A 138,896-nucleotide genomic window follows, 5' to 3' on the forward strand; every position below is an offset into this window, starting at 1 on the left:
ATCTTGAATGTATAATGTATAAACCGTTTATACATTATATCGCTTTTCCCTTAGACCGGAGTAGCTGAAAATAGGATTTTTAATATTTGGGTTATCTTCTGTACAACATAAATAGTCGCATTTCTTAGGATAACGCTTTTCTCAGGTAAATTATATCGTGTAAAAATTTATTTCCTATTTTAGTGTAAAGCACATTACAAATTCTTTAAAAAGTTAGCTATGAATAGTTGAATTCTTTAATATAAATTTAGGTGTTTTGTCTGCTGGAGGAGCACCTTTTTCAGATTGACGATTTTTTTGATCAGACGGATAATCTATTTATTTATATTAAGAAATATCTACGTATTCCATAGAGGTAAATTTTAATTATTTAGGAAGTTCTTGCCCTAGAGACAGTACCTAAAAATTTATAGTCTAACAAATATCACAATATCATTATCATATTATTCACAAGCATAATATGATAACACTGACATGTTACAGCGGCAATTTTGTAGAGCAGACTAAGTGTAGAATTCTACAGGTAAATATTTCTCTCTCTCAAACAACTCCTCTGTAGAGCATCGGAGAACCAGTGAATTAAAGTCGACTCCGCTGGGTCAATAATTGTTGACTCCGTTAAAACTATTTACTTTCTCTGGGAGCAGAATCTCTTCCCAGAGCATAGCAACCACAACAAACATTTATTTTAAAATATGGATAAAACTTTTATGATAAGAAATTATAATTCTTAATTCTAATGGCAAGATCACAGATAATCCCTGAAAAGTATAACTAAGTAGTTAGCAAGATCTTGGAGTCCAGACGGGCATAGTTCTTGTTTGAATTAATGATTAAGGGGGGGGTTTTTAATGCAACCATCTCGTAATCAATGTATAAATGGCACTTAGAATTCGAATTTCGATCTGAAATTTTGCATGAGTAATCCTTGGTAGGTATATTTTCCCTAAATCGAAAAAAAAGTTGGAAAAGTAACGGCTGGCAGCTCGCGGCTCAGCCGTTTAGCCGTTTTTTGCCTATTTTCAGGGCAAATTCATCATTAATTACGTAGAAATCAACTTTTAAAAACATATTTTTGGTTTAATTCATGTTAAATGATAACAATAACCATTTTTTAAAATTTCTAGTACTTAGTACTTGGGAGCCGCCAAGAGTATGAAGAGTAGATAGGGCATGTGAGATGTCTAGGGGTAGGTTTTTATGGTTGCTGAGCTCAAAAATGCTACCAAAAATAGTGGCGGCCCATCCATATGGCAGCTGGGTAACAGCTACAGCTCAGCTGGGAGCGGCCAAGAGTAGAATCAGTAGATAGGGCTTGTGACGAGTCTAGGGGTAGGTTTTTATGGGTGCTGAGCTCAATTCTACTACAAAAAATAGAAGTAGCCTATCAATATGGCAGCTGGGTAACGGCCGCAGCTCAGCTGGGAGTGGCCAATAGTAGAATGAGTAGGTTTAGCTTGTGACATGTCTAGGGGTAGGTTTTTAGGGGTGCTGAGCTCAAAAATACTACCAAAAATAGTGGCCGCCCATCCATATGGCAGCTGGGTAACGGCCGCAGCTCACCTTTAAGCGGCCAAGAGTAGAATGAGGAGATAGGGCTTGTGACGTGTCTAGGGGTAGGTTTTTATGGGTGCTGAGCTCAATACTACTACCAAAAATAGAAGCAGCCCATCCATATGGCAGCTGGGTAACGGCCGCAGCTCACCTTAGAGTGGCCAAGAGTATGAAGAGTAGATAGGGCTTGTGACATGTTTAGGGGTAGGCTTGCGACATGTCTATTGCCTAGGGGTAGGTTTTTATGGGTGCTGAGCTCAAAAATGCTACCAAAATTAGTGGTGGCCCATCCATATGGCAGCTGGGTAACGGCCGCAGCTCACCTAAGAGCGGCCAGGAGTATGAAGAGTAGATAGGGCTTGTGACATGTTTAGGGGTAGGTTTTTATGGTTGCTGAGCTCAAAAATGCTACCAAAAATAGTGGCAGCCCATCCCTATTGCAGCTGGGTAACAGCTGCAGCTCAGCTGGGAGCGGCCAAGAGTAGAATCAGTAGATAGGGCTTGTGCCGTGTCTATGGGTAGGTTTTTATGTGTGCTGAGCTCAATACTACTAAAAAAATTAGTGGCAGCCCATCCATATGGCAGCTGGGTAACGGCTGCAGCTCAGCTGAGAGCGGCCAAGAGTAGAATGAGTAGATAGGGCTTGTGACGTGTCTAGGGGTAGGTTTTTAGGGGTGCTGAGCTCAAAAATACTACCAAAAGTAGGGGCGGCCCATCCCTATGGCAGCTGGGTAACAGCTGCAGCTCAGCTGGGAGCGGCCAAGAGTAGAATCAGTAGATAGGGCTTGTGCCGTGTCTAGGGGTAGGTTTTTATGTTTGCTGAGCTTAATACTACTACAAAAATAGTGGCGACCAATCCATATGGCAGCTGGGTAACGGCTGCAGCTCAGCTGAGAGCGGCCAAGAGTAGAATGAGTAGATAGGGCTTGTTATAGGTTTTTAGGGGTGCTGAGCTCAAAAATACTACCAAAAATAGGGGCGGCCCATCCCTATGGCAGCTGGGTAACAGCTGCAGCTCAGCTGGGATCGGCCAAGATTAGAATCAGTAGATAGGGCTTGTGCCGTGTCTAGGGGTAGGTTTTTAGGGGTGCTGAGCTCAAAAATACTAACAAAAATAGGGGCGGCCCATCCACATGGCATCTGGGTAACAGCTACAGCTCAGCTAGACACGTCACAAGCCCTATGTACTCATTATACTCTTGGCCGCTCCCAGCTGAGATGCAGCTGTTACCCAGCTGCCATATGGATAGGCCACCACTATTTTTGGTAGTATTTTTGAGCTCAGCACCCATTAAAACCTAACCCTAGACACCTCACAAGCCCTATGTACTCGTTCTACCCTTGGCCGCTCCCAGCTGAGCTGTAGCTGTTACCCAGCTGCCATGTGGATTGGTCGCCACTATTTTTGGTAGCAGTTTTGAGCTCAGCAAGCATAAAAACCTACCCCTAAACATGTCACAAGCCCTATCTACTCATTCTACTCTTGGCCACTCTAAGGTGAGCTGCGGCCGTTACCCAGCTGCCATATGGATGGGCGGCCACTATTTATGGTAGTATTTTTGAGCTCAGCACCCATTAAAACCTAACCCTAGACACCTCACAAGCCCCATGTACTCATTCTACTCTTGGCCGCTCCCAGCTGAGCTGTAGCTGTTACCCAGCTGCCATGTGGATTGGTTGCCACTATTTTTGGTAGCAGTTTTGAGCTCAGCAACCATAAAAACCTACCCCTAAACATGTCACAAGCCCTATCTACTCTGCCATATGGATGAGCTGCCACTAATTTTTTGTAGTATTATTGAGCTCAGCACCCATAAAAACCTACCCCAAGACACGTCACAAGCCCCATCTACTTATACTACTCTTGGCCGCTACCAGCTGAGCTGCAGCTGTTACCCAGCTGCCATATGGATGGGCTGCCACTATTTTTGGTAGCATTTTTGAGCTCAGCAACCATAAAAACTTACCCCTAGACATGTCACATGCCCTATCTACTCATCATACTCTTGGCGGCTCCCTGCCGTTTTCAGCCGGTTCTAGCCGTTTAGCAGCTGGCACTAGAAATTTTAAAAATGGTTATTGCTATCATTTAGCATGAATTAAACCAAAAATATGTTTTTAAAAGTTGATTCCTATGTAATTAATGATGAATTTGCCCTGAAAATAGGCAAAAAACGGCTAAACGGCTGAGCCGCCAGCTGCCAGCCGTTACTTTTCCAACTTTTTGTTCGATTTAGGGAAAATAGACCTACCAAGGATTACTCATGCAAAATTTCAGATCAAAATTCGAATTCTAAGTGCCATTTATACATTGATTACGAGATGGTTGCATTAAAAACCCCCCCCCCTTGTATTTAAAGAATTAAGTGTTCAGAAGTATTATTTTCATAGACCAATGTATAAAACTAAAAATCGTATAACGATCGACTCAGTCCTTTACTAGATTATAGCGGAAAGTATACAGACACAGAATATTGCATAATTACCACTAGGGTCAATATACTCGAAACTAACTTTCCATAGGGGATTAGGAAACCCCTAGGAGATTAAAAAAGCTCTATACTTCTGTTTCAAATATGAAGAGAAAATAAAGAATACATTTAATTTATAAGATGTTTAAAAATAGTTGTCTCCTGAGAGCAGAATACATTTGTTGGATAAATAGAATAATATAACGTAGAGATTGTTGACAAAATATGATAACAAAAATCTACAGCAATTAACATCCAATTATTTCATTAATAATATTTTGTATTTTTTTTTACACAACTTAGGATTTTTATGTTTCAATTGTAGTTTAATCTCTTTCACCTTCAAAAATTTTCTCTTTAGCTTGGCATTATTTGGGTAAAATGCTTCTAGTTTTCACTTATAAGATTTTTCCGTCGTGTCGGTGCTCTAAATATTATTATTAGGTATATTCTTATTTAAATCTACAACATTTACTAAAAAAGGAATCACTGGCGATTATTGATCAAAATTGAACCAAACTTAATAAAAACCATTGGATTTTGATATTCATATTATTTGAGAGAAAACATGGTGACAAATTGAGGTAATTATATATCTAAACTTTATAGAACAAGTCCTTAAAAGTATTTACTCTGAAAAAAGAACAATAGTTTATTGAGATATCACAGTATTATAAAATAATAAATTAGAATATAATACAAGAGAAGGTAACAGTAGCGGACATGCATCACAATTTGGTCTTCATCATTTTAAAGATTTTGCATTGCCTAAAAATAATAAGATCATTAATAGATAAGGTGGGAATTTCAGACCTTAAATGTTAAAATTCCATTTGAGACAAAAACGCATAAAATTTAATTTATTTGAAATTAGTAAAAAAAAAAATCAATACAAATAGTCTGTGGGAAATACTAATACCTTCTTTAAATTCAAATTTTTTTTTATAGCTACACCGCGGAGTAGTTTAACAAAAGGGGATTATGCAACAATAGAAAAGTATTGTTAGGCGCCTTCTAGCAGTCATGTCAAACATTTATTAGGTGAAAAGGCTAGGTTTTTTTGTTAAATATAGATAAACGACCAATAAAATTACACTCCACTACAGTTTTCAAAGGTTTTTTTTGACTAAATAGTATCAAATGTTTTGTTGTGTTCAAGTTGCATTAAAAAGTATTATTATTTGTACTATACCTATCAGAAACTAAATATATTTAATTTAAAACGCTTGATATCACTTGCTCAGTCCACTTAATTTACCACTAACCTTGAATATGGTAGAACCCAGGGAGTCCTGTGAGTAAGCCCAAGAAACTCGGATGTCCATTACGTTATCCTCGCCTTCCTCGACCTCAATAAAGGGGCTTTAAATAAATTCCTACGTTGAGTAACTTTTATAAAGATTTGAATCCCGGCCCACGCAGCGTCCTACCTAATGACTTTTAAGATTGTTTCTACTGCTGCAGTCATTGACGTTAAACTAATATTTAAAGAATTTAAAAGGGGGATAATCAAAAGAGGCGCAATTTATTTATAACGAAGACTTCCAGAAAGATGATGCAATCAAAGGTTTTGTTAACGTAAAAAGTAGATATGTGAGTGCTTATAGACCTACTAAAATGTCTGGGATCATGTTGTTATCCATCATCTTCCTATGTATTTATTGGTAATTACCTGTAAAATAACAGTTTGAATAGTAATCTCATTGTCACCAGTTTTCTGTACAGTATAATCAGTATTTTCAAGCACAGGTTTCACAGCTTCAATAATCCTCAAGACAAGATAAAAAATATTTTTGTGAATGTAAAAATGAGATGTTGTTTGCACCAGATAAAACGCAAAAACTGACACAGCTGTGCTTTATTGTCATTATATTAGGTAATCCTTATAGTATAGATCTGTATGTGTGTGTGCGCCTGTCTGTACCAAAGGATATCCTAACCGCTGGACCGATATGGTTCTCCTTTACAACGTAGCTTCTCATATGTCCTGGAAATGTTTTTTTTTAACTATTTGGGGAAAGGTACCACCACCTTTCTAAAAGAAATCGCCCAGAGAAAAGAAACACCAAAAAATATTCTTAATTTCCGCTAGAGGACTTTACTGGCATACAAAAAATTCTAAAATGCCGCTAATAAATGCCTTTATGGGCGTAACCGCTAGTGAAAATAAAATTAAAGAGTGTGTACCTTTCTATTATAAATTGTAGAGATAGTCTTGACTGTACAGAAACAGTGCTAGTAAATCGTACAGTATGCAAACCCAGGTTATATTCAGTGTTTACAGCCTAAATAAATTTTTATTTATATCGAAACGTGGCAAAGTTTTGATCACATAAACAATGAGATTTTTTTCATCGGTAAAGCATGGATTGCATTGACAGAAGAATTAAAATGTCAAAAGCTACCATCATTGTAATTGTATTATTTACTCAGTAAGTAAAGTTTGGTGTTTATTGAAAATTATACAAAAAAACTACCTCTGGATCTAATATTGTGAGGGAGCCATCAGTTTTCATTACTAGAACACCATGCAGTAATCTTGTACGCCTACAAACAGTATTAATATGAGTGAGTATATCCTATGCACTTTTGTAAGTTATTGAGTTTGCGTCAAGTAAGAGCCAGAAAACCGCTATGCCATAGGTCAATAATATTCAGGTCAGTTAAGTTGTACTTTCCGAAAGATTTGACCCTCCTAATAGAAATCGCCCCTTGAATTTTATTTAAAGTGCTGCTATAGCCATCTTTTAGCGTATCCAATATTCTGATATAAAGTAACAGCATATACTTGCAGATCTAATCTTATAGGTCCAGAAAATGTTTATTATTCTCCCGAGACCCCTTCCCCCTGACCTTCCATTAATTGTCCATTTAAAACTCTAGGGGCGTAGCCTCTTATGTTATATATGTGTTTAAACTTTGAACCCAAAATTTAATTTTGTAAGGCATTGTCATTCAACATTTTATTAAACTTTTCAAACAAAAAAGTCAAATTCTCTAAGAAAAATAATAGAACTCAAACTCTCTTTCATATTAGATAATTAAATACAGCTCGGAGATTTTGATAAATTATATTTCATATCTTGCTGATTCAGAAAATTAATATCAAAACTTCAAGATAAAACTTTCAAAGTCAATGATGATAGTTGAGTTAGGTTATAACAATGAGCTTTGTTCATAAATATGTAGGTTTTCTAAATTTATACAGGGTGATTCAGAATAAACTGAGATTTCCGATTTTCTGACACAACCAGAAGGAATTCAGAAAAAAAATTATACATCCTTGTTCAGTGTAAAAAAATACATAAAACTTAGAAACGGTCTTTTTCAATATCTCTGAAAATAACGGCGCATTTTAGAGCATAAATATTTCAAAAGGTGTGTATGAGGCTTTTTTCTGGTAGAATTTTTTGCTTTAAGGTTGGTTTTTAAAAATTTATTTTCTTGAAAACAACATCTTAACGGCAAATGAAATATTCTACCAATTTCACAAAAAAAAATTATTTAAAATTAATTCACTGAAAACAAATATTCAATTCTTCTTTTTGTGTACTTAATAGACATAACCTTTAAAATTGCTCATGTTCTCTAATCCCCACTCATCAATTTATAATATTATCCTTTAATCTGATTGACAAATTAAGATATAAGCTCATAATTTATCTATAATTTGTAATTAAATGTTTTTTAAAAAAAATTCTAACTTCAATAACTTTTTTGTCTTAGATTTTTTTGTCAAATAAAAAGGTTTTTTTTCTTTGTACTATAATCTACATTATTATAAAATATTCTTATACTGGAAATGCATCACAATCAAGAAATGTGAAAAAATGACAAATTGCATTTTTTAAGAATACTTATGTGGGAAGCCTTTAAAACTCATTAAGGTACTTTTCTTAGACCTTTTTCTAAATTAATATTGAAATTTTTAGATTTTTTAAAACTCATTAAGTTACTTTTCTTAGACCTTTTTCTAAATTAATATTGAAATTTTTAGATTTTTCTATACAAAATAAAAGAGTTATCTTAACTTTTCTTGCACAACATTTTTCACATAAAGCATTTTTTGTAACTATGTACCTATCATAGAGGCCGCATTTTTAGAGATAATAAAAAACACCTTTTACAAATTTGATGTACTTTTTTTTTAAAGAGAACAAAGACATATTATCATTTTTTCTGTATTCCTTCTAGTTGAGTCAGAAAAACGGAAAACGCAGTTTTTTCTTAATCACCGTGTATATACAAGCAGCTGCGCCCCTAGCATAAATATTTAGAGCATGTATTCGAAAAGTCGGTGAGAGGGCAAAAGCATTACCCTAAACAAATACAAGTCTTATATATAAAATGAATTTAGAATACAACCATCCCGGGAACTAAGTGAAGCTTGCATAAAAAGAAAACTCAATAATTTCAGTGTTTAGCAAGAACTTGACGGACAAATAAAAACCTTACTACTTCATGAAAATTTGCTTTAATTAACTACGCATTAAGCTTTTATAAGAGGGGAAATCTGACTTGCTAAAAACATTGAACAAAAATTTGGGAAACTATTGAATTACGAGATTCATGCAAATATTTTCTCTATCCCCAAATTGTTCCTAATATCCAGAGGCTGCTATTCAGCCAATTAATTCCATTTGAAATTGCCGAAAATTAAATATTTTGTTGAAGTAAAACTTGTTTTTTGGTGTAACTGAAAGGGAAGTGGGTAAAAAGGGGGAGAAAAAAGGGATGGGGGTTAAGGAGAAATTTTCACTTAGAATTGTTTGTCAGAATCACATTCCCTTTTTCCTGCTAATATCTATCTCTGTATATTCGAAAGTTAATTAACGGATGATTCATAAGATATGCATTAATTATGAATAAATAAGTATATTATAATTAACTAATAGCTTACTTGTTATCTGGTGGTTGTTTACTGTAAACTTGAGCTTCTTGTTTCAATACTGGCACTGGCAAAAAATATTGTAATAACGAAGATATTTAAACCAAAATTAAAACTTAAATTAGAAAACAAAAGAATGTTTACAGTAAATTTCACTTATCATCTATTAAACTATTATTATGAAAAGCATAAAAACTAATATTCTGACGTAAGTAGTCAGTAGATAAGGAAAGAGGTCCAAGGACGTCAAAGGGGTAGGGGGGAGGGATAATTACCCCCCCCCCCCCCCCAATGAATTTGGTGTAACTGAAAATACTAAGAAGTTTGAATTTTTACCCCCCCCCCACCAAAATTAAAAAGCTTGAATGTCCTTGCCTATATAATAAAAAGATTACTCCCCCCCCCTCCAAATGAAAAAGCTTGAACGCCCTTAAAGCGGACACCTAACTATATATTAAGAAATAGGTTTAAAAATAAAATTCAGAAGTACTATACCTGCAACTTTTGCTGGAATAGAAGGTTTAATAGGTATGACAGCAGTTTCACCGTTGGCAGGCATGTAACACTCCAATCCATGCTCCTCCTACAAATTAAAGAATTTTATAAGATTAAAATTGTCTTAAATTCATATTATATTATATTATACTAGCGGCAACGCCCCTAGAGGCCTCTAGGGGCACTTGAGGAGAGAGTCTAATTTAAAAATTAAATTTCTTTTTTTAGATTTTAAAAGAAAAAGTATAAAAAAAATTTTGGGAGGGCGAAATTTTTTTTTTCGGGGGGGGGGGGGGGGTGCCCCCCCCTTCTCATTTTTAATTTTAGTTAAAAAAATTTAAAATTTTTTATTTTTGGGGGGGGTATTTTTATTTTTGGGGGGGTTGGGGATGTCCCACCCCCCAAGAAAATAGTTATAAACCTTCCCAAGACATATGAGAAGCTACCCTGTAAAGGAAAACCCGATCGGTTCAGCGGTTAGCGAGATCCTTCGCTACAAACAAACAGACACACAGACAAACAAACAGACAGACAGACAGACATCGTTCTACTTTGTATTATAGACTAGCGGCTTCGCCCCTAGCCTCTAGGGACTTTGCCCCAAGAGATGATAAAAAAAAAAGTTAAGGTGAAATTCGTAAAAAAAAAGGACCAAGGAAATCTTCTACAAAAAATGGGGGGGTGTTTTTTTATAGTTTTTGGGGGGGTTGGGGGTGTCCCACCCCCCAGGAAAATAACTTAAAACCATCACAGGACCAGTAGGTATAATCCCTGAAAAGTAGAGCCCAATCGGTTCAGCGGTTACTGAGATCTTAAGCTTCAGACGGACAGACAGACGGACAGACAGACATCGTTCTACTTTGTATTATAGATTACTGATACATAAGAAAGTTTAATTTTTGCATGTTGGTTAAGAATTTAATAACAGTATGCTATCATTCAGCCGGACAAAGTAAGTTATTGAGAAGTTGCGTCTGCAGGATAAACTTTTCAATAAATCTGCGAACTCTATTAAATATTGCAGGGGAGTAAATCCTATTTCTAAATGGTCAGAAAAAGACAAACTAAGTCACTTATAAACAATTATAATGATATTTACTAACAGAAATGAAGATATTCATTTAAAAAAGGAAAAGGTAGGAATATCATTTTGTAAGCGTTCTTTCTCATTTATTTTCATTATTGGGATCAAGTCAGAAAAATAGATTTTATAAGAATCTGACTAGGGTTCTTAATATTCAACATATGGAGCAACATTTTACGCAGGTATTCTCTAGTCACGCTATTCCTGTGCCTTATTGCACCTAATGTTTCTTCTAATTTTCCATAGGCCTTATGACACTGTTTAAAATATTGTGGAAGCTTGCAGGAAAACGTTTAGTTGCCTATTTAAAAAAAGACCTTTCTTCATATTCTAAACTTCTTATCCCCTTGATGTGACCATAAAATGTGGCTTGAGATACGCGGAAGTATTTATCTTACTTTAATCTTTGTCTTGAGGAATTTCATTTTCTCTGCCTCACCATGCACCAACATAACACTGCGTGGCTCACACCAGGTTATCAACTGCATTATTCCTTAATAATTTATTTACATGTTTATATCAAATATTTTTCTTACATTCATTATTAACAAGGTTGGTTACATCCAGTAATAGTAAAACATTTTAGTGAAATGTGCCATAAAGGGAAAAGTCGGTTGCGGGTAAAATCAGTAAAGGTTGTGTGTTTTAAGTTAAAAACAGTAGTAGAACGATGAAAATTTATGTTAACTTTTTGAAAAAATTTGTTGTCTATAGTTCTTTTCAATAAGAAATACACATATTTAGTGAATATTATCATTCTACTACTATTTTTAAGCCTTAAAACACACTTTTACGGATTTTACCCGCAACCTACTTTTCCCTTTTTCATTATTATTATTCTTCACAACAAAAAATGAATATTAAAGAAAAATTAACCAATAATACTCCAATAGCACTAATATTGTATACATCTTTCAGGTGTTTTACCTCAAAGTCCACACTTGAACACAGTAACCTCATCTTCCCCCGTTAAAATTTGAAATAAATTTAATTTTTCATTGGATAATAAATTAAAGTTGGTTAGGTTATATTTGATACAGGGAGCCCCGCAGAATCAGTGAGTGAGGTAAGTAGTTAATTATAGAGATGCTGCGCATATATAAACTAAGACTTACATACTGACAAACATACGTCCTACCAAGGCTAAGCTTTATGGATTACATTTTGCGTGGTAAAAAAACATTGTAGTTGCTATTTTATGATTTTAATAGCGCAAACATTAATAAAAGAGTTTTAAGAAGATAAAATGCCCAATTAAGAAAATAAATATATATACTAATCTTTTCTAATCTTAATAGAAAATACGAACACAAAACAGGACAACTATGCCCGAACGTCGCGAGGCATAACAATAATAGTTATTTCTCGCATCGTATTATAAACGGCTTTCCGTGGATATAGAATGTACAATTATAAGATTAAAACTAGTTTTTTTATCCCCGAGATGCCGAAGGTATTAACATTTAAATCTGAAGGCAAGAATAAAAGACATTTACAAGTGCTAATAGAGTTCTTTCATAAAAATGTATGCGAGAAGGGACAACATTCTTAAAGTACCTTTGAGTAGAAGCGAACACAAACCCCAGTTGTAGAGTTATAGTTTTTAATTAAAGCGATGATAAAAAATATATTTCTTTTTCCTATTACTATCAGTTTCCTTACATTCATTCATTGAGTCGCATAATAAATAATGATTATAGATCATGAAAAAATAAAGTTATAGATAAAAGAAGAAATGTCTTGTCTGATATTTTCCAGAAGAGAACAAAGAACACATACTATATCATATGTTCATAGGTTCGAAAGCCGTTCATTCCTAAATCTGCTCGACTGCGGATTGCTGCGAACGATGAAATTTTTTAATGGAGTGAGGTAAAGCTTCATTATGTTATCGCGTACTGTCATGCAAATTACTGAAAAGGATGAAAACATCCATGAAAACGATGATTGGCAAATCAGACAGACAAAAGAACCTATTGCCTGTATATAGCGGACTAATATCAAGAAAACATAATACTGTTTCGAAATCTAAACAAAAATCTTATTCAAATCATTAAACTTTTTTTTTGGTGGAAGTGAAAACTATATGTTATTTTGTAAACAAAACATGAAAATAACAGTATGACTACAAAATATAAATATTGTTGTCTATAGAGTTACTGTGCTTTCTAAATAGTACCTAACTGTTACAGAAATCATCATAACTAGTTGACAATTCTAACAAAAAGAGCTATCTTTAAATGTAAAAAACGGCTTACTTTTGTAGATACAAAAAATTGGCTATTACAAAATTTACATCGCGGCTGCCAAGTCCTAATCTTTTCGTACAATGAAAGAAAATAAAATTAAGTAATTTTCCTCATTGCGGACTTTTGATCTAGACTTTTTCCTTCATTTATAATGTCATTGTCATTAAATATCCATTTAAATTGTCAAGTGAAAAAAATCTTTTTCAGATGAATCTAATGGGATAAAGATTTCTCATTAATAAGAAAAAATATTCCAAATAAGTGTTTTTGCATTAACCTATTTTTTTAAAAACCAAGTAAATTATATAATTATCATAAAGGGAGGAGTAGGTTGCGCTAAAAATCCGTAAAAGTATGAGTTTTAAGGCTTAAAAATAGTAGTAGAACGGTAATATTTACTAAATATGTGTATTTCTTATTGAAAAGAACTATGGAAATTTTTTTTTTTAAGTTAACTTAATTTTTTATCGTTCTACTACTGTTTTTAACTCACAACCTTTACGGATTTTTAGCGCAACCTACTCCTCCCTTTATTGGGTCCAAATTAGATCAAGCAATAGAAATGAATAATAATTATAATTATGGCTAAGTTTTAATATGAAGAAAAAAATATAAAAATCTAATATAACTAAAACACCGTAATGACACAAAAAAAAATATTTTTTTAAACTTGGTCTGCTTCATTAATTACATAAACTTATAAAAAGAAAATATTATGTTGACAATATAGTTGTATTCAAATACAGTGTGTTTTTTTATGAGAACTTTTTTGAAAGCAATTTTACCCCACTTATAGTTATCAGAATTTAATGATTAATGGCTTATTTTCTTTGTTTTTTCTAACCATTTATAGAACATCAAAAAAATATTTCAGTTTTTATTAAAAAAATGCAGAAAAATCGAAATTTCAAAACCTAGGTGTCAACATCTAAAAATGGTTTTAGCGCATTTTTCTCATGCTCGAATCTTCTACCCTTTGCAAGAATGGCTGCAAAACGCTTCAAAATTAATATAAAGAGTTATAAATTGATACAAATACTTTTGGGGACTTGTACTAGAACATATCAAATTTTGAAGGCCATATCTCAACCAAGGAGGGAGTACTGGCCTCCCAAAGTCGACTACTGAAAATCCATTTTTTTCTTGCAAAGGGTAGAAGATTTGAGCTTAAGAAAAATGCGCTAAAACCATTTTTAGATGTTGACACCCAAGTTTTGAATTTTTTATTTTACTGTACTTTTTTAAATAAAAACTGAAACATTTTTTTGATGTTCCATAAATGGTTATAAGAAACGAAGAAAATAAGCCATTAATCATTAAATTCTGATAACTATAAGTGGGGTAAAATTACTTTCAAAAAAGTTCTCATAAAAAAAACACACTATATAAACTTGGAAATGTAATCTGATAATAAATAAAGAGTAAATATCCGTAGCACAGAAGCACGACTGGATCACTATGTATACAGAGAGATAAATTATAATTATATTTTAAAAGTTTAAGTATGGTAATTCCATCTTTCTGAAAAAAGGACACTAATTCAATGATAAAAACACTAGGTAATCTTTCTAAAAATTACAAATAATCAAAAATTATCTAAGTTTTGAAACCCTATTTCAATAACTACTGAACAGATTGAGTTCTTTTTATGGAAGGTCGCGGGATGGTTTTAGGCTATTTTTTGCAACATTCTTACTACACCTTTGAATACAAGGCCCATAGATGCTAGAGGCAAAATCGCAAGTATATTACAGAGGTATAGTGTTATTTTATAAAAAAAATTCTCGTAGTTCCGTACTTGAAAGATTTAAGTTTTCTCACTATGCATGATTATGAATGAAAATCTCATAATAGCATATTTGGGTAAATTATGCGTGTAAACAATATCACGAAATCATAAAAAAATAACATCACACCCAATGCATTATAATGTATTGATGTATCTAACTAGAACTAATAGGAAGAATCCCAAGAGAGAATATTGTGGAGGAACAATAATTTAGAGATACCCTTCGTAAGTCTTGTGGTTTCTTAAGAACAGTGTCACACCATTTTCACTTAAATTACACAAGATCGCAAGTTGTTATAACCACCAAAATCAGAAAAGCAAATAATTAGTTTTGTAACAAGATATTATTTTTAAAAATATTAATATAATGATAATCTAATCAAATCTACATCAAATTTTGAGGCTACTTGGCTATTGTTACAATGCTGCTGCTACTCTAATTTCGATTTTGTTCATTTGCTATTCGGAGTTTGGTATGATAATCTTAAATTGATTTTTGGGATTTATGATTTTATAATTTCTATAAAACTTGCTTTTAATGCGGAAGTGATAACCAACCCTGAAGAATTACCATATTCTATTCATGGCCGCCACCTAAACTCAATTTTCAAACTTTGCATTCATTCTTCTGAGAAAATAATAACTTTATCATAAGAAGTTTTATAATTAATTTTCTCTCAATAAGTGACTTTTTTAAAAGCAAAGCTTTTCTACATTTCGAAACAGTCCGATAAACGTACATTACGTTCAGCTATAATCACCTATTTCGGCGGATTACAATCGACCTAGAGACATAAATTTTGCATGATGATTTCTGTAACAATAAAGCTCAATTTAAAATGTGTCAACTAGAAAGTTGGAAAATCCTGTATAAACATGTTTTTATACCTAGCTGTTTTGATACAAACTCTATAAATATATCCCATCTTATCATCTTGATTTTTGATATGGTGATTCCTAAGATAATTAGACACTGTGTCGTACAGAAATTTCTCCATTATCAAGTATTAAATATGTATGTATGTGTTTGAAAGCAATCTGTTTTCAAGCAATCTATTGAAGATTTACATTGATCATTTGTTTGGACTTCTTAATTATATTCTGTTTCATCTAGTGCTGACTCTATATAACATTCGTTTGAACGGCTGTTTATTCACTTCTCTTTTTAGGATGATATCATTCTTGTTTTAGATGAATATTAGTATTTACCATTTCCTTACCTTAATATATATATAATATCAATGTTTTGGTACATTCATATTATCTCAAACTAAAAGTAAACTTTAAAACTGCAAATTGATTTCATTTAGGTTACATAATAACATGTTTATTAGTTATTGATTATATACAATTAAGGTTGGGCCGGATACTTATTTGGCCGGATATCCGGCCGGATAACCAGATATTAAAGAGGAAAAAATTTTCTTTATAAAATTCGCGGCTGTTTATCTACAGACTGCCGGCTGCGGCAGCTGCCAAGTACAGCTGTTGCCGCCAAAAATTATGTTTTGAGATTTAAGATCTCATATAATTAAACATTTTCTGAAAAAATTGTTCTTCCGGCTTCAAAAATAAGAAAATTACAGCCATTTAAAATTTAAAAAGTAGGGATTTTTTGTTGTATAATATAAAAGATTTTTCTGCCGGATATCCGGCCGGATAATAAAATGACCGGATATTCGGCCCAACCCTAATGTACAGCAATTAAAACAATGAATATCAGTATAATAGTAAATAACTTTTTTAATTATTATAAATAGTTATTTATATGTTTAAGCATTAGAAACAACTTATATTTATTATTACTATTTTTCTCCAATACGAACATAACTAAGAAATAACATGAGTGATTTTTAATTAGGGTGGCTTCATAAATAATAAAAAAGTACCTTTGGCGTCAGCATGGGCAGAAAAGGACATGTACTGCACAGACATCTTTACTTCGGTTATTACGCCTTTCTCAAATTCAAGTCTCTTCGTGTTGTTAAGAATCTTGTGACCTAAAATTAGTTTTTCTTCATTTTTAAGGATAAGGTTACAGTTGAGCCTGTCTGATATTAAGAGACAACAATATGATATGACATAATTGTTGCTTTCATTTGGTATGAGACTGATAGAAAACACCCAAGGCGCAGCTAAAAATTACTCAAGACAAATATTTTTTAATTTATACCCGAAAAAGAATTAAGTTAAGTTCCCAAATCCAAAAACAAAATTTACCAATGTTATTTATTATTAATTTACCTACTGTACCAGCCACACAGTAACCAGGCATAATTATCATATTCTTTTCATCGGTACACCACTTCTTAAAAATCTGCAAACTCAATCCTTGAAAAATAAACATTTTCTATAGGTATACTTAAAGTTTCATATTAACCAATACTTTAATGAATGTTACGATAAAAATTAAGACAATTTGAGTCCTAGTCTCTAACAAACCCAAATCCAATAAAATGCATAGCATGTGATTGTGAAATTAGTGAAGACTGCATAGTCATACCGGCATGGGTGATGAATCGTAGGATGAAATAAAATGTTTACCTGCATGGAGCATACCGGGAGTTGCAAATACAACCATTGGCCCAGGATTATCTATATAACTTCTGTCAAAGGATTTGATGTGTCGGAAATCAAACATATTTCTGTCAACAAAGGTTTTTCTAATCTTCTCATTTGTCCACGAGATAAACATTTTGTAGTAATGATTTGCCTGGAAATTAAATCGTTATCAAAATTTTAATAATTATCTTATACAAAAATTTTGCATTTTTATAATATCTCAGCAACTACTGATCTGGTTGTTGCTGTATAGGGAAGCTTTCTTTTTGTCCTATTCTTATATAGGGATAAATGGGGTTTAATATCTCAATTTGATCAAATGCAATATATAGATTATCTTATACTTCATAAGTACAGGAAAGTCGTCAAAGGTCATTAAAAATATTCAACCTCTTATTTCGATTTTTCATATAGAGTTTAAATATGGATGAATTTTATAAAGTGTTATATTCATTTTTTACGACGTACTATACCTATACCTATTGCTTTAGTTTTGGAAACTCGCAGAGGAAAACTGGAAAAAGAAATAAATCTCACCTTTTCAGTCATACCAGCAGAGAAATATATTGGACATCGTAAATTCATTCTCTCCCAGTAAGTTTCTAAATTGTATACGTAAAAATGTACAGTATTAAATAAAAGACTATGATCTTTAAATAAGAACAACCATGCTGCTCATTAATGACCCATAATAACAAGCTATGAATAAAAAGAAATTGTAATATACAATACAGTAATAAAACAGAAAATGTTATGTTATGAGAGGAGTGAAGACTAGATTCTTGAATGCGTAGACATCATTTTAAGCAGTCTTAAGTGAATTTTGGCAGTTATAACTGAGAACCTTGAAGTATCTTTGAGTATATCTGCTAAAATGTAATTACCAAGTAAAATGCAAAGTTCTTGAGCTCTTCCCAAAGCAAACACGGGAATCAAAACTTTTCCACCCTTAAAATATTAAACAATTTTAGAAAGTAATAGTTATTTCTCGTATCGTATTATAAACGGCTTTCCGCGGATATAGAATGTACACTTATAAAATTAAAACTAGTTTTTTCAGCCCCGAGGTGCCGAAGGCACCGGCTGAAAAAAACTAGTTTTAATCTTATGATTGTACATTTTTATATTCGTAGAAAACTGGATAAATACGATGCTAGACATAGTTTTTTCGTATTGATGAGAACCGGTTCCTGTCCACCGGATTCGAATGAATACGAGAAATATCTTTTATCGTTTTTCTTGGAACTTAATGAATAAGTCACATACATCTAAATAATGGAGAGAGAGGTTTTAATGGTTTATTTGATAGGTTTTAAGTTAATAACAGTTTAATATTAAACTCTTAAGTACACACTTAAAAATTATCAATAAACAATACTTAAATCATATTTTACCTTTTCTATACAATCATGAACTTTTTTGAGAAAATCTCTCTCTCTGCACCTCTTACTGTCTCTAACGGTGGTTGCATATGTTGACTCTTTATAATGAAAGTTAAAACTAGCTTTTAGCTGAATGGTAGCAAAAAAAATGTTATTTTGATTTGCCTTCAATTTGCATAATTTTTCAGCACGTTGGAACCTTTTTCCAACCAAGTCAAAGAGAGGGGTAGGTGTCTGATAAAATCCGTAAAGGTTATGTGTTATAAGTAAAAAAAGTAGTAGAACGATAAAAATTTATGTTAACTTTTTTTTTGTCTATAGTTCTTTTCAATAAGAAATACACATATTTAGTGAATATTTTCGTTCTACTACTATTTTTAAGCCTTAAAGCACACACCTTTACGGATTCTACCAGAAACCTACCCCTCTCTTTAATGTCCCCTTCTTTTATTAATATGTTTATATTTCAGAAAGTCTATAGTCAATCTACTATATCCGAAGATACAAAAAATGCAAATGATGCTTTTATGACCAATGTAAAAAATAGCAGAATACCAAACTACCTGAATACCGTTAAAAATTGTTATCAATATTTTCCACGAGTTTTCCACAATAAACAAAATGTCATTTTTTCAAGGAAAAAAAAAATAAAATTAAACAGGATAAGAAGTTGTATCTTAAGGTAATGCATTTTTTTATATTCTCCCTTTCTTTTAATTCCCTTTATTTTATAAAAATGTCCCATTCTGCAATTTCTTCCCTTCATCCATTTTACTTTTTTGATTTCCTATTCTTTAATTCGCTATTTGCAATTTTCATCATCTGTTCCTTTTTCCCTTTCAAATTATCTTCATGTAACATTTAAAACATTTAACTGATAAGAAACTGATATTTCAAAATTCTAAATACCTGTTATGAGAACATCAGGACGACATTTATCAATCCACGCAGCTCCCAAATGTCTGTCTGGTGTCATGTTGTAATCTCCTGTGTATACAATACTTTGGTTTCCAACCCTTAACAATATCAAAATAAGCATTATTTCTATAACTTTGTTTAGTTATTCAAATTAAGAAAAAACACATATGTTCTATTATTAAATTTGCCTTCAGTCTGAATGGGTTGTGCAAAACCCGGTTTTAAAAAAAAATATCCCGGGGTCGTGGGTAATAGGTGTTTTACCCGGGTTTTAGGGGTATTTTGGTTTTTTTTTTACTGTAAAAGCTAGAATAATATATGATATTTAATTATCTATAATACAAAGTAGCTTGATGTCTGTCCCTTAAGATCCCAGTAACCACTAAACCAGTTAGATTTTACTCTTCAGGGAATATATATACTGGTCCTGTGGTGGTTTTAAGCTAGACCATAGATTCGAGGGGCGAAGCTGCTAGTATAATATATAATTGACGAGTCTTTCTATAGCTATAGTTTCATAGTATTTTCACAGTAGCTTTTCTCTTATTTCTACCCCAGCGGGGCAATCATTACCCCTTTAACTAACCTAACCTAAAATAACCTATTAATAGCTACTATAAAAATACAAAGAAAACCACCGTGCCATGATACCATTCTTTTAATATTTAGAAACAGGCTGGAACATAATTGAGTAATTCCTTTGTTTAATACATGCAAGGGGTCAATAAAAACATATTTTTTTATATAAATAATGAAAAACAAACTTATTTTTAAAACAAATTTTGCTTAAAAAAACAAAACCCCTCGGTTTTTTAGTTGGGTTAAAGGGCAAAAAACCCGGGTGGGTTTTGGGGTGTTTTTTTTGTCTGCCAACCCTGAGTCTGAGTGCAGCTACAATTTAATTCTTACTTGACTTGAAACATGGCAGCTCCTAGAACATGTCCCGCATAATAGGCTTTAATTTCAAGATCAGCATCAACCTTAAGAAGAAATATTTCATGTATGTACATACATATATCAAGACTGATAACTGTCAGAAGACTTAAATAAACAAGGATGACAACATCCATAAAAGCGAAGCTCTGTAATAGAAGGACAAACGGACATTAAGGCTTGTATAGTGTCTGAAGTGAATAATCAGAATACATATGTATAAGAGTCGAAGCAAAATTTTAAGTATATTTGTTGAAAAACGGCTTGATACAGAATAATGTTTTTGGACATACTTAAATTTTTAGGACTTGATTATAGAGTTGCTTCGCTAATGATATTGTACTTTTTTTTCTCACAGGATTCAGTATACCAAAAATCAGATCAATCGGATAATTACATCACATAAAAATTTGTTGTTAAAAAAGTAAAAAAACCAACATGTTCAAAATGAACGCACGGACATTCTGGTAGTGATTATAGAGTTGCTACGCTTCCTAAATCGTACCTAACTACTACAGGAATCACCATGCAAAGTTTGAAATCGATAGGACAATTCTAACATGCCTAAATTAACGAAAAAGGCTATCCGTTACGGACGGACGGACCGACCCTGGCCTAATTATAGAAAAGCCTCGCTTTTAAAAAGTTAAGTAACAACTATAAGCAACGCACACTTTATCTAAAATAATTTTTCTCTATGCTCAACTCTTGATATCAGTAATATAAAGGTACAAAAATTTCAAAATTAAGTCGTTAAAATGCAGCATTAGTATTATTTTCAAGAAAACTAGAACTACATACATTAGAAAAACACATACACAAAGAATTAGCATAGCAAAGTTTTTATGAGTATTACGTGTTTAATTTATGACGTTTAATAATTTTATATGATATACCTATTTATGTAAATACAATATAAAACTAACATCACTACATTATTGGCACTTATTGTAAATAAAAAAACAGAAATCATAGAAATCTGTGTAGATGTGGTATAATGTGTCCATGAGTCCATTTGTCTCCAGTATCCAACCAAACATTGACCTTTATGTTTTCGGTGTGAATTTTAATTGACTTCCTAGTATAGGTCCCCAGGAGACCTAATATGAAGTTTTAGATCTCAATGATGTGTCCCAGGGTCAAGATGTAAATATATATTACCTGAACAACTTGATGAAGATTAACAGCAATCACTTTCTTCATACAAGTCTTGATCATATCAGAGGTAAAAAAGTTTTGTTCTCCTAAAACATGATTTAAGTAATGTTTGTTAAGATTGTACATAAGTTACCTAACAAAGTAATTATTTTTTGGGTGTGTCAGTAAGGTCAGACTGATATTTAAACATTTTAAGCTTGACATCTCTTTAACCCAAAAGGTTTACTTATAGCTTTAATATAAACACATTGTTACTATATTATTGTCAAATTTTGTAATTCCTTTCTTGATTTCAAATACCCTAAATTTGAACAGGGGGGGGGGGGGGGGGGGAAGTTTTGCCACTTTCGCGTAAACAGTGGCAAAACTGTGGACTAGGTATTGATTTTAGATTATAGGTTATTTAGGATAAAAGTTTACTTTTGGGTATTAGTTCACGTATATTTAATCATTTTTTGAATAGGTCTCCAGGTTCAGGTACTGCAGGCTGGAAGGTCGTTTCTGGACAGGTAAAAAAATTAAAATTTTTTTGTTTGAAGAGTTAGAGAGCAACTTATAAAACAAAATATGCTTCTTTTTGAATGTTATTAACATATCCGCAGAAAAAATTAAATTCGGCCTCCAGGTTCAGGTGCTGCAGGCCTCCAGGTACACTCTGGACAGGTAAAAATTAAAAACATTTATTTGAAGAGTTAGAGAGCAACTTATAAAACAAAATATGCTTCTTTTTGAATGTTATTAACATATCTGCAGAAAAAATTTAATTCGGCCTCCAGGTTCAGGTGCTGCAGGCCTCCAGGTACACTTTGGACAGGTAAAAATTAAAAAAAATTATTTGAAGAGTTAGAGGTACACTTATTAAACCAAATATGCATCTTTTTGAATGTTATTACCATATTAGAAGAAAAAATGACAATCGGCCTCCAGGTTCAGGTGCTGCAGGCCTCCAGGTACACTCTGGACAGGTAAAAATTAAGTTTTCTTATTTGAAGAGTTAGATGTACACTTATAAAACAAAATTTGCATCTTTTTGGATGTTATTACCATATTTGAAGAAAAAATGACAATCGGCCTCCAGGTTCAGGTGCTGCAGGCCTCCAGGTACACTCTGGACAGGTAAAAATTAAAATTTCTTATTTGAAGAGGTAGAAGTACACTTATAAAACAAAATATGCATCTTTTTGGATGTTATTACCATATTTGAAGGTAAATTGACAATCGGCCTCCAGGTTCAGGTGCTGCAGGCCTCCAGGTACATTCTGGACAGGTAAAAATTTAAAAAAAAAATATTTAAAGAGTTAGAGGTAAACTTATTAAACCAAATATGCGTATTTTTGGATGTTATTATCATATTTGAAGGTAAATTGATATTCGGCCTCCAGGTACAGGTGCTGCAGGCCTCCAGATCCATTCTAGACAGGTAAAAATTTAAAAAAATTATTTAAAGGGTTACAGTTACACTTATAAAACCAAATATGCATCTTTTTGGATGTTATTATCATATTTACAGAAAAATTCATATTGGACTCTAGTTTCAAGTGCTGCATGCCTCCAGGTACACTCTGGACAGGTAAAAATTAAAATTTCTTATTTGAAGAGTTAGAGGTACACTTATTAATCCAAATATGCGTGCTTTTGGATGTTATTATCATATTTGAAGATAAATTGACAATCAGCCTCCAGGTTCAGGTACTGGAGGCCTCCAGGTCAACTCTGGACAGGCAGTTAAAATATTTTTTAATACTTTTTGATTTGGACACCTTACCTGGATCCTGTTGACTGCTGGTTGTTGGTAGCCAGTTAAAAAATCCTAAATGGTTATTTTTGAATTTATAGGAATGGTTTCTAAAAAGAAAATGGCTAAATTATAATAATTTAGTATAATATAGCATTTAAGGCTCCAGACAGGCTGTAGGCGGCCTCCATGAGCCTGCTGGACAGGTAAATCAAATGTGTAATCTTTTAAACTTTATATAAAAAATTAGAGCATAAAATTTGCAATGTTATCCTAAATAATATTCACATAACTTTCGTCATTTACTTATTTCCAGTGAACAATAAATTTTACTTCATTTTAAACTCTGAAAAAAAGTACCTGGAGGCCTGCAGCACCTGAACCTGGAGGCCGAATATCAATTTACCTTCAAATATGGTAATAACATCCAAAAAGTTGCATATTTGGTTTAATAAGTGTATCTCTAACTCTTTAAATAAGAAATTTAAATTTTTACCTGTCCAGAGTGTACCTGGAGGCCTGCAACACCTAAACCTGGAGGCCGATTGTCAATTTACCTTCAAATATGGTAATAACATCCAAAAAGATGCATATTTTGTTTTATAAGTGTACCTCTAACTCTTCAAATAAGAAATTTTAATTTCTACCTGTCCAGAGTGTACCTGGAGGCCTGCAGCACCTGAACCTGGAGGCCGATTGTCATTTTTTCTTCAAATATGGTAATAACATCCAAAAAGATGCATATTTGGTTGAATAAGTGTACATCAAACTCTTCAAATAAGAAATTTTAATTTTTACCTGTCCAGAGTGTACCTGGAGGCCTGCAGCACCTGAACCTGGAGGTCGAATTTAATTTTTTCCTCAAATATGGTAATAACATCCAAAAAGATGCATATTTGGTTAAATAAGTGTACCTCTAACTCTTCAAATAAATGTTTTTAATTTTTACCTGTCCAGAGTGGACCTGGAGGCCTGCAGCACCTGAACCTGGAGGCCGAATTAAATTTTTCTGCGGATATGTTAATAACATTCAAAAAGAAGCATATTTTGTTTTATAAGTTGCTCTCTAACTCTTCAAACAAAAATTTTTTAATTTTTTTACCTGTCCAGAAACGACCTTCCAGCCTGCAGCACCTGAACCTAGAGGCCGATTGTCAATTTACCTTCAAATATGGTAATAACATCCAAAAAGATGCATATTTTGTTTTATAAGTGTACCTCTAACTCTTCAAAAAGAAATTTTAATTTCTACCTGTCCAGAGTGTACCTGGAGGCCTGCAGCACCTGAACCTGGAGGCCGATTGTCATTTTTTCTTCAAATATGGTAATAACTTCCAAAAAGATGCATATTTTGTTTTATAAGTGTACATCTAACTCTTCAAATAAGAAATTTTAATATTTACCTGTCCAGAGTGTACCTGGAGGCCTGCAGCACCTGAACCTGGAGGCCGATTTTAAATTTTTCTGCAAATATGATGATAACATCCATAAAGATGCATATTTGGTTAAATAAGTGTACCTCTAACTCTTCAAATAAGAAAACTTAATTTTTACCTGTCCAGAGTGTACCTGGAGGCCTGCAGCACCTGAACCTGGAGGCCGAATTTAATTTTTTCTGCGGATATGTTAATAACATTCAAAAAGAAGCATATTTTGTTTTAAAAGTTGCTCTCTAACTCTTCAAACAAAAAAATTTTAATTTTTTTACCTGTCCAGAAACGACCTTCCAGCCTGCAGCACCTGAACCTGGAGACCTATTCAAAAAATGATTAAATATACGTGAACTAATACCCAAAAGTAAACTTTTATCCTAAATAACCTATAATCTTAAATCAATACCTAGTCCACAGCACACTGTTTACGCGAAAGTGGCAAAACTTCCCCCCCCCCTTATTCTTATTGAAGATAAATTCTTAAATAAACTAAATGTTAGTGTAAGATGCAGCATAACGTTAATTCAGGTGAACAAGTTTATAAAACTTCAAAAGAAAGTTCAATAGAAATTGATAAAATATTTTTTATTAAAATAATAATAAAAGATGTTAACGTCATAATTCTTGGTTGAACTGAACAAGGATGCAAACATTTAACAAATTGGTGAAAATCCAGGAAACTTAAACAGGTCATACTTTAAGGAAGTGATTATGAGTTGCTACGCTTACAAAATTATACCTAATCCTCCTAGAAATTCTACGATTAGAGTTATTAGTTACAGACGTCGGACCCACCTAAATGTAGAAAAGCTTCACTTTTAACAATAAAATTTATGAAGAGCACATTATACCTAATCACTTAAGTGATATTAATTTAGATTTAAAACTATTTAATGCTTCTTATATATAAAATTTATCCCTCATCAAAAAATTGAAGATTATATCTCAAATATAAATAATTTTCGAACATAATTACCTTTTTTGTCAACAGCGACTTTTCTCATATCTTCTAACAGAATGGGTGCTATGGCCTTTGTTGGAACTGTCATATAAATTGGACCATTGTATCCAACCATCTCTATAATTGTTTGTATGTTCAAGGGATTTAATGAAATTTTTAACTATTTTCTTATACAGGAATATCATATAAAAGGGAGGGTTAAACGCACGTAATCAAGGACACTTTCAATAGCCGATTTATGACAACATCTAATTCTCAAACGTCTAAAAACTGTAAATAACTAGAATTGTTTTTATTCTTTACTCTGAAATGTTTTCAAAGTAAAAAATACATTTATATGTAATCTATATTATTTATAGGCATCAATGGTACTTCGTTATAACTATTTCTTTGAAGCTATTTGTAAAGATTTAGATATATATATGATTTTCAAGTATCCTTCAAACACTGGTTTTCTTTTATATCAACGAACCTCTTACTGTTTGTGTATTAATGAAGTTTAATGAAGATTCCCATTAAATATAACAATTAGAACGACAAAAAAATATTTTGATATGTGCAAAAAAGTTGTTAAAAATAAATATCTCTGAGTCAGTGAGTATAGTATAGTACATCAGCTTGGGCACACACCCCAATTTTTTTTTCATTTTACCCCCACCCCCCTTATTTAAAATTTACCCTTACCCTGGGGGTGCCGTAGGCACCCCAAACCATTTAGGAAGGGGTATTTACTAGAGCGGGTTCATAACGGATTAGACAAAGAGGGAATGTTCAACAGATAAAACTAATTTAAATAAAATTTCTGACCGAAGAAGAATTTTTAAAAATTCAGTTTTAGAATAAGACCACTTAAAAATGTATTTCATTAATAAAAAATATGCAAAGACGGCATTCAAGTGCTCTAAACTTATTATCTCAGTGTCTATTAGTGCTAAAGGGCTAAATATTTTTGTGCATTTCCCCAGTTTGATAATGAATATCAGACTATAAGTCAGTAAAAGTCATATTTCGCTTTCTTACCCTTTATTTACCAACCTTTTACCAACGACCAGACATACAATTCTATAGCTATTTCATTGTAAATGAGAGTAAAAAAATTATTGAATCAGAACTATGGCTTCATGGTGCTTCAAGGAAAGGCCTTGGGGAGTAGAATCAGATTTTCTCAGGCTAGGAACGAAATTTTTTTGAAACGGTCAAAAGTTCCTGATTCTACTCTTCAATGCCTTGCCTGGGAGCACCATGAAGCCATAGTTCTAATTCAATAAATTTTTGACACTCATTTGCAAATAGCTATACAATTGAATGTATGGTCGTCAGTGGTTTTAAGACATAAGAAAAATTTGTAATTATCCAGAGGTGTATTTTACTCATAAAAATCATTTGCAGATCCCCGCTTAGGTCTCAGAAAAAAATGTCAAAAATCGACCCACCCTAATATTTACCCCCCCCGAGAGTAATCCCCCCCCCCCCCAAATAAAAAATCTCTTACAAAAAAATTTTTGCGCGCGCATTTTAATACTAAATATTTCATCAAATTTAAATTACCCCCCCCCCCCAAGAATTTTACCCCGGGGGTAAATTTTGTTTCCCCCCCCCCCAAAAAAAAAACAGATTTCAGGGGGGGTAATTACCCCCCAAAACAAATTTTACCTTCGGGGTAAAAGTTTTGGGGGGTTAAAAAAAAATTGGCGGCGCTCTTCGCGCGCCATTTTACCCACCCCAAAAACGAATTACCCCCCCTCTTAAAAAAAAGCTTGGACGCCCCTGGCACATACTTTATATGAGGTAATAGAAACTTAATTCACAGAGTTTGGTTAGGAGTTTTGCCTAAATAGAAACCAAATAATTCATAAACACGTACGTAAAATTAGTTAAAACTTTAGTTATGGCGGGCTAGAAGATGCACTACGTCATAATAAACAAACAGTCATGGGTTAAGAGTTATTGTACCTGTCATATATGGTAGAGCTCCACAATGGTCAAGATGAAAATGTGAGATGATTACACAATCAAGATATTCTGTCAGTGGCTCATCTAATAATAAAATATGGAAATGACATTTATTACTAAAAAAGTGGTACTGGTCTAAAATTAGAAATGTAGTGAAATTAGAAGTGGATAATAAAAATTTGGGAAAGTGTCGAAAATAAGGATGGGGAATTTAAAAAAAAGGGAAAAAATATTTGAAGATCTATAAAAACCAACAATCATTGTAAATAGTAAAGTATTTTGATTCTAAAAATAAACTTTCAGTTAACTTTGTAACAATTTCATTAGGATGAACTTTTCCTTGACTATATCCTATTCTATTGCAAATGTGTAGGAGCTAAACAGAAAATACAAAAATTATATCTAATGATATAAAAAATAACGAGTTCTTTGAAAATATAATTAATTTGGTTGGAAAGTGCTTCCCACATGAAAAAATATCAATTCTCATTAAATCTCTTTACAATAATGTAAACACATTAGCTCTGGGAATTTGATGTACATGAAAAATTAAAAGTTAAAGGTAGAGGTGGAGGGGGAGAGTTCTAACCATCTCCGTCAATTTAAACCTGCGATTTTATTTAGAATTAAGATCGAAACGAAAATGGTGCATTATTTGCAAAGTGTACCACTTTTCTGTACTACCTCTCCGATTTTGTTAATACTCTATATTTTGGTCCGTTGGGTGATTCAAGGATGCTGGATGGCCAAAAAAAATTTACTAAATTTCATGTGAAGTAAATTTTTTTGTGCATTTAACCGTTTTTAAACAAAAAAAAATTCCAATTTTTTTGGGTGTCCAAAAAATAGGAAAATATGGATCTGGTCAGAAAACACTATGGCCAAACATACTTAGACACTTCGTAGAGTAATTTGAAAAAAATAGCTAAGTTGGACCAATTTTTAGCTTTACAGACGCAAAAATCACATTTACAGGGTGTTTCAAAGTGAAATTTGACAACCTTATAGTCCCGGGTCTTCCGAACCGTTATATACCACATTTGCCCACAGATAAAACACAGGGTTTTTTTGGACAAGTACAGGGTGGCCACAAGGTTTTTTAAAAAAATCCGTACATTTTCATAACACAGTGCGTTTGATGGTGCTTTGACTTTTGTGTCAGAACCTAAGTTGGAACATAGTGCATTTCAATACCCTAGGTTAGGTAACTTCATTTCACTTTTCAATAAAATCTAAAATGCAGCCGTTTTTGAGAAAATTAGATTTGAAAGTTTCAAGTTTAATTTTCATCCACTAGGAGTTACCGCATAATCATGACAAGAAAAGCAAAGATTATTTATTTAAAATTTTGAACAAGTTTGCTTTTATAAAGTTCTTCTTAAAACCACTCCTTAAGTGAGTTGATATATGGCCATTTTTATCAGTTGCTTTGCTAAGGTCACGGAAATTCAGCCTTAAATAAATCATTTATAGAGAGGTTTTATGACAGACTTTATAAAAGCAAAGTTGTTCAAAATTTTAAATCAGGAATCTAAAGGGATAATACAATGGCCAAAAAGTTGAGTTACAGTCCCATTGATGATAAACAAAATTATCCCTTCTGTTGATTACAATTAATGGATAAAATGATTGGACACTTAACTAAACCAGGAAAATTTATAAATGTAAGTTCCAAAGTTGTTCAGCCAACGAATAAGAAGGCTTTGGGGACTAGTGCAACAATAAGCCCAATGTCCCCTCCCTCCCAGGGTAATAAGTATTAGGTAGAATATGTAAGGATGAGTTTGTTATCTTTACATAAAAGTTTGTACCGAAGGATCTCACTAACCGCAGAACCAATATGGTTCTCCTTTACAGTTTAGCTAGCTTCCATTAGGTCCTTTGATGGTTTATGGCTATTTAGGGGGAGGGTACCGCCAACCTCTGAAGAGAAATCACTCCTGGAAAATGGCTTCCCCCTCAATTTTCTTGATAAAACTGTTTAAAGTGGGGGAGAATCGAAAACATAGTAAGAAAAAAGTGTTTACTTCAAGAATGACAATATCCTTAAAAGCGAAGCTCAATTAATCCTATTAAATAAAGTAAAAATCTTTTTGTCTGTAGCGAAGGATCTCGCTAACCACTGAACCGATATAGTTCTCTTTTACAGTAAAGCTCTTAATAAGTCCTGAAAAAGTTTTAGGCTATTCTATTCTTATTGCTATTTTCTTAAGTCTGGATATGATTTTATGCTATTTTTCTGCTCTTTTATATCCTTTTAATACATAGTAACTAGATGTTAGGGGCGCAGATGCTAGTAACATAGTATCCAGTAACGTATTTTGCTTTCAATAATGTTTTCATCCTTGTTTTTTTGTAACCCTTTTTTTGGAGAGGGGGTGGGAAGGGATATAATGGAAATCGAATAGATCATTTAAATATGTTAAGGGATAAGGCAATAGACATTAAAATGATAACATCCTTAATAATGATAAACAAAATTACCCCTTCTGTACAAATGATAATGAATTTCTAATAAGTTAGACACTTCTAGTTTGGAACCAATAAAAATTATCAATAGACGGTTCAGTGGTTAGTGAGATCCTTTGGTGCAGACAGACAGAAACACAAGAGACTTTTATATAAGGATGACTCTTATATAACATACTAGCGGCTACGCCCCTAGATGCCTCTAAGGGCACCTAATGTATTTTTTTTTCCATCTGTTTTTACCAATAAAAATTATTTACGGCCGCTAGATGGGGTTAGTTTTATGTTTTTTTTGTTTTCTCTTGGGAGGGTGGTACACTTCTCCAAAATAGCTATAAACCTTCCCAGGACCTATAAGAATAAACAAAACAAAAAACAATCAAACAGACATCATGTTATATTTATATCTGAATAATTCTTTTTTAAAAATATTATGTTTTTTAAGTGAAGGGGGCTAATCCTTTTTTATGAAAATAACAAACGTTCATGCGAATCGGTTAATTGTTCATACAATATTCGCTAATTTGTATATGATGCATTCTTAACAGGGATAAGATAATGGCCGATAAATTGATATCAAAACTACACTTTTTGTTGGACACCCTGTAAAACTAGAGTTTTGGCCAAAATAGCATTATGTGCGCTTTTTACATGAATAAACGATTATTTTGGTGTATAAAATGTATAGGTTGGATGAAAAAATTAATTTTATTATTTTGTGCTTTATAGCAACAAACTGAAATCATTATTATAAAGTGTTGCAAAACTCGTTTGGAATAAAATATACTTGAGCGTTTCCACCATTACCTGGAACAATATAGGAGAAATCTGGAAATTTTCTGTCATCGCTGAATCCCATGTGCATACCACAATCAAGCATTATATTTTTTCCACCTAAATAACAGAGGAGAAAAAGTTTAGCTTTCATGAAAACGAATGATTTTTTAAAATGAAAAAAGATGACTGTCCTTTCGTGTAAAGACATACCAAGGAGACTGGGACATACCTGAAACATCCCAATGCGTGACGGACACACACACACACACACACACACACACATCAAAGGAAATACTTTTTTGGGACTACCGTTTTGGAAGTCCCGAATTTTTAGTTTGAATTAGTGGAAGAAGTGGGAACTACAAAAGAACTTAAAATCTGTTTATCCAGGGATAATGGACTTTTTATTACACTAGTCCCCAAAGTTTTATAATAGTGTTTTCTTAGTCGTTTGCAAATAACAACTTTTGGGACTTTTATTGAAATTTTATTCGTTGGTTCCAAAGGTTTCAACCACTAATTGTAATCTACAGATGGGTTAATTTTGTGTATCATCAATTGTAAAGAAGTAAAAGTGAAGGGTCATATTGGGTAGTGAAGGACTTAAAATTCAGTATATAAAATAAAATAATATTGCCTATTATTGTAGAGTAAAATATTAGATTTTTAACAGTTAACAGTGACATAATTTCAACCAAAATGTTAAAAACTTGAACAAGGATGATAACATGCATAAGTAGCTAAGCTAGAAAATTATGAATAGACATTTGGAAATATCTATAGTGTGTCATAAAAAACCTTCTATAAAATAAATCACAAAACCTATTAAAAATGTATAATGGTCTTTTAAGCATTGAGCTATTAAGAAAAACGTGAAAATCTAGGAATTGATAATAGAAATAGAAGAGTAGAAGAATATTCTGAACCCTTTTTTCGTCAAATCTAAGAGAGAACATTCCTAGCAGACAAAAGTATTGTTTACTTTCGACTCAAGCTGATGTGGATTCTTAAAAAATGATAGACTCGCTATTCGATAGTGAGGCAAAATTATTTTTGTGAAAAATCATCCAAAAGCACATTAAAAATCTACAAAAATTAAACAAAATCATATGTTAATAACCCTCTTAAGATTTTATTTCATTTTTGTAAATTTTTTTATTCGATTTTGGAGGATTTTTCACAAAAATAATTTTGCCTCACCAGCGAGTTGCCAGCCTAACTTTTTTTTAAGAATCCAACTTTGTTTCAAGCTTTCAAATTGTAAACGAAATTTTTGGGCAATTAATTATGATTCCGCAAAGCTTTCTACTAAGAAAATATACTGTTAACAGCTGACTTTTATGTATGTATGAAATGAAAAAAAACATGCCTTCGTAGGAAAATGTGTACATAATTTCAACCAATGAGATCCAATGTAAATTCCGATGCGATTCTCCTATTGGCTCAATCAGACATTCCCTCTCTTTCTTAGTACCTTTATTGAATTGATCTAGCACCCTAATCAATAGCAAGTCTTGGTGAAAATTAGTAGAATGTTGACTTAATTATTCCTTAAAAATTTCAGCCGTTTATCTTGAACAGGAGTCGACATATTTACAAAAACTTGAAAACTAGGAATCGATCTAGCACCCCAACCAAAAATCATATCTTAATAAAACTTTATGGAAATATGTAGAGTGTAAACTTATTCAATCCCTGAAAATTTCACCCTTCAATTCTATCTTAAATAAGGTTCGAAAAAATCATGACAACTTTAAAATATAGGAATCGATCTAGCACCCAAATTAATACACAAATCTTAATGAAACGAAGTGAAAATATGTAGAACGTAAATTTATTCAATCTCTGAAAATTTAAGTCGTCTGTCTTGAAAATGTAAAAATCTAGGAATCGATCTAGCACCCCAATTAACAAACATATGGACAAAACGATGTATATATTAGATGAGCTTATGTTATAAGAATTTTCACTAAAAATTTCAGCTGTATATCTTTCATAGGACCTGATCAATAGCGCTACGGACTGACAAGTGAATTATGGCGTAACTTCGCTGCTAAATATAACATACGCACATATATAGAGCTGATACAGTTTTTTTGTCATAAAAATAAGTTAAGATAAAACATTGCATTGTTGAAAGTTTCCGAGTTTGGTATGAATAGTTAATCTAATTCAAATTTTACAAAGGCGAAGTTTGCTGCTTTCACTAATATAATAATCCATATATAAAGTTTGGAGGAAGACTGTCTGTCATTACCAATGTAATAATTTGGCTCTCCTTTACTGTGAAGCATCGCATGTCCTGAGAAAGTATTTTATTTTCTATTTTTGAGAGAGGAAAATCAAAATAAAATAGGGTATACTATTCCACTTTCAATTAGGATCTAACTAGCCCCTGAACCGAATGAATTTTTACTTAAGGTAAGCTTTAAATGTTGTAAATGACATTGTGCCTGCTAGCTGTCGGGTTCGAGTCTGGTCCATACTGAGTCACACTAGATACGTTAAAAATGGTACCTCCTGTTGCTATGTCTGGCACGTGAGAGTAGAAAAAATACATTGGTCCTTAAACAGGCGCATCCTATCATAATTCACAGGTAGGACTTCCGAACAAAGGCCAGGCAATCAAAGGGTTGGTTGTCCGTTACTTAACCTAACATCCGTGAGCATCCCATAAAAAGCGGATGATAAGCTTTGTATTCTCTAGATGAACACTTTAAATCAAAGGAAAATCTTGCCCTAACTAGGTATATGACTAAAAAAGCTTTGAATAAGTGAGTTTTCACGTCTAAATTATTTCTTAATACAAATATCCCTCTAGGAGAAGGGTGAAGCAGCAGTAAAGTAAAATAAATATAAAGATGTGAAAAAGAATGGTCTGGGCAGTATAGTTTGCAGTGGTCGCCCTGCATATCTTCAAAAGCACACGTGAAGCACTGAATTTCAAATATACCTAGAAATACAAAATGGCACTGCATGTTTAGTTGAGGGAAATTTTTTTTGATAAGAAATGGTCCCGATCAGATGATTCCAAATCGCCTAATTCGGCGAGAAATGTAAAAAAAAAATTTTGACAGCAGCGGAAAACGGCGGTCACTGATAATCTTAAAAGTAATTTTGTCCCTTTAGAAGCTTCAATTCTTATAGTTGGTAAGAAATATAAAAAAAAAATTTTTGCCGGTGGCGGAAAACGACGGTCAACATGACGTTTTTTATTTCAATATATTTTACTGACCCGCCAAAAAAAGATTTTGTTCCAATCAAAAGCACAGGAGGAGCACTAAATTTAAGATATACCTTGATAAACGAGAATTTAAAAAAGTCCCCCCCCCCCCCACAGGGTTTGTTAAGAGGGGAATTTTTGGAAAAAACATTATCTCAAACGAGTCCAAATCGCCTAATTCCGCGAGAAATAAAAAAAATTGGCGGCGGCGAAAAACAGCAGTGATCGGCGCTCACTGATAATTTTAAGTAAATTTGGCCCGAAGTTAGCTCGATTTTGGGAGAGGTAATACAAAACAGAAAACTATAAAATAAGAAAAGAGTTCTAAGAAAAAAGCATTCATTTGAAAATTATATTCTAGCCCATCAGACTGACGTAACCATTCTGTAATTAATAACTAGAAAAAAACACATGGAACCCATTCAGCCCATAGTCCCATAACCCAAAATTTAATTGGGTTCTTAGAATGGTATTAAACAAATATCACAATAAAGTTTTTATCTATGAAATGATATTTTCTGGAGAAAAAAAATTGTTAAGACCAGCCACATCATAACAAATTAAGTTTATTGATACTTGTCTGCAATATTCAAAACTAACACACGAGTTGCGGCATTTGTTGCGCTAGTACCCAGTCAGTCAGAAACGGCTAAATTCTTGTACATTCCCTTTAAGCCAGTACCCAAAGTCTGAGACTCCTAAAAATTGAATATTCGATCCATTGTCCCCTCCTTTACTCCCTGGGTCAAAGGGTATTCGAGTAACCCCTTGTCAAATATGAAAACAAACCCCAATTATGGTATTATTTGTAAGAAACTGCCAGTACTAAGGTCATACCTTTTATGATAAATTAATAAAGGTACTAAGAAAGAGAGGTAATGTCTGATTGAGCCAATAGAAGAATCGCATCGGTACATACATTTAATCTCTTTGGTTGAAATTGTGTAGGTACACATTTTGATACGAACGCATGTTTTTTTTCATTTCATACATAGATAAAAGTCAGCTGTAAACAGTATATTTTCTTAGTAGAAAGCTTTGCGGAATCAGACTTAATTGCTCAAAAATTTCGTCATGAATTAGAAAGCTTCAAACAGAGGTGGATTCTTAAAAAAAGTTAGGCTGGGTACTCGCTGGTAAGGCAAAATTATTTTTGTGAAAAATCCTCCAAAATCGCATAAAAAATTAACATAAACTAAATAAAATCTTAAAAGGGTTATTAACATATAATTTTTGTAGATTTTTAATAGGATTTTGGATGATTTTTCACAAAAATAATTTTGCCTCACTATCGAGTAGCGAGTCTATCAATTTTTAAGAATCCACATAAGCTTGAGTCGAAAGTAAACAATACTTTTGTCTGCTAGAAATGTTCCTTCTTAGATTTGACGAAAAAAGAGTTCAGAATATGCTTCTATTCTTATATTTCTATTGATAAATTACAGACTATTCACAGGAAATAAGACAGGATAATCTAATAAAGATTGCTATATCTAAAAGTTTTGAAGATATTGAGTTAGAACTCTTAAATTGAATTAATTGCCCATTGTCCCCTCCCTTACTCCCTGATTATTAGAGATATGCGCGGTAGACCAATGAGCATCAACTATATTCCTTACTAAGCCCGTCCTTCTGACCTTTATGTTTCGTTTAAAAAGATTTTTTTGTTTGAAAAATAAAAGCGTTCTTCTTTACGATTAAAGATACCTAGCTAAGAGTTTAAAATTTCGTATAAATAATGCTCATGGACAATGAGCATATACTTTTTAAACTAGCTTTATACATGTAGATTGTAGAATGTATAACTAAATATATTTGTTGCAAATTTTGCAACGTGGAATAAACATGAATAGAATGGGAGGCCAGGGCAAGTGAAAGAAAAAAGGAAACGGAAGAGAAAGTTACAGATATGTCATGACACAAACAAAAACACCAATATCAAGCAGTTCCTTTATGACAAACTACAAATCCTATCCCAAACCTTTGCTTAAATTATGTATCATGTCCTTCCCTCCGTAAAGTGTAGACTAAGCTTACCTATAGAAAGTAGTAGGCAAGACCTACCAACATCTTGACCCGCCCCTAAAGGGGTCACTTTTATATCCATTGTTAGATATCTGAAAAAATAATAATATAGTTTTAGACTCGTAGAGTTTTAAGTATTTATTCATAAAAAAATATATTGAAAAAATAACAATATTTTAATAATCTTCATAATGTTTAAGTCTAAATAAGAAAGCATTTCCGTTGTTATTTCCCATAGCCATATATCCACCCCCAGGACTGAAGGCAAGTGGTCCTGTTTTGAAGAGATGTAGACGGTCGGGAAAGTTTTCAAAAACAGTCATGGATGGAAAATGTGCAAGTCTGCAAGAACCGTAATCCACCCGACTATTAAAGGCAAGTATCTCACCAGATGGGTTGAACCTGAAATATTCATAAAATCTTTTTTCTAAAATTATAAAAGCTGAAATGAATTTTATAAAAAGACTATTGCTTCGCCCCTAGGTGAAGCCCCATGAGGTAATGGGAAGTCCTAAATAGAATTAATCCTAAAGCCATAGAGATATTTTCAAAAAAATATTATCTGGCAAAATTAAACCTAGGTTAAAGCTTGAACATGCAAGTTTTAAACTTTTAATAATTCGTAAAAAAAAATCTGGGAGAGAGGTATAATTTGTCCCGCCTTCAATCAAATAGCAATCGGTTCAGTAGTTACCGAGATCATCATCAGACACAGACTCAAAATCTCAAAAGGGAGAGTTTCCAGTAAAGAAACATGTTTTATCCGTCTTTTTAGCAACCATATTTCTGTACACACGCCTGTATTAAAAGCATCAAATATTTCCCTTTCCCAGTTATATTATTGAAATATTAAAAGTAAGAATATATCTAACCTTAATTGGTTTATAGGTGTTGTTAGATTCAGAAAAGTTTTCTCTGGCTTGGGATGGCCATTCTTCAAATCAGATATGTTGTTGATGTTGTAAACATTAACAACGCCCTCGGCACTACCAGTGGCCAAGTAGTTGGAGTTAAGTGCCAAGCTTTTACCAGAAATACAACCTTCATCCGTAAATTTAGACACACATCTTCTTGAGTTCACATCCCAGATATAAACCTCTCCACCAGTTCCGTGTGAATACAACTTTTGGCCTGTAAGACAATAGTTTTATTTTTTCATTAACTTTTCCTTTTTTGTCAATTGTAGAAGGAAGGGGGGGGGGGGTAAAATGTGGTGACTCGTAACTCGACATACCTGCAATTTTATTTAGGACGCTAATCCCTTAGTTTTATAGATAATTGGGTAAAATCTTTTGGGTTGTGTCATTAAATACCCCACGTTTGATATCTTTAAAAAAAACGGCGGCGGACAGCCAATCCAGCAGTTCACCGCCATTTTCCGCCACCAAAAAACAACATTGTCTCAAATGACTCTATGTCTCCTAATTCGGCGAGAAATGCAAAAATGCGGCTGCGGCTGAAAACGGCGGGAGCGGCGGTCAAATCGTCATTTTTTTGTCTTTTTTACTGACACACCATAAAAGATTTGGTTCCAATATCTTTACAAGCAGTGGAGTAGTACTGAATGTAAAATATAACTTGATTTACGAGAATTAAAAAAAATGACTGAGTCTCCCCCCGCAGGGTTGTTTCTTAGGGGAAATTTTTTTGAAAAAAAGTAACATGGTCTCAATTCCAAATTTCCTAATTCGGCGAGAAATGCAAAAATGCGGCGGCGGTTGAAAACGGCGGCGAGCGGCGGTCAAAACGTCATTTTTTGGTTTGATCATTTTACTGACACACCATAAAAGATTTGGTTCAATATCTTTACAAGCCGTGGAGTAGTACTGAATAAAAGATTTAACTCTATTTACGAGAATTTAAAAGCACCCAAAATAAAATTGCTGGTAAGTCGTGTTACGAGTCACCACATTTTACCAACCCTCCCCCTCTAGTAAAAATATGCTATCAAGGGGTGGAGGCTTAAGTTTTGTAGAAAGGTTCAAAATCCTCCCTAGAAAAAGCACATAGCTGACTAAAATTTAAAGAAAGTTGTTTACCTGATTTTGAGAACGCAAGGGCTTCGCATCGATCATTCATTTGAAGGCATCCAATATATTCCTTACTTCTTCCAGTAAACAAATATATCGAACCATTATATCCCTTTAGTGCTATTAACTTTCCATCAGGAGACAGCTCAAATACACCTGAGTGAGTCGCTCCATTCATTCTGTGGCCGCTTAACCAAACTAGAATAAAAAAAAACTATTTGTAAACAAATACAACAAACTATTACTTTGAACTATCATTAACTAACTCAGACAAAAAAGGCTCATTGTACTACATTTTAGCAACTACCATGTCAAACTTCAATGCTGTAACTCTTTCTATTGGTTAACTTGCTTTAGGTATTTATTTACAAAACATAAACGTTCACATCTATTCTAAAGGATGTATGTTGCTGTGCTCAGGGAGTAAGGGAGGGGACAATGGATCGAATATTCAATTTTTAGGAGTCTCAGACTTTGGGGACTGGCTTAAAGGGAACATGCAAGAATTTAGCAGTTTCTAACCAATCTTGGGGACCAATTATGAATGACGTCACGCAAAATCATGCATAATCTCGCGGCAAACTAGCGCGTCAACAAAAAGATAAACAATAACAAGCAGACAGAATATTTTGATTTTGAAAATTATTTTGTAAATTGAATCATTACATTTTTTATATATCTAATTCTTGTTTAATGTTAATTCATTCCGATTAGTGCGTTGTAGAAAGAAATTATATTAAGATTATTAGTTATTATGAGCAAAGCCTTCCTATAATTAGGTCCCGCACATTTGTACGTCCGTAACGGTTAGCTCTTTTCGTTACTTTAGACATGTTAGATGTTTCTTATTGATTTAATGTAAAGGCAAAAGTTTTTTGTCTTTAGCTTAATATTTCTGTAATTAATGATCCGATTAATTTTAAAATTTTAGGGAAAATTCACGAAGTCCTGAGTTGTTCAAGGTTTGTTTATCATTAAAATCTCAAGATGGTGTTATTTTATTTTTCTGTCCTGGATGCTAGGAGCGCAGCTACCAGTTATCCTAAGATATGCAGGGCGACCACTCCGAAACCAAAAAAATATAGTATTTATATAGTATATTTTTTTAATCCATATAGTATATATAGTATATTTTTTAACCTCATATAGTATGATATAGTATCGGACCTAGAATTATTTAGTAATACATAGTATATACAATATATATCATCAATAATAACTCAAAGCATAGCTGTTATCAAAGCAATTTCACATATAAGGGGCTTACTCTGTGATTATTAGGCAAGGTATCAATGTGAGATTATAGGTTATTTAGGATAAAAGTTTACTTTTGGTTAGTATTTCACATATATTTAATCATTTTTTGGATAGGTCTCAGGTTCAGGTGCTGCAGGCTATCTGGAAAGGTAAAAAAATTTAGATTTCTGTTTGAAGAGTTAGTTAAAGATTAACTTATAAAACAAAATATGCATCTTTTTGGATGTTATTAACATAAATGAAGAAAAAATTAAAATAGTCCTCCAAGTTCTAGTCTTGCAGGCCTCCAGGTCCACTCTGGACAGGTTATAGATATTTTTTTATTTGAAGAGTTAGAGGCCAACTAATAAAACAAAATATGCATCTTTTTGAATGCTATTAACATATATGAAGAAAAAATTAAAATCGGCCTCCAAGTTCTGGTCCTGTAGGCCTCCATGTCCACTCTGGACGGGTAAAAAATTAAAATTTCTTCTCTGAAGAATTAGAGGTCAACTTATAAAAAAGAATATACATCTTTTTGGATGTTATTAACATAACTAAAGAAAAAATTAAAATCGACCTCTGGTTCGCTCGAAGTTCTGGTCCTGCAGACTCTGGACAGGTAAAAATAAAACTTCCCTAATTGAACAGTTAATGGTAAATTTATTAAACAAAATGAGCTTATATTTGGATGTTCTTTATATATTTGAAAGAAAAAAATAAAATTGGCCTTCAGGTTTAGGAGCTGCAGGCCTCCAGGTGGACTCTGGACATGAATAAACTAAAAATTTTAAATTTAAGGAGTTAGAGGTTTATTAAACAACATACCTAAGCATTTCTATAGATGCTATTTATATGTTTAAAGAAAAAAATGACAATCGACCTCCAGGTTTGATGCTGCAGGCCTCCAGGTGGACTCTGGACAGGAAAAAATCAAAATTTCTTATTTATGTAGTTAGAGGTTAGTTTATAAAACACAATAAGCATCTTTTTAGATGTTATTTACATATCTGAAGAAAAAATATAAGGGGGGGGGGGGAGTTCTGACAAATTTGCGTAAACCTGGTATTTTGGCTTTATCTTTGGAATGAGAGGATAGGTTATTAAAGATAAAATCATTCTTATATGATGAATTTTGCCAAGTTATAAGATTTTTTGGATAGGCCTCCAGGTTCCGGAGCTCCAGGCCTCCAGGTGGTCTCTGTACAGGTAAACGAAAAAAAATTTTTTTTTAAGAGTTAGAGTGCATGTTTTTTTTCTTCAAATATGTGAATAACATTAAAAAAAAGCCTATTTTGTTTTATAAGTTGACCTCTAACTCTTAAAAAAATTTTTTTTTTCATTTTTACCTGTACAGAGAACACCTGGAGGCCTGGAGCTCCGGATCCTGGAGGCCTATCCAAAAAATCTTAAAACTTGGAAAAATTAATCATATAAGAATGATTTTATCTTTAATAACCTATCCTCTCAATCCAAAGATAAAGCCTATATACCAGGTTTACGCAAATGTGTCAGAACTCCCCCCCTCCCTTGACCTCCAGGCTTCCATGTAGATTGTAGACTCTGTCCAGAGAAAACCTGGAGGCCTGAACTTGAACTCTTCAAATTAAAAATTTGAGTCTTTTACCTGTCCTGAATGAACCTGAACTTGGATCCTGATATGTTAACATTATCCAAATAAATGCATATTATGTTATATAAATAGACCTCTAACTCTTCATATAAGAAATTTGATTGTTTACCTGTTCAGAGTGGACCTAAAGGCCTGCAGGACCTGAACTAGGAGGCCGATTTATATATTTTCTTCAGATATGTTAATAAGATCCAAAATAAAATACATATTCTGTTTTATAAGTTGACCTCTAACTCTTAGAATAAGAAATTGATTTTTTACTTGTCCAGAATGGACCTGGAGGTCTGCACGGCTTGACCCTAAGAGCTAATTTCTAATTTTTTTCAGATATGTTAATAACATCCAAAAAGATGCATATTCTGTTTTATAGGTTGACCTCTAACTCATCAAACAAAAAAATTTGAATTTTTACCAGTCCAGAGTTGACCTGGTGGCCTGCAGGACCAGAACTTTGAGGCCAATTTTAATTTTTTTCTTCAGATATGTTAATAATATCCTGAAAGATGCATATTTTGTTTAATAAGTTGATCTCTAAATTTTACAATTGCTTTACCTGTCCAGAAACCACCTTTTTCCTACCTGAACCTGGAAACTTATCCAAAAAAATATTGAATATAAGTGAACTACTACCCAAAAGTAAATTTTTGTCCCAAATACCCTATAGTCTCACATTAATACCTAGCCTAATAATCACTGAGTAAGCGAAAGTGGTAAAACTTACCCCTCACCCTTAAGTTAACTCTATGAAAAATAACTGATATTTATATCATAATCACAGTATCACAGTATCTTTTGAGCCCCCCGCAGGGGCTAGAAATAAGAGAAAACCTACTGTGAAAATAAGACAAAACGCTCCTTAAGAGGCGTTGTCACAAAAATTGCAATATTAGTTTTTTGTTATATAAATGTAATATTATATAGTATATAAAGTAAATTTTGGTCAAGTAAAGGTTAAAATATATAGTATATATAGTAAATTTTGGTCATATAGTATGATATAGTATCCAAATTCATCCTATATAGTATAAATAGTATATATAGTATGCAGTGGTCGCCCTGGATATGTTACTTAAACCTTAAGATCTTTAAAATTAAGATGTACTTATGTTCTCAACTATTTTATTTATGTAGTATGAAATTTTGACGCAAGGTATCTCATTTTTATTTCGTTAAATGAAATAACTTGAGTTAAAAGTTCTGTAGGAAGGTAATTGTTTTAGTAAGTTTTGTAATATAATTATTTAAAGGCTTTTTCATGTCTAAGCTTTTTAATAAATACAATAAAAAAATTTGGGTAAAAGATGTTGTAAAAGTAAAATGGTATGTTTCCTTAATTTTCCGAAGTTTAAATAATAACAATTATGGAAATAAATTGTAAACAAGGGTTTTGATCTCTAGATTCAAAGGCTTGTCGTAAAGCATCAGTTTAAGGATGGTGCATTTCGAATTAAAAACAATTCTAAAAGTCAAAAATTTCCACTAAAGGTTGCTATATTGCAAATACATGTTTTATCTGGAAATATCTGGATTTTCAACCTTAAAGGGTCACAACTATAAAATTGAATTAACTGCCCATTGTCCCCTCCCTTACTCCCTGTGCTGTGCTACTCATTGACATACAATATAGATCAGAAGCTCTAGTTTTCTAAATTCTCACCTTTCCTAATCTTTCCAGCAATCATATCGTAAATGTAGAAATTTTTTCTTGCCAAAGAACCGGCAATAACCTCTTCACCGTTAGAAGAAAATTTAGCTGTTTCTAAAGGAAAGTCTTCAAAGTGGACAGTCTGAATTTTAGGATTTGTTTTTCCGTCAATCTGCATGATAGTTGTTGTTCCTTGCCATCCAGCAACTAGCCCAACTGTACTGGTGGGATGGAAATCTACATCACTGCGATGAATAAAAGTAAAAATTAAAGTAATTCTAAATTATCTGTTAAATCGTAAAATAAATAAATGATGAATTTATTTATATGCTTTATGTAGAATTATTCTTGAAATTTTTGAGATGATTATTATTTTGTCATGTAATTGTACAGCAAGAGTAAAAAAAAACTGCCCCCCCCCCCCCAAAAAAAAAAAAAAAAAACAATGAGACAGCCAGAAGTAACATTAAAAATATTTTTCAAATAAATACGTACAAGATCTTAGATCCCTCGTTTCTGCTGGTTGAATTCATATCTGAGATCATTTCGTACGCCAAAATCTTGCTTTGCAGCCTAAATTAATTAATAACATTTAATCAAGGCCTTCAATGGGTCGTTTAGTATATTTCAATACGTAAACAATATTATCGTTCTTTTAAACCTTTGATACGGATATGATATATTTAACAACTATATCATCTTTGCATTTAATGAGATAAGGGTTAAGTATAAGATGTTAAATTCTCAAAGCAAGATTTAGTAGGTATCTATTTTAAATATTTATTACCTACGTGGTTTTGGTCAAGTCCAAAACCAATCACTTTTTACCTCTTAAATTTTTGCATCAAATGTAGACCCAGAACTTTTAAGTCCTAATTGTTGGAAAAAGACAAACCTTGAATTGAACGACATTTGTCTGAAAGTTCCAACTAAGGAATAAGTTGTGCAAAGATATTTTTATATTCTATATTGATGTCTAGGTATCACATTATTCTACTTAGGTTAAAACTAATGGCTTGGTTTAAGCTAAAATTAAAACCAAGGTATAGGTAATTAGTAATACCTGGAACTTTTAATTCCTGTATCGAGAAGATCTGTCGTTTCTTGAAAAAATTCATCATCAGAATCTTGTTCCTACAAATATAATGCATATATATTTATAGTATGGGGTGAGGGGAGGGATGGAGGAAGTTTTATTTTAGTAAGTTTTCATATGTTTGTAAAGCGTGACTTACACCCCCTCCCCATCTATGCACCCTTAAAAAAGGTTTTAATCTAAGGGGGGGGGGGGGTTAATGCAACCATCTCGTAATCAGTGAGCAAATGACACTTAGAATTCGAATTTCGATCTGAACTTTTGCATGAGTAATCCTTGGTAGGTCTATTTTCCCTAAATTGAACAAAAAGTTGGAAAAGTAACGGCTAGCGGCTCAGCCGTTCAGCCGTTTTTTGCCTATTTTCAGGGTAAATCCATCATCAATTACGTAGGATTCGACTTTTTAAAACATATTTTTGGTTTAATTCATGTTAAATGATAGCAATAACCAATTTTAAAACTTCTAGTACCAACAGCTACCGTCTAGAACCGTTTGATAGCGTTTTGGAGTAGAAAAGAGTATTATGTTGAGAGAGGTTTCGTGACTAATTTGCAGTATAAATATTAAAAAAAATGGCAAAATAGCTGAGCCGCCAGCCGTTAGCCGTAACTTTTCCAACTTTTTGTTCGATTTAGGGAAAATAGACCTACCAAGGATTACTCATGCAAAATTATAGATGGAAATTCGAATTCTAAGTGACATTTGCTCACTGATTGCGAGATGGTTGCATTAAACCCCCCCTTATTATCAACAAAAAGCCTCAGGGAACATGATATTTTGCTATAGCTGTTTAACATATCTTACTTAAGAGCTACAGAAGGGGTAATTTCGTGTATCATCAATGGGGATGTACAATAATTTATTGGCCATTGTCTTATCATTCCAAATCCCTATCAATTATCACATACTTCAAACTATTAAAGAGTCCTCTATCTAACACACCGCTTTAAATGCTGAAAAAATGTAATACGTAGACATTTATGATTTTCCTGCAGGCCCCCTTTAAAGCAAGGCCTTTTTCTCAAAAAGTCATAAAGACACTGCCATTTTTTATAGAATAGGTAATAACACTTAACATACAAACTTTGTTAGCACACTGTCTACGTGAAAGTTTACAACCCCTACCCCCTCCTCTCAGCTTTAATGATTATAAGAAGTATACCTCTTTTTTGTCTAGACTAGCCCAGGCGGGTTCTCCAACCAGACCTTTAAACTTTCTCTCCACAGCTCTACTATATTTCTCATTTTTAGCTTTCGATTCTTCTACACATATAAATATGATCTTATTTTATTTGAAAATTATTTTAATGTTTGCCTATAAATGATAGGTAATCAAAGTGATCTAAAAATCAACAATTTTCTTTAGAAAAACGATTAAAAACTTTAATAAATGAAACTTATTAAAAACTTAAGCATCATTTCAAGTAATAGAACTATAAACAATAAACATTTATTACTCAAGGCGCCCTTTAATTTGTAACAAATCTATTCTATTACCATGGCATGTCCGTACTGTCTTTCAATAAAGAGTATATTAATCTCTATATAATAATCACTATTTCCATTGCAATGTATATAACCTTGTACTTAAAACATTAATAGCTTGTAATTATTGTGCTACTATTAAATCATATTTTTTATAATTTGGAATTAAGCCAGCAAAATACTATTTATACGTTCCTGTGCGTTCAGCATTTTTCTCCAAATCTTTGACAAGAACTTTTTCATCAGCTTCATCATGCCAAGCAGCTTTACGCTTTCTACTCACACCGACAAGATTATTTCCAAAGATATCTTCTGGAAGCATTATGGGTCCTTTCTCATCATCTGATGAATCATCCGATGAATCACTGTCCCCACTTGCATCCGAATTAGAGCCATCAATCTTATTATTTTCATCGGCTTTATCTGTTTCATTATCTCCAGATTCTGTATTGTGTGTTTTAATTTCAATATCCTCTTCATCTCCGCTTCCTTCTGTTTCTGTTTTAGGTTTTGCAATTTCATGGTCCTTCTCATCTTCGCTTGAATCATCAGATTCACTTCCTTCGCTACTAGAAGTATTATCCTCTCCAGCAGAACCTACACTGCCTGTGGCAAGAATATTTGTGGAAGTATATTCTTCGTCACTGTCTGAATCTTCAGATTCAACTACAGGCTTAGTAGCTGACCCAAACAAAAGGTTAGAAAGGTTTTTCTCATCTTTTATCAGCTTTTCCTTTTTTGTTTCTTTCTTTTTGAAATTGTCATTTCCTCTCTTTTTGTAATCTTTCTTTTCTATATCAGCGCCAAGTGTTTTTGTACTTTTAGCCTTTACTTTAGTAACAACTTGCTGTTCATTATTTTCTGGGTTTGTGTCTATGAAAAAAAGCGGCTGTTCTGACATTTTAGCTTAATCTAACAATCTGAAATTAGAGATTTAAATAATTGCCAGTTACTTAATTTATCAATATTTGTTAATAAAAATGAACGCAAGAATAATAGTGATAGAAATGCAAAAGAATACCCTCATCAAAAGTTTTAAGTAATTACAATTTCATCTAAGAAAAAAATTAATATTTAATGACAGGGGTGTATATTCTGCACAAGATTCATTTTTTCTCCTGATGCAAATTTTTTATTTTTTTCCACTCCTGGTTTTTGTTCAAGGAAGGGGAGAAAATGAAAAAAAAATTCAGAACTCTTTATTCTATTTGTATTATCCCCTCTCCCATACATAATTTTAGTTTTTTTCACCAAGGAGGGGAGAAAAATAGGGAAAAAATGTTTTCATTTCTCTCAATTTTTTCATTTTTTTCCCACCCAACAACATAATTTTTATTTATTTTTCATCCCCCCTTTAGAAGGGTCAATTTTGCAGAATATAATACACCCCTGTTTAATGGTTTTGTTAATTAACAGGTATTCTTAAACATTTAATTCAATTAGATTTAAAAATCTAACAAAAGTGGTAATAATTATAATTCCAACATCTGATTGTGTATTGTAGACAAGAAATTTATACAAATCAATATAATCTAGGCTAATCTTCAAATTTAATTCAAACACCATGTTCCATGATTTACATAAGACAACGATAAAAAATGTGTTTTTTTATACAAATTAAAAGTTTTAACTTTTGTTTAAGGGGACTTATGCACGAATAAGAGCAAGAAACGTTAAAACTAACATTTATATTTATGGTTGGTTTCTTTTTTTTTTGGTCTATAACTAGGTTTCTGTTAAGTATTGGTAAAAACAAATATTTTCCTCTATTTCATGGTGAAAAAATTTATCGAGCATCTAAAAAGCATCAAATGATTAAAAACAAAAACATACCTACCTAAAAAATAGCGATAACAGAAAAAAAGTTGTTAGTAAAAAATAACTAGTTCAGTTAATGTTTCATGACTTTTTTTTATAAAACTTGACAAAGTATACTCAATACTCGTATATAGACAAAAAAGCTTAAATCAATGCTGAAGGAAGAACTTGTTCTCATTCGTGCATAATCCTTTTATCAAATTTAATTCTATTTATTTGCGTTTATCTCTAAATATTTGTATTTGTGTTCGACAAAATTCAAAATATTAGACACAAAAAATTATTCACCATTCGCAAATCTGCATTTTAAAATCATAGAGATTCGTCCGCCTAAGGAAAAGAGGTATCATGTAAAATTCAGGGGTATATATTCTACATGGGATCCCCGGCTCAGGGGGGGGGGGGGGGAAATAAAAAATAAGTGGTTGGAGGGGAAAAAAAATGTAAAATTTAAGAAAACTGAAAACATTTTTTCCATTTCCCCCCTCCTTGGTGAAAAAAAACCTAGAAAAATGTGTGGTAGGAGGGAAAAAATAAATAAAATATAGAGTTCTTTAAATATTTTTCCATTTTCCCCCCTACTAGGTGAGAAAAAACAAGGGGGGGAAAAAAAATAAAAAAATTTGTCGCCGGGGAAAAAAAATAAATCTTGTGCAGAATATACACCCCTGGTAAAATTTTTTTATAATTAAGTATCATGATTAATAAATTTAGATGAGACCAATTTAATACAACATAAATAACAAACACGAACGAAATTGCAATTAGACATCAAATTTTGCAGTCAATACATATCCAGAATATTTAATTTCCATAAGTGGATTTCCAGTATGGCTCTAAATTCAATAATTTCAGCTAGATTAAAACCAGTTTAGTGCCACTGCACAGTATAAAAGAAACATCTAATTAGAAAATTGTTCTAAAAGAGTTTATAACTGTACAAAATAATAATAGATATATCCCTTTTATATTTGCCTCAGGTTTTTCCTAGGGCCAACAAAATAAAAATTCATCCTTTATTTTTTTCATTACCCTGTCTATCCAGACAAATTTAAATGTCTATAATATAATGCGACAAAGGGAAAAGTAGGTTGCGGGTAAATTCCGTAAAAGTGTGTGTTTTAAGGCTTAAAATAGTAGTAGAAAGATAATATTCACTAAATATGATTGTGTATTTATTATCGTGATTGTTTTAAAAAATTGTTAAATTTTTTATCGTTCTACTACTGTTTTTAACTTAAAAACACACAACCTTTACAGATTTTACCCGCAACCTACTTTTCCCATAAATTACGTTTCTAAACGAAAATATTTTGTACCAAATTTGTATTTTTAATTCAAAATTAGTTTTTTTAGTTTTTGGTAGACAAGAACCTGCACAGACATTTGGCGGGAGTGTCGGAATACAGGAAATATAAAAAATGAAAGCTATTCCAAAATAATTTTGATCATTTAACCCCTTGCGCGATTTATTTCTGTAAATAAAGAATCAAAGATGCACAAGAAAATGTTATCTAAAACCAAAATCAAATGTTTTTAATTCACTGGAATATATGATCCTGTTGGTCTAATCAGTTTCCATATCACTTGTATCCACAGCTGTGGCCGTCTTTTTCTTAGTAATTGCTGCCTTACCGCTGGTGCCTCCAGAACTTCGTTTCCTAACACCTCCAGAGCTGTTGCACTTCCCACAATAGAACTCTTCGTCTTCCTACATCAACACATTTAATTCATTAACATTATTAAAATCTAAGCTTTATTGCTATGAGTTTAAGGCCAATCCGTCCGTCTAAAAGGATAGCTCTGATCGTTGATTTATTATACAAGTAAAAACATCATATCAAGTTTCAACCTTGCACGAGGATTCTTGTTATGAGCAATGTTAGACCTATGAAGAGTAGCAACTATCAGAATGTCCTCGGTAAAAGTTATAGGTTTAACATTTCTATTTATACGTCTTAAGTATTAACAATCCCATAGTTCAAGAACATAAAAGTGAGGTAGAACCCTCCAGGTAATGTGTAGTATTTGCCAACATCAAAATATTTTATGTTAATACATGATTTTTAGTATCGCTTAGAACCAGTTTAAATACAGAGGAAAATAATCGGATTCGGGTTCAAACTGGAAAATCTGTTACATTTCCCTGTCACTCAACCAACCATTTAATCTTTTTGCTAATTTAAAAAAAATAAATTGCGTGTAAAAATGCTTTAATAATTGCGTAACTTCTTAGTACCTAATGATCCTTAAAATTAAAAATTCCATAAACAAACAAGCTCTACTGGTCATGTTTTTCAGTAGGAATTTGGCGACACCCTTGTATTACTATTTTATTCTTTTTTCCTCAAACAATAATACAATTGACAACTGTTTCAAAAGGTTTTTATATTTCCTTTTGTGTAGGTATGATGCTATTTCAAACAAAAAACATTAGCAATTAAATGAAATAAGAATAGATTGCATAATGCATTTATATTCTTTTGATAAAATATTTTCAATTACATGAATAAGGAAAGAGTTGCATACTTATATCAGGAAAAAATCTAAACATAAAGCATTTATTGTGTTTATATTTTTTAGGTACCAGGAATTAGGATTAGAATACACAAGTTTTGATAAAAAAAATATTAGTTTAAGACAATACGAAATAGAAATAAGATTATTATAAATTTTCGGTACTAAGAAATAATATTTTATTTTTTTTGCGTGCGGCTCTAGATGGTTGAATATTTATCACTTGCTAAATCATTCCAATTTCTCTACAAAATAAAAAGTTCTTTGAACTTTCACTCCTAACTACACAAACACACAACTTTCTTAATACGAACAAACCAAAGGGAAAAATCACTCTTATCGCGAGTATAAAAACTATAATTTAAAAGCATACATGTGATGTTTAATTTTAAACTTAGCCTAAGTAGAAAAAGTTACGGTCCGATCTTTGAAGAGCCTGAAAGGTTTTAAATTAAAGGGAAAAAAGGATGAGAGTCAATGAGTGGTCCAATCATCTGTACAAGTAACTCTACCAACCAAAATTCCTTTGAGGTCAGTTCTTTAGTATTACAAACATGAAAGAGTTTATGTACTATAGCTATTACAAATAAACAGTATAATCTAGATATATTTTTTTTTCTTATCATATTTTTTTTAAAAAAAAGATATTAGTCTAGCCATCTGTGTAATTGCGGCGAAAATCATTATTTGGTGCTTGCTTACATGTGAAGAACGGAGCACCAAACCCCCCCCCCCCCGCTTAATTTCGAAAAAAATCAAAAATAAGGGGGGGGGGTAGTTTTTAACCCCCCCTTAATTTTAAAGAAAATCAAAATTAAGGGGGGGGAGTTTTTTTTTACCGTCCAAAGCGCCAGCAAATCGGGTGAGGGCAATCAAAGTAAATCCAGTATACCGGGAAAGAAAGGACATGGAAATGGAAGAAAGGAGAGAGGGATAGGAAAAGAGAGAAAGGGGGGGGGGGGTATAAATATTAAGTAACATTAAAATTCAGTTCAGTTTGTCGACGATGTCAATATTACAGTAAGGAAGTGTCGCGCGAAATTTCATAAACTTATTAAAACAGAGAGAGGGGTAGGGAAAGGGAGGGGTAGGGAAAGGGAGGGGTAGGGAAAGAGAGGAAGGGGGGGAAGTATAAATATTTGCTAAGTTTGAAAGTTAGTTTCAGTATGTCTTTGTCATTAACACAGTAAAGAATAACGCGAAAGGGATAGTTTCACGAAGTGCATTTAAAAAAAATAGTGAACTGTAAGTTTTTTCTATTTTAAATAATGTAGTAGTGCATAATATAAAGTTATTGATTAAAATTAAGAGATTTTACCAGAAATTTTCCTTAAAAAATGAGTTTTTCATTTTTATTTTCAACTTCGTTGCGTGTTATATATGGCAAAAACTTTTTTGTCATAAATACAACCTTAGATATTATTTACTAGTTAATAGAACTTAAAACTTTTTATACAACAAAATACACATAACAACAAAGAATGACCAATAAAATATTCAGTATGGTACTTAGAGTAGTGATCTTTTTATATGTCTTAGTAGAATTTATTAGGCATTTGATAGATATGATTGTGATAAAGAATTTTAACATTGACCTGACCAAACTTTTTTTATTTGACAATATCTAAAAGAGTTAGTGATTTGCAACATAAATTACATGAGAATGGTCTTTTTATATATATATATGTTGTATGGTTAGTTGGTATTTCCGCGTGAGATAATGTGTATATTGTAAGTAAACCGGACGGTTTTCTTTATTTTTTTAAAAAGAATCTATATAAAACCTGTCCTATAGTGAACCGGACGTTATTTTTTATGTTTTTTAAGTAACTTGTCCCAAGGGGAACCCCTGTTCAATTTTTTTATAACTCTTGTGAAATATGTGGAAAAAAATGATCTAAAATTGGTGTTTTGGCTATACATATTTGGAAAAAAAATAGACCATTCTCATGTAATTTATGTGGCAACTCTCTTTAACTTTTTTTCGATATTGTCAAATAAAAAAAGTTTGGTCTGGTCAATGTTAAAAATTCTTTAACATATAATCATATCTATCCAATGCCTAATATATTCTACTAAGACATATAAAAGTTCACAACTCTAAGTACCTTAACTCTTTAAATACACTTCATAGAACTATCCCTTTCATAAACTTATTAAAACAGAGAGAGGTGTAGGGAAAGAGAGGGAGGGGGGGCAGTTAGTATAAATATCAGGTGAGATTGAAAATAAAATTCAGTTGGTCGAAGTCACTACTAAAGTCAACAGTAAGAGAGTGTAGCGAGATAATTCATAAACTTATTAAAACAGAGAGAGGGGTAGGGAAAGAGAGGGAGGGGGGTATAAATATTGGGTTAGACTGAAAATTAAATTCAGTTGGTCAAAGTCATTTCTACAGTCAACAGTAAGAGAGTGTAGCGAGATAATTCATAAACTTATTAAACCAGAGAGAGGGGTAGAGAAAGATAGGGAGGGGGGGGGGGGGAGGGAGTATAAATATTAGATCAGATTGAAATTTAGTTTCAGTTGATCGATGTCACTTCAGTTGGCCATTTAAACAAGGAGATATCCTGCCAGCCAACATCATCAAGAAGATTACCAATGCTGAGGACGTCATCATGGTCAACAACTATCCCTTTTTTAAGGGTTAAAAAAAATTCAAATTGAGATTTATTTTTGTTCATAATAAATTTAAAATGTTATAGAAGAGATTCTATATTTTACATGTTGGTCTAAGGAGAAAAGTTTATAAATATACTAGTGGCTTCGCCCCTAGCCTCTAGGGGATTTGCCCAAAGAAATGATCTAAAAAAATATTCTGGTGCTGCAAATTTATGTGAAGTAACTGCCTAAAACCATTTTTTTTTGGGGGGGGAGTTCATTTTATAGGGGCCCACCCCCTAAGAAAATAGCTTAAAACCACCACAGGACCAATAGGTATATACCCTGAAGAGTAGAATCCAATCAATTCAGTGGTTACCGAGATCTTAAGCTTCAGACGGACAGACAGACATCGTTCTACTTTGTATTATAAATGGTTGAATGATGCAATTTTTAAAAGCGAAGCTTTTCTATAATTAGGGTCAGTCTGTCCATCCGCTCGTCACAGTAGCTCTTTTCGTTAACTTAAACAGGTTAGGATTGACCTATTTAATCTATACTTTGCATTATGATTCCTGTAGTAGTTAGGTACAATTTAGAAAGTGTAGCAACTCTATAATCAATACCAGAATGTCCAAACGTTCATTTTAAACATGTTGATTTTTAACTTTTTTGACAACAAATTTTTGTATGTTAAAATTATCCGATTATTCTGATTTTTTTGAATTTCTACCAATGATAACCTTTATCTTTTTAATTTATTACCTACAAAATATAGAAATGTGATTGGTTGTGAGGCACCTTCAAGTTTAGAGATAGGATCGAAATTTTGGCACAAATTTGAATCAAGTGTATGATTAGTTTTATTTTAAATTACGATTAAAAATCCTAAAATAGGGACTCAGGGAGGGCATAGCATAATTTAAATTTAGCAAAATATGGACTATGGGAGGGCAAAGAATAATTTAAATTTAGAAACTCTCGCCATAGGTATTTGTGAGTGCTTTACAATTTTGTTAATACTTTTAATGATACTAGCGTCTACGCCCCTAGACGCCTCTAGGGGTACCTAAGGTGGGAGGGGTAAAAGTCGACCTCATCTCATTTTAAATTTAAGTTTCAAAAAAGTAAAAAAAATATTTTTTGGGGGGGAGAGGGGTTCAAGACACCCTCCCCAAAAATAGTTAAAAACCTTCCCAAGACCTATAAGAAGCTTCACTGTAAAGGAGAACAATATCGGTTCTGCGGTGAGCTAGATCCTTCGGGACAGACAAAAAACGCTTACTACTTTATATAATAGGATTAATAGTCTGCTTAGGTGTTAAACTTCTTTTATTTTATTTGCGTATTTTGGGGCCATCAGCTAGGATAACCTGCATTCATCAAGTAACAAAGCGTACTGTTCTTACATTAATAATTTTAAAATATTTATACTGCTTCTCCCCCCCCCCCCCAGTCTCAGTCCCTCCCTCCCTCTCTCTGTTTTAATAAGTTTATGAATTATCTCGCTACACTCTCTTACTGTTGACTGTAGAAGTGACTTCGACCAACTGAATTTAATTTTCAATCTTACCTGATATTTATACTCCCCCCCCCCTCCCTCTTTCCCTACCCATCTCTCTGTTTTAATAAGTTTATGAAATTTCGCGCGACACTTCCTTACTGTGATTATGACATTGACATACTAAGACTGAAATTCAATCTTCCCTAATATTTATACCCCCCCTCCTTCTCTCTTTTCCTATCCCTCTCTCCATTCTTCCGTCATGTCCTTTCTTTCCAGGTATACTGGATTTACTTTGATTGCCCTCATCCGAATAGCTGGCGCTTTGGACAGTAAAAAAAACTCCCCCCCCCCTTATTTTTGATTTTTTTTCGAAATTAAGCGGGGGGGGGGGGGTTTCGGTGCTCCAGTCTTCACATGTAAGCAATTACCCATTATTTCTTTTAAACAATAAGCAGGGTGTTTTAAGCTGTCACAAATAAGCTTTCAAACAAGTTCTCATAAACACACACAATTTTATTGTAGCCTTTTATTAGCGGTTAATAACAGATTCTACAATTGTACAGATTTGATAAAAAAGGTTACATTGTTTTGTTAATGCATTGCTCAAGATTCTTCAATGCAGAGATAAGGGATAGGAAACCTGGGCATATATTAGTTCCAGGCCTAGTTTCAAAAGGGATATTGCAACTATTACAATTTCCTAATAAAATGACGTCATTGGCGGCCGCTCCAATTTGGCTATAGCTCTAAACCAATAGGGATCAGCTTGTTTTGTATCAACCAATAGGCAATCGGCGACTGCCGATATAAAACAGCGGCATGTGCACACCAAGGAATAAATTTAAACTGTCTGCTTTGAAGAAAAAATAAAAAATGTGTTTAATAGCAATAGAGGGATTAATTTTTTTAAATTGGGTAGCTACGAATTTTCATTTGGTAGGTTATAAATAAAAAGTTGTGTTAGATTTTTAAAATTTTACACAGAATTGATTGAAACACCTCAAAGTACTATACTAAAAACAAAAAGTAGAAAACATTATTCTATTAACATGCAACAAGAATTGATATAGAATGTTACCCAAGTGCTTAATTACTTGTACTAAATTTATTTATTTATTTTGAATTTTATTTTTAAACCAACAATAGCTTTCTGAAAAATTCAAATTACTAGAGTAAAAGATAAAACAATTTTGAGATAAAAAAAACTCATAGCGTGATTTTAACAAAAACCATTATCAATATATTGGTTAATAAAAAGTTTTATTTTTACTTTAGACTAGCTACCTGAATTTTATTCTATACTTTTTCTTCTAAACGCTTATTTAGCTATTTCATTTGAGTTGATAATGAACTACTGCACCATCCCATAACTGGTTTTGTAGGCCTTGGCTTCTAATAGGCCTGAAATAATATTTTCCTACGTTTCCCATCTCTTATTCCTGCTTCAATGTAAGAAGTAACAGATTTATTTTGAACAACCCACCCCCTTTCGGTTGGAAGTTTCAGGTTATTGATATTATCATGAAAATTACTGTGAAATTAAAATGAATACAATTAAACCTAAATCTAACACAATTCTTTTGTTATAAATTTCCTTTTTTTGTGACAAAAAGTATTCTCTCCACCATTACATTTTCAAACAGTTATCAATAGGTAATAATAGTACTTTATATTTTAAATCATAGTTTTAAAATTTTTGACTAGATAAAGTAGGGAATCGTGGGGTTATTCCGGTCAATTTTTTTATTCCACCTAAAAAAAACATACTTCCAAAAAACTTTTTCCAGTTATTTTAATCGCTAATGAATGATATGGCAATGAGGATGATGCCTGTTATGGTCCCATTAAGATCTCTCAACTAGAAGTTGGTAAAAAATCGGTCTAAAGAGTGGCAAGTGGCCTATACCGGAATTACCCCGATGTAAAGAATGTTATTTAAGGACTTCTGTGATTTCCCCCAAACAAGCAAGTGGATCACGTGCAAAGGAAATTAAGAAGCCTAGAGAAGAAAGAATCTATAGTTTTATCTCTATTGTATTATGTAAGTCCTTAGATGGTTTTCAAAGGTTGGAGTAGTACAAACCAAGCCTTCTTTGTATGTATAGTTTTATCATGATTTTAATTATAGGGCCTAACAATGTAATTTGATTAGGTTTCCAAGGTTTTATTTTGTATTTATATCTGATTCTATTTTCAGACCAATTTCACTGTAAAAAATGTATGTACATCTTTTGCTAATCTGTGATGTATTAAAGGTAAATATTTATGTATATTAATAGTATTGACGAGTCAAAGCAACCAAAGATAAAGTGATAAGCTCCTAATACGCTCATAACTACGATTATTCTATTCATAATAAAAGAAAGACACGCTCCTAATGATATAGAAATACGTTTGAAGAATGAAAGTTTCATGGCTTTAGCTTATAATATATTCTCTAGGCCTATGGAGAATGCTGTGCATGCTGAATTCACTGACAAAAGCAAGACCAAACCGAGAAGAATGCCATGGATTACTCAAAGATTAAGCTGCTTGGGATTGGCCCGTGCTTTACCAACTCTTGCACAATGTAAGATTTTACTATTTTATTTCATTATATTTTTCCATTTTTACAATGCCTTTGTTTTATGATAACTAATCTTGTAATAATTGGACACTGTAAAAAATTAATGTCCACAACTTTTAATGTGAATTGGTCTGATAATTTTGTCCTTATAAAGCTTTTAAGAAATTATTAATAGATTTAAACAAAAGTAAAGTAAAAGACAATTAATTCTTTCTTTATTTTTCAGGTTTTTTAAACCGTTCAAAGTATATCCAAAGCTTTATAAAAAGTATTGTACATGAGCTATATGAACAGTCTGAAATTGTGTTAAATTTTTCAGAGTGTAAAGTGACTAAATACGGGTTAGTTTGGCCAAAACCAAAAAATGATTTTTTACAGTGAATTGAATCCTAAAGGTGAGAAATAAAATATTTCCCGTACACCCGATCTCTCGCAAACGTTTAGAACATCGTTAAAAATGGGTTTTAAAAAGTTGGTAGGGATGACCGGAATTGTACCGCCCTAACGGAATAACCCCACGCTACAATAAGACTTAAGTATTTGGAAACTGCTACTTATCATTTTGTATAATGATATGCTTGTAGCAATCCCTCGAAGACAAATTCATCCAAATTTAATCTTTTTTTTATACTAAGCCATTCACTCATCGTTGAAAGACTTTTAGAGGATTGGTAACTATACCTATTCTTTTTTAAAATTGTTAATGAAATTTTCCTTGATTTGTTGAGGCTTAAGCCCAATGCAGAAAAGATGATACCATTGTGAACATTTGTCACACTGCACCCAGTGAACCTACAAAACATAATTGATTATTTTTTTTGTTTTCTGGAAACTGGTAAACCCGAAGTTTTTTCTTTATAAACATGCTACTCAAAACTTCCTTTGCCTGCTCAAGTAAAGGGTCATTAACTACCTAAGTATTTTTCTGGAAAGATGCTTATCATATTGATAAACGTCGTGAGATCGTTATTTATCTTTAAAAGCTTCATCCCTACTATCACACCTGGTTCTTCTCCACATTTCCTTTAATAATTTAAATCTGATTATAATTACAAGTTACCTGTTTCCCAGTTGGACGTTTACAATTCTTGGCAGAACAATCATCCTCTGCATCAGCTCTCAATTCCTAAGAATATTAGTATGTAAAACGTAACGTATGTTCTATAAAACTTAGGATTAGTATAAAATTATGAATGCATAACGTATTAAATTAATGTTTTATAAAGTAAAAAAATATGCTTGGCCTGCTGTTTATTAATAAAATATTTTGCCCCTTTTTATTATTAATTTCAGATACATAGCAACAGTACAATTTGCAAAAACTATCTAGTGTAATAATACTATTTTTGTTTTGTCTTTATGTGTGTGTTTAGGACTTTTTAGAATGAAGTATTGCAGCTTAAAAAAATAGGAAATATAATATTACAACTTCCGTCAGTTTCATAAAAAATTTTCAACAAATAAATATACCTCTTCGTGTCTTCTCTTTTCTTCCTTCTTCTTCTTTTTATGTTTCTTCCTTTCTCTGTCTTCTCTTCCCTCCTCTGTTTCTAGCTTCTCTCTCTTTCTCTGCTTCTCTTGCTTCTTTTCTTCCCTGAAAATTATTTTTAATGTTTTGTGAAATTTGTGCAGAGAGATAACATTGCGATACCATATGTACATTTAACCTCTATGGATCTAGATGTTTAAACATAAAAGTAGTATAGGGTATGTGTGTTTAGTCCTTTTTTCTAAGTGTTTGGACCTAAATAGTCATTGAATAGGAACTTTTGAATAGCCACTAGGGCCAGCTCAAGCTCCACGTTTAAGTACATTATGACTTGACTTGCTGTCTCATGGGAGCTACTCTTTATTACCTCACCCTCACCGAGTAGGTATGGCAGATTTATATTGAAGAGTGTAGCTTTTATAATAAGATTCTTAGTTTAAAGTTAAAGCGTTTATTAGTATACAAAACTTACTATTAAAATTTGAATGTAAAAATGTCGTACCTAGCAGCGATAAGTTCTGCCTCCAGAGAGTCCAGTTCTGGATAGATTTTGTTGCGTCGTTGTGGAGTAGCTTGCAGTACTCTCCACATGTGAGATACTTCATCAAGACTCACCTAAATAATAATTTTATGTACAAAGTAGTACAATGTCTGCCTTCTTGTAAGATCAGTTTAAGCTTAAGATTTCGATTCGCTAAACGCTAGATAGGGAATGTTTCAACTGGTCATACAATGATGTTTTTTTGTCAACTTATAAAAAAGTAAGAGGAGGCCTCTCCTCCTGTCTGTTCTCTAAGACCAACCATTATCTAGCCAATACAATCTTTTTTACAGGGAACGTATAAGCAAAGAATAAACTCCTACACAATATTTTTCTTTTTCATTAAAAAAAATTAAGGAGGTGGGTCAATTTATAATTTCAAATAAGTAAGGATAACAATACAGGGATCTAAAGGGATGAGACAATGGCCGATAAATTGATGTACATCCCCAAAGATGTTAGACAAAATCACCCCTTAATCAGATTAAAATTAGTGATTGAAACGTTTGAACACTCAACTTAATGATCCAACCAATCATTATTCCCTCAAGTCCCAAAAGCTGAAAAGCCAACGAATAAGAAAACGTTATTCTAAAACTTCGAAGACTAAAATAGTCCATTGTCCCCTCTCTATCTGTTACCAATAATAGAAAAGATTAGAACTAGAACGATAAGTTTAGAAAGGTGAAATCATTTAAGTGTCTAACTACAAATATATGTATGAACATTATTTACCTCTAACAGGTCACCTTCAACCAAAAGATCTTCTAGCTTTTGTACCGTGTCTTTAGACAGCTCAACCACTATTTCATTGTCAATATTAGAACTTCTCCTAAGAAATAAAGAATATAAGTGACACCTAATTCAGACAATTACGTGATTGGCACAGTAGTGGCAATATTTCAGCATTAGCAAATCTTTGGTTTGGACCAAAGCCAAGCATAGAATTATGTGAATATGTGTAATGTAGATCAAGATTGGTCTAGAAAATATGAATATTTCACAAAACAAGGATGACAACGTCCATAAGTGAAGCACTGAAACGGTAGGACAAACGGACATTTAACACTTATATAGTGTCAGAACTGAATAATCAGAATATAAATGTATAAGAATCGGAGCAAAATTGTAAGTAAATTTGTTGAAAAACTGCTTGAAACAGGATAATGTTTATGGACATACTTACATTTTTAGAAGTTGATTATAGAGTTGCATTATACATTGCTGTCCCAGGAATCAACATACCAAAAATCAGATCGGATGATTAGATCACAAAAAAAATTATTGTTAAAAAAGTTAGAAAAATAACATGTTTAAAATGTTATAATTATAGAGTTGCTACGCTTTCTAAATCGTACCTAACTACTAAAGGAATCACCATGCAAAGTTTGAAATCGATAGGACAATTCTAACATGCCTAAATTAACGAAAAAAGCTATCTCTCTGTGACGGACGGACGAACCGACCAACCCTAATTATAGAAGAGCTTCGCTTTTAAAAATATACACTAAGTATATATATTTTGGTATTTAAATATTTATACATAAAGTTTTATTTGCGTTTTTCCTTCTTCTCTTTTAAATGTTTAATGAAATATACCATTTTGAATTTTTCGTTTATTTATTAATAACAAAAAACAACAAACCGATGTTTGCCTATCCGTCTGATGATAAGGATGAAACTTTTAATCCCAACTTTTACGAATAAGGGCTACATAAAATACATTCATAACCTTTTAATTTGAAAGTACTAGTAGCGAAGCATTTCATTAGGAACTAGGTACTTTAAAAAGACAACGAACCCGAATACAGTGGTGGTTTGAATCCAGTATGGCTGATATTTTAATAAACCACTTTGTTATAAAGCTACTAGTATTTACCTGGCTGGTAGAGAGGATTCAGACTCAGAATCCGTTGTTGCATCAGCAGAATGTTCATCAGTGCCGCCACCATCTTCCCCATCCTCTTTAGAATGAATCGACAGCTTTTTCAGAGCCTTTGAAATTTCTGGTGTAGCTAATACTGTTCTGGCACGATCCTGCCAAGCCATAGCCCGCTCTGTTAAACACTGCAGGGCTTCTCCTTCTGGTAACCTGACGGTTAACTTCTGGAGACTCACCAATAATGATAATATTGTTTCCAACCTAAAATTTATTTTTGTGAAAAGATAATGATTATAGAGCAATACTCTACGTTTTCTATTAAAACGGTTAGACAGATGTGCCACACAAAGGCAATATAAACAACAAGGCTCATTTTGAATTAATTCTAAAAGGAATTACAAACCAATCAAACAACCTACTTATGACATTTTACCTGAGAAAAGGAAAAGTGATTCTAACAAAGTGAAAATTTTCCCACAATTCCCTTCCCTTTTTACTCTCCCCCACCCCCCCCCCCCCCCCATCTTACCCACTTCCCTCCAGCTACATAAAAAAAAAACAAGTTTTATACCGATTCTACGCCAACAAAATATTAAATTCTCGGCAATTTTAAATGGAATTAATTGGCTGAATGGCAGTCCCTGCAATTTACAAAGATACTTTGTGGTTTAAGTCAAGAACTATAAAAGTGGCAAATTCGTTACAGCAATAAAAAAACATGGAAAAAAATAATTTTTACCTTGGTCTCCTTGATCTCAGGCAATTAGGGCATAAAAATTTTACTTCTCTGAATTTCAAATAACAATTTAAAATTTTAAATTATTTTCTATTGTTACAATGACAAATTTAATAATGTTGAGACAAAATTACTTATACTGATAAAGAAATAATTTAATTTCCTCTGAAAGAAATTAAACTCTCTTCATATTATTAAAAAATCTAATTTTCTTTTAAAATAGAGAGAGAGATCAATTTCGTAATTTAATATTGACAAAAAAAATGATCAGGATATTTTTTATAGAATATTCTGATTTAATGTAATAAAGTTAAGAATTTAGTATTTTTAATTACTAGCTTATTACGTAAATAAATAAAATCTTCTGTTGTAAATAAATAATTTATGCTAAACAGATTTGTTCTCTTTTTCTCATATTTCTCGATATTTATACTACCAAAAAATGTATTAAGGATTTGTTATTAATTTTTGGCATTTCTAAAATTAATATCTAGTAATAATAATATTTAAATTGATACGCTTTCTTTGTGTATAATCAGATATTCCTATTTTTTGTTAGTACTTAATACATCTACTCTACACTCTACATATTCAAGTTAAATTGTTATTTTCCTTAGGCTTGTTGGTCTCGACTTTCCAGAAGGAAGTCTTGGTAAGGGTGTACTTCCTGGTGGATATTTATCCAGGCAGAGCTCACACTCTAACATTATACCTATAATAAATATGATTTTTTTGGTAGTTGTCAATATGGAGCAGTGTTGTGTAATTTAATCGTAATCAGTGAGCAAATGGCACTTAGAATTCGAATTTCCATCTGAAATTTTGCATGAGTAATCCTTGGTAGGTCTATTTTCCCTAAATCGAACAAAAAGTTGGAAAAGTAACGGCTAACGGCTGGCGGCTCAGCCGTTTTGCCATTTTTTGGATATCTATATTGCAAATTAGTCACGAAACCTATCTCCACATAATACTCTTTTCCATCCCAAAACGCTATCAAACGGTTCTAGACGGTAGCTGTTGGTACTAGAAGTTTTAAACATGGTTATTGCTATCATTTAACCTGAATTAAACCAAAACTATGTTTTAAAAGTTGATTCCTACGTAATCGATGATGAATTTACCCTGAAGATAGGCAAAAAAAAGGCTAAACGGCTGAGCCGCCAGCCGTTATTTTTCCAACTTTTTGTTTGATTTAGGGAAAATAGACCTACCAAGGATTACTCATGCAAAAGTTCAGATCGAAATTCGAATTCTAAGTGCCATTTGATTTGCTCACTGATTACGAGATGGTTGAATTACCCCCCCCCCCCCCCCCTATTAAAGCAACAGTCAAAACTAAATCCTTTAAAAATGCAGACGTATTACAATGCACAGTGAAGAAAGGAAACAAAAACCAGGGTGTACAGGTACAGATGTGACTTCCAGAAAGAAAAAAAATGCATAAAATGATAGATAGCTATTAATAATATTCTGTAAATAGGAAATATATCAAAACTTTATACCTAACAGACTTGCTACTTTAGGTTATAGTAAAATAATTAACTTACCTTGCTTGCGATCTCTTGCATTTCTGTTGATGTCACGTAAATCCTTCATGGAGATGAGCTCCGCCTGTTCAGCTTGTTTAAAAGCGTTCACTATTTCCTAAATTTATATGATATAGATACTTCAGTGACCTTTTCCTCGCCGTTATCAAATAATGAGAAAATATATTTCTTACAAAAGGTTATTTAACTGTTAATAGAAAAGAAATAAAAACATTTCGTCTTTATTTGTTTTCTTAAAACTTAGGCCCGTTAAAAATCAGAAAGAATTTTAATTTCAAATTTAAGTTTCCGCATTGATTAAGTCCATGTAATTAATTCCCACCTCCCTTACCCTTCAAATGTGGAACCCCTTGGTGCTAAAGGCAGAGCCACTAGAAAATAAAAAGTAAAAAAATCTTTTTTATTATCAAAATACTTAGAAAATAAGAAGGAAGATTGTATTGTGTAAAAGTTTTTTAACGAGGTCCTGTGAGTTTAAAAATCTATCAAGATGTGGAAACATTAATTAAAGTAAAATCAGTGTAGCTGTAAAGGCGATGGGTAATTATTATAATTATTGTATTTTTAAGATTTGAAGGGCACTTAAAAATTTAGAGTCATCCTAAAAATTTACACATTTATATAGCTTCATTAAAAGAGATATTACGCGGCACAATAAAAATATATATGTATCAAATAATTCGTTATAATAAAAAAAAATTCCGGTAATTATACCTAACCATTTTATAAACAAAATCAAGTGTAAAATGAAACGCTTAGAAAAAATTATATTTAACATTTTTGCTATTTTCGAGGTGTCCTTTATATCTTGATTATTAGATCTTTACAATAATACTCTCCCATCTTCATCATATTATTCTAAATCTAAAAGATTATTAATAAAATGAAAATATTACAAATTGAACCAGTTGGTTAACAAAATAATATTCAAATATTATTAGTAATTTACAAAAAGAAAAAATCCTTACCAACTTTGGGTACCAGTGTAATTTAAAGGCCAATACACCCTTCCTTTCTTATATAATAGGATATGGTTGCTTCTTTTTTTTCAGATTATAATCATTCCAAAATACTTATCTATCAGGTATTTGTAACAGGCAGAATAACAAGTATATCGAAGTATCACAAACTTTTATAATAGAATAGCTGCGCTTTTATAATTTATTAACCTGAGGATCAGACAGTTGAACTGCGGATAATCCAAGAAATATCGGATGCCTGCAACCACACATTCATCAAAATTATTTTTAAATTTTACTTTTCCAAGAATACAAAAATATTTTTACAAGTGATAGAAAAAGCATTTCTTGGTTTTCACATTCTAATTTATTTAGTTAGCTGTAAATTATTTGTATATTTTTTCATAATTGTACCTAAAATGGATTCATGTCTTTTAATCATTTAACTTAAAATATCTATTTCTTACTTAACTTAGTATATTTGATTTAAAACAAATATATTTAAAATAATGAATGTTTGATTTGCCTGTAGTTGCCCTCTTCAGACTTCTTTTTCTTTCTTCTCTCCATACCAATATCATATCTGGGAGAAAGAACTTCTAGAAGGTTGCAGACAGAATTCTTCTTGAGAAAAACTCTAGCAGTACGCTCCCTCCATGCTCGAGCAGCTGCAACCTGCAATCAATTTTAATAAAATTGTGTTGCTCTATTTCGTTACTTTCAAGTAAACAAACAACAGATCTACATCGGTTTAGACAGGTTTTTACCTTTTTTAGAATGGAATATACCACCTTTCCCCTCAACCCACAGAACAATTTACTTTCCATTAATCTCTTCTACATTATTTTTCTACTGGGGAGACTTACTATTCTTTATTATACATTAATAATATGTTAATCAAAAACGAATTTCCGCTCGACTAATTTTGAAATTTTTTTTTTATCTATTTGGAAAAATATCAAATATCAAATTTGGTTTTCATTTTCGTGTCGGGAAACTGGGTTGGTTAGTGAAAAACAATAATATACCCAAATTGTTTACATTTGTCATTAAACAATATACCTATAATATAATAATAGGTTTTACCAGATTTAGAAGATAATAGGGGAAATTTAAATATTTTTTTCTAGTCGAGCTGTGTTAAATTTTGAGAGTTTTTGCCACAACGTCGTTATATCCTTAAATCCCTGGTTTAGCGGGAAAATAATTATTGCCACGTTATATCTTTTTGTTCGTTTGTTTTAAATGTGTATTTGTAAGTAATACGAATACAAAACCACAAGTGAATCGTATATAAAATTTTATACTTCATTCTTAAAGGGAATATCTACTAGACTTTTTTTTGAAAATTGTTCTTAGGATTTTCCATTTACTAAAGCCTAATTTTTATTAGATAAAAAGTATTGCAAAATTAAACCAACTTAACCTTAATCAATATAACATGAAGTAGCATTTAAAAACAACTAAAATAAAATGTAGTTATTACAATGGTAGTTTTGGACATGGATTGTTTTGTTTAAAAGTTATTATTTTACCTGAGTTTCAAGCTGGCTCAAAGGATTTAATCTGATAGGCAGAGGTCTTCCTTTGGCAACCAAAGCTTCCAAAGTATCCAGGTAGGGGTAATTTTCAGGTTTTTGAAGGTTCTCAGCCCTGATAAAATTATAAAATATAATGGAGTTTCTTGAGGATACAGGTAACTACAGAAAATATACAAGACTGAAAAACCAGAATAATTTGGAAAATTCTTGTAATATCCAGGAGGGATAATCCAAAGAGCAACAAACAACAGATTTGGAAATACCATCTTAGATTTTCTAATAAACAAGTTTTATTAGATTCTAATAACAATAACATTCTCTCAGGTTTAATTACATTATTTAAATATTTCAAGAAAAGAGAAAAATAATAAACATTTCATATGAGACATAAAAAAACGTATAAATTTTTATATTAAGTTTAATTATCATAATTAAGTTTAAATAGGATAAAAAAAACCTCTTTAGTAGCGCAACGATTATATAATTTCGTAGCCGAGACCATTATCAAATAATATTACTATAACTTCTTTGTTTGGAACATATATTGTTAAAAAAATTTTTGGTTTTCGTTTCTGTATACAAAGAAAATGTTAGGAACAGAAATACTTTACTGAATTTGGAATACATCATAGTTATTATGGAAATACTTATATATTTTTCTCAATTGTTTATCAAAGATCAGTTGATGAAAGGGGGGGGGGGGGATGTGGTTACTCGTGCCACGACATACCGCTAATTTTATTTTGAGTGCTACTCCCTTAGTTTTAGAGATAATTGGGTAAAATCTTTTGGGCTGGGTTACTAATTACCCCAAGTTTTGGTATCTTTTTTATTGCATTTCTCGCCGAATTAGGCAATTTGAAATCATTTGAGACCATGTTATTTTTTTCAAAAATTTTTCCCCTTATAACCAACCCTGGGGGGACTTTCAAGATGTATCTTAAATTCAGTGCTTCTCTTGTGCTTTGAAAGATATTGAAACAAAATCTTTTGAGGTAGGTCAGTAAAAAATGATTGAATAAAAAATGGCGTCGGTACCACCGCTCCCGCCTTCTACCGCCGTTTTCCGCCGCCGCCGCCAAAAAAAAAAAAATATTGCATTTCTCGCCGAATTAGACAATTTGGAATCATTTGAGACAATGTTATTTTTTTCAAAAAATTTTCCCCTTATAACCAACCCTGGGGGGACTTAGTCATTCTTTTTTAAATTCTCGTTTATCAAGATGTATCTTAAATTCAGTGCTTCTCTTGTGCTTTGAAAGATATTGAAACAAAATCTTTTGAGGTAGGTCAGTTACAAATATTTGAATAAAAAATGGCGGCGGTACCGCCGCTCCCGCCTTCTACCGCCGTTTTCCGTTTTTTTTTTTTTTTTGAAGATACCAAAACTTGGGGTAATTAGTGACCCAGCCCAAAAGATTTTACCCAATTATCTCTAAAACTAAGGGAGTAGCACCCAAAATAAAATTGGCGGTATGTCGTGGCACGAGTCACCACATTCCCCCCCCCCCCCTTTAACATGAAGCTTCATATGAACTAGTAGTCTACTCTACAATTTATTATGCCCGTTTGTTAAGTTCACTTTTAAAGTGTGTTACCTTATTTTATGTTTTATTATTATTTGGCCACAACTTGGTCAAAAATGCTCACAAATCAGACCTTTTTCGACCAAAGATACTCAAATGGTTCCTTTACAAGCCCAATCAATCAGTTTTAAAATATCTTTATATTTCAAGGAAAATTGATGAAAATGCTAAAAACAGCAAATTTGGGTGTTACCTTTTATATGCACAGATTCCATAAAATCAACAGAAAAAATACTTATTTTTACTTTTCTGTCATTTTTAAAGTTTGATTCTGTTAAATTGGCTATTCTTGAAGGGATTTATGCATTGATTATACTGAAACATAATATTGGACAGAAATTGATGTATTTCAAAGAAAGAAATTTTGGAAAATAAGAAATTCGACCTCTATCACTTTAGAGGACAGCTCCCAACCTCCAGTTGACAGGATGTAGTTAAATACTTGTTAGCAATAATAAGGGGGGGGGGAAGTTTTGCCACTTTCACGTAATCCGTGATTATTAGGCTAGGTATTGATGTGAGACTATAGGTTATTTGGGATAAAAGTTTACTTTTGGGTAGTACTTCACGTATATTTAATCATTTTTTGGATAGGTCTCCAGGTTCAGGTGCTGCAGGCTGGAAGGTGGTTTCTGGACAGGTAAAAAAAATTAAAATTTTTGTTTGAAGAGTTAGAGATCAAATTATTAAACAAAATATGCATCTTTATGGATATTATTGAAATATCAGAAGAAAAAATTAAAATTGGCCTCCAGGTTCAAGTGCTGCAGGCCTCCAGGTCCACTCTGGACAGGTAAAAAAACAAGTTTTTTATTTGAAGAGTTAGAGGTCAACTTTAAAACAGAATATGCATATTTTTTTATATTATTGACATATTTGAAGAAAAAATTAAAATCGGCCTCCAGGTTTAGGTGCTGCAGGCCTCCAGGTCCACATTGGACAGGTAAAAAAACAAGTTTTTTTATTTGAAGAGTTAGAGGTCAACTTATTAAACAGAATATGCATATTTTTTGATATTATTGACATATTTGAAGAAAAAAATAAAATCGGCCTCCAGGTTTAGGTGCTGCAGGCCTCCAGGTCCACTCTGGACAGGTAAAAAAACAAGTTTTTTATTTGAAGAGTTAGAGGTCAACTTATAAAACAGAATATGCATCTTTTTTGATATTATTGACATATAAGAAAAAATTAAAATCGGCCTCCAGGTTCAGGTGCTGCAGGCCTCCAGGTCCACTCTGGACAGGTAAAAAATCAAATTTTTTGTTTGAAGAGTTAGAGGTCAACTTATAAAACAGAATATTCATATTTTTTAATATTATGGACATATTTGAAGAAAAAATTAAAATCAGCCTCCAGGTTCAGGTGCTGCAGGCCTCCAGGTCAACTCAGGACGAGTAAAAAAATAAAAAAAATTTTTTGAAGAGTTAGAGGTCAACTTATAAAACAGAATATGCATTTTTTTGTTATTATTGACATATTTGAAGAAAAAATTAAAATTGGCCTCCAGGTTCAGGTGCTGCAGGCCTCCAGGTCAACTCAGGACGAGTAAAAAAATAAAAAAATTTTTTTGAAGAGTTAGAGGTCAACTTATAAAACAGAATATGCATATTTTTTGTATTATTGACATTTTTGAAGAAAAAATTAAAATCAGCCTCCAGGTTCAGGTGCTGCAGGCCTCCAGGTCAACTCAGGACGAGTAAAAAAATAAAAAAAATTTTTTGAAGAGTTAGAGGTCAACTTATAAAACAGAATATGCATTTTTTTGTTATTATTGACATATTTGAAGAAAAAATTAAAATTGGCCTCCAGGTTCACGTGCTGCAGGCCTCCAGGTGCACTCTTGGCAGGTAAAACAATCAAATTTTTTATTGGAAGAGTTAGAGGTCAGTTTTTAAAACAACATTAGCATCTTTTTAGATGTTACATGTATATTTGAAGAAAAAAAATAAAATTGGCGTCCAGGTTCAGGTGCTGCAGGCTTCCGGGTGAACTTTAGAGACTATTTTCAGGTATATTTCCTATTTATTTGATTTTCCTTTACTTTTTTTTTCTATTCTATATTTATTTAAACCTGGTAGTTATCATATTCATTGAAACTTTTTGATGGATCCAAGTGACCGCTGTTGGCCATTGGCCAGGTAAATATCCAGGTAATTTTTGAATTTAGAGGAAAGGTATGTATTAAAAAAATGGTTAAAATAAGATAATATAGTAAAATTATTCATTTAAGGCTACAAAATGTGTGTTCAGACAGGCTCCAGGTCCTTTAATTTCACTATATTATTATATTTTAAGTTTTAAACTTATTCTATTTCGAAATCTTTCTTCTAAATTCCAAAATAACTATTTGAGATATTCACCTGGCCGGCAACAACCAGCGTTCACCAGGAGCCAGGTAAAAGTGTCACTGTCCATATAAAAAAGTAAAAATGTATGATACCTACCTACCATGTTTTAAAACAGGAAAAAAAGCAAAAATACCTGAAAATGAAAGCTTGCAGCACCTAAACTTGAAGGCCGATTTTAATTTTATCTTCAAGTATATTTATTATATCCAAAACAATGCATATTTTGTTTTATAAGTTGACCTGTAACTTTCCAGATAAAAAGACTTAATTTATACCTGTTCAGAGTGGACCTGGAGGCCTGCAGGATCTGAACATGGAGACCAATTTTAATTTTTTCTTCAAATATGTCAATAATATAAAAAAAAGCATATTCTGTTTTATAAGTTGACCTCTAACTCTTCAAATTAATTTTTTTTTATATTTTACCTTTCAAGAGTGGACCTAGAGGCCTACAGCACCTGAACCTTTAGGCCGATTTTAATTTTTTCTTCAAATATGTCAATAACATCAAAAAAGATGCATATTCTGTTTTTTAAGTTGTCCTCTAACTCTTTAAATAAAAAGGGGGGAGGCGGATGTGCCACTTTTTGAAACCAAAACTAAAAGTCAAAGGAACTCAACTAAAAAAAGAGTTACAGGTCTGAGATTTTGCATGGCAGTTGCTTTATAGGGTTACAATATGGAACAGTGAAGAAACGGCGGCGCATCCGCCGAAAACCGCCGAGAAATTGCAAAAAAAATTCGGCGGGAAACGGCGGTTTTCGGCGGTTGCGCCGCCGTTTCTTCACAGTTCCATATTGTACCTCTATAAAGCAACTGCCATGCAAAATCTCAGACCTGTAACTCTCTTTTTTAGTTAAGTTCCTTTGTTGACTTTTAGTTTTGGTTTCAAAAAGTGGCACATCCGCCTCCCCCCTTTTTTATTTTTTACATGTCCAGAGTGGACCTAGAGGTCTGCAGCACCTGAACCTGGAGACCGATTTTAATTTTTTCTTCAAATATGTCAAAAACATCAAAAAAGATGCATATTCTGTTTTGTAAGTTGTCCTCTAACTCTTCAAATAAAAAAATTGATTTTTTACCTGTCCAGAGTGGACCTGGAGGCCTGCAGCACCTGAACCTGGGGGCTGATTTAAATTTTTTCTTCAAAAATGTCAATAATACAAAAAATATGCATATTCTGTTTTATAAGTTGACCTCTAACTCTTTAAATAAAAAAATTTATTTTTTTTACCTGTCCAGAGTGGACCTGGAGGCCAGCAGCACCTGAACCTGGAGGCCGATTTTAATGTTTTCTTCAAATATGTCAAAAACATCAAAAAAGATGCATATTCTGTTTTGTAAGTTGTCCTCTAACTCTTTAAATAAAAAAAATTATTTTTTTACCTGTCCAGAGTGGACCTGGAGGCCTGCAGCACCTGAACCTGGAGGCCGATTTTAATGTTTTCTTCAAATATGTCAATAATATCAAAAAATATGCATATTCTGTTTTATAAGTTGACCTCTAACTCTTCAAATAAAAAACTTGTTTTTTTTACCTGTCCAGAGTGGACCTGGAGGCCTGCAGCACCTGAACCTGAAGGCCGATTTTAATTCTTTCTTCAAATATGTCAATAATATCAAAAAATATGCATATTCTGATTTATAAGTTGACCTCTAACTCTTCAAATAAAAAATTTGATTTTTACCTGTCCAGAGTTGACCTGGAGGCCTGCAGCACCTGAACCTGGAGGACGATTTTAATTTTTTCTTCTTATATGTCAATAATATCCATAAAGATGCATATTTTGTTTAATAATTTGATCTCTAACTCTTCAAACAAAAATTTTAAATTTTTTTTACCTGTCCAGAAACCACCTTCCAGCCTGCAGTACCTGAACCTGGAGACCTATCCAAAAAATGATTAAATATACGTGAAGTACTACCCAAAAGTAAACTTTTATCCCAAATAACCTATAGTCTCACATCAATACCTAGCCTAATAATCACGGATTACGCGAAAGTGGCAAAACTTCCCCCCCCCCCCTTAGCCCAAAAAGTAAAACAAAATTTTTTTTAATATGGTAAAAAAATGATAATCTAAATCTTAATTTTGGGGATGATGATCTTAAAGACGCTCTTGCTGTTGGTGATGATGACCAAGATGGTATCCAAATACATGAGCATTATGACAACTTATATATTAAACTATGGTCCGATTTCTGTATTTGTAGCATTCTCCAATCAAGAGAAATCCTAAAACATACAATCATGGTTTTTAAATTCTCGAATTCATAAGGTAAATATAGTAGTTTTTAAAAGATGGTTATATTTCTTGTTACAACTTTTAATTGGAGGCTGCTACAAATACAAAAAATGGACCATAGTTCAATAGATGAGTTGTCATAATGCTCATGTACTTGGATACGCTCTGGGTCATCATCCCCACCAGTAAGAGCATCCTTCAGATCATCATCCCCAAAATTGAGATTTAGATTATCATTTTTTTACCATATTATTAAAAAACTTTTTGTTTTACTTTTGGGGCTAAGGGGGGGGGGGGGAAGTTCTGACACATTTGCATAAACCTGGTGTATAGGCTTTATCTTTAGACTGAGAGGATAGGTTATTAGGAATAAAATCATTCTTATATGATGAATTTCCCCCCAGATTTAAGATTTTTTGGATAGGCCTCCAGGTTCCGGAGCTCCAGGCCTCCAGGTGGTCTCTGTACAGGTAAAAATGAAAAAAAAAAAAAAATTTTAGAGTTAGATGTCAGCTTATGAGGCAAAATATGTATGTTTTTTCTTCAAATATGTGAATAACAATCAAAAAGAAGCATATTTTGTTTTATAAGTTAACCTCTAACTCTTCAAAAAAAAATCTTATTTTTAATTTTTACCTGTACAGAGACCACCTAGAGGCCTGGAGCTCCGGAACCTGGAGGCCTATCCAAAAAATCTTAAATCTGGGGGAAATTCATCATATAAGAATGATTTTATCCCTAATAACCTATCTTCTCAGTCCAAAGATAAAGCCTATACACCAGGTTTACGCAAATGTGTCAGAACTCCCCCCCCCCCCCTTATTACTGCTAACAAGTATTAAACTATATCCTGTCAACTGGAGGTTGGCAGCTGTCCTCTGAAGTGATAGAGGTTGAATTTCTTTTTTTTAAATTTTTCTTCTTTGAAATACATTAATTTCTACCCGATATTATGTTTCGGTATATTTCAATGCATAAATCCCTTCAAGAATAGCCAATTTAACAGAATCAAACTTTAAAAATGACAGAAGAGTAAAAATAAGTATTTTTTCTGTTGATTTTATGGTATCTGTGCATATAAAAGGTAACACCCAAATTTGCTGTTTTTTAGTATTTTCATAAATTTTTCTTGAATTATAAAGATATCTTAAAACTGATTGATTGGGCTTGTAAAGGAACCATTTGAGTATCTTTGGTCGAAAAAGGTCTGATTTGTGAGCATTTTTGACCAAGTTGTGGCCAAATAATAATAAAACATAAAATAAAGTAACACACTTTATATATAAGCTTCGCTACTTATTGATATTGTCATATTTGTTTTTAATTATCTTAACAATGTTAGAGAGATATCACTTAAAACTTAATATGTTTTTAACAAGGTGAATATATAAAGGCCAATTATTCAGAGGTGATATCTTTTTCTTACGTTTTACAGAATAGAATTTCTCTCTTGATTTAATTACTATTAGTTTGTAAACCGAAGAACCTGTAAAACATAGCTTTTCCTGATAAATGGTACCTTAGAAATATTCCCTACCTAAGTTTAGATAAGTTATCATCATAAGGATTAAATAATCATATTTACCTTGACCACCATTCTTTCACCTTTCTAATGGCATCTTTTAATTTCTCGAGTGAGGGGAGTCCGTTAGAAATATTTTCTCCTTCTCTTACCAATCTTTCCACCTCTTCCAGGCTCCATTTAGGCGTAGCCTAGATAATCAGAAAAATATGAGAATTATGTTTCTCGTATTCATTCGAATCCGGTGGATAGGAACCGGTTCTCATCCATACGAAAAAAACTATGTCTAGCATCGTATTATATCCAGTTTTCTACGAATATGAAATGTACAATCATAAGATTAAAACCAGTTTTTTTTAGTCCGTGCCTTCGACATCTCAGGGTTAAAAAAACTGGTTTTAATCTTATAATTGTACATTCCATATCCGCGGAAAGCTGTTTACAATACTATGCGAGAAATAACTATTCTCGTATTCATTCGAATCCGGTGATTGGAACCGGTTCTCATCCATACGAAAAAACTATGTCTAGCATCATATTATATCCAGCTTTCTACGAATATATAAAAACTGGTTTTAATCTCATAATTGTACATTTTATATCCGCGGAAAGCTGTTTATAATACGATGCGAGAAATAACTATTTAAATATGACAGGGCATTTAGAGTTTAGACATAAGATATAGCATAAGCATGATATCAAAAGATTGTAAGAATGTTTTTTTATTCAAAAGATAGGTAACTGTTCTGGTTATGTACGATCAATTTAAAAAAAAAAATTTTACTTATCTTTTGACCAATTTTTAAAATCTTAAAGTCCTCAAAAACCGAAAAATGAATTGTGTGGTCAAAGAAAATTACTTGGGCAGTGGCACTGACAGGGTTATCAAATCGGGCGGGCGGTTTTGGTCCGTCTTTTATCGGTCGTTTTGGGAAGATTTGGGCACCCCCCGTTTTGGAGGGTGAAAAAGGGGAGGGGGTGAAAAAAGAGGGGGGGGCGGGCCCTTTTTTAAAGTGATGTTAACTATTATATAAATTAGTAAGCTTTTTTTGTATCTAGAGAAGGATTTCGCTAACCGCTAAACCGATATGGTTCCCCTTTCCAGTGTAGCTTTTATAGGTCCTGAGATGGTTTTAGGCTATTTTATTTGTAATAATAAGTCTCGGTATGGTTTTAGGCTATTTTATAACCTTTTTATATGCTTTTTTTAGGGTTTGGGCACCCTTTTGAGCAATTGGGCAGCCCGTTATCGAAAAAAAATGCCCAATATGACAACCCTGGGCAGTGCACTGATAAATAAAATCCCCTCACCCCATCCCCTCTAAAGTTAATTTGGTTTTCATACAAACTGATTAGGGATATTAATGATTGTAGGTAGACGTTTAGTCTTATTATACACACCTGCAGACAACTGGCAGCCCTGGTCTCCCATTGATCCATAGTCATGCGAAGACCTCTGAGTCTCGAGAGTCCAGATTCAACATCAGGTCGGGGCTTCAGGTTACAACCTCGCTGTTCAAGGCCAATCAAGGAGTCGTTGGAAACTTCGCTGGGGTCATCCAAAATTTCTTTTACTTCCTGAAGATATAATTTTCTGGAAATCAAATTTTGTCTAATTTGTTTTCAAGAAACTCACGTACTTACGACGAAAATAAACAAAATTAATGCAACTTATAGGAAATAAGACCGTTTTGCTTTACGTCATTAGAAATAAACATTAAAATTAAAACAAACCTTAACCCATGAAAGTTGGTCTAATCTGGTTCTTAGCATCTCAACTTCTGTAAGATATATATCTAGAGCTTCTCCACGGGCAACCATAGATTCTACAGCTTCCAAAGACACCTGAAAAACATTTCACTTATTTTCCCCCAACGAATATTGATTAAAGTTTTGATAAATATCAATTAAAATTTTTTATGCTGTTATGCGTTCTAAATTTGATAAATAAGGAATTGCGTCTTCTGAACATTCAATCCAATCCAATCTATTTTTAGTAATACTGCAATACAAGTATTGTAAGATATCTTTGTTCAGAAACACAAACAGGTTTGTTATGAAAATCCTATGGACAAGTTTTGATAGTAGCGGAATGTAGTCTTCATATTTTACATGACAGGTTAACTGGCATGTAAAATACTCAACAATATATATAATATACCTACACTTTTTATTTTTTATTTTTAGAAAGTGTTACCTTATCTCTTTCTACAAGTAAGCTTGCATCTTGTTTAAACTTGGTTACTTTATCAAGAAGATCAATGACACCCTGTAAACACAGAAATATGTAAGTAAATTTGTATAAAGAAGATCGAAGAAACAATTTACATTTATGTATTTTTGCTATCAATATGGTAATATATCATATGCTTTTTACAACATTTGCCCAAAAAGGGTGCCCAAAACCACTTTTGGGCGCCAAAAACCCTTTTGGGCATTTTTGGGCGGCCCGTTATCGAAAAAAATGACCAATATGACAACCCTGAGTCCAGGGACCTCACCAAAATACACTTCAACGACTACACATTTAAAGATCCAGCTCTATCCATAAGTAGTAAATAAATATAGTTATGATTTTAAGTAATGATTATAATTTGATCATTTATATACATAAAAGTTACCTTATTACATCACATTTTAAGTACTGAGTGAATTAATCCAATTAATATTTCTTCAGTTACAGAGTTTTAACCCAAAGCATTTAAACATTGAGCTTCGTGATTTATTAAAGCAAAGCAAAGCTCATGTCTTAAAATATCAAATAATTTTTTTTTCGTAGTTGATCTCAGACTTTTGTGGTTATTAAAAGTAAATGCATGACCGAAAAATATACGCGGTCATGACACTGAGTCTTAATACAATTTAAACACTGAACAACTAATACCTGTTGACCGGTGACCTTAGCTGGCAAAGTTTCCAACTGGTTCACAAATAGCTCCAGCTCTTCAACAGTCAACCTGTATTTCGCCTCTGTTCCCAATCGGGTGCGAATCTAAAAGAATAATTATCATCTCCTGTACGAAATGGTTCAATGTCTGTCTGTCTGTCCGTCAATCTAAAGCAAAAACGATTTTGCTCTGAGTTTTCAAAATATTGGGGTATAACTTCCATTTAAGTAGAAAATACATAGATATATGTTAAGGATTCGGTCAATCGTTGAATTTAAAGTATTAAGCCATTAAAAAGATTGCTTTATTTTAGTAAAGTTTCTTTTCAGTTAGATTGTCCTAGTTTGAATTTTATTTAAGATAACTTCACAAAAAAATTGCACGTTTACCTTGCCCTGTGTAGACGACAACTGATGAGCAACCATTTGACATTTCTCTGCTTCCTCTACAACTGTGTGTAGGGCAACCAAAAGTTCACTTGACGGATATTTCTTTTCCAAGGCCTTAAATAACAAGATTAGTTTTCATGAAAACTAGTGCCTTTATGAACTGAAAAAAATTACTGTCCTTTCGTAAAGACATACTAAGGTTAAACATTAAAAATTAGTAGGGTAGTGCGGGATTATTGCGGTAGGGGGGTCCAATTCCGGTCACTCGACCAACTTTTTTAAAACCGTTTTTTAACGATGTTCTAAACGTTTGCGAGAGATCTTCAGAAAAGTAAATTTTTGTCAGATCACTCCTTCTATGATTTTTTTGCCCTCAAAAATTTGCAAAATTTTTTTTTCAAAAAATGTATCAAAAACTGCTGTCAAAACTGGCAGGATTTTTAAAATTAAAAATTTTTGGGGAAAAAATCACTTTTTTCAAGAATTTCCAAGACCTGCGAATCTGAAATTGCCTCTTATTTATGTATAAAGCTTAAAAAAACATAATCATATGATGAAAAGTATGATTTAAAAAAAAAAGTTTGCATGAAAAAAATTATGTTTTTTTGCGATTTGACCGACTTTTTTCAAATGGGAAAAAAGAGGTCAAAAAATCCGATCTGCATGCGACTAGTACCGTTAGAAAGCTAATGACCTCAGCTTTCTACTCATAGTTTAAAATGTTAAAAAAATTATTTTAAGGAGGTGTTCCACCCCCCCCCCCCCCAAAGTCAATTGACCGGAATAACCCCATCGGTGGGGTTATTCCAGTATAGGCCAACCGCCGCCCTTTATACCGATTTTTTACCGACTTCTAGTTGCGAGATCTTAATGGGACCAAGGAAGGCTTCTTCCTTATTGCCATATCGTTCATTTGCACTCAAAAAAAACCTGAAAAAGTTTTTGGGAAGTATGTTTTTTTTAGGTTGAAGCAAAAAATTGACCGGAATAACCCCGCACTACCCTACCATTCTTCTTGTCCTGCTATAGCTAAAAATGGAGATTTTATTGAAAATTCATAAAAAGAATTTAAAAAGTATAATGTCCTACTTTGTCCTGAACATTTTTATCATATTATGGCGAAATAAAGGAGTTAAAGAGGGGCGTCCTTTTTAACGTATGTGTCCCGTCTCAGACGCAAAAGTATGAAGTATATTATTTCAGCAGCTTGTAACCATGCTCTAGAGTTAGACAGACAATCCACAACAACAAAAAAGTACGACACAATAATAATTCAACCAAAATAAGAATAATAAAAGAAACCTGAGCATAGTAATCTTTGAGAAGAGAAAACTCCAGCCTGTCGTCTCTCCTAGCATCCAAGGCATTACGGACCTTAATATTTAATCACTAAAGAGTGAGGGAATGAAAAAAAATTTAAAAATAATAAGTCCAAGACAATGTTATAAGACAAGTGAAATAAAGTTTCTTTTCTTCACATTAATGATGTAATTTCTAATATGTGTAAAAGAAACTTTTTATTTTACCTTTTCCATCCAATCATCATAAGATTCAGCATGAACTTTCAGGCCTTTCAATAATATTGCCAACTCATCCATTGTATATCTAAACAAAATATTTTTAGAATCTAGCGTTGTGAAATATATGATTGAAAATCGATTAAAGACTCAACTAACTTTGGCCTTGTTTAGAAGTCAAAATTTCTTTTGTAGTCAGTTCTCAAATTTATTCCTTGTAAACTATCTTAAAAAACGATAGACAAACAAATTACAATATATCTGTAAAATTATAATATGTAAAAATTAAAGAGAACTGAAAACATTTTTAACATTTTCCTTCCTTCCTTGGTGAAAAAAACTCAAAAAATATGTAAGAAGGGGAAAATGAATAAAATATTGGATTCTTTTAATACTTTTCCACAACCACCCCCCCCCCCCCCTCCCTGTTGGAATAAACTAGGGGGGAAAAATCTTGTTCAGAATATACACCCCTGAAAATATTTTACCTGTATCTTAGTATAAAATTGATGGGTTCAACATCCATACTCTTGAAATGTCTGAGACAAACAATTTCTTGATCATCTCTACCATTCACTATTGTCAGAGCAGACATGAATATCGTTGTCTTACAAAGCGCACACTGCCGTTCATCCTAGAAAATTATTACAATTACTAGCGGCTTCGCCCCTAACCTCTAGGGGCTTTGCCCCAAGAGGTAATTAAAGAAAAAAAAATAATTACCTCTGGAGATGCCCCCACAAATTTTAAATAATTTTAAAAAATTGAGGGGTTTTTTTTTCATTTTTGGGGGGGTTGTGGGTAACCCACCCCCCAAGAAAATAGCCTAAAACCACACAGAGTAAATCCGATCGGTTCAGTGGTTACCGAGATCTTAAGGGACGGACAGACATCATTCTACTTTGTATTATAGATAGATAATATTATAATATTAACTAGTGGCTTCGCCCCTAGCCTCTAGGGGCTTCGCCCCATGAGGTAATGGAAAGTCAACCCTCCAGAATAATTTTATAGTTATATTTTCAAAAAAGTTATTCTGTGCCGAATTACTCTTTGGTAAAGTTAAATCCAGGTTGTGCGCCGTATGCACAAAAATTTCAATTCGTAAAAATTAAACCCAGGTTGTTCACCGTATATCTCGTACGGGGTGAGCATAAGCAAGTACCCTGTATGCGGCGCAGGCTCTGATAGTCCCACTGATTGGACCACATATACACAAAAATTGAAAACTCTCCTCTGTAAATTTTATTTAATACCTATAATTGCAACAACTTTTTAAAGATGTCAATTTTTAAAAGTTACAAAAAGCCCAAAAAAATTTTTTGGTGAAATTTTTTTTTTTTTTTTTTTGGGGGGGGGTCATGGGGCCTTCGCCCCATGGTGCAGTGGGGTTCCCCCAACCCAATAACTGGTTTTTGTTTACAAAAATAAAAAAAAATAAAAAATTTGGAAATAGGGATTTTTTATTTTTAGGGGTTTGGGGTGTCCCACCCTCCTAGAAAATAGCCTAAAACCCCCAGAGGACCAGTAGGTATATTCCCAGAAGAGTAGAGCCCAATTTGTTCAGCAGTTACTGAGATTTTACAAAAAATGTAAAAAAAAATTTTGGGGGGTGGTTTTTTTAGTTTTTGGGGGTGTCCCACCCCCCAGGAAAATAGCTTAAAACCATCACAGGACCAGTAGGTATAATCCCTGAAGAATAGAGCCCAATCGGTTCAGCGGTTACTGAGATCTTAAGCTTCAGACGGACAGACATCAAGCTACTTTGTATTATAGATATAAGGGGGGGGGGGGGGGGGGTTTAATGCAACCATCTTGTAATCAGTGAGCAAATGGCACTTAGAATTCGAATTCGAGCTGAAATTTTGCCTGGGTGATCCTTGGTAGGTCTATTTTCCCTAAATCGAACAAAAAGTTGGAAAAGTAACGGCTGGCGGCTGCAGCTCAGCCGTTTAGCCGTTTTTGGCCTATTTTTAGGGCAAATTCATCATTAATTACGTAGGAATCAACTTTTTAAAACATATTTCTGGTTTAATTCATATTAAATGATAGCAATAACCATTTTTTAAATTTCTAGTACCAGCTGCTAAACGGCTAGAACCGGCTGAAAACGGCTGGGAGCGGCCAAGAGTATGAAGAGTAGATAGGGCTTGTGACATGTCTAGGGGTAGGTTTTTATGGGTGCTGAGCTCAAAAATACTACTAAAAATAGTGACGGCCAATCCATATGGCAGCTGGGTAACAGCTGCAGCTCAGCTGCGAGCGGCCAAGAGTAGAATGAGTAGATAGGGCTTGTGACGTGTCTAGGGGTAGGTTTTTATGGGTGCTGAGCTCAAAAATGGTACCAAAAATAGTGGCGGCCAATACATATGGCAGCTGGGTAACAGCTGCTGCTCAGCTTCGAGCGGTCAAGAGTAGAATGAGTAGATGGGGCTTATGACGTGTCTAGGGGTAGGTTTTTTATGAGTGCTAAGCTCAAAAATGCTACCAAAAATAGTGGTGACCCATCCATATGATAGCAATAACCATTTTTTAAATTTCTAGTACCAGCTGCTAAACGGCTAGAACCGGCTGAAAACGGCTGGGAGCGGCCAAGAGTATAAAGGGTAGATAGGGCTTGTGACATGTCTAGGGGTAGGTTTTTATGGGTGCTGAGCTCAAAAATACTTTTAAAAATAGTGGCGGCCCATCCAAGTGGCAGCTGGGTAACGGCGGCAGCTCAGCTGGGAGAGGCCAAGAGTAGAATGAGTACATAGGGCATGTGACATGTCCAGGATTAGGTTTTTATGGGTGCTGAGCTCAAAAATACTACCAAAAATAGTGATGGCCAATCCATGTGGCAGTTAAGTAATAAATGCTGCTCAGCTGCGAGCGGCCAAGAGTAGAATGAGTAGATAGGGCTTGTGACGTGTCTAGGGGTAGGTTTTTATGGGTGCTGAGCTCAAAAATGGTACCAAAAATAGTGGCGGCCAATACATATGGCAGCTGGGTAACAGCTGCTGCTCAGCTTCGAGCGGTCAAGAGTAGAATGAGTAGATGGGGCTTATGACGTGTCTAGGGGTAGGTTTTTTATGGGTGCTAAGCTCAAAAATGCTACCAAAAATAGTGGTGACCCATCCATATGGCAGCTGGGTAACGGCCGCAGCTCAGCTGTGAGAGGCCAAGAGGAGAATGAGTAGATAGGGCTTATGACGTGTCTAGGGGTAGGTTTTAATGGGTGCTGAGCTCAAAAATGGTACCAAAAATAGTGGCGGCCAGCAGCTCAGATGGGAGCGGCCAAGAGTAAAATGAGTACATATGATAGTGCTTGTGACGTGTCTTGGGGTAAGTTTTTATGGGTACTGAGCTCAAAAATGCTCCCAAAAATAGTGGCGACCCATCCATATGGCAGCTGGCTGCAGCTCAGCTGGGGGAGGCTAAGAGTAGATAGGGCTTGTGGGCTGTAGCTGTTACCCAGCTGCCATATGGATGAGCCGCCACTATTATTGGTAGTATTTTTAAGCTCAGCACTCATAAATACCTACCCCTAGACACGTCACAAGCCCTATGTACTCATTCTACTTTCGGCCGCTCCCAGCTGAGCTGCCGCCGTTACCCAGCTGCCACATGGATGGGTCACCACTATTTTTGGTAGCATTTTAAGCTCAGCACTCATAAAAACCTACCCTAAGACACATCAAAAGCCCTATCTACTCATTCTACTCTTGGCCGCTCCTAGCTGAGCTGTAGCTGTTACTCAGCTGCCATATATGGATTGGTCGCCACTATTTTTAGTAGCATATTTGAGCTCAACACCCATAAAAACCTACCCCGAGACACATCACAAGCTCTATCTACTCATTATACTCTTGGTGGCGCTCAGCTGAGCTGCAGCTGTTACCCAGCTGCAATGTGGATGGGTCGCCACTATTTTTGGTACCATTTTTGAGCTAAGCACCCATGAAAACTTACCCCTAGACACATCACAAGCCTTATATACTCATTCTACTCTTGCCCACTCGCAGCTGAGCTGCAGCTGTTACTCAGCTGCCATATGGATGGGTCGCCACTATTTTTGGTAGCATTTTTGAGCTCAGCACCCATGAAAACCTACCCCTAGACATGTCACATGCCCTATGTACTCTTTCTACTCTTGGCCTCTACCAGCTGAGCTTCGTTCGTTACCCAGCTGCCATATGGATAGGCTGCCACTATTTTTGGTACCATTTTTGAGCTCAGCACCCATAAAAACCTACCTCTGGACACGTCACAAGCCCTATCTAATCATTCTACTCTTAGCTGCTCGCAGCTGAGCAGCAGCTATTACTTAACTGCCATAGGGATTGGCCGAAACTATTTTTAGAAGCATTTTTGAGTTCAGCACCCATAAAAACCTAATCCTGGACACGTCACATGCCTCATGTACTCATTCTACTCTTGGCCTATCTCGTCTGAGCTGCGGCCGTTACCCAGCTGAGCTGCGTCCATTACCCAGCTGCCATGTAGATGGGCCTCCACTATTTTTGTTAGCATTTTTGAGCTCAGCACCTATAAAAACCTACCCCTAGACACGTCACAAGCCCTATCTACTCATTCTACTCTTGGCCGCTCGCAGCTGAGCTGCAGCTGTTACCCAGCTGCCATATGGATTGGCCGTCACTATTTTTAGTAGGATTTTTTGAGCTCAGCACCCATAGAAACCTACCCCTAGACATGTCACAAGCCCTATCTACCCTTTATACTCTTGGCGGCTCCCAGCTGTTTTCAGCCGGTTCTAGCCGTTTAGCAGCTAGTACTATAAATATTAAAAAATGGTTATTGTTATCATTTAACATGAATTAAACCAGAAATATGTTTTAAAAAGTTGATTCCTACGTAATTAATGATGAATTTGCCCTAAAAATAGGCCAAAAACGGCTAAACGGCTGAGCTGCCAGCCGCCAGCCGTTACTTTTCCAACTTTTTGTTCGATTTAGGGAAAATAGACCTATCAAGGATTACTCATGCAAAATTTCAGATCGAAATTCGAATTCTAAGTGCCATTTGCTCACTGATTACGAGATGGTTGCATTAAACCCCCCCCCCCCCCTTTACATGCTTCTGTAATAAAATATGTTGTAAATCTCTATTGTTACAATCCGTTTAATTATTGGACCGAATTCGGATTCCGACAAAAATCCGCCCAAAAATAAAACGGATTAATACGTGGATTTCGGATTCTAGTAATAATCTAAAGGGCCTTTTAAAAATAAATTAAGGGATTAAATTTTATCGGGTACTGGGAAGAATCTAAATCTGCGTTTTTTTCTTCATATTTTCAAAGTAGCTTTTCTCCTATTTCAAGATACATACAGCGGCCATTTTCTAACCCTTACTCAACCTAACCTAAATTTGTTAAAGATTATAAATATTTGGACCAAAAAACTCAAGACGCTTATTTTAGCCTAACAATTAACAATTCGAATCCGCTATTAAAATAACGGATTGCGGATTCTGGATTCAAAAATTGGACGGATTTCGGATTCGGATTGCCAACCCTAATTGTCACAACAATGTGTTAACACACTGACACTTAGGTTACATGTTATCAACATTTAAAAACAGTTTAACTGAATTTACCTCTGGAAGAAGTTCAAAAGCTTCCCTCTCTGCATTTCTAACCCCCCCTTCAACCAGCTCTGCTCTGTGGGCTCTCTCATTCTCTACCATTCGAAGCATGTCCTAAGCACAAATATGAAGTGAGATTTTTTAATTTCTCGTTTAAACACAGAGAATGAATCTCGGAAAAAGAATTTTGTTGGAGTGTATCTGTCTGATTTTAGATCGGCTTAGGTATTATAACAAATCTAAGCAAACTACAAAATTTACCTTATAGCATACAGCAGCCACCTGCAGAGTCAAAGTTTCTGGTCGTGTTGCCATCTTGCACACTAACTCATCATGGCAAAACACACAGAACCTGACAAAAATCATTTGATCACAGTTCTCTCTTTTTGTATAGAATTCAATGAAGCATCTGACCCTTTTTAAATTGAATACCGCTCTAACAAAAGCTAACTATTTTTATCCAAAAATAAACAAACCTAATTTTTTTTATCCAAAAAAGAATAAAAATATGAGAAATCTTACCACTTAATTTTCTATTTTGATGTATTTTAAGACAATAACTTCAATAACTTCAATGGATTTCAATTGGTGTCTGTATGACAAAAAGGAAAAAGAAAAATAATAAAAGAAAAAATTCAAATTCAACATGATTTTAAAAAATACACCCCTGTTTTAAAAAAAATCCATGATTTAGGTTTAGGTCCTATAGACTTTAATTACCTTCTCATAAGGCTGTAATGCTCGACACATTTTCTTCCAATCTCCAACCAATCAGGCGTAGCATAGTTGACAGCCTCTGCCATGTTGTAACCATGGTTGAACCCAGCATGATAGGAGCGGGGAAATGTAATAATAAATTCTCCAGCATGCTGATCCATTCTATACAAACATTTCAAATATAAAACAAGGAAGGTGATGTAAAAATCCTATAAAGTGAAGGTTGGGGTATGGTCGGACCTCCACGTGGTCCAAGCCGGGAACATCCATCCGGATGGCTAATCGACCAGGAGGCCAGAGGAGACAAAACTGTAATGTACAGGGCAACCTGGAACCTGCAGCCGTCTTTTTTTGGCAACGGAGGGGGAGATCAGTAGCCGAGTTCTCTCTCTCCTTAAAAACATGTAGGCCAGACACTGTTAGTGCAAATGCACGAGCAGTAGGCAGTGTACTATCGGTACAGAACGCCCTAGAAGAAGGTATACCTATCAACTCTAAATTGTTACATTAATAAAGTTAACATTTGTTTCAAGATCAAAATGTGACCAAAATACCTTTAATACACATTTGATTTAATAAAAATATTAAGTTTATATATTTGCGCCAGTTGAAAATATATAACATTGTTTACTACATACATATATTTTATTTCTTGTTATTAATAATGTATTCTAACATACAGTAAAAACCATTTTGTGTTAATAATGATTTTATAATAAAAGAAAGTGGGAGGTAAGGAGATTTTTCTCATGTGAGATTACTTTCCCTATCTATGTTTATTGTTTAAAGAAATCAGACTTAAAAAATTTGAAAAGAATAATACCTGTATACGGGAACTCCATGAGCAGTCAAAACATTCGGATTCATTGTAGTTACAATATGGTGCAACAGGTCCGGTTGATACTCAAATAATTCACTGAAAAAAATATAAGTTAATTATGTACAATAGAAAATCTTATTACACGTCTAATTTTATCAGTTTACTTGTCATTAGTCACTTAACTTGGAAAATTATAAAACATTATGTAATACAAACGAGCTTGTGTAAATTCTGAAGTCTTGATACAGTGAAAACTATGTACCGTACCTTGCACTTTTTCTCATAATTTCCTCAGCTTTCTCTGCATATTTAGATGGAATTCCATACCAAGTCTTTGGTTCGCCCCAGTGTAAATAGTTAATACTCGAAGTCCAGTGATCCTTAATTAAGAGCATTTAAAAATAAAATATTTACATGAAATCACGCACTACACGGGCACAATGAAGGTTACTGGGAAGGCCAACTTTCACAACGTCTACCCGGCCCTTCTAATGCCTAAGAAGCTTCTATTTTGACTCATGGTTATTTTACAAAAAAAAAGTTAGGATTATAGATAAATTATGTGTATTTACCTCAACATGCCAGCAGAAGGTTGAGAAGCACATGCCAACATACAACCATGGTACTTTCATACCTACAAATAAATACATCTTAGATAATAGGGGAGTGTGGTGATAATACGTATGCATGCAAAGAGAGAAGTATCATATAGACTGAATTCTTGTTTAAAGAGGCGAGGTGGTCGGTCAAACGGACATGTTCTCCTTAGGATTAGCCTTGTGATAATAAAATAGCTAAAATAGACTTGGGGGTGGGGCGTTTTAAGAATTTTTCGAAACTAACCCTAAATACAAAGAACCACTTGGAATTCCCCTCTTTTGAGAAAATTAAAAGTCTAGTTTTAGAAAATAGCGTAAAAATTACCCGAGATATCAATATCAATATGCTTGAGAACTGAATTGCCCAGGACAGGTAAATTATTCAAGTTCCATTCCGACTTGGCGTACTCAATATCATCCTCTGCAAGATGCTTAGATCCCAGGGTAGGGAAGCCAGATCCATGATCCATTGTGTGAAGGTCAGCTCCATACTCAACCATTACATCCTCATCTATAAGATATTAATTAAAAAGGCTTTTTTTCCTTCAAACCACTACGCAACAGATAGCCAAACGATTGTAATATTGGTAGGTTGGAAATCTACACTCTTGTTGATAAAATAATTTTGGGGGAGGTACAGTCCTAAAAACTTTTCAGTGTATCCGTTTTGGTAGACCTTGTTGGACACACAAATAAAACTTACTTCTTTACTGAATAGAATAGGTGTATTACTTAATAATCTGTTAAACTTACCAATGTTGTCAAGAATTCTCCAATATTCTCGTTCAACTAGACCCATAGGTATCAGGTGCAGTGGCATGTTGAAATAATCTGTTTTAAACTAAAACAAAATTTTTAAATAATCTAGGTAAATACTCAATGAAAGAAAAAAAACTATAATCCTTGAATCATGATGTGTAACTAATCAGTTTAATCAATTTTATGATCATACTTTCAAAAGAAAATCAAATATGACAGCACTTAAGTGGTAATATGACCATTGATGAATAAATGATGAGTTCTGGGACAAAGTCTCAACCACGACAGCAATAAGTAAACCTTTGGCTCGTTATGAATTACTTAAATTCTACTAAAAATCTGACCTGATCTGCCATTTCTCCAAAACTCTGTAGAGTATATTCTTTCTGTGCCTGTTCGAACCCAAACGCCTCCATTGGTTTCGAGACCTCAGCCAAAACACACTTGGGACAGCGCCAATCTCCCTTTAAAATAATTTATCTTTTTAAACAAAAGAATTAATACCTAAGCATTAACAAAAACAAACAAGAAATTGAATTTAAAATAGGAACAATAAAGGATGTAGGCGGATTAGACACTTTTTAAAACAAAACCTAAAACCCAAAAAATATTTACAGCACAGAAATTTGGTATAACAGTTGCATTAATGAGATTAAATGTGAAAAATGTGAAACTGTAAGGAAACGACAGTGGAACTGCCACTTCTGCCAAAAATCACCGCGAAGGGACACGGTGGTAGTTGTGGTTCTGCCGTCTTTTATTCACAGTTCCACGTTATACCTCATTAAAACAATTGTTAAGCCAAATTTATAGATATGATACAAGGAAGATTTTCTTATCTTCCATTGTCCTCTCCTTGAATTAATATAAAGAACTAACCTGAGGAATTTCACTGAGTGGTGGCATAAGACAGAAAGTATGATAAGAATCATCACATCCGTCACAGAGCAACATTTTCTCCTCAGCATCTCCTTTACCACAGTTCTAAAATAACAAGGATGACAACATACATAAATGCGAAGCTCTAAAATCAGACAATAGGACAAACCAACATTAACACATGTAGTGTCATAACAGATTATAAAGTAAGTCTCTAACTGTTAAAGGAATAATTATGCCGAGTTTGAAATCGAAACTCATGCTTATATTAACGATAAGATCTATCCATTACAGACGGACTTAGGACCGACCCTAAATATATAAAGCTTCGCCTTTAAGCATTTTGATGATATTTCATTAGTATTGACTTATGTTATATTTATTTGATGTACTGTTATAATAAGAAATATTTAAATTCACTGGATAACCATTTGATTTCCGCAATAGAATAAAACATTGAAATTGTAATAGGAACATAATTTAGGATTATTTAATTCAAAATCAAAAGATTAAATAACAAATAGGTACCTGACACATGTATTTGGCAAGTGGATCATATTCAAAATTTAGTTTCACTCCTCTCGTCTTTTCAGTTTTATCCTGTATAGGTAATCCTGGAAGTTTGGGGCCTGCACCATAGAACTGTAATCTAAATAATATTCATTGTTTTTGGATTTCATTTTAAATAACAAATAATTGTAAATAAACAAAAATACAGCGATGATAATTCAACACCTGCTGTATTATTTGAGGTGGAGCGTGGATTTTCAGCTTATCCTAGTGGCTATGATTTCATCATCATCATCATCAGACGCATCTCTCTTTTTGACTGTGAAGGCCAGAGAATACGGACACCTTGTTCCTCCATGAATTCCTGCTGTCTTTGGCAAGTTTCTCAGCTTCTCCCCATGTTAATTCCAAATTAAAGAGGTCCTTTTCAGTGCTCCGCCTCCAGGTCATTTTTGGTTGTCCCCGATTACGTTTACCAGTGGTGGGGTTCCATTTTAAGCACTTTTTTGGAAACCTATTTTGTTCCATTCTGAGCACATGTCCTAGCCACCTTAGTCTTTTATATTTCACTTCTGCTTCAATACTATTGCACTTGGTCTTAGCATACAGCTCAAGGTTTGATATTTTGTTTGGCCAGAATATTTTGCAAATTCTTCTTAGGCAGCTATTGTGAAATGCATTAAGTTGATTTGTTTCAGTTTTCACAGTTCTCCAGCATTCCGCTCCATAGAGAAGAACTGATTTCACATTACTGTTGTAAAGTCTGATTTTTGTTTTCAGAGCAAGTTTCTTTGAATTCCAAACGTTGTGTAGACTGTTGAAAGCAACCCTAGCCTTATCAATCCTGGTTTTAATATCAGCTTTTGAGCCATTTTCACTGCTGATAACACTCCCCAGATAGGTGAATTTGTTGCTTTGTTTCAATTGTTCACCATTTATTGTTATAGTTTGATCAGGGTTTGTAGGTATATTCATAATTTCAGTCTTCTTGACATTAACAAAGAGCCCGACTTGTCCTGCATATTTGACTAGTCTATCTGTCTTAGCTTGTAGATGTTTAATTGTTTCTGAAATCAGTGCCAGGTCATCAGCAAAGTCCAGATCTTCTAAGTGTCCTAGTATGCCCAGCTGGAGACCACGTTTTTTGTCCTCTGTGGTTTTCTTCATCACCCAGTCAATGACCAATATAAATAGAATAGGTGATAAAATGCATCCCTGTCTAACTCCAGTGCTTATTTTAAAGAAATCAGATGTCTTATTGTTTCCAACTGAAACACAGGCTTGGAAGTTGTCATAAAATTTAGTTATCATAATTATCATCTTTTCTGGTATACCATAACTTCTTAGTATTTTCCAGAGTGTTTGTCTGTGTATGGAGTCAAAGGCCTTAGAGAAATCAACAAAATTCACGTGAAGTGGCTTGTTAAATTCAACACATTGTTCAATAACTGTCCTAAGGGTGAAAATTTGGTCAACACAGCCCCTTCCAGCACGGAATCCAGCTTGTTCTTCTCTCAGTTTATTGTCAATTTTCTCATCAATTCTGTTTAAAATAACTTTACATAGGACCTTGCTTGGGATAGAAAGCAGCATAATTCCTCTCCAATTATCACAATTGTTCAAATCTCCCTTCTTAGGTAGTTTTATGATTATACCTTTAGACCAGTCCGTTGGTATCTTTTCTTGCCTCCAAATTTTATCAAAAAGATCAGTTAGAGTCCTAGCAGAAAGATCTATGTCTGCCTTAAGCATGATTTCATACTTAATACTTATTACTCAAAGAAATGATGAATTAAATCCGTCAAGTAAAATTTTAATGACCTTTGGAGCTCTTTAGAAAAAGCTTTGGAATCTTCTTCTTGTTTCTCAGCCTTGGTCAGACTGGCCTTTGGTTTTTTCTTTTCCTTAAATTAAAACAAATACCCATCAAATACAATAAATTATAAGTAGGTAGGTCTAATAATTCAGGATTAATCAATAAAACCACTTCGTTCGTGGTCATTAGTTACTGGTCAGACTAAAACGTGTTAATGGTTTGACAGGGGTGTATATTCTGCACAAGATTTATTTTTTTTCCCCTGCTACAAATTTTTTTTATTCCCCCCCCCCCCCCCCTAGTTTTTTCTCATCAAATAGGGGGGAAAATGGAAAAATATTTAAAGAACTCTATATTTTATTTATTTTATCCCTCCTACCACACATTTTTTTAGTTTTTTTTTCACCAAGGAAAGGGGAGAAATAGAAAAAATGTTTTCAGTTTTCTTAATTTTTACATTTTTTTCCCTCCAACCACTTATTTTTTTATTTCCCCCCCCCCCCCTGAGCAGGGGATCCCATGTATAATATACACCCCTGTGGTTTGAAGTACGTTTGCATTTACCTAGGTTCCTAGTTTTAAGTAAAAAACTTTTCATTTTAACATGGCCTTATATTTAAATTTAATTTGCTAACTACCTAGCTGACTATTTCTTTCTCAATATTTTTGTTTGGTTTGAATGAAAGTTGCAAATTACAATAAAAACAAACCTTTAGTTGTTTCTCAATTTCCTTTTTATTTTCCTCCAATTCTGCCTTTGCCTTGGCTGTTTCTTCTTGTTCGAAAATATCCAGGGGATATAAAATACGTTCATAGTGGGATTTTAACAAAACTCCGATCTAAATGTAAAACATTTTTTACTTCAATAATCAATGATATTTATCACCATAATACAGCAATAAATAACTTACAAAATTTGTTTTTAATAGTCATGTCTAATGTCTATGATGACGAGATAAAATTAGAAGTTTTTGAAATTTATTGTAAATAATTCACTGAATATCACATTTAGTTCGATAGCTTGCTTTTATTTTATTAATCCGGAAGAATTTAAAGCTGCAGTATTAAAAATATCTATTTTGTTCCAGAAGAATTTTATACCTTTTGAACATTATTGGCATTGTATCCCATATCAGCTGCTACACTTCCCCATTTTTTCTCGCTGTTAACCTGATTTTAAAAAAAATATATAAAATATTTGAAAAACTTTAAGGACAGAAAAGTAGGTAGATCTTATCATAAAAAAAAAAATATTAAATCTGGGCTCCAAGTTTTCAACCAATCATAAAGAACCATTTTTAGACACGCAGAAAATTTGGAAGCATGATAGTTATAGTTAAATGAAATAACCCTGGCTTCCCTGACTAGAAGAAGTCAATGATATTTCATGTTAGTTTTTACATTAAAATAAAAAAAAAACTAATACTGATAAAAAATTATTTACCTTTGCCATGCCACCAAACTTGTTAACATACTTCTTCAGTGTAAACAAATCAAGAGCACGCTTCTCTACAATTGGTATCTGTAACAAAACAATAAATCAAACTAAGACTTAATTTTATACACAAAGATAATGTAGTATAGATAAGAATCCATAGTTTGTCTATATATAATATCTTATGTGAACTTGATAATTGGAGTTTTCACTTCTTATTCTTCTGATTTCTCTGACATCCAGGGGTGTGCGGTATTTGGGTGTAGAGATGTACACAATACAATCCATAAACGTAATATTACTTAATTAAGGAGGAATGAATAAAAACTAATGCATATTTACCTTCAAAGTTGAACCCTGTAGTTCCCAAAATTTCGCCACTTGATCAAGGAAATTAAGTTTAATCCTGAAAAAAAAAAGTTTTGGATAAATTCAAATTTTATTATTTACAATCAAATTACCTACTGTTAATTAAATTATATTTATCACTATTGTATTAAAGCAAAAAACCTTCTGGCCATATGTCTAATATTTATTAGGTATTAACTAAACTGTCAAATATAGCTGGTTGTACTTAACGAGAGAAGATCACAGTTAAAACAACAGCTATCTCATTAAATTGTTTTACCTGGTGTGGGCCTCAAGCTCGTTGAGTCTTTGGATTCTCGGAGTAAACTTAATCTTGTCAATGTCGACAGCAAAGGGAGGTCTCCAGTCATCGGGTGGAATAATCTTACAGATTCCATACTTCTCAGCTATTTTTCTGAAAATATTTATGTAAAATTAACTTGTAAGGTATTAGTAAATTATAAATGGGTTGGAAATAGAGTATTATACTTATCGTAGTTGAAACATCAATTTTCCACGTGTTTTTTTTTAAGTAAATTGAAAGAATATTAAGTATTTAGCGGGTATTGTAAATAGGTAGGCGAGAAAGAAATCTAAAAAAAATTAACATATATTTTAGAATCTACAATGTAAATGGTAAAATGTATAATTTAGTAGTTAAAGTAAGAATTTCCAGTTGCTTACCTGATTTTCTCTATATAGCCAAGACAATCTTTGAATTCTTCTGCTTTTGGAGAAAATACTGGAGCTTCCGGTGGAGGGGTAAAGTCATAATCATATTCGTGGTGCGAGGTCGTCATTCTGCCAGATTACTCCTATAAAATATCATAAATGAAAATACAAAGAAATTCATAAGTATCTATTAGAGACACAAGGACTAGGTATTGTAAACAAGAATGACAACATTCCCATAAGTAGCACAAAAACATGAATTGACAAAAAATTAATGCAATGTTCACTGCACATTTTAAAAAAAGCAAGTAAGAAATATAAATTAAGGGAAAGGAGAACATAAGAATTGAACATACAAAAAGAGTTTAATATCTTATAGACACAAGCGGAGACAGGGAGTTCAGGTTAAACGTGTATCTGACTCCAGTCCTCACGGCAGTTTTATCAACTATAATATGCGCTCTCTAGGATGTGAACTCAGCAGGAGACTAAAATTCTCCGATAAAATCTCCGACACAACTAGCCTAACACATTTTTTAACAAAAATAGGGCTTTTTATAACTTACCTAGGTATTTTAAAGTTATTTATTTAAAAATTTTCGAACTTTTTCATCAAAAAATTACTTTTGATTACTTGAATTTAATGCAAATGTTTTATAAAAAAAAAAATTTTTGAGCACAGATAAACAAAATTACCCCTGAAAAATTAACAATAACGGTGCTAAATTATCTGTTTATTACTTGCAATACAATAGAGGTATAAAAAAAGATGTTTAGGATAAGGAATTCTACATGAACATTTCAAAAAAAAATTTCAAACTCTAAGTCCACCGAATTTTACCGAAAAAATAGTATACCTAATTTTATATAGTATTTTTTGTTCTCTTCTATATATGTATATATAAATTATAATTATATGACAATCCTATATGCTATGTAATGTATATATGTATACATCATATGATCTGTCCTGTTTTTCCTGCAAGATCTCATCAATGGCTTGCTTTAAGTTTGTCTTAGGCTACATGGTTGGAGAGGTGAAAGGGGGGGGGGGTCGGGCTTGCCCCCCCCCCCTTGAGGAGAAATATGATCCTATACTTCATATCGCGGAGAAAAATCTTACTATCGTTAAGAAACGAATATGAAGTAAAGAAATAAAAAAATATGTCTTTCAACTTTATTTTAAGCCAGACTAAGAATTATATTACATTTAACATCGAAATATGGAACTTTGATTTTCGGTCAACGGAATATAGGTATATATAAAAATATCAGATAAAAAGTAGGTAGGTAGGTACTTTCTATTAGATGTTAAAAAATATTAGAAATTAGAAAAAAAATTACAAAACTTTCACCTAATCACGAGAAGAATTTGTAATTGTCCTGCTCAAACAAAAGTTTAAAATAAGTTTAATTTAGCTGAACATTGTCTCCTGAAATACAAAATTTTAATGTAACTTAGAATTAAACGTGGTGTGAATTGAGGACAATTCTATCCTGTTTGACTTAAACAGCTTCCATATATTTCTTACCTAAATAAGATAAATGTTATGAATAGATAAAACTAAAATTAAACTATAGTTTTCAGATAGTTTAACTACACATTATATCTACTTAGCGCGCGTGTATATCAACGGAGTTGCATGTGCGGAGTACGTTTCAACCTTTTTAGTTTTTTTGTTTCGATATAGGCCCCTAAAAATTAGCGAGTTATTGTTTATATTTAAAAGTATATAGTATATAATTAAATCATAAATAATCAATTTAACCACAAAATTTACTTTTTATATTTCAATTTTCCGGTATTTCACAAAGAAAAATATGTTTTAACCTCTGTCTTAACTTTATGAAACTTTCTACCAATGAAATCGGTTTTTTAAACACCTTTAGTGATACGTTAATTTAATTTATTAATTTTGTATTTTGCAAATGCAAAATTGAATAACTATTATCACTGAATCAAATAAGTCGATAAACTTTCCGCATTTACGAAATGTTTACAATTCTAATTTCTCAAATGAGGTTTGGTTTGGCACAAAGAAGGTAATGTCGTCTTTGTATTAAATTCATTTCAAAAGAATATTTTTTTTAGCTAAATAGATATATCAAGTCATATTTATTTGTAACTCTTTCAATTCTTAAAAATAAATGAATTAATTTGTTTTGATAGAATTAATTAATTGATTTATTATAAAAAGCAGTAATTAACAGAAACCAATTATTTCTAAATGGCTAGAAATAAATGTTTTGACACAAGCTTGTACTATACATTTTCCCATAGGATAACATAATTTATGGCCAAGAGAGAAACAGACCCCCCCCCCCTTGAATGATTTTCATGAGGATTGAAAAGGTGGACCATAGAGGCAAAATGTTGTTATAATTTTTAGGGAGGTTCCTACACCCTCCCCCAACCCCTACCTATATCCTCCTGACGCCTTTGTATTGATATACAGAATTTAGCTATATAAATCTAGGGATCTAAAGGGATAAGACAATAGCGGATAAATAAGTGTACATCCCCAATGATGATACACAAAATTGACTCTTCTGTAGATTGAAATTAGTGGTTGAAATGTTTGAGAACACTCAACTTAATGAACTAATCAAAGCCTCCAAAGTTTTTTAGCCAACAAATAAGACAATATTATTATAAAACTTTGGAGACTCTTGTAATAACAGCCCATTCTGTTTTTAAAATATAGCACATATGTATGATTCTAGATTAATCTAAAGTAAATAAAAACAGAACTCATGAAGTTTATTGATCTTATGATTTCTGTTTATAAATAGTTCAGCAACTTTAGTTGGAAAAGGATTCTTAAACAAGACACATGTTTTAATTTAAATATTTAACAATTTTGTAAGTATAAGTATAAAATTCATTTAACTAAACTGTTTAAAAAGCGAATCTTTTCTATAATTAGGATCGGCCCGTACGTCCGTAACGGTTAGCTTTTTCATGTAATGGTTAGCTTTTTCATATGTAATGGTTAGCTTTTTCATGTAAAGGTTAGTTTTTATATTATTATAGACATGTTAGAATTGTCCTATATCAGTTAGATACGAATTAGAAAGAGTAACAACTCAATAATCGTTACCAGAAAGTTGAATTGAATTTTCTATTGTTTTAATGTATTTTTGTTTTCATAGAGGAAAGGGCAATTAGCTTTGATAAGATTATACGACTGAACAGCTTCTTTGATTTGTATACATACTTTTGATTTCCTCTGCTGCTCTTGAAGATATTTTGATATTTTTGTAAAAAAAAAATCTTTCTCCAAAGAGCACCCAGTATACAACTTACTATGTCCGTCGGTCAGGCAACAAAAACTTAAAAATTGATTATGAAGGTTGCGCGATTGTCTAATTCTATCATTCTTAATATCTCCTTTTCTTATGTTTTTCTTTCTCTTCTTTTCTACCTCTATTTCTTTTATACCTAGACACTTAACATTTTCTTGAAAATTTATTTAGTCAACAATCACATGTCATTCCATGTATTTTTTGTGCTTCGCTACTAATGTATGTTGTCATCCCTTTTTTTATTGTATCATTATACTTTTAAATTAGATTCCTGATTTTTCCTGTCTCTAGCCTCAAATAAACAAATTAACAGATCGTGTTTATACCGGCTAAATTTTACAATGTGGAATTTTAGTGGACTGCTGTTTAGTTTGATGTACATTCTACTTAAAGTGTTCACGAAGCTGGGAAAAAGTTGATATATGTCACTGATTAATGTTTTTTAAGAGTACTGTTTTGAGAATTAAGTCTTAAATACTTCCCATTTAAAAATAAATCAAACTTTAAAAAAACGAATTTATTCCCTTGAAAACATCGTTGTATTTTGAGTTTTATTATACATATCTTAAAACCTATCAAAATCGACAAATAACAATCTTTTTGTTGAAGTTTACTTGCAAATTTAGAGTAGAATAAATTCTTTTGTTACATACATATTAAACTAACCAAAAAAGTTTGTAATTTCTTTTTACGGGGAGATTAAATGATTTTTACCAAAAATCGAAAAGATATTACCAAATATGGGTATAAGGTCAGCTGATTTATAGTTGTCGATTGTGTAACATAGCACCCTCATCCTATCTCAATATTTACTACTTGCTAAAAAAGCTTCAACATACTGCAGAGCTAAAGATACGATTAGGCCCCCACATAATTGGGGGATTTTACTATAGATTGAGAAAGTTTTTAGCTATTATGGTTTTTTTATTTTGGGGTAAAATTCTTGCTTAGATTATATTTGATTAGGTAATTAACTAAAATCTATAAAAGATATTTAAAAGAAACAATCTTTGAAACATGAATTAATTTGCTATAAGCGTTTTCTGAGTACAGCACAGCCAGGTTAAATCAAATACACACACACACAAACATACATAGGACTCCACAGAACTTGATTGTTTAATACTTCAAAACATGGAATAAGATAAAGAGACAACACAAATTATATTCTTTTAATATTAATCTGTTATTCATGGATGTACATTAATTAAAGCAAGGCTTTTATCTTAATCCTAAACACAATGTAAAGATGGTTCCTGAGGTAATAAATCAAGTCAGTTACCAATAAACCTATACAAAAATTGAAATAAAATAACATGTTTTTTTAGTTATGGGAATAAAATTATTTACTTTTTATAGCTATTGAAATTTTCCCATACTGGTCCAAACTTACAACTTAAAATACACTGAAGGGACTGCGACTTTTACAATATTTAGTAATGTTTGGTTTCTATACTTCAACTTAACAAAATCCGTTGGTACCATTTGTACCACAAAAGATAAGTAGGGGGACGGAGAATGGAAAAGGGAAACATGAATGCCCAAGGTAAGTGAATGAGTGTGTGTGTGTTAATTAAATTCGACACATTACGAGATTATTTTACGATGATAAAATGCTTTTTTTTATGTAAATACTATAGAAAGACTGCTATATTTTATGCTGAATATTTGCAGCAAATGATATTTGTTTATTCTATTTAAACATTTTAATTCTTAAATATCATGCTTTCCACAGATTTAAAGAATTTTTCTTTTGTCACTATACCTGCATAAACAAAGCGGTATTTTGTTAATGATTTTATAAAATAAACCAAACTTTTTCATTACATTTTAGAGAAAGTTCAAAGATAAATATCATTAGAGATATATTACAAAAATATTTTCTAAGTATCAATTTTTTTGTTTTTATCTGCAAGCGAAGAAATAACTTATTTTCTCTTAGTTTAATTGATGCCCAGATTTTAACATTATTTTCATGTGGAAACACTCTCCGCATTTTAAACTGATTTTTTTCTAACTTAACCGAACTTTTAAGGCATAATTCTTTGAAAATTACTTAAAATATAAAAAAAGGTAAACGAAAATGCATTTTGAAAAATTAAATTCGCGATCACTTTAATCTTTCATTTCTATAGGCTCTATTTTGTGGAAACCAAAGTAATATTAGATCATGCGCTCAATGAAGATCCTTAATATGTTTTTATTGTTGTTTTTAGATTTTGATTTTTATCATTAAATAATATTTTGAAATCAAGTCCTAAATTTTTATTATAGTATTATAATCAAATACCTTATTTTTCAATTAAAATTATAAAAATAGGAAATAATTACAAAAAAGCCCCTCTTAAAAATAGAATAATCTTATCTTTTTTATGAAAAGTATGAAAAGAATATGGCTCAGGGACAAAAGCCTATAAAATTTAAAATAACGAATTAAAGGGTGAGCAAAAAAAAATGCGTACCTTTTTAAAATTTAAATTACGGGGCTTGTGTTAATAGCAGAAAAATATTATGCATATCGTTAGAACTGCTATGAAGTCTATTTTTAGGAAATATAAAAACGATTCCTTTGCTACGCATAGTTTAGGAGCTACGTGTTAAAATGTCCCAACTGACTTAAAACTTGACTTGCGAGTAAATTTTGGGACATTTTACCATCTGGCTCCTAAACTATGTGTAGCACAGGAACCGATCTTATATTTCCAAAAAATTCAGTTCATAGCGGTTCTAACGGTATGCGTAACATTTTTCTACTATTAACACAACCTGCGCAATTTGAAATTTAAAAATGTAGGCATCTCTTTTTGCAAAATATCTTCTCTAATTGTTAGTTATATTTTAAAATTTACTCGCAAGTCAAGTTTTACATCAGTTGGGACATTTTAACACGTAGCTCCCTAACTATACGTAGCAGAGGAATCGTTCTTATATTTCCAAAAAATAGAGTTCAAAGCGGTTCTATCGATATGCATAACATTTTTCTACCATTAACACAAGCCGTGCAATTTGAATTTTAAAAAGGTACGCATTTTTTTGCTCAACCTTTATATAAATTTTTCAACTAAGCACTGAGCAAGCTACTTATATTCCCCACTGTAAGTGTTGCATATTTATTTTAGATGGGCAATGATAAGTGAAAATTTTGGAGTTAGACTTGTGATGAAAGTCACTACAATGTTCACTTTTATAAGGTAAACACCAAGTTTTGGTTCAGATAGTCTTCTTAGTGAAGAATATTTTTTTACAATAATTTTTTTTTTTGAGAAGTAGTTCAGCTAAGAACTTTCAGAATGTACATTTAAAAAAAGGATTTTATGCGAGTTTTTATCTAAAAGATGTTATATTTAAACGACAATTATTTAAGTAATAATATGTATGATATCTTTTTTTAATGAGTTTGTTTAGTATGGGAGAGTATAAGTGGGAACTTTGTTTTGTATGTTTTGCATGTGTAGAGACTGCACAATAAAATTTAACTCCAAATATATTTTCAGTTTACTGTTGCTTGGATTAAGCCACGGAAAAAGACCAAATATTATTATAATTGTAGCTGATGATTTGGTAAGATTGTTTATTGAAATCACATATAAGTTAGGTTTGTATCTTCTCAGAATGGTTGATTGTTAGGACTATACATACATGTGTAAGAGATAGGGACACCTACATATTTATCCTTATTTGCCAAATTAATTTTACAATATTATTGAATAATTAGCCTTACTTCCTATGAAAATCCATGAAAAGTTGATTAAAACCACTTGTATCATTTGACCCCCACATCTTTTTTCGAATTTTTGAAATAGTAGCTATAAAGTTGATATTGTCTTTAAAAATTTGCCTTCCAAAATATTTGACAAGTAACTTCATTTAACTTCCTTGAATGAAACATTATAATTTTAGTGGGGCTACAAAATTATTAATTTTGGTTTGTGATAAAATGTACACAAACAATAAATACAGTTATTTTCTACATCATATGTTTATCCTTATTTCAAAGTAACAGAAAGTCTTTCTGTGAGTCATATGTGTGTGTGTAACTTTTTAGTGAAAGATCTTGGTAATTACTACACCGATATGGCCATCCTTTTCAGTGAACCTTCTTATCTATAGGCTTTTTCTCTCTTTTTTATGGAGAAATCTCTCCTAAAAAAAATACCTTCTTCCTCCTATATATTTTTATATTTTTTTTGTGAAGAATACCTCAAACCTCCAAAGAGAAATTGCCCCTAAAAAATTTCTCTCCTATATTATTGTACCTTTCATTTAAAAAAAAATTTAAGGTTCTAATTTAATTATTGACACAATTGCATTGGTACATCAATGTTTGTTAAGACAAATTTTCAGTTCAAATTTAAATAGTTTTAAATTTTGTAGGTGAGCTATTACATAAATTTTGCATTTACTCACTCCCTTCCCACTCTTGTTTCATTGTAATTAAAGTAATTAACAACAAAATTTTAAAATGCCCCAATTTTTTTCCTCTTCTATGTGTTGTCAATTATTGCACTGTAAAGGGACACTTATGCATAATTATTCATTTGCATGCTGTCATAGGTTTTGTTGTAAAATGTTGCTTATTTTATTTTTAGTGAAACTAATTAAGATATGAAGTACAAAGACAGATATGTACGTAAATGAGTAGCACATCAATAACAATCATTTAAAATTTGTTTAAGAACAATAGGGTTTCTTTTAGTAGGTTTACAGAGGACCCGCCGTCACCTGCATCAATGTCAGACGCGCAACCTACTAAGCAACCCAACAAGCCACATGCGGCTTGGAGTTGGATTCACCCACCCTGAGACGCAGACGTCTAACTACTATTTCCCCCAAAACGTTACGGACAGACATAGTTATGAGGTAGATTCGCTACTAATAAAATTTTTATTTAGGGTTGGAATGATGTTGGGTTCCATGGTTCAAACCAAGTTCCTACTCCAAATATAGGAAATAAAACTTTTAACTATAATTTGTATGTAATTTTGTATTAACTTATACATTGAAGTGTAAAGGGGTAGTTGCACGAAGTGCATTTAAACCTGAATTTAGTAAACTGCTTATTTTTTTCTGTTCAATAGTTTAAACTACATCTATAGGACATATATTTTAAAGAATTTCAATTTTCTATCAGGTAGTTTTAAACATATCAAGGCTAGAAAATCATGTTTTTTGGATATATGCAACTTATATGTCTGTCCTCTTTTCTTAAAAACAACAAGATGAATTTTTTGGTGTTGCCTAATTTATTGCTATTTATTGTAATACAAAAATTATATATGCCAGATGATATTTTTTAAATTTATGCCTGCAATCAAACTTATTAAATGCACTTCGTGCAACTATCCCTTTAACTTTTTTACTTATTCAACCAATTTTGGCCTTTCTGCCATAGTCATATTGAAAATTTAGGAACAATAGAAGTTTACTCTAAAGGAAAACTATTTTACCCCAATTTTACATTAGCTCGTCGTCAGTCAAATGTAATAATTTATTTTGAACATTTCATCAAATTACAACACTCTATTGCAAGATAATAAGCTAACAAATTATTAGTTTTTTCATGATTTAAAAAAAAATACCCTCTATAGATAAGAATTACTAAAGAAAATTTACACAACCAATCAAGATTTAATAAAAGTACCCAAGGTTTTTAAGCCAATGAATGATGTAATGTGTTGCTGAAACTTTAGGTACTAGTAAAATTTACAGTTCAGCCTCCCCCATCCAGAGATTCTAAGGGATAAAATAATGGACGATGAATTGATTTACATGCCAAGAGATTATTAACAAAATTACCCCTCCACCATAATGAAATCTTTGTTTAAAAGTTTGGATAGATCCAATATTTAAGAAACAAATCACGAATAAAAGAACCTAAAGTTTTAAAGTCAAAGAATGAAATAAACCTTTGGGTACCAGTATAATTGACAGTTTAAAGTACCCTTCCTCCCTGATGTATATTTTATGTATGTAGAGGTAAAAGTTTTTTAAAATAACTTTTGTAGATGCCCTGGCCTATTCTGGAATAATTCTAAATAATTATTATGTTGATCCTATCTGTACCCCAAGTAGAAGTGCTCTTATGACTGGTAGACACCCAATACACACAGGTACAAATCTTTTAGAAACCTAATTGGAATTCAATAAGAATGGCACCAAACCTTATATTCTTCTATCACATAGATATATGAAATTACTTACTAACAATCTAAATTCCATAATAAAAACTGTATGACTTTCTTAGTCTTATAGGTATTTCTAAATATAATGTTTTTAAAAATCTTGTTCTCTCGTTTGTATTACTTCTTATTTTATCTTGTAATGTGTTGTATATATGTAAAGTAAATATTATTCAGTGATGCTATAATGATTGAAATCTTACCTCTGGTGGCGGAAATAGAAATATGAATTTGAAACACTATACATATATTTATAATTTCCCATTCAATGTAGTATTTTTTGTACTGGCCAGAAAATCTAGTACATGATAAAATAAAATTAGATAAAGTATGCAATGCATCCATGTATCAGGTCTTCAGGATAATGTTCTTGTTGGAGCAGCTCCTTATGCTTTATCCACTAAAGTGCCAGTATTGCCAGAATATCTTGGCAATCTTGGATATGGTTGCCATGCAGTTGGCAAGTGGCATTTGGGTAGCCATAAAAAGACTGTGACTCCTACTTTCAGGAATGTAATTTTACTATTTATGACAAATTCTAGATTTAAATAATAAAATTTATTTCCACTTATATTACATAAAAGATTTAAAAATTACATTCCTGCAGAGGATTTAAAAGTCATGTTGGGTATTGGACTGGCCATGAGGATTATTATGATCATACTGCTCAAGAATTATATGGTCCAGTTGTAAGTTCTAACTTTTATCAGAAAATTATGAAAATTATTTTTCTATTTATCTTTGTTGAAAAGTAGTTTGTATTATCCATTTTTATTATGACATTGAGTTTTTCTCTCCAAATTTGATTTGTAAGATTTAAATTAGGGTGCAGTATGCATGATCATATGTATTCTTAACATTGAATATTATTTCATATAAGATTTTTAATTTCTTTTTTTTTCAGCTTGGAAAAATCTATTCTATAAAAAAATTTAGAGTAAAATTGTAGTTGTGAAAATATTTGTTGTGCTGTATTTTTTGCATGGTTATCTTCATTTTTAGTGCCTTTAATACTTATGAGACTATTTTTGATAGGTATTCTTTCACTTTAACTGAATCATATTAAACTAATGTTAATCAAAATCTAATTCTGATTAATACAGTGGGTGTAACCATAGTTTTTTCATTTCTGTATTTGCAGGAATGTTCAGCCATACAATCTCAGCCCCATCTCCATATGGTCTTTCAACAAAGTTGAAGCTTATGCCTCAGTACTTAAAGGAAGTCTGTTTTCTATTGTTTCCTTTTTTATTACTATTTATATATTTCTTAAACAATGCTGCCATGGTATGGTATTGGGATTTTATTGATTATATTTAACAGGAGGAATAATTTAATGCCTAGACAGCTTTTATTACTATATTATATTGAATTGATATAAAATTTTAGGATTTAAACTATAGTACTCATATGGTTGGAAAATGGCATCTTGGATTTTTCAAAAAGACTTACACTCCTCTTTACAGAGGATTTGACACTCATACAGGAAAAATTTTAAACATAGAAAAATTTAAAATATTTGTGCAAAATCAGTCCAAAGTTAATAAAAAGTATAATTCAAGGCCATAAATTGTCTAAATTGTCAAATATTGAATTTAGCTAAGCATTTAATAATTTTATATTTTAATATTGCTTAGAAAAGATTGAATTTAGCTTAGCACTTAAATATATTGCTTTGCTTTGCAACCCAGAGTATAACTTTTATTATTTTATAGAAAAAGATCTAAAACGTTCTTTAATCAGACATGATAGATAAAATTATATAGTAAATCTAGTTTTAAAGCCTTATGAGTTACAGGATATTACAATGGAATGCAAGATTACTATGATCATTCAATACATGTACATATAGGGGCTAATCAACAGGTATCTTTCATTACAAGCTTGCCTGAAACTTTACAGTAAAATTTATTTGAAATATGCTCAATGTCATAATTCTAATTATATTTATTGTGATCAGTTTGGTTATAATAGTCCTTTGATAATATGTATCCAACTAAAATAATTAGAATTGGTCTTTATTATTTTATATTAGTTTAGGGGAATATTTACCTATGTAGGTATGCAACATGAAGTAATCCTAGCTGCTGGTCCTTGGGGTTTACCTCTTAATATCCCTCTGCTCCCTGAGCTGATGAAAGGTCTAGGATATATAACTCGTATGGTTGGTAAATGGCATCTAGGACACCATCACAAAGAGTACACCCCAACTTTCAGGAAAATATTGCTGTAGCTCAAAAAATTATTCACAACAAATCTTCCATTTAATGACTCTCTGTATTAATTCTAAGAAAAAAATTAATTGAAAAATATGTAATATAAAAAAAAAATTTTATAATTGTAAAGTTTTCTAAATGACATATAGATGCTGCAAGACTTTTCTTATAAAGGGGATTTTCATCTCATGTTGGCTATCTACATGGTAAACAGGACTACTATGACCATACTGATAAAAATGAGGTTGTATCACATATAAGGAGAGGACAATAGAAGATAAATCAATCTCCTCTCAATTTTATTAAAGAGAAAATTTCTTTGGTAGCTGAAAGATAATTGGAAAAAAATGTTATTTAACTTCCATTGTCCTCATATCCTCATTAAGAAAACCATCTAGTAATAGTAACTTTTTAAAAATTTAAATTTTATTAAATTTTTATATCATAAAATCTCTGATGAAGGCTAATTTGATTTAAGGATGGGTGGGGATATGATTTCCGTAGGAATATGACTGTTTCTTGGCAAGATTATGGAAATTATGCAACAGATATTTTTACTAATGAATCTATAAAGGTAACAATTATTTTATCAATTATAGAATGCATTTTTATATTTTTATTATTGCAAAATTAACTTAATTCAATCTACACGGGTATCACTTAAGAATTTATGTGATCCCAATATCTATTACTTAACCCATGCACCCCATAGAGCAATCTTCTAAAAATGTTTATGCCTAAATAAATTATAGGCTACCCACACATTGTATAAAATAGATACACAGATATTTCACCTTGTATTTACAGGATGTGTATATTGATGTAAGTGTTATGATTGTTTAGATTATTAATGAGCATGACACAAAAGATCCTCTTTTTCTTTACTTGGCTCACTTAGCAGTTCATTCAGGTTATTATTTGATAAAAATTTGATATTAGTACAAATAACCATAGAAGTATTTCTGTTTGCCTGTGCAAACTTATTTAAAGATCATGCAAATGTGTTATTCTTGCTTTGTTAGATGTCCTATAATTTGACAAATATTCCTTTATTCTATGGCTCCTTCTAAAATATTCTCACATAAATGCAAATGTTATCATATTATATTACTTTTTTAGCTCAATTTTGGAATATCGATATTGCTTTGCTTTTATATATTTGTTCTTGTTTAATTTTAATATCATTTTAGAGTATTTTTTTTTCTTTTTCAGGAAACACATATGCACCACTTCAAGCTCCAGCTGAAGCTATTAAAAAACATAAGTATATTAAAGATAAAAACAGGTAAAACAGCTATAAAACTATGAGTATCCTATTAGCGAAGTTTTTTGTCATCTTTTGTATACAAACAAATAGAGCAATAGGGTGCTAGCCCAATAAAATACAGTTTAAGACATAAAATTTTCATAATAGTTTAAAAAATTTATATTCATCATTACATATGTACAGAGTGAGGAAAGAACTCTATACTACATGCTTTGAAAATAAGAAAAATGGTTGATATATCAAATTTAAAAACTTAAATATTCAGGAGAACTTTTGCTGGTATGCTGTATAAGCTTGATGAAAGTGTTGGAAGAGTTGTTCAAGCTCTACAGGAATTTATCAAAACTATCCACTAAAACCTGATTGTGTAGAATCCTTGAGTCTTGAGAAGTGATAAGTTTGAGTCTTGTTCAAGTAACATTGCAAATAAATCCACCACACTAAGTTTCCCTGACATGTTGAATACATGACATTTATTAAAAGAACCTTACCTGAATCTACTAAAAAAGTTTGGTCGGGTAAAAGGTTGATGTAATACAAAATTTCATCAATAGATTAACATTATTTTAATTCTAAATACAACTAAACTAGATAAAAAATTTTGATAAATAATATTCGGCATAGGAGAAAGGAATACTTGAGGATAGTATGATTGTATTTACAACAGATAATGGAGGTCCAGCAGCTGGATTCAATACAAATGCTGCCTCAAATTGGCCTCTAAAAGGAGTAAGAAAAAAAATTATTTCTAACAATTAATCTTGAATAGTAAATATAGTTTTGATAAACCTTTCTAAGGAGAAAGAAATGCTTGAAAACAGTGTTGTAGTTTTTACCACAGATAATGGTGGCCCGGCTGCGGGATTTGGACAAAATGCTGCTTCCAATTTTCCTCTCAGAGGAGTCAGTTTTTATTTTAAAATGTCAAGCTTTTCTACCTTTAGAGAATGTTTGTCTATATGTATCCGGAAAAAATTAAAAATTTTTAACAATTGTTATAAAAATGTGATTAAAATACATAGAGAATAGCCTTAATTTTAGGTAAAGGATACTCTGAATGAAGGAGGAGTTAGAGGATCAGCGTTTGGTAATTATCTTTCAGTAACAAAGTTCCTATATAACTCACATTATTCTAAGCTGTGACTTACATAACATTTGGAGGAAATGTGAATTATTCATTTAAGATAGGCAGCTAAATTTAATTTTTGTTTGTTAATATTCTTACCAATGTGCATTCACTATACAAGTTATTTTGTCCGTTGGTTTGTCGATCATGCTATGAAATTAAATTCACAATTTAATGGTTTTAAAGAGTTCTATGTTGGAAAGATTAGGGAGGGTAGCAAAACAAATAAAGAATATTAAAATATTAAGTTTGGAGTCCTATGTTGGAAAGTTCAGGAAGAGTATCCACACAAATGATGAATATCCAAGACTGGCTACCAACACTTTACACGGCTGCAGGTAAAAACAGGTTTTTAAGATGATCTAGATCCTATTAAATTCACGCAACTAACTGAATAGTCCAATTTAATGTAGGTATATTTTGATATTTTCTAATCCTATTTATGATACACCACAGTCAATTTACAACAAATTTGTTTTACAAGATATTAAAAATTTGTTTATTTTAAGGTGGAAGAAGCAGTGATATCGAAGGCATTGATGGATTAGACATGTGGGAATCTATTTCAAAGTATTTTTTTAACTTTATGTTAACTATATATTATTCTAACCCGCGATCGTGGCTTAACACGAAACGAATCCGCTCGTCGCCGGGGAGGTGATGGCTTTGAATCTCAGACCTACACTGCGTCATAACTAAAGACGTTGAAAATTATTCCTACTGATGCTATGTCAGGTGCGCGACATAAATAGTAAGAGTAGGGGGAATGCCTTGGCCCATAAACAGGCGCAACTCACTACCATGCACAGTTAGGACTTCTCAGTCAAAGGTCATGCAATCAATGAGTTGGTTGTCTGATGGATGTTACTTAACCTAATATCCTTGGGTGTTAGAGTATCGCATCCCATTACACGTGGATGATGCTCTGGATTCTCTAGATGATCACTTAAATCGAAGGAGAATCAAGCCCCTACGTGGTAATGGTAATATTATAATATTCGGATCTACTGCAGTTTACGGTAAAATATTGCTGGTAACGAATATTGCCAAAAAAACTATGAATTTTAAAGGCTGCTACCTGCCAAACGGCTGAACGTACAGATCATGCCCGCACTCTGCTTTAAGTGGCATAAGAAGGCCTACAAATAATCTGGAATAGCTATAAATCAATAATCATAATTATCTCCCAAAGCAGAGAACTGCGCGAAAAAGGCCTATTTTACGTGTTTTTCTTCAGTGAAGCTTTCCCTGTGCATCATTGGATCTTGGCTATTTCAGATTATTTGTAGGCCTTCTTATACCGCTTAAAATGGTGTGCGGGTATGATCTATACGTTCAGCCGTTTGGCAGCTAGCAGCCTTTAAAATTAATAGTTTTTTTGGCAATATTCGTTACCAGCAATATTTTACCGTGAACTGCAGTAGATCCTAATATTCTATGTATATTTATTATTTCTATTCTTTTGCATGCATAACCAAAATTTGATGACATCAAATTATTTTAGAAATACTGAATCTCCTCGTAATCTTATGGTTCACAATATTGACGAATCAAGATTTTCAGCTGCCATAAGGTACAATAAAAAGATAGGTAGTTTGAAATTACATTAAATATATGTACTTATTATGTATTGTCTATTTCAACTGATTTACCTTACTTTTATTTGATTTTCTTGTATCTTTTTAGAGTTGGAGATTGGAAATTTTTGAAAGGAACTACATATAATGGACAATGGGATAAATGGTATGGACCATCTGGAAGGACTGGATATAGTTATCCTATGGATATGGTCAGGTATAATTAGATAAATTGTAAGGATATATTCATCCCAAGGATATGGTGAATATAAAACCTAACAGATAAAATCTTACCACCTTTAATATAGAGCTTTAACCAATAAATATCCTACATTTGTATAAACTTTGATATTTTTATGCTAGGACAAGTATGGCTGCAAAGTCTCTGGAAAAAATTGGAAAACCTTTACCTCAGGTATTGATGTTACATAAAAAATGTACCATATTCTATGCTTTAGATAATAAATCTTTTTTTGTCATTATTTCCATAACTATACAGTGGACCTCACAAATGACTCTATTTTTAATAATTTTAGAAAGATGATTAAATTTTTGCTAGCCTCTCATTGGTTATTCTATCGTATGAAGTCATAATCTGTGGAGGGACATTAATCATCTCCATTTTTAGAACTGTAAACTTTTTTAGTCTCCAGAACTTACAAAACGACGAGGAGAAGCAATGTTAAATTGTACTAAACCTGCAGATGCTGAACCATGTAATCTATTACAAGAGGTATTTTAAATCTAGCCATCAACTTAGATTTTAAGTGTGTACATATCATTATATCATGGCAGTTGTAATGATTCTTGACAAATAAAAGACTAAAAAGTAATTATTGTTATATAGCTTCCTGTTATTTCTTAATCTAATTATTACTCACTTGTTGTAGCTGTGCTGATGATCAATTTTTAGGTGTGCCTGTTCAATATTACAGCAGATCCATGTGAATTTAATAATCTTATTTTCAAATATCCTGATGTAATTAAGGTAATCTTTTACATAACACTTATTAATCAGCACTGGTCAAACATCACTTCCGTAAAGCGCACTAACCCCGTTTATAACCCGTGACTTTAGAATAACATGTCAGGGAGGTGATGAGTTCGAATTTCAGCCTAAACCACATCTCAACTAATGCTGCTACTATGTCAGATTTCTGGCATTAATAGCAACTATTGGGGCTTGCTTAAAACATTTGCAACTGTGATGTGGGATGTTAGTGCATTTTGACCTACAAAATGTCTGGGTCACAATCACAAAAATCAAAACTGAAAGTGTTCTAGAATCACAGAATGTTTTTAAAAAGCTGTTTTTAGGCATAAAAAAAAACAAGTTTATGTAATTTAATAACTATTTTTTTCTTTGTTGTAAAAAGTGTTTTTAAGTTTATGGACGAAACCTTAACAACATTTGCATCAACAGCTGTACCACCAAGAAATAAACCTGTGGATCCCAGGGCTGACCCCAAATATTGGGGATACACTTGGACTAATTGGTGTGATTTTGTCCAGGTAAATTTTATCTTTCAGGCTAAAAAAATTATTACAAAAAATATTAACTTTACAATTAAATGCTATTTATCACTATCGCAATTAGTTGGAAAATAACCACGCAACTTTTCCTGCCATGAGGTTGTAATGAGGGAGATTTGTAGGAATTTAGGATTCTACTTATTTGGCCACTTTAATAATGCTTTCACTCGTCTATGCTGCTTAAAAATATGAGAGTGCCATGATTGTAAGAATTGAATTATACAATTGCCCAAAATATAGGCAAAGTTAATGTAATGATCGAGTAACTACCATGCGATTTTTTTCCTCCCATAAATTGCATCTAGGATTGGTCAGAGGATCTTTCTTACCCGCGTGCAAGAGAATTATAACTTTAATCAACACTAAACATATAAATTACAGACAGTCCCTAATTAAAGAGTGGACGCGCTACTAATAATAAATGTTTCAGGGAGGATGTGATGATGGAGATAATCTAACTGATACAAAAAATATAATATGGGATCATCAAATGCAAGATATGTTAAAAGATTCAAAGTTAATGTATTTGTAACTAATTTAAAATATTTTTTATCATTAATTTTTTTAATCATTTATCGGAATTTTTTTCTATAGTACAAAGTAGAACGATGTCTGTCAGTCAATCCTGATGAAGCTTAAGATCTCACTAACTGCGAACCAATTTAGCTATACTTTTCAGAGCATAGGTCAAAGGAAGGAATTTTATTCTATTTAGATTAGTTTCTTACATATTTTTAAAATTTGTTCCCTATATTATATTTCGTGATTGTATTTATGACAATCTTATATACAAGCTTCATCTTGTTTAGGATGTTTTAATTCTTGTTCTACTTAATATTCACTAAACCTATTTTTTGGTCTTGAAAGAGAAAGGTTTGAAGTATCTTTCTTACACATGATTGGGGATAGTAATATAATATAAAAAGTTTAGTCTTAGTCTTCTTCATATTTGTAAGGACCCTACACTTACAAAATATAAATTAAAGATATCTGGCTATGCCAAACAAATTTCAGTGATATATAGGGATTGTTGTCACGGATTCGAGTCTGACTCTAATATTAAATTAGGTAACAAAGGTTTTACTTAGACTATATTTCAGTTCATTCACAGGAGCAACATAGTGTATAGTTAAGTTAACTAAAGAATAAATACAAAATTAGGTTTTGTCCAGGGCTCCGCAGCCAAGACAGTAGCAACCCTCAGCCGAACGGCTTACAGAACCTCATAATTCAGTACAAAGCTAATTAAGCTATTATTTAGCCACGCGGCTCATAAGCCACTCAATGACCTCAAGCGTATTTTTTGAAGTGAGAGCCGAACTCATATATGCAGCTTAGACAGGTTTTCAATCGCATCAGCAAAAAAACGCGTGTATTTGTGGAACCAGAGCGGCTTGGAGGAAGAATCGGCCACTTTAAGCTGCCTCGAATTTGTATTAAGCCGCACCTGCCAATTCGTATTTGCTGCCGACCCCTGTTTTTTTCTATTTTTAAATTAATCATAATCAATAAAAGTAATAATGTTAATTGTTTTTAAAGAAAATACTTGACTATTAATAAAATAATCAAATCATTGGGTTATCAATTTAAAAGTTTTATTGCAAAGCCATAAAGGAAACTGAGTTTAAATCAATTGTCTTTAAGTTTTCCCTTCTTGGTTACAACTAGACAATGCAAATAATAAATTGTTAATTAATTTTCAAAAGAATAAGAAAGTTGATTTCAAGATTTATAAGATATTAGATGAACCGTTTGCTAGACCTCTATTTGGAATTATAATCCATTGGAAGCAAATGACTGAATTAGACAAATTCATTAAATAACTAATTTTGTTTGTTTGTTTATTAATTTATGTCAGGTTAGGTTAGGTTATATTGGGTACTGGGAAGCCCCTTCAGAGTTAGTGCATCGCAAGTATAGGCCCCACAAGGGTTAGACAGGAACGAAAAACTAACCTATCCCCCTTATTAGGAGAGGGGGGGGGGATCAGTCCTCATTAGTCTCTTTATCTGAAAGCACCAATATATATCATTGGTTTTTCTAAGAGAGTTTGAGTTAGGGAATATGTTGGTCCAATTCAATTTTAAGGGAAATTTAATTAAATGTGTTGCCCAGGGGGTGGGAAGGTAGAATGGTATGAATGAAAAATGTTTAATTTATAAAGAGAAAGATAAAATGATGGATAATGCTTTATTACTCAATAGTTCATTAAAGAGTATAAAAGGATGAAACTTTTTGTTTCTATTATTAACTTCCAAATCATTTTTGCTGATGAGGTTGTCTTTTATCAATATATCTCTATTTTTTGCTATATTTATTTAGTTACTTAGTCAATGGTTGCTCATGCTAGTTTTTAGTGGCTTAGTTACACCAAATTCCAATAAACCTTGTCAGTTAGTTAGTAATGCTAACTTGAACTTCATTTGTTTATATCCAAACACAAAGACACGGCAAAAAAGGGAGGGGGAGGGGTCGGCAAAGCTGTGTCTCTTACTTGATAGTAACTTCATATAATAAAAGAATTTCTTCTGTATTTTATTCACTGTATAATTATTACATTATTTCTAACTAGCGGCTTCGCCCCTAGCCTCTAGGGGCTTTGCCCCAAGAGGTTTGATCAACCTAATTTTTCGTATTTTAGATTTAAAAAGAAAAAGTTAATTTTTTTTTGGGGGGGGGTATTTTTCATTTTTTTGAGGGGGTTAGGGGTTTCCCACCCCCCAAGAAAATAGCTTAAAACCATCACAGGACCAGTAGGTATATTCCCTGAAGATTAGAGCCCAATCGGTTCAGTGGTTACTGAGATCTTAAGCTTCAGACGGACAGACAGACGGACAGTCAGACAGACAGACATCGTTCTACTTTGTATTATAGATAGTGCTATTTATGAATAAAATTGTTCTTGTTGCTTATCTAAGAAACTGCACTGGACAACATTGATGAATGAGGGCGGAGTTTTAATACATTTTTTTTTGTTAATGTAATTAATAATTGTGGGAATTGAATTGCTGATAGGCTAATTATCGTCGCACTCTAGGAGGTTCAGTCTCATCTTAAGAAAGTAAAATTTGATCAGGGAGGGAGTAGACACTGACAGATAAAGCAATAAGTAATGTTTTGCTTAAAGTTTACATGCAACCCAATCAAAAAATTGTTGCAACGATCTGTATTTTTCCCTGTATGTATGAAAATATCTTTTGAAATTTTTTTTATTATTAGATAGGTATACCTACAAATATTATGCTAAAAAATTTAATATTCTATTTTAAAGACAATCTAACCTGTAGTAATATATTATGATCATGCCTGTCTGCGCCAAAATCATTATGAAAGGAGTTAAATATTTTTGCATTTGTGATACTTTGTTTGTATTTCATAATATACTAGCCTCTCCATTAATCTAAAAAAAAATTAACGGCACTTTTTTTTCATTAGTTGTCATATATTATAGTACATATATAATGCACTGCAAAAAAGAAAATCTTTTCAATTTAACAAAAGCTAACTTTTAAGGGGATTCTTCTTTAAATTTGTTAACTTATACCAGCAATAGCAAAAAATCTCCGAACAATAACTTTTGACGTAGTTAAAGACGATGAATAATACTTAGTTTTAAAATGCCCTGCTGCAATCATAAAAACTATAGTAAAAACCCCATAAAATTATGTAATTTTTACAGTGTAGTTAAAAGAACATCTCAATACACTCTGTTTATAAAGTGCTAGTTTCTTAGATATCAGAAAATTATTGTTTCACAACAACTAAAAAAAATTCAGCCGTTTTATTTTTATTGTGACTATATATATCAAGCCACAGCGAACATTGCAGTTAATAATATATAAAATTCGCAAAAAGATTGTATATTCAATCCGTTTACCCTAACCTTAAAGTTTTTTTTGAAAAAAAGATTCTAGCCATTTTGGGGTCCTATATCTACAGGGCACTGTTCTATGTGATACTAAGAAATACTTCCCCCCACAGAAGTTTGTTCGTGGTCATTATGCAAAATGAGGAAAATCCGCTAACATAAAAGAGAGATAATTTTTCTATAGATGAAAAATGGCTTTTCCTCTTCTTAATAAACCAGGCATGATTTGGTTTTATTCGAGTAAAAATGTATCCAAGCGAAAGATTTACAAAGATATGAGAGCAACAGAATAAGAGAGGAAAGAAGGAGGGGGGGAGAGAAGGTGACACTTGGACCCAACCTTTTGACCCCAATCATAAGATTATGCTCATTTTAGGGTTAGTTTTTAAGTTAAAGATCAGACTAATAATTTTTAGAGGCGCTTAACCACACAAAAAAAAACAAGATAAATTGGTTCCAGTTTATTCGTTCAAAACGTTTAAGGGATCTTTTGATACACAGAAATGTTGATCAATCATTTAAATTAGTGGCTCCGCCACCTTCTTCTAAATATAGCAGAGTCAAACGAGAATATTAACAAATTAAAACATATTTGGGGTGTGAGGTTAACCTTCGGGGATTTTACTGTTCATAAAACCATCCAATAACTAAGAATATGTATGTGTTTCAGAAATCTTATTGGACATTAGTCTAAAACATGTTATATGGAATATTGAATTTTCTTGTTTCAAGGAATTGCTTTTTATATTCAAAGAAACAAATGAAAAAGAAGGAAAAAATCTTTAAAAATTGAAAATACTTCAAAGGTGTATTTAAATATACTTTTGAGGTGTGGAGTCTCTGCATAAATATCAAATAAAATAAAATAGTTTTTAAAGAAAGTAAATAGCTATGAAAGAGGATTATTGCAATAAAATTTTATATGAAAGAAATAACTGTTGTTGTTCAGAGGGATCATGTACATATTTTTTGTAGTTTTATGAGTAGCTTGCTTTTTTTTGGACAAAATTAGTTCGATTCAGAATAATACGCTAACAGAATTTTCTTTTTTATTATGCAATATAATTACATGAATTAAAGAACAAAGAGGGCAATTTAAATTACAAGCAGTGCAGAAAAAATTAGCTAAGAGAGTACTACAGTAATTATAATATGTATAATATGGAATATTTAGTAAATATGAAATACAGACTAATCATCAATTAAAACTAAGCCTTATAACGAATAATTTTTGTTTTGATCTTATTTACCCTAATAAAAAGTAGCTGCACTACTTACAGGGACAAACATCTATTAAACCAATCCTTATCGGCTTTATGGGTAGATTTAATTTTAATTGTATATCTATTCTTTTATAAACCATTCAAAAAACTAAAATAAACATTGTGTACGTGTTTTTGCTTGTAGCTGTATGCGATGCTATAATTAGACATTCCTGTTCTTGTATTTTTTATTAATGAAATTCTTTAGATTACAAAATTGTGTAATTGTAAATCAGTTCAATTTCTAAAGTAAAAATGCTTTTATCCAGCCGACTCAAAAAAGTAATAATTTCTCTTTTTATTTATAATCTGTATTAGGATACAATGGTTTTGATGAATAGTTTAGAAGTTGGGTAATAATGGCGAGTTCATTAGTTACAGAAAAATCAATAGTTTTTAGTTCATTGAAAATAAAGAAACCAATGTTAGGTAAAATAAGAACATTCAATTGTAACGAAGAAAGAGGTATATTTAATAGAAAATTAAACATTATTTTAAATATGTCTCAACTTTTATATAATCTTTAAGTGATAGTCAGAAGGGCATACTCATCTGTTAGAAAAGCCAAAACTACTATTATGACTCAAGCTAAATTTTTGATAAACAGATATTATTATTTTAATACATATATTTTAAGAATTATGTAAACGCCTAATGGAATGAAAGTTTTGAGTGTCCATTAGTACAACATATGGCTCATAAGGCATTATTTTTAGCAGCAAAGCTACTCTATCAGTTTTCATGCATGTATACAAATTCTAGTTTACATTTAGATTATATCTAATGTTTCCTATTGAAATTGATGTTTTTATGGTAATTTCTTATATGCTACAAGTTTATTTACTAAGAAAATTTTGTGTATTGAGTTTAAGGGTTTAAAAGTAAACTTTGCAAAAAAATGGAGCTTTAGAAAAAATTTAAGCGTGGCTCTTTTTATTTTCAAACGGCTTCCCTTATATTTGCTTTACTTTTCCTTCTTAAATTTTTAGTAGTCATACATATAACAAAAGTAATATTAAATATACAAGAGAATTACTATCTATAATACAAAGTAGAACGATGTCTGTTTGTCTGTGTGTCTGTTTGTCTGTTTGTTTGTAGCGAAGGATCTCGCTAACCGCTCAACCGATCGGGTTCTCCTTTACAGGGTAGCTTCTCATAGATCCCGGGAAGAACTATTTTCTTGGGGGGTGGGACACCCCCAACCCCCCAAAAAAATTAAAAATTCTCCCCCCCCCAAAAAAACAACATTTTTTTAGATTTATTCTTAAAAATCTAAATTACGAAAAATTGGTTTGATCAAACCTCTTGGGGCAAAGCCCCTAGAGGCTAGGGGCGAAGCCGCTAGTTTTTTATAATTTAACATTTTTCACTTTACTAGAACATAATAGTATAAGTAAGAAAAGGCTATTAATTTGGTACAAAAATTTTCAGATATGTATAAAAAGCTTTTGTAATAACATAGTACCTTGTAGTGTTTATCGTTGCTCATATATGGTTTTGTTCTCAATAAATGAAATGATTTAGTGGATTAAGAAGATTTGGAACTAAACAATTGAAAGAAGGGTTTAAAAAAAACGAAGAGGTTCATTTTTGTCACAGGATTAATCATCTTTGTAAAACTAATAGATATTTTGTTTCAGCAATTTCTTGAAGGCTTAAAAACTCTTGATAAATATTGATTGGTTGGTTCAAAATTTGAGTGTCGAAACTTTTCAGTCCATACTTTAATCTACAGGCAATGTAATTTTTATCATCAATTTATCGTACATTGTCTTATCCCTTAAGATCCCTGGTTATAAATAACTTTAAATAAAATGAATTACTGCTACTGTGTATTGTAGATATGTATGTTTATGTATGAAGGATTTGAGTTACTAATATTCTTTAATTATGTGTTGACAAGCGTTTGTAAACCAAAAGGTTAATTGTTTCATTTCAATCTTCAATCTCACTTCATTCAATTTTACACATTTACAAGTGTTACTTCAAGATAATTAATATAAAGGATGAACATTAGTGGCGATACTACTCTTTTTTTATTACAGAATTTTGTAATCTTGTCATTTTTTTTACCTGAAGCCTAAGATCTCGAAAATTGTTCGTCTGAATGGGTTGGAGTCTTCAAGGAAGCTTTATAAATATCTTGGGGACGAGAGGCTTTGACTATTTTCCTGACATCCTCACCCTCCCCAGAGGCTAGGGGCGATGAACTTAGTAGTATCAAATTTAATTTGTTTTGTGATCCAACTTACGTATTGAGAATAAAAAGGATTATACTTACTTAAAAATCTTGAAAATGATTATTTGTAGGGTTTTCATTTTGGTCTCATAAATTCTCAGCCTGCCATTAATTTTCAATTGTTTTGGTCAACATAACCAATCTAAAAACAGTGTTGAATCTTCTTTAAGGACACTCTAAGAAATTTTAAACTTTTATTATAAAAGTTTTTTTAAAAAGTCATTTATAGATGTTAAGTAGTCGAAAAAACTTTTAGCCATGTATATTAAGCAGCAAACGAGAAAATGCCAGACATTTTGAATATAAGGGTGCTATCACAAATTGATGATACTTGTATACATATGTTTATTAGTATAAAAGGATGACAACATCCATAAAAGCGAAGCACTGAAACGGTAGGACAAACGGACATTAACACTTGTATAGTGTTATAACTGAATAATCATAATATAAATGTATAAGAGTCAAAGCAAAATTGTAAGTAAATTTGTTTAAAAACTGCTTGATTCAGGATAATGTTTATGGACATACTTACATTTTTAGGACTTGATTATAGAGTTGCTTCGCTTATTAAATTATACTTTGTTGTCCCAGGAATTAATATACCAAAAATAGATCAATCGAATGATTAGATCACATAAAAATCTGTTGTTAAAAAAGTAAAAAAATGAACATGTTTAAAATGGACGTACGGACATTTTGGTGATGATTATAGAGTTGCTACGCTTTCTAAATCGTACCTATCTACTAAAGGAATCACCATGCAAAATTTGAAATCGATAGGACAATTCTAACATGCCAAAATTAACGAAAAAAGCTATCCGTTACGGACGTACGGACGGACGTACGGACGTACGGACGGACGGACCTACCCTAATTATAGAAAAGCTTCGCTTTTAATAATTCTTTTTTGTTTTCGAAAAATCTAAAGTCTTGTAGTTTCCCTTAGACCAATATTTCAACAGTGTTGAATCTTTTAATATCTTTTATTTGCATGCATGTAAATTATTGTATATTGGTTTATAATGTTTCCTTCGTTTTTACTACAATATTGATAAAGTAGCGGCTACTCACCTAGAGGCCTCTAGGGGCACTTGAGGAGGGTGGTTCGAATTCGATATCCAATTTTTTTATTTTAGATTTAAATAGAAAAAGATTTTGTTTTGGTTAGGGGTTCGATTAGACAAACAGACATTCTGTTACTTTACTCTAAGAATTTTTTAAAGATTTATCCAGATAATTCATCATATAACATTTTAATTTCTGTGTTTTTTAAGGATCTTGTTTTCAAAAAGTTTCTTTATATATAAAATTACCATGCTATAAAAAATATACATCAATATCCTATTATATAAAGTAGTAAGCGTTTTTTGTCTGTCCCGAAGGATCTCGCTAACCGCTGAACCGATATTGTTCTCCTTTACAGTGAAGATTCTTATAGGTCCTAAGAAGGTTTTTAACTATTTTTAGAGAGGGTGTCTTCACTCCCCTCCCCCCAAAAAAATTTTAATATATTTTAACTTATTTAAAAATAACTCTTTTTAAACTCAAATTTAAAATGGGATGATGTCGACTTTCCCCCCTCCTACCAGTGCCCCTAGAGGCTTCTAGGGGGCGTAGCCGCTAGTAATAATCTAAAGTAGAACGTACTTGGATGACCTGTTATCTACAGAAGATCTCAACAATCTCAGGCGAACAAAGGTTGTGTTCTTTTTAGGGACGCTCAGAATTACACATTTTCTATTTTAAAGAAGTATCCCAGATGTAAATAGCGTTTTTTTTATGATGTCAGACGGGCAAACTAAAATCAATATTGCAATACATTGCAAAAGCTCCAAGATAAGAAGATTTACTTAATAAGATATTTTAGGATCTCATGCCATAAATATTATATTTTTTCTTACCCTAATCAACACTTCTAAATAAATAAGAGTGCATTTGGTTTAGCAAAATGATTTTTGCACATTGCTAATATGTAATTAGGAATTGTGTCTGTTAGTCTAAGTGTACTCAATATCTCACTGATCAATAAAACACAAGTAAAAATGTCTATAGAAAAGATAATCGGTGCACTCAAAGTTCGCTTTTGAGCACTAATACCCCGCCCTTGTTTTGATGTTTTGAAATAAATTGACAATAAGGGTGGGGGGGTTAGGGGTTAGAATCAGTGCTCAACCGGCCACTTGTAGGAAAGCACCCAACAATCTATTATGTGTTGAAAAATCACTAACTTTACCTACTGATGTAGAAGTCTTACAATTAATTATGTCATGTGTCAAAATTTTTACTACTTCATTAGTTTTCTAAATTGGCATTCTTAGTTTTTTTTTGAAAAAAGTTTTAGTTGTTGATCTTATTATGGACCAAATTGATGGGGTTATTTGTATAATGATTTAATTTTGTTGGTTGAATGCCACACCTCTAGTTAGTATAAGACAGGTAACTCACTCTTTATAAGGAATAATTGAAGGTGTTAGACCCTTGTTAACACTTCTTCAAAGTTCGGGTTTTATATACATTTAAGTAGTTTGTAGAATGGTTCGCAAATATTTCTTTGGGCTCAGAAAATAACAATCTATAGTATGTCCATCCGTCATAGATTAAAAATATGAATAATGTCCCTGTCCTTAAACTTTTTGTTGTTTGAACATTACATTTACTATATGGATCGTTATTTTTCTTGTATCGCCGTATAACCAAAACTACTTTTGAAAATTCAAATTGTTTTAAAAACTGGTTTTTGTGTGTGTATATTCCTAGTTGCATGAAGAGTGCGAAAATTTGTAAAATATTTGCATCATCATTAAAAAATAATAACAATATCCATAAGAAGCGAAGCTCATAAATAAAATTACCAAAATATTCAAATATATTAACACCGCGGATGGGACTAAGTAAGTCATGACGTTGATTCTCGTTAGTTATTTTAAAATTCGACCGATTTTTATCTCATATACACCATTGTTATGGATTACATAATAATTGATCTTGGAAATCTTCACGATAATATCAGCCACTAATCTTTGAAAATAGCAGAGTAAATGTCCCAAAGAAAAAAAAAACGAATTCACATTTATATTCTTGAACAGACGAAAAACCAGAGAAACAGATAGCCCTGGACCCTGGTTATTGTGCAACTTTGCTTTTAAAGATGATTATACCTTAAAATATTGTTAATCATATAGGGTAAGAAAAATACAGTAAATAACAAATACTGGTTGGTTCTAAAAACATAAAGTCAAAATCACTAACGGTAATCTATGAAAAAATAATAAGCATCTGCAATTTTTTGCAAACAAAATATCGATAATTGTTTTGTAGTGATGATCACAAAATAATATTTAGGGATGGGGATTTCTTCTTTTCCACTACAGTTCAGAATTCAATTTATTTCGGCTTACTTAATTACTTGTTACTTGGCTTGTTAATCTTCAATTTATACTGTTGTGGCGAGTTGAAGACGTAGGTACTGAAAATCTTGTTTTCTTTTGCTACTTCAAATATTTTTTTTTAGTTTTAATCTAAAGCTAGCCACCGATGTTTTAAAATAGGCTATAAACCGAGAAAAAAACCGTGTTAGTATTCTCTATATTATGAATTAGATCTTTCTTCTAATTGAAGGGTTCATTAAAAAAGACAAATACTAAGCTTTATTAAAGAGAAGATTTTCCGATTTTCCATTATATTAGGATTTTTGGTTATGACCCAAAGTTTTATAAACATGCTCTCTCACACGATGACCTAAAACTTCAATTGAATCTTAATTTGTTAGTTTATAACAATGCTCTAATTTTTCAACTAAGGTTAAATCTAAAGAAGGTATAATTCATTATCAATTGTTTTATCCCCCAACAAGATCATCAGTATATTATTAAAATATTCACGCAACCTTAAATATTAAAATGGTAAATAGAACGAACAAGGATAATGTGGTATTCGGCAACCGTGAGCCATGCCTATGGCACCCCTGATCTGGGGTTCGGTGGAGGGTCAATGGCCCTCCCCCGAGTCCTGGGGAAGGGGTCTAGTGACCCCCTCCCTACGCTTGGAATTAATGATTGAATCTGTCATGTTTATTATGGTTAACTGTATTCTTAATTCTCCCCCACCCTTTTCAGGGATGGGGGATCATTATTGCCCAAACTGACCATTGTATATGTATTATTTATGCTTTTATGTTATGATTATTTATTCCTATCCATGTTATTATTGTTTGTTGTATATAGCTTCAGTATCTTTTAAACCTTCAATAAAGTGACAACTGAAAATAGATGTTGATCATTATCTAGTGAGAGCTAGAGAAGCGTAGCTTCTCTATAGTAAGGTGTCCACGTCTGTCACACTGCCGTAATCTAATTGAACTCCGGTGTCTGCCATTTATCCTCGGCGGATACCACAACTTTGGTGACAGCTGTGTGAGATTACGGCGAACCACAAGTGTAGAGCAGACGCGCATCTGAGGCTAAGGTACTCCCAGCAGTGAATCTGGCAAAACTGACGCAAGCAACCTGAATTACCCACCCTGGACAGCAAAGTTTAACTCTGCATCCGGCAGTTGTGGAAGCGAGACAGCGAAATTTGACGAATAACCGCGAGCAGCGCTGATATCTAACGGAGAATTGAGCGCCAAAAGGGCTGAAACAGGCCTGCGGACCGGCTGAAACAAGCCAAATAAGTGTAAACGGCTGGAAATAGGCCAACTTTACTGCAAGAAATAGCAGGATCCGAACCAGTGGCGCTAGCAGGACGGGACATTCCCTGCCGCCATCAGCCGGATTTGGATCAGCGGCGCTAGCAGGACGGGACATTCCCTGCCGCCGATAGGCTGAAACATGCCACATAGCTGCAAGCTGCGAGCTAACATACGAGTGTAGTGCACCAGAACAGAGAAAAACTACGTCAACTCCGAGTATCCTGAGAAGCTACAACGCAGCCACCCATCTAGAAAACAGATATTATATCACATTTGCAGGGATTACCACCCTAGTGTGATGGCCAAACAATAGATTTATGAGCAAAGCTTGGCAAACAAATTGTTGTGTTGTGATAAATCTAAGAATAGAACAGGCTTGGATTATTGTGTATTGTGATAACAGCTAAAAATAGAACAGAGTTGGTAAACAAATCTGTTATGCAATTGTGATAAGGACAAAAATAGAAGCTAGATGTAATATAATAAAGACCCTGATATACAATCAAAACAATCTCAAGCCCACAGCACAACAACAATACACCCCTTATTCCAAGGGAAAGGGAGGGGCCCCTCTCCATTGAAGGCAAATACAATCAGGGTGATATAATAGATAAGCCTAGGATTAAGAAGAAAAGGCCCTATTACACCAGCACACAGTTACCCCCCTCCCCCACAGGGGGAACGGACGGAGTTACCCCCGTCCCCTCACGCGCTTCCCCCTTCCTACCCACACTAGACTAAGTCCGTCTGTAGTGTGGGGCTAGCGATCGGACACACAGAGCGCCATTCACGGGTAGCGCAACAGAGTGCGGAAAATATCATAAATCCAACGGACGAAGCGGACCAATGAGAGAGCGAGTTGAGGGGTGAGAGCGCGTTTTCCCCGTGTGCGTGGATTTGACGGCGCGGACGCGCGTTACAAGGACAGGAGATTCCACGCACACACACACACACACACTCACACCGGAGCGGAGCTACTCCATAGCATTTAACAGGGGTATTTTTAGCAAATAAAGAATTGCAAGTTTCTTTCCTTCTAGCTCTAGTGTGATAAAGGAAAACCCAATCAGTTCCTGACAGCAGTTCAGACCCTCAACATCTACCTACCTCTACCAGCCTACCCTACCACCTCAACACCTAACTAGTGATAAGTACAGCTAAGATTATATCTTTGCAACTAAACTCCCAACCTAGTGATACAAACAGTGTTGGCTGTTAGGCTAGGGAGCCTCAAGTGACAAACCATTCATTTTAGTACTGTATAACTTTGTGCCCGCCGTTGCACCGTTGACCCAATGGACCAGCATCAAGCCCCAGGAGGTGACCAAGCCCCAGGATGGCTCCAGGATGACCCTCAGCCGGCCCCAGCCGAGTACCGCAAGCTGATGCTGAGCAATCTGCCGGAGTTTAGAGGGCCGCCCAAGCAATCCTGGTCGGCACATATCCGCAGACTCGAGATGTCATGGGCGGCTTACCGCGTGCCACCTCATGATTCCCTCAACCGCCGCAACGCCCTACTACTGTCACTGGTAGGGCAAGCGGCGGAAATGGCGTCCCATCTGTTTGGCGAGGCAGGCCAAGCCTTGACCTACGAACAGGTCAAGACCGAGTGTGAATTGCTATTTCGCCCTGCTTTTGAATCCCAAACGCTTAAACAAGCGTTTAGGGATTACAAGCAACACTCGACAGAACCTATACAAGCGTACATATCAACTAAGTGCGCCTTGTATAGGGACGCCTACAACCATGAGGATCTTGAGTTGTTGGTGGACGAATTAAATCGTGGAATTCGTAACGCCAATGTAAAACGCCTCATGATGAACCATGAAATTACGAGTGTACCTGAGTACACTCGTAAGGCCATGTTCACCGTGACCATGGTTACTAAGCAGCTGAAGGAAGGTGTGTGCTTAGTGGACTCGACCGACGGGCTGACTGGATCTGCCTGCATCCAGTTGCCCCAATATGACGAGTCGGAGCCAATGGAGATTGGCTCCTTGGCTCCGGGTCTCCACCAGATGGGGAAGGTCGCTCCAGATGACAAGGTTCCAGGCCGCTGCTACCGCTGCCAGGGGAGAGGCCACCGAGCTCGAGACTGCCCAACGCCTGTGGAAGTCAGCCTAGAGGAGAGACGCACCCAGCCACGCCGTGACCGTTCTGCCAAGTGTGAACGTTGCCACTATGACGGTCACACGGCGGCCGATTGCAGAGCTGACTGGGCCCAGGTAGCCAGCCGCAGGCGCACCGCCGACAAGGGTGCCCCTCCAGGGAAGCCCAGCAGAGTGGCCCACATGGAAGGGAGCGCGCCCCCAGCACCACCACAGCAAGCAGCCGCCCCCAGAGCTGCGGACCGAGCCGATGGGATGCCGCAGTTTGGGACTGTACCAGCTAGGATCAACGTACTGGGCGGCGCGGCTGAACCCAACCGGGTTGGCCTAGGCTTCAGTCTTAACCATCTGGGGCCAGAGCTGATACAGCCCAACAACATAGCCGAGCCAGAGGTGCTGAGGCCCCAGCCTTTTAGCCTCAACATGATGGAACCTGCCCGACTGAGCCTACCCAGCAAGAGTGGAGGGGCGCTGCCCAGCGTCCCTGAGACGGTGTATGGGGAGGTCCTGGCAGCCGCCGAACGAGAGAGGCAGGAGGTGCTAGCCAGCACCTCTGCATCGATGTATGGGACGCCACCCGGCGTCGCCACCTGGGATGATGGGGGGGTGCTATCCAGCGCCTCCCACCTGGTGCCTGGGGCGACAACCGTCGCCGCCACCGAGATACCTGGATCCTGGAACGAGCCAGCCTCCAACCTGATGTCTGGGGCGACAACCGTCGCCGCCACCGAGAGACCTGAGCCCTGGAACGAGCCAGCGGTCCCAGAGGAAGGGGTGACACCCGTCACCCCCAGTCAGCCAGCGCCACCAGCCTGCAGGGAGAGCCCAGCTACATGCCATCCAGAGCCCCCTGCCAGCCAAGGGAACCCAGCTGCTCAACATCAGGATAAGTTGAATTTGTTAAATGTGTTGTATCCAAGATATTGTAAAAACCCAGCCTTGCCTGTGCCCCCTGCACCAGAGGCTGGGGAGATTGAAATTTGGGAAAATAAGGACTTGCCTGTGCCACATGCACCTGAGTTCCTAGGGCAGGGGAGGGAAGTGAGTAAGGGCGAGCCTGTGCCACATGCACTTCAGCCCCATGCCACTGGGCATGCTTTGGACAAGGGAAGGGAGCACTTAGGGCTAGGGGAGCCGACACCCAGGCAAGTGCCAGTCGCTTGCCAGTCTGTCATTGGGGAGGGTATCGGGGTGCCTCGGCCGCATACAGATAACGCTCAATGGAAACTTGTATCTAGCCAGGAGCAGCCCAGCCGTGTCCAGTCCCAAGAAGCAGCCGTGACCAGAGCTGAAGATCCCCAGCCGCGTGTACGAGGAAGATGGTTGCCTGGAAGCCTCTCCCATTGGTGGATGGTCCTGTGGGGCCTCCTGCTGGCAGCCGTGTGGCCTACAACCAGCTACGTCCTGGTGGGGTGGGACTGTGCCAACCCCACCCATGTCACGTCTTACAATAAAGAAAAGATGTGTAACACGGAGCCCCTACACCAGGAGGTGCCCCTTGGCCATGAAGTACACGTCCTGCAGCAAGTCAAGGTGAGGGAAACCACTGGGTACAGTTGTCAGCTCACCGTGTCCCAGTGGACATTCAGGTGTGGGGTATGGGGTCACCTCAAGGTGACCTCGGTCCCCACCCTCATGAGGCCAACCAAGATAGACCCAGAAGCGTGCCGAGACCTGGCCAGGAACCGAGTCTACACGTTGCCAGGCAAGACCCAGCCACTGACGTTCCAGCTGAACCACCCCCTGTTCTTCCCCATCGACATGGTGGGCGCCCTCGTCAACAGCCCCGAGGGGGTGGGTTGTGAGGGGGAGGACGTCCACTTCGAGGGCCAGCTATACCGCAACGAATTAGTGCTCCAGGAGCGACGGCTGCTGGTCAAGGAGGAGACCTATGTGGTGGAGGATGGACGGGTGGAGTCCCAGTCTGACCACCTGACCCTAGAGTGTCCCCATTCTGAGCTGTCCTGCATCACTGGGGAAGCAACCTACGTGTGGGACCACCTGGGAAGAGATTGCCCCTTGAGGCTGATCCGCAGCCTCCAGCCCAGCCTGGTGATGGATGCATATCTGGTTGACCATCAGGCCCAGTTTTTCATCAACATGACCAACCCCACCTCGATTGTGAACTGCGACTTCGAGGCCCATGCCACAAACCATCCAGCGTTGTTCGTGGCAGCTGACCCAGCCGCGGCTGCGCTGCCCAGAGTGTCGGCCAGGGATGTTGACGTTCCCCTTCAAGCACAGATACATGCAGGTTATATTGGGTTTACCCTGGAAACGCGCATGAAAAGCACCGCAGCAGAAGAAGTAGCGGCCAACTGCTGGAAGCTCCAGCAACTAGACCCGGCCCACCCGGTGCGTGTCCAGGGGAGCACGTTCTCGGTACTGAGGGGAGACATCCTGCTGCAGCTGACCTGCCAACGTCACAAGTACGTTGTCCGCGAGCACAAGGAGTGTTGGGACAAAGTGCCAGTAGAGCCCACAGGTTTTGTAGACGCTGTGACACGGGTATACAGTGAACACGCCACCAAGATTCCCTGCTCCTCCACCTACCCCCTGACTGTGCACGCGGAGGAAGGCTGGATAGAGTTAACCCCCGCTCCCAAGAAGAGGCCACCCCCGCTGGATACGCCTAAGCAGTTGTTGACAGAACCCTTAGATGACTTCAGTTCAGGTGGCTTGTATTCGCAGGCTGAGTTGAACGACTGGCAACAACTGCTGGCGTTCCCAGCATACAAGAGTGCCATGCTGACCGGCCTATCCTATGGCTCCTGCGTTCAGCAAGGCAGCTGTTCGGCCACAGGAGACCATGGGATAGTGTCCTACAACATTGACCGACTGGCGGAGGAAGGAGAGGCAGCCCTGGATGTCTGGGCTGGATTTAGACAAGCCATCCACGAGTGGGGAGATGGCGCAGCCATACTGTGTTTGCTGTTGTTGATCCTCAAACTGCTGGGGGACCTAACCATCATTTCCCTGGCAGCAGCACAAGGAGGAGTCCGAGCAGCCCTGAATGCGATATCACAAGTGTTCCTGTACCATCCAGCTTTATATAGGAAAGCGCTGGCTAGAGCCAGGCTCAACCATGCCAAGTCCCGGGACTTTTCAGTGGACTGGGATGCCATTCCCATCGGCAGGGACGCAGCCGAGGAAATGGTGTCTATGAAATCAACTGACAGCGGGCATGACCGCCCAGGTAGGCCAGGACCGCCCTCTGGCAGACCCCGCGGCCCCTCAGGAGGACAGGCCGCTGCTCAGACGATCAACCTGGCAGCCAGTGCCCCAGCCGCTGCCAACAACAACCAGCAGGCCCCACTGCTGACTGTTCCAGCAACAACTGTGCCACCAGCAACCCTGATACCTGCAGGCGCTGACCAACGTGTCCAACCCAAGCCAGCCTCTGCCTTCTATCCCACATTGGGAGCCCATCAACCCTAAGAAGATACTCACCACTAGGATTCCATTGAATCATTATCGTTTGTATATATTTTAGCCTTAAGGAGCGGGCCGAAGGCCTCAACCACTGTCGGAAGTCTGGTAGGGAAACCACCTCCCAGCCTTCCGAGGGGAGAGTTGTGGTATTCGGCAACCGTGAGCCATGCCTATGGCACCCCTGATCTGGGGTTCGGTGGAGGGTCAATGGCCCTCCCCCGAGTCCTGGGGAAGGGGTCTAGTGACCCCCTCCCTACGCTTGGAATTAATGATTGAATCTGTCATGTTTATTATGGTTAACTGTATTCTTAATTCTCCCCCACCCTTTTCAGGGATGGGGGATCATTATTGCCCAAACTGACCATTGTATATGTATTATTTATGCTTTTATGTTATGATTATTTATTCCTATCCATGTTATTATTGTTTGTTGTATATAGCTTCAGTATCTTTTAAACCTTCAATAAAGTGACAACTGAAAATAGATGTTGATCATTATCTAGTGAGAGCTAGAGAAGCGTAGCTTCTCTATAGTAAGGTGTCCACGTCTGTCACACTGCCGTAATCTAATTGAACTCCGGTGTCTGCCATTTATCCTCGGCGGATACCACAATAACAACATCGTAATAAGGGGGGGGGGAAGTTTTGACACATTTGCGTAAACAGTGAGTATAGGCTTTATCTTTGGACTGAGAGGATAGGTTATTAGGGATAAAATCATTCTTATATGATGAATTTCCCCCAGATTTAAGATTTTTTGGATAGGCCTCCAGGTTCCGGAGCTCCAGGCCTCCAGGTCCTCTCTGTACAGGTAAAAATTAAAAAAATAATTTTTTTTTCAAGAGTTAGAAATCAACTTATGAAACAAAATATGCATTTTTTTCTTCAAATATGTGAATAACATTAAAAAATATGTCATATTTTGTTTCATAGGTTGACTTCTAACTCTTCAAAAAAAAAATATTTTTTTAATTTTTACCTGTACAGAGAGGACCTGGAGGCCTGGAGCTCCGGAACCTGGAGGCCTATCCAAAAAATCTTAAATCTGGGGGAAATTCATCATATAAGAATGATTTTATCCCTAATAACCTATCCTCTCAGTCCAAAGAATGATTTTATCCCTAATAACCTATCCTCTCAGTCCAAAGATAAAGCCTATACTCACTGTTTACGCAAATGTGTCAAAACTTCCCCCCCCCCTTGTTCAGCAAAAAAATCAGCCAAGGAATCAATTAATTACACAAGGGAAATCTGGAGTGAATTAGTATTTGATTACAAATACTACTATAGAACAGTGAAGCCTATATATCAATTATAGATTCTCTCATTGGACAATATTTTTATCCATCCTTAGCAAAACTTACAAACGCAAGACATGAGATAGTTCATCTGATATTATTGTTTATGACAAATCAACCTACAATAAATAAATTTATATGTTGCTTTGCCACTTTGGCAATATTGGCAATTCAAAAGTCAACACTAAATATGCTTATTAGTTAATATGTCATAGATAATTGAGAAAAAAAACACTGCTTTTAGATAATAAATTATCATTTTGATTTATTAGAGTGATTATTTTACTAGAACGAGTTTTAATTTAAATAGCTAAAGTTTCTCAATCTCTACTTCACATAAAAGTTAGGTTTACATACAATGTGGATTATAGGGCCTACAGGCATACTTGTATGTCAGATAGGTATACCTATTTTATCGTTATCTAATCTATATGTTCCCATAGCTAACATGAAATATGTTGGATTGTAACAAAACCCTTCTTTCTAAAACCAAATATAAATAAAAATTGATTCATTTTGGCTTCCGATTCTAGAAATGGTTTTGCTATACTTTGGTGGCTTAATGGCGTTCTCACACATTTGCAAAAATAAATATTATTGAGGGAATTCGTAAATATTTCAAAAAGTTATAGGTTATTAAAATTTCAATTAGCCATATCTGCAAAAAATTACAGTTTTAAAATATTTAAATACAATTTAATGTTGTATTTTTAATTTAAATTGAAATCTTTTGGCAATATTGTAAAAAAATGTGTTTTGTTTTTATAACTGAAAAAAGTATTTTTGTTGGAGTAAATGAACATTAGCTCAATATATTTATATTATATAGTAGGGTTGGGATTTATTTTCTTTTAATGGACACTTCATATAACATCAGAGTTTTTTATGATTATTAAATATCTAGGCTATAATAAGTCTAAATAAATATTTTTTTCTCCAATAAACGCCATAATAAGTTAGCAAAGACAACTTTTATTAGATAAATATTTATTTCAACATGAGTATACAAAAATATTAAGAAACGTTTACATAATTTCATGCATTGTTTTGTAGTTTTGATTGGATGGCTGTTCTATAAACTGATTTTAATCCTTCTTAAATAAGCATATTTTTTTTAAACGCTTGGATTATTCAATGATTGATTTAATATCAGATTAATTAGGAATAGAATCGAAATAAAAATCCGTCACATGCCTAGAATGCAACTGGCGGGCCTAAATGTTTATTTGAAACAATTATGGTTGCCTCAATTCTTAAATTGATCTGTACATGAATTTATTTTATTGTTGGCAAGCTAGGGCAACATTCATAATAAATTCTAACTGAATATCATCATATTTTTAGCTGCTCTTCGAGTCACTTACGTCGTCGTTCTATCTTCCTGCCCAGGGGCGTCCAAGCTTTTTATTTTGGGGGGGTAAAAAATTTTTAGGGGGGGGGTAATTCGTGTTTAGGGGGGGTAAAATGGCGCCGCAATTTTTTTACCCCCCCCCCCCCCCCCCCAAAATTTTTTACCCTAAAATTTTTAAAATTTGCTTGGGGGGCGGATAAAATGAAAAAAATTTTGGGGGTGCCTTTGGCACCCCCAAAATCGTTTGGGGGGGGGGGGAATCGCCCCATTACCCCCCCCCTTGGACGCCTATGTTCCTGCCTGTATGTAACCATCATAAACTTGAAACTTGCTACGGATTTTAAAATCTAAAAACATTGTTGTCTTAAAATTGAAATAAATATAACTAAGTTTAGTGATCTATGGATAAAATAGCATGTTGTTAAGTGTTATTACTGTGCTTCTTATAAACATAAATGTAAGATTTTGATCATATGAATAAATTTATTAAATAGAACAGCTTCGCTACTATTTGAAAAAAATCGTCCTAGATCAATACTTTTTGCACATCTGCAAAATAACGTTATAAAATATTATATTGGCATTAGTATTTTTCCATATATTTAGATCCGATAAATCAGTTTATCCAAAATAAAAGTTTTATATATAAAAATAAATAAAGCACTTTTTAGCCTTTTCTCCAACATTTTCATAGCAGAAGCAAAAAGTGATGATTTGCATATGTTTGCTTGTATGCTAATTTTATACAAAAATAGTGAAATCTGACTAACAATGCAGTTTTTACCCTCACAATGAGTTAATATTTTCTTATTCAACAATAAAATATGACATTGCAATATAACTTGGTATTGTGAAATTTAAAAACTTGAGGCTATAGACAAGGCCAATAAAATAAAATAAGAAAAGTTACAACTGCGGATGCTAGCCCAATTTTCCGTTTCTAGTAAGCCAACAATTGTAGCTTGCTGCCAGTGGGAACTGTTTAGAAGCCACTAACTGAAATAATCTTTGAACAGATCATCAACAATTTGCAGATGATTCCAAACTAAACTGTCTAAAAGGTGCGGAATGAACTTTTGAACATATCATACGGATGGACGAACAAAGCTTGAACAAGAGAAGCTGCACGACATAAAATATTTTGTAGGCTAGGACTGCTTTTTAATAGTTTTGTAAAATTATGGCATAATTGTTAAGTAAGTGAAACCATGACAAGGATGACAACATATATCAAATCGAATCTAAAAAACTATAAAATAAGAGGACACTTCATTAAAAAATTTGGTGCCTTAAAGACTATACAATTAACGGCGTGTTTTAAATGGACCCTTTCAATAGTAATAACGCTTTCTATATATTCCTATATAGAAAGATTCTAAGAAGCCAAAAAAAAATTTTTTGTGGAGTGCTTAAAACAGACACAAACTAAATTAAGAGGGCTTCGCTATTATTAACCAGGAAATGCAGGCCAAAATATGAGAATACTTTTACTTTCTTTCTTAACCAGTATATACAACCGCACAACACATTCGCACACACATACACACTCAGTCAAAGGATCGGCAACTGCTGAATTGTCTGCTTTAAAAATGTAGTTGTTCATACACGTCAATTTGTGGGGGAGAGGGAGAGGGGTTTTAATCCCCGCAAACTTTTAAACCTCTAATTTTACCCCTAAGAATAAGAAAAAGTTTAGACTTTTCTATCGCGTGTCTACTTTTCATCGGTTATAGTCCGTCCGTCATACGGGCTGATGATGAAACGTAATTTTTTAAAAAGGGTAAAGTAATTAACTTGATTGACGCGTCTATCTGACCTGGCTATAAAGTAGTGCACCACACATAATAAATACATACACTCATCATTATAACCATAATTCATATTCAGGGTAAATTAGGAAAAATAAAAATCTTATGTATCAAGATATTCATGGCAAAAATCACCATAGTCTGTTCATTAGATATAGTCTTTCTGCAATAGTCTCCACGTAGTCATTAATTTGTTTAAAATAAATATTGGGTCCTTTCTAGTTGTGTGGATATGTTCTAACTGGAATTTGTCCCTGTGTTTGTTAGCCTGTCGCTTTGTCTATCGTAGTCTCATTAGTCAATAACTTTTTCTATTAACAGAACATATCCTAAGAATATCCTTAGTTCTTCTATATTACAATTTACTGTTTTTTTATTTTACTTTCTTAATTCTAACTGCTGATTGAAACAGAATCGATTTTACCTACAATCAATTTTAAAAAGTATCTATTTTGTCCGAAAGTATAACAAGAAGTATTTTTATGAGACCACATTTTCCATAGAATCTCTATTCACGAAAGCGTGCAAAAGTAAAAACTGTGCGGTAACATTTTGTTCCGTGTGATGAGTTTTTAAGTGTGGAATAAATATTTAACACAAAAATATTTTATTTTAAGCACAGCTTTTCTTCATTCAGTGAAAATAATATCGAAGCCTACTTGTAATTTAAATTAAACAAAATAACACCAAAAGAAATAGCATAATAATGAAATTGTCCCAGAGAATAATATAAGTGAACAAAGTAAGTTGTCAGAGGTTGAAGCAGCTTATAGTACCTAATAAAAAATGACGTCATACAATACAAATGACAAAGATAAGTTGGTTTACATTTTACCATTGGTCAATTACAATGTATACTGGCCTATCATTGGTTATTTGTATGTTGCTTCTTAGATGTTTTTTTCTTTGAAAAGGTCAAATTGAAAATTTTCTTTATGAATTTTGTACGAGATATGAGAAATCCAAATTATAACAAGAATGTAATTAGCAAAACAATGAGAAACAAAAAAATAATAAGGAGGAATATTTTATCTGAAAAAAATTGCTTCTCCAACTTTATTTCAAATTGAATACGGAGGCGAGATGTATATTGGAGAATATAAAGGTAATAAGTTTAAATCTTGACTCAAGCATCATCATATATTTAAAGGGATGATTTATGCTGCCATATCTGGTGAATGATTATTATCAAAATTGCGTAAAGGCTTAACTTATCTTATCTTAAAAGTCATTTCAATGCACAATAATACCTTATAGAAGCTGTTTTTCATAAGAGAAGTTGGATACAGAAATTTGTTTCTTTAGAAGAAATATCCTTCCCTGTGTGAAGATTGTATAACTAGACAAGACAGTGCAAAATGACATTAGTAATAAACAAACAATAATTACATCATCCATAACAGCGAAACAATATAGTCGAAGAGATTACAAAAAAAGAATAACTGCTAGCAATTTTGATTTTGAATAATTAATACATTACAATATAATTTGAAGTAACCATATTTAATACAAATGTAATGTTTAATAGAATAATAATCTCTGGATAAATAGATAAGGACAATTCTAAAAGCTCCAAAATTTGCTATCCAAGACAGACTTGCTTATCCTCAAAGCAGAAAAAACTTCTCATAATTAGAGAAAATTTGCAATTTTTTTTCTATGCTTAATATCTAATTAATCCGTTTCTTTTTTTCCCTCCTTAGTGTATAAACAAAAATACAGCGTTTTTTTTTAATTTCTTTAATTAATTATATCTATACTATTCTTGTCAAAAGCTATCTATGAAAAGTTTCTTTGTCTGTTTATATGCCAAATCAAATAACTTACCTAAAATTACATTTAATTTTTGTGACTTTTTAAAACAAAAATATTTTATATCAAATTAATTTTAAAAAGTTATAATTATTTTTGTATAAAAAGTAGCTTTTGTTGACACATTGTAAAGAAATCCACATATGATGTGAGAAACCCCACTGGAGGCCAAAGTGGTCATGGGGATACCCTGTTAAATATCAAGTGTTCTGTTGAAATATAATTACAATGGTTTTTGTTATATATGGCTGAAATCATTCATATACTTTGTCTCGAATATTGATGATTGGGTAAAAAAGCACTCAGCGGCTGCAGACTCAGCTGCGTGGTTTAGAGAAGCTTACCCCAGCCCCACGGCTGAAATACCCATAAAGCAGCATAGACAAAACTGTAAAGGTTAATGCAAATAACCACACGGATTTGGGAAAGTTTTGGCAGCTTGTAGGAAGCATTAGCCGCCCTCATCTGCAGCTACTTTCAGCCACTCTAAACATCAGATACCCTCAGCTATCAAACTATAATTCAGCCACTATCAGCAACATTCAGCACTAGTCACCTTCAGCCTTAGCCGCATTGAGCCGCACCTGCAACTTTGCATTCAGCTAGAGCCACCCTCAGCACCACCTCAAAATATGAAACCGTAAATATTACAATCCACATTAACTGAGTAACACCATTAGTATATTAGCAGCATTTACGGCTAACCAGGGTGCCAGGGTTGCAGGCAGATTATAACCTTTCCTGCTGCGACACAAAATACAGTTGGTCACTGTTGTGGCTCCATATATTTGTTTTTTCTTTACACAATAACATTTGTATGTCTATACAATTTCAGGGATACAGGGATAGAAAATTTGAACTGTCCTCTGAAATCTGAATTTTAGTTTTTGATAGTTTTGAATAGTTGATTTAGAGGAAGGATTATTCATCTGATATTATCTATCTTCTCCTCCCTGACTTAAAGAAATTAGCCAATGCTTATGCAGTGCAATAAAATAAATATCTATAATGCAATGTTGGTCGAAAACAAATATAGATTCTGATCTTTATTTTACTAGTTATAAAATTGTAACTATACAAAAAAGAACATATATAGAACTATATATTTTTGTTTATCTTATTGTCACTTGCCACTTATATTTGATAAATAACCTCAAAACTGTAATTACCTTAGCTTGCTCTAATGTGACAAGTACAATCATACCGATGTCTGGCACAGCAGTAAAAAAACGTAAAAATGTCAGCTATTTATAATGTTAATACACCCCTAGCATCTAGGGACTCTGTATTCAAAAGGCAGCAAGGGGACTAAAACCATCCCAGGACTAATGTAAAGATTCTCTAAAAAGTAAAACTCAATTATCTAAATATATATTAAAGTCTTAAGCTTCAGACATAAAAAAAACTTACTTCTTTATATAACAAAATTATGAAAACGATCAAGATGCCTAGTAAGCAGCAAATATTTTTTATTTGAAGCACATATATTCTGGCTCTATATTCTCAGGTATTATCATTAAAATAGATATAATTTTTCAAATATTATTGGATACACGAAGTAGTAGAGCAGACTCTGATTAAAGAAAAGCAACATTATAATAAACAAACAAGAAGAAGAATAAGGTAAGATTAACAGTTTTAAGAAAACTGTAGAAAATTAGTTATAATTATTGCAACTTGCTGATTTCAAACAACACATTTCATATCACTGAGCACTAAATATTGTACTTATTAATTCAAGACAAGGATATCTCTGATACAAACAAGAATGATGTTTGATTAATAAGATCTTTCTAACTGCTAGTCTGATTGAGTTTTGTGTTTCAGTAAATTTATCTTAGACATCCTTTTTCCTAAAGTGTTTGTATGTATTTTAATTTATGTAATTTTTGAACAACAAGGAGGATAGTTTTGAATTTTATTCAATAGAAAAGCAAGTACCTTTTTGTCAAAGGTTATTTTATTTTCTAAGTAATGTAGGGACAAAACTGATCTACAGAAGAACCATTATGCCAGCTAAAAGACTGGAAGTATTTTGATCATTGTTTTTCATTATTTAAATCCATATCTATGTAACATCAGGGTTCCATAAGAAAAATATGAAATTATCCCCAGCATTTACAAAATTACAAATTATAGCAAGGCCAAGGTTTTATTAGTTTTATTACATGTATTGTTAATTGCGAAGCTTTTCTGAATCGATAGTCTATACACTAAATATTGATCTTCATATAAGGCATACGGATTTATTTAGCAATGTAGTAGGTCTTTGAGAGTAGCAGCCCAATAATTATAATCAGAAAGTCCGTACTTTAATATTCATGAATTATACAATTATTAAACGTTTATCATAGTCTTGTATCTACTCTTTAAATTTTTTAAAAGTGGAGCATTTTTTTTTACTTAAGTTCTGTCTGTATATAACGGATAGCTCTCATTATAAATTTGGGGATGGATTAAAAAAAAAAGTTTTAAATCTTTAATTGTTACCAGAAAGTCAGTACGTCCATTTAAAACATGCTGTTTTTTTTTACTTTTTTATAGCAATTTACAGATAATTTTCCTAGATTGATTCCTATAACGACAAGGAATATATATACTAAGAACGTAACCTTTCTATAATAAAGTTCTAAAAATGTAAGGATTTCCTTGACCAGTATCCCGTATTTACACAATTTTGCAACAAACTTATATACAAAGTTTTTGGATAGTAAATTTTTATTCCTCTTATCAATATTTATACAAAGTTTATAAAGGATTCTAAGTTGTATAAATTTACCATAACAACTATACGTTACGCCGTGTGTCTAAAAAATGCGGCTGAAAATTTTATAAATTGATTTTCGTTGGGTTTTGGGCATGTACCAAACCTTAAATAATTGAATAATAATTTTTATATCCAATTTATGTTTATCACATTTATTTCTATCTGCTGCTACCATAATAAAGAAAGTATACAGTTATACTGTAATAGTAAAATATTACATATAAGGAGGAGGCATACAAATAATATATTTAACTTAAATTGATTGTAAAATTTTCATTATCGCTTTTATCAAATCTTATATCAGTATTTAAGAAACTAGCGGCTACGCTCCTAGAAGACACCCTCTCCAGAAATAGTTTAAAACCTTCACAGGACCTATAAGAAGCTTCACTGTAAAGGAGAACAATATCGGTTTAAGGGTTAGCGAGATCCTTCGGGACATACAAAAAACGCTTACTACTTTATATGGTTTAGAAATAAAATAAATCAGGGGTCGGCAGCCACAAATCCGGCCGCGAGATGCGGCTGAGTTTGGCTAAGTGTGTGGTTGAGATGAGAGTTGCAGAAGAGGGCCGTCCAACTTTCTCGAATCTGAACGGTTCAATGCTAAACTGCGAGAATGAATGCGGCTACACCTTTTGACTTAGGATTTGGTGGCTGTGGCTATATATTTATACTATTGGGATAGAGGGAGTGTTCATCTACTATGGAACTATCTCTAACTCTAGTCTTTTTTCTTTTCAGCGACACGAGGAAATATTTTTTTTTGCTGTAAAAACAAGGACAATTACCTATAATAATAGCGAAACTTTAAATCAAATATGCCATAAGACAAACAAAATACATCATATAGTATGAGATAGTTGCAGGGATCTAAGAGGACTGTAATAAATTCTATAATTGTATCAATTGTAATAAATTGTCAGAAAATATCATTTAAAATTAAATATTGTATCAGTTTGCTAAAATAATGGTAGGGTGGAAATGGGAAACTTTTATTAAATTATTGCCTATTAAAACAATTTCATGAGATTATTTAGGTTAAAGGTATTTTATTATATTTGATAATTGTTGTAGCACATCTATCACATAACTAGGGTTTATCCAGCCGTCATTTTTCAGAATTAGACAGCCGTAAATTTAGGTGCGGCCTAGTGTTGCTCTAGGATAAAAAAACAGCTAGGCTATATTAATATATTGGAACATTTTAAAATACATTCATAAACAGATGTTTTTGATGCAGAATAAGATTGACAAGTAGCTAAAATGCTGAAAAGACAAAATCAAAATAATTTTGCATAGACACAATTTTCTTTTCTTTTCTTTTGTTCTGTAAACGTTTAAATTGTATTGTGGGCTTTTTAAGGCCACTTACTGAGATAAAGAAACTAACCTAGAACTCTAAATTTGGCTGTGTAGTTATTGTTATATACACATGATTAATCAAGGTATTTGTAAAGACGGTCCCTCCTCTTTCAAGTTCATTCATAACTGACAAACTGACATATTGTTTGGGTCGTCAATTTTTTAGTATTTTTTTTTATAGCAAAAATATTCTATAGCTTATAAAATTGATTGTTTATATATAATCAGTGGTGTGCACATGGTTATGCCAGGGGGTCCACGAAATTTGACACCCTCCCTGATCAATATTCGAATGGAGTGTATAAAAAACAACAAGAGACTTTATTTTTAGTGTAGGGGGATGGAACTTTTTTACTCTGACGCCTCCCTTGAATGTATTAGGGGATGTAGGGGGTTAGACACTAAAAAGGGGTGTATCCACACACCATAGATTTGCTAGTGGGCTGGATACACCCTCCTTATGCCTCTGTTTATAATATTTACATTTTATTTGATTTCTTTTAAAAATAAAGAAAAAAAGAATTTTGCTTAATATCTTAATTGATCAAAGAAAGAATATAGTTGGGGATTTTCTATCTTCCATTGTCCATTCCTGACAATATGCCATATCTAAACAAAGCTATATATTTCTATAATAAGGCGTTAGGAATAAATAAAACTGTGCGATGCATGCATACTTCTCTTATATTTGTATAATAACTTCGCTAAAGCACAAATTCAAAGATGATCTTAAAAACTAAATGTCTTCCATTGCATTGTTTGCCTTATTGGTTATTAAAACAAGGAAGATAACATCCATAAAAGCGAAGCTCTGTAACGGTAGAACAAACGAACATTAAAACTTTTTAGGACTTGATTTTAAGAGATTCTTCGCTTATATTATTGTACCTTGTGGTAATAGGTATCAGCATTATAAAAATCAGATGAATATGATAATTATAAGGTAAAAAAATTTGATCAAAAAAGTAAAAAATCAACATGTTTTAAATGGATATACAGACTTTCTGGTAACGATTATAGAGTTGCCACGCTTCCTACATCATACGTAATTTCTATAGTAATTATCATGCAAAGTTTGAAATCGTTAGGACAACTTGTTTGTATTAACAAAAAGAGCTGGCTGACCGTGATGGACGTACGGACAGACCCTAATTATAAAAAAAGCTTCGATTTCAAAGATACCTAAAGACGAGGTACAAACGGTAGAAAAGAAAGGCAAGAGAAAAACGTAAAATCTGAAATAAAGATGAAAGCAATCAGTTTAAAAATTAGCTCCTATAATAATGGATATATATTACGATAATGTGACAAGGTAATTTTGTCATTAAGGTTGCTAATATAGTCCTTGCATATATTAATACGTTCTTCTATGGTCATGGGAGGGGAGGGTGTAAATTTTTTAACACAATTGCCTATCCTTATGTATATGGAGGCATATTACTATGGTCAACCACAGCAAGCTGAAGAACAATAACACAATAAAAAAACTAACAATTTTTACGTGGCTAGCCGTATAGGATAGGTTAGGGCATATCCCTATTTTTCCAGTAAGGATACAATTAACCCCTTCGCTTTAATAATTTTCCTTTTCGTATTAGTGTTTAATTTCTATAAAACCATACCTGGTATGGTTTTTTCTTTACTGTACAGAACTGAATTGTCATTTTAAAAAGTGTTATTGATAATTTTAACAAGGATGACAATATCCATAAGTAGCGAAGCTAAAAAATTATGAATGGATATCGGGAAAAAATTACTATAGAGCAGTGTCATATAATAATCACTTGATTAAATAGGAAAATCACGAACCCTTTAAAATTACGCAACCTTTAAATCACGAAAACCTAGGAATCGATCTAGCACCGCAATTGATAGACAGATCTTAATGAAACTTGATGGTAATATGTAGAATATAAGCATATTCAATCCCTCAGCCTTCCTGAATAAAAATCGAGAAACCATAGAAAACCTAAAAATCTAGAAAACGAACTATTACCCCAACTAATAGAAAATCAAAATAAAACTTAAGGAAAATATGTAGGATGTAAATTTAAGCAGTCCCTGAAAATTTCAGCCCATTATCTTGAAAAGGAGTTGAGAAAATCACGAAAACATGAATATCTAGGAATCGATCTATCACCCTAAATAACAGACAGAT

General features: G+C 33.4%; 4 protein-coding genes across 11 annotated transcripts; 1 reads left to right on the forward strand and 3 right to left on the reverse strand.

The window, feature by feature from the left end:
• Positions 1 to 4,664: 4,664 nt before the first annotated feature.
• IntS11 (integrator complex subunit 11) lies at positions 4,665 to 36,148 on the reverse strand. Its single transcript, XM_080164120.1, has 21 exons — positions 36,072 to 36,148; positions 30,842 to 30,928; positions 27,566 to 27,649; positions 25,628 to 25,729; positions 21,487 to 21,569; positions 20,302 to 20,372; positions 19,384 to 19,490; positions 18,487 to 18,572; positions 17,977 to 18,040; positions 17,630 to 17,694; positions 17,075 to 17,243; positions 16,775 to 16,861; positions 16,420 to 16,530; positions 10,891 to 10,985; positions 9,409 to 9,496; positions 8,926 to 8,980; positions 6,503 to 6,572; positions 6,213 to 6,310; positions 5,698 to 5,794; positions 5,291 to 5,374; positions 4,665 to 4,793 (listed from the first exon to the last, which is right to left on the reverse strand). Exons 1-21 carry the CDS (start codon positions 36,139 to 36,141, stop codon positions 4,776 to 4,778), a joined length of 1,791 nt encoding a protein of 596 aa, XP_080020246.1. The 5' UTR covers positions 36,142 to 36,148; the 3' UTR covers positions 4,665 to 4,775.
• Positions 36,149 to 36,150: 2 nt separating this feature from the next.
• Positions 36,151 to 46,123, reverse strand: wcd (U3 small nucleolar RNA-associated protein 18 homolog wicked). The gene is made up of 8 exons (XM_080164119.1): positions 45,384 to 46,123; positions 44,866 to 44,966; positions 43,670 to 43,740; positions 43,102 to 43,179; positions 42,619 to 42,851; positions 38,099 to 38,287; positions 36,932 to 37,190; positions 36,151 to 36,461 (listed from the first exon to the last, which is right to left on the reverse strand). The coding sequence occupies exons 1-8, from the start codon at positions 46,087 to 46,089 to the stop codon at positions 36,236 to 36,238; spliced, it is 1,863 nt and encodes a 620-aa protein (XP_080020245.1). The 5' UTR covers positions 46,090 to 46,123; the 3' UTR covers positions 36,151 to 36,235.
• Positions 46,124 to 47,024: 901 nt separating this feature from the next.
• On the reverse strand, positions 47,025 to 92,963 carry Kdm5 (Lysine demethylase 5). 3 transcript variants are annotated; one of them, XR_013880585.1, is made up of 42 exons: positions 92,884 to 92,963; positions 91,541 to 91,671; positions 91,137 to 91,271; positions 90,851 to 90,914; positions 90,518 to 90,595; positions 90,175 to 90,243; positions 89,784 to 89,912; positions 89,079 to 89,161; positions 87,276 to 87,396; positions 86,748 to 86,852; positions 86,213 to 86,332; positions 85,863 to 85,950; positions 85,435 to 85,620; positions 85,083 to 85,144; positions 84,778 to 84,890; positions 84,514 to 84,606; positions 83,694 to 83,852; positions 83,235 to 83,325; positions 82,986 to 83,087; positions 77,876 to 78,021; positions 77,397 to 77,475; positions 77,173 to 77,244; positions 75,871 to 75,984; positions 75,478 to 75,585; positions 74,791 to 74,862; positions 74,328 to 74,438; positions 73,995 to 74,171; positions 72,657 to 72,784; positions 64,887 to 65,004; positions 63,878 to 64,026; positions 63,562 to 63,610; positions 62,393 to 62,489; positions 61,458 to 61,557; positions 60,849 to 60,896; positions 60,107 to 60,370; positions 58,963 to 59,059; positions 58,189 to 58,301; positions 57,668 to 57,791; positions 57,258 to 57,323; positions 56,909 to 56,989; positions 48,508 to 48,714; positions 47,025 to 47,196 (listed from the first exon to the last, which is right to left on the reverse strand). XR_013880585.1 is itself a non-coding variant. In XM_080164118.1 (41 exons), the coding sequence occupies exons 2-41, from the start codon at positions 91,654 to 91,656 to the stop codon at positions 48,574 to 48,576; spliced, it is 4,368 nt and encodes a 1,455-aa protein (XP_080020244.1). In that variant the 5' UTR covers positions 91,657 to 91,671; positions 92,884 to 92,963; the 3' UTR covers positions 48,449 to 48,573. The 3 variants fall into 3 exon arrangements, 1 of the variants encoding a protein (XP_080020244.1); XR_013880584.1 differs by having other exon boundaries at positions 47,025 to 47,234; XM_080164118.1 differs by lacking the exon at positions 47,025 to 47,196 and having other exon boundaries at positions 48,449 to 48,714.
• A 1,370-nt stretch (positions 92,964 to 94,333) lies between these two features.
• Positions 94,334 to 109,291, forward strand: LOC145322254 (arylsulfatase B-like). Of its 6 annotated transcripts, none has more exons than XM_080164121.1 (23): positions 94,334 to 94,391; positions 97,954 to 98,025; positions 98,329 to 98,395; positions 99,727 to 99,778; positions 100,837 to 100,944; positions 102,155 to 102,232; positions 102,401 to 102,494; positions 102,807 to 102,879; positions 103,708 to 103,803; positions 104,073 to 104,139; positions 104,442 to 104,514; positions 104,762 to 104,826; positions 105,119 to 105,225; positions 105,538 to 105,583; positions 105,871 to 105,960; positions 106,132 to 106,192; positions 107,127 to 107,195; positions 107,309 to 107,416; positions 107,563 to 107,614; positions 107,846 to 107,932; positions 108,113 to 108,187; positions 108,586 to 108,711; positions 109,163 to 109,291. In XM_080164121.1, exons 2-23 carry the CDS (start codon positions 97,961 to 97,963, stop codon positions 109,262 to 109,264), a joined length of 1,761 nt encoding a protein of 586 aa, XP_080020247.1. In that variant the 5' UTR covers positions 94,334 to 94,391; positions 97,954 to 97,960; the 3' UTR covers positions 109,265 to 109,291. The 6 variants fall into 6 exon arrangements, with proteins under 6 accessions (XP_080020247.1, XP_080020248.1, XP_080020249.1 ...); XM_080164122.1 differs by lacking the exon at positions 105,119 to 105,225 and adding an exon at positions 105,293 to 105,399; XM_080164123.1 differs by lacking the exons at positions 102,155 to 102,232; positions 102,401 to 102,494; positions 102,807 to 102,879 and adding exons at positions 101,366 to 101,519; positions 101,618 to 101,702.
• The last annotated feature ends 29,605 nt before the right edge of the window (positions 109,292 to 138,896 follow it).

Source organism: Acartia tonsa, chromosome 6, assembly GCF_053477335.1.
Source record: "Acartia tonsa isolate MP-2025a chromosome 6, ASM5347733v1, whole genome shotgun sequence".
Lineage (NCBI taxonomy): Eukaryota > Metazoa > Arthropoda > Copepoda > Calanoida > Acartiidae > Acartia > Acartia tonsa.

Excerpts from the sequence above, each read along its gene's own strand:
- IntS11 (XM_080164120.1), bottom strand. The coding sequence starts at position 36,141 with ATGGATATAAAAGTGACCCCTTTAGGGGCGGGTCAAGATGTTGGTAGG. Across the intron at positions 27,650-30,841 it reads TTTCTCCTATATTGTTCCAG|ATGAGCCACTGACAGAATAT; the intron begins GTAATGGTGGAA and ends TTTTATTATTAG. Across the intron at positions 17,695-17,976 it reads AGAACTTTGCATTTTACTTG|AAACTTACTGGGAGAGAATG; the intron begins GTAATTACATTT and ends TATACAATTTAG.
- wcd (XM_080164119.1), bottom strand. The coding sequence starts at position 46,089 with ATGTCAGAACAGCCGCTTTTTTTCATAGACACAAACCCAGAAAATAAT. Across the intron at positions 43,741-44,865 it reads CTAGTCTAGACAAAAAAGAG|GAACAAGATTCTGATGATGA; the intron begins GTATACTTCTTA and ends TTATATTTGTAG. Across the intron at positions 36,462-36,931 it reads ACACCTATAAACCAATTAAG|GTTCAACCCATCTGGTGAGA; the intron begins GTTAGATATATT and ends TGAATATTTCAG.
- Kdm5 (XM_080164118.1), bottom strand. The coding sequence starts at position 91,656 with ATGACGACCTCGCACCACGAATATGATTATGACTTTACCCCTCCACCG. Across the intron at positions 59,060-60,106 it reads GAATCCTCTCTACCAGCCAG|GAGAAGTTCTAATATTGACA; the intron begins GTAAATACTAGT and ends TTTATTTCTTAG. Across the intron at positions 57,792-58,188 it reads GCAGAACTTATCGCTGCTAG|GGAAGAAAAGAAGCAAGAGA; the intron begins GTACGACATTTT and ends AATAATTTTCAG.
- LOC145322254 (XM_080164121.1), top strand. The coding sequence starts at position 97,961 with ATGATAAGTGAAAATTTTGGAGTTAGACTTGTGATGAAAGTCACTACA. Across the intron at positions 98,396-99,726 it reads TAATTGTAGCTGATGATTTG|GGTTGGAATGATGTTGGGTT; the intron begins GTAAGATTGTTT and ends ATTTTTATTTAG. Across the intron at positions 102,495-102,806 it reads TACAGAGGATTTGACACTCA|TACAGGATATTACAATGGAA; the intron begins TACAGGAAAAAT and ends AGCCTTATGAGT.